We start from the raw sequence: 144,179 nt of genomic DNA, 5'->3' as shown, positions 1-144,179 counted from the left end.
ATACATAAGGTAGAAAAAAACAATGGGCAGAATCTATGGAAATGAAAGGCACAACATGAGATGAAAGACACAATGGAAACATACAGCAGCAGATCTCAAGAGGCAGAAGAAAACACTCAGAAACTGGAGAACATGGCACCTGAAATCCTACACACAAAAGAAAAGATAGGGGAAAGAATGGAAAAATATGAGCAACATCTCAGGAAACTGAATGACAACATGAAATGCAGAAATGTACATGTCATGAGTGTCCCAGAAGAAGAAGAGAAGAGAAAAGGGGCAGAAGCAATAATAGAGGAAATAATCAATGAAAATTTCCCATCTCTTGTGAAAGACATAAAATTACAGATCCAGGAAATGCAGCATACCCCAAACAGAATAGATCTGAATAGGCCTATGCCAAGACACTTAATAATCAGATTATCAAGAGTCAAAGACAAAGGGAGAATCCTGAAAGCAGCAAGAGAAAAGCAATCCATCACATACAAAGAAGCTTGATAAGACCATGTGCAGATTTCTCAGCAAAAACCATGGAGGCAAGAAGGAAGTGGTGTGATATATTTAAGATACTGAAAGAGAAAAACCTCCAACCAAGAATCCTATACCTGGCAAAACTGTCCTTCAAATATGAGGGAGAGTTTAAAATATTCTCTGACAAACAGACAATGACAGCATTTCTGAATAAGATACTTGCTCTACAGGAAATACTAAAGGAACATTACAGACAGATAGAAAAAGACAGAGTGAGAGGTTTGGAACACAATTTGGGTGATGGTAGCTCAGCAATGTAAGTACACTGAACAAAGATGAATGTGAGTATGGTTGAAAGAGCAAGGTTAGGAGCATGTGGGACACCAGAAGAAAAGAGGAAAGATAAAGACGTGGGACTACATAACTCAGTGAAACCTAGAGTGCTCACCAATTGTGATAAAAGGTACAAATATATTTTTTCATGAGGGAGAACAAATGAATGTCAACCTTGCAAACTGTTAAAAATAGGGAGGTAATGGGGGAAAAATAAAATAAATGCAAACTAGAAACTATAAATAACAGAAACATTGTATATGTTTCCTTTAATGTAACAAAGGCAATGTACCAAAGCTAAATGCGTATGAGGGGAACATAATGGAGGGGTATAGGACTCTTGGCATTGGTAATGTTGTCTGACCGTTTATTCTACTTTAGTTTAATGCTATCCTTCCTTTTGTTGCTTCCTAGCTGTCATGCTTTTTTTCTCTTTCTTTTTTCTTTTTACTTTGTCTCTCTACCTTCTTTGACTCTTCCTCCTGTTTTGTGGAAGAAGTTGAGATGTCCTTATACAGATAGCGGTGATGGTAGTGAATACATATATACATGACTATACAGGGAACCATCGATTGTTTACTTAGGATGGAATGTATGGTGTGTGAACAAAACCATCTTAAAAAAAACAGGTTGATGAAGAAACCTTGAGGGCACTATATTGAGTGAAATAAGTCAGACACAAGAGGACAAATATTGCAGGGTCTCACTGATATGAACTAATTATAATATGTAAACTCATAGACATGAAATGTAAGTTACCAGGATACAGAACCAGGCTAAAGAATGGGGAGCAGTTGCTTATTACGAGCAGAATGTTCAACTAGGACGAACTTAAATGTTTGGAAATGAACAGCGGTGACAGTAGCATGTTGTGAGAATAACTAACAGTGCTGAATGGTGCATGAATGTAGTGGAAAGGGGAAGCTCAGAGTCATGTATGTCACCAGAAGGAAAGTTGGAGGTTAAAAGACGGGAATGTATAAAACAGTGAACTTAAAAAAAAAAAAACAGAATGCTCACCAGAGTGACCTTTCAGCTCCTTCTGGAATCTCTCATCCACTGAAGCTGGTTTCGTTTCCCTTCACATCCCCCTTTTGGTTGGGAGGATGTTCTCCATCCCATGGTGCCAGGTCTAGATTCCTCGGTGGAAGTCATGTTCCACGTTGCCAGGGAGATTTGCTCCCCTAGGTGTTGTATCCAGTGTCGGGGAGAGTGCAATGATTTCACCTGCCAGGCTGGCTCAGCTGGAGAGGGAAGGCCAAATCTGAGCGATGGGGAGGCACTCAGGAGGAGACACTTAGGCACAAGAGAAAATAAATAAATAAATAAATAAATAAATAAATAAATAAATAAATAAATAAATAAATAAATGAAACAGTGAACCTTGTGGTGGGCAACGTCTGTGATTAACTTACAAATATTAGAAATCTCTTTCATGAACCAGAACAAATGTATGACACTATAACTAGAAAATAATAATAGAGGGGCATATAAGGAAAAAATATACCTACTGCAAACTACATACTACACTTAGTAGTATTTTAACGTTCTTTCTTCAACAGTAACAAATGTACAATACCAATACTACGATTCAACAATGGAGGGGGCGTTGTTTAGGGGTATGGGAGGATTGAGTTTCCTTTTTTGGTCTTTATTTCTATTCTGGAGTAATGAAAATGTTCTAGAAATTGAAAAAAAAATCAATTGTGGTGATGGATGCACACAGGTGTATGATGGTACTGGGGGCAATTCATTGTACACTTTGGATCTCTGGATAATTGTATGATATGTGAACAATCTCAATTTCAAAAAAAATACTTGGGTGGTGATTAAACCCTTTTCTCTGTTCTACAACTGGGCACAAGAGTACACACAACTGAAACATGTGTTTCCAAATTCTACCAAGCCTACTGTGTGCTATCTGTTGCACTGAGATGGAATTTGTAATGCTAATAGATGACTACAGGATAAATTCTACTATCCAGAAGGCAATTTTCATCACAGTTGTCTCTGATGCTGCTCTTCTTTAGCAGTTTACTTATGGAGTCTAAAATTCTTAGAATTCAATGTGCCTTAACCATCCACTCCCCCACCTGATAAGCAGTTTGGGGGGCCAGAGAGGAGAGGACTAAGGCATCCCTATATAGGAGGCCTCAAGTGGGCTGTCATAGCCTTAGCAGGGTAAGGATGGCAAACTGGAAGAGGGGTAATCTGGTCCAGAATGCCAGAGCACACGTATAATGAGAAGGGCATCAATGATAATTTCTTGATTTTGATATTTTATTGTGATGATGTAGGAGAATGGGGAATGTACTGACTGAATGTAGGCCAATGTTTCGGTTACATTAAAGGGATAAAAGACAAATTTCAAAACTACAGATATCCTAGTAAAAGCCTAGGGTTAGGGTTAGGGTTAAGGTTAGGGTTAGAAAGTAAAAGAAATACACAATTTTTTTAACAGAAAGTAAAAGAAATACACAGTAAATTATAAGGTGTTGAGGTGACATCAGGTGAGCAACAAACTCAAATGTTACAAAGGTAAAAAGAGTTATCTGTACTTTTCTAGAAGTTTGAGATTGCTTCAAAATATTTTAAAATTCCAGTAAGAGAGAATCTGAATTACAAATAAACATTAACATTTAAGTCTTTTCATCATGTACAGAAGCCAACATATGAATTCAGGTGTGGGTAATAGTTGATCAGGCTCAGGAGGTTTGTCATATTTTTATTTATGAACTGCAGGAGAGGGGCTTTTCTGTCATATTCACTTCTGTGTCCCTAGTTGGCTCTCAATAAATGTTTGATGAGTAACTGGATGGATGGATGGATGGACTGATCGATCAATAGATAATGTCTCTAGACTGCAGCCAGACTTTTGGTCATAACACTTATGGAGTCCAGGCGGGCTATGTATATTTCCAGCTAGTTAAATTACCAAACACTGGAAACCTCAATTTTACCTGAGCAATAACAGCTTAGAGGAGTTATTGCTTTCATCTTTGATTTGACTCTATTCAAACATTATATTTGTCAAAAATATGGACATGAAATGCATAATCTATAAGCTCTAACATAGGTGCTAAAATGTGAGGTTCAGTTATTTTTATTTGATGTTCTAGTACCTAGAGACAACATCTAATATCTTTTCCAAGCTCAAAACTTTTGCTATCATTTCAACGTAGTGAATAACATGGCTTCAGCTACACTTTTTTTTGTGTGCGTATGTGTGTATGGCCAAAAATAAGCAACAGAAAATAATAAAAACAAGAAGAAATTTTTACAACTGATTTGAAATGACCAGGAAAGCTTGCTACTACTTTATTAACATACAAATCCAGAAATGTTATTGAGGAACATTTTACAGCTTAATATCAATTATAAATTTTAGAGTTACAGAGTAAATGTTGATTTATAAGCATATATTGAGAACTAGAAATTGAGAGCTCCTGTTCAAAAAAGCACATGTCAAAGAGGTATCTGAACGAAATGTTTACTCCTCCATAACATAAGCATGTTGTTTTTTTTAGGTATAGCCTTAGAATATATGGATACAAGGCAGTCTGAAAATTTGGGTCTCTCGCCTCTCTCCACACCCCACTTCTGTTATCATTTGTGTTCTTACCCAAGGGCAGGACAAGGTCCTGAGTTCCAAGTTTCTATTTTCCTCTCCTGTAGTCACTGCATGTCCTCTCCCCCCTACACAGACATGCTCACGGTATTCTTATCTGATATAAATCCATTCCATTGGCTATAATCACTTGAACTATCTTTAAAAGGTCCTTCAAGAACAACAACTACGGACTTTGGGTAATGTGGGAGCCTGTTCAGAAGACTATTTTCAGGCAAGGAAGACCTTTCAGCATCCTCAAATCATACCACCATGAGCATATTCCCTCTGTGTAACACCAGCCTTGCCACCTCTATCCAATGTTGCATGCATTTCAGTCCTGATTTTAGTCAACATGGAAAGACTGCCACCTACTGAATCACAGGCAGCTGCATTCAGAATCGTGAGTCATGTTTAATTTAACCCTCTGTTTGGAGTAAGGCTTTGTTCTTGCAGACATCAGCTATTTTGAGCCATCCTAGAGAGAAGACAAGAGGCTGACAAGGATGAGGTTGGCAACTGGCAGTAGGACAAGAATAAGTTCTACAAAATCCACTCCTTTAGTGAAAAAAAAAAAAAAAAAAAAAAACAAGGTAATTCTCATCTCAATTAAGTAAGAGTGAGTAAAAGCAGCATAACAAATTCCTTGGGGTATTTTCTAATATAAATACTAGATAGTATTTTCCTATTCACCTTTTCTAGCTGCTGAGGCTGTTAGCAATCTTTACCTTGCTGAAACATTAAAATAAAAATGGTCAGCTCAAAGGTTACTGAAACCTATCAAATCAAAGGAGACAAATCATAAATATTTTTTACGCCTTTCTGTGTTCACATCTTCATTCAATGTCATCCTTACCTCTCATTATCTACAACTTCACAAATCTCCCTCCATAGATAAAAGTGAACTATCTCTTCAAAATTCAGAGGAGAGTAAGCAAGGGATACGCACATCACTGACAGCAACACGTATTGTTTTTCACATTCTACAGTAGAAAAATGATTTTTCCCATCACCCATGATTACCTGAGGTTTAAGGAAAGGTTAATGTTGAGAAAGCAGATATCAACTTGTTAGGGGAAAATAGTAGATCACTCTCAAATTTACTGTTCATGAATGTTGGCTTTCATTACCTAAAACAAAGAGCCCAGAGGCAGAAACCACATAAATTTACAGAAAGGTTACCAGAAAGATGCCAAACACTCTCCAAATACAAATAAAAGCTTGATTAATGGCTTAACAGACAATGGGGCTTATCTAAATTCATTCATGGGGGAAATGTGATTTTCCAACTAAGCTAATAAAAGTATCACGGTTTCTCGAGCTAAATTACCTTTATCAGTTCATTGTTTAAATTCATGATTACTTAGCATTTAAAATGTTTACTGTTAAATACTCCATTTATTTCATTATTTTAATAAGCCATTCATCAAATATTTAAGAAATACTAAATATCACATCAATCTGTAAATGTGTTGGTTTCTTTGGAAATGGCCTGATTCCTATCTATATACTTTAATAACTATTTCACTATTAAAAGTACATGAATTTTGCATACAAATACAACCATATCTCTCAAGTTATTTCTCAGGGGTCAAAGTACTGCATTTGTTACAAAATCTCTAAGTATTCCACTTTTCCAAAAAAAAAAAAAAAATGAAAAGCATATAGATAAGGAGGTTTTATATTTGACAAAAATACTAAAAGGTAGAAGCACAAGTTATGGAGACCAAGTAACATATTAAGAGATGCAGAATTACAAGATATACAACTTACTTTCAAAAGGTTCAGCAAGATACAATTAGAGAGAGAGAGAGAGAGAGAGAGAGAGTTAAAGCAAATATGTCAGAAAAATAATTATTGAGTATAAGTCGTAGGTATATGCATATTCATTTTAATTTTCTTTCAATTTTTCCATATGTTTGAAAATTCTAATTAAAAACCTGAAAGCAGAAAATATAAGACAGCTCAAAGTAGCAGAGTTCTGTTTAACAACTTTGAGCAATGTCAGGCCTCCAAGATGCCATTATTGAGTGCTGCTGATGAATATCTCTGTCCAAACGTATCTTTATCATCATGCAATAACAGAACTGATGGTACTTAGGGAATGGTTATATAACAATGAAGATTTGCTATTGATAATATCCATAGATCATTCATATATTATGGATATATTCATATCAAAAATATTTCAGGGTATTATTATTAATAATAGAAAGCCCAAATAGGTAGAAAGTCTGATCAATTGTTATGCAAGACAGAGCATCAAAATGAGCAAAGAGGATTTGAGAAAAGATATTCAAATTACTAGCCAAAGAGTTGGGTAATCATGCCCCTATTAAGAAAGCAATCTTTTCATTTTAAGCTCATTCTAATCAACAGAACCTCAGTACTAAACTCAAGAAAATACAGCACATAAGTCCCTCCATATATTGATGTAAATGTAAGCCAGGTTACACCAGGTGACAATTTTAAAATGTAACCTCAGTTTCTATCCCCAGAATAGAAAAGGGAGGGATTCTGCAGGGCTGCTCCCCAGTAAAACTACTGAAAGTTATGATGTCCTAAAGGCATACATCAAATGAAGAAACACTGATTCAAGAAAATCTACTAACACCTAGTAAGAACAGTGAAAATCTGTGGAATTTTAACCATGACCCACCCTCTCCTTCCCCTCAACTAGGCCAGCATGTTGGAAACTACATTCCGTGCTGGTGTAGATCAGAAAACAAAATAAACGGCTTCCTCTTCTCCAGCTCCAGTCAACAGTATTTTTCATAACTTTCCAGGATGAACAAGATATCAGCTTGTCTTACCATGTGACTAAGCTATCCACTGCAGAGATTAAATTCCTGGGTGTACAGTTGAGAGGTCAGGCGCTCCCTTCTTCCACCCACCCCTCCACTTGTGGGACAAAGCATATATACCTTGAGCATGGCACAATGAGGATAGGAGGGTCCCAATCATCTTCATCCATCTGATTTGTAGCTCAGATTCTGGGAGAGATTACCAAGACTAATGGCAATTGCACACCCACACCAGCACCCTGCTCCTAAAGCAGGAAATTCCTTCGAGGGAAGCATGGCACTTTCTGACTCCTAGCTCAGGAGTCCTGGTTCAGAGGATTTGCACAGGGGGAGAGATAGCCCATAAAACAGACAGAACATAAGCTCTCCTCAAAGGAAATTCTAAGGAAGTTCTTAAAAACAATGGGTTTTCTTTGTGGAAAGCACTTAGAGAAAATTGGTATTGTCATTAGAGATAAACTCTAAACCACTGGCATGTTAGGGCAAGAGATAGCTAAGCACAGCCCTCCTGGAATAAGTAGAAATCTCAAACACTTACTTCAAAAACTACCCCTAGAAAGGAGACTGATAGTAAAAATGCTGAAGGATGGAGATAAGTAGAAAACCTTGAAAGCAGTAAAGGAAAACAACTCATCACTTACAAAGAAAACCCAATAAGATTAAGAGCTGACTTCTCTCATAAACAATGGAGACCAGAAGCCAATGGGAAAGCAGACTTTACTGAAGAGACACTCAAGAAAAAAATTCCATTCACAATAGCTACTAAAAAAAATCAAGTACCTAGGAATAAACGTAACTAAAGATGTAAAAGACCTCTACACAGAAAATTACGTAACTTCACTAAAATTAATCAAAGGGTACCTACATAAGTGGAAAGATAGTCTGTGTTCATGGACAGGAAGGCTAAATATCATTAAAATATCAATTCTACCCAAACTGACCTACAGATTCAATGCAATTCCAATCAAAATTCCAATAATCTACTATGCAGAAATGGAAAAACCAGCTAACAAATTTGGAAGAGAATGGGGCCTCTAATTGCTAAAACATTCTAAAAAAGAAGAACAAAGTGGGAGGACTTACACTTCCTGATTTTAAAGCCTACTCTAAAGCCACAATAGTCAAAACAGCATGATACTGGCACAAAGACAGCCATATTGATCAATGGAATCAAATAGAGAGTTCAGAAATAGACCCCCAGATCTATGGTCGGCTAATTTCTGATAAGGCCCCAAATCCACTGAGCTGGGACAGAGTAGTCTCTTCAACTAATGGGGATGGGAGAACTGGATATCCATATCCAAAAAAATGAAAGAGACCCCTATCTCATACCCTATACAAAAATTAAGTCAAAGTGGATCAAAACCTCAATAAAAGAGGCAGTACCATAAAACTCCTAGAAGATAATGTAGGGAAACATCTTCAAGACCTTGTATTAGGAGGTCACTTCTTAGACCTTACACCAAAGCTCAAGCAACAACAGAAAAAATAAATAAATGGCAACTCTTCAAAATCAAAAGCTTCTGTACCTCAAAGGAATTTGTCAAAAAGTGAAGAGGCACCAACTCAATGGGAGAAAATATTTGGAAACCATGTATCTGATAAGAGTCTAGTGTCTTGCATATATAAAGAAATCCTACAACTCAACAACAATAGTACAAACAACCCAAATATAAAATGGGCAAAAGACATGAAAAGACATTTCTATGAAGAGGAAATACAAGTGGCTAAAACACACAAGAAAAAATGTTCATCTTCACTAGCTATTAGGGAGATGCAAATCAAGACCACAATTAGATATCATCTCACACCAATAAGAATAGCTGCCATCAAATAAACAGGAAACTACAAATGCTGGAGAGGCTGTGGAGAAATTGGAACACTTATTTATTGCTGGTGGGAATGTATAACGGTACAGTCGCTATGGAAGTCAGTTTGGTGGTTCCTCAGAAAACTAGATGTTGAGTTACCCTACGGTCCAACAATTTCCCTTCTCAGTATATACCCAGAAGACCTGAAAGCAGTGACATGCACAGACATTGCACACCGATGTCCATAGAGGCATTGTTCACAGTTGCCAAGAGATGGGTACAATCCAATATAATCTAGAATATAGGGGACCTAGAGATAGAAGCTAGTGAGGGGGGGAATGATAACCTAATATGTACAGAAATGAAAATGAGGTTGAACTTAAATATATGGGAATGGACAGGGGTGATGATTGTTCGTTAATAGGATTCTAAGTATCAGTGCCACATTGAAGGTGAACTTAATCGAAAGTGGTTGTTTAAAGGCATGTAACCCACAGAGTAGCACTACAAGTATAAATAAGTATTTACACAAAATACTTCTAAGGTATGACACTGGTACAAAGAGTTAACAACAGAGTGGTATATAGAAAACCTATCCATTATATATTACACACTATTGATAGAAATACATTACCAGTACCACACCAATGCTAGGGATGAATAATTAGTGGCTGATAAGGGCTCCAGAATGTTTTGTATTATGATAATTGTTTAAAATTGATAGTGATGATGCATATATATAACTAAGTGAAGACAATGTGAGACTGATTGTTTATCTTGAACAGAATATATGCCATGTAAAATTAGGAACCCCCTACTTAATAAGTTAAGCTTTCAATCGTTAGGCTTGCTCTTTTGGAACTTAGGGCGGTAAATGGGAGACTAAGCCTTCCTATATTTATGTCTAAGAGGCACTTACAGAGACCCTCTTCCGTTGCTCAGATTTTGTCTTTCTCTCTCTAAGCCCAACTTGACAAACAAATTCATTAACCTCCCCACTATATGGGACATGACTCCCAAAGGAGAGAATCTCTCTGGTGACATGGGACAGAACTCCCAGGAATAAGCCTGGCCCTGGCGTCTAGGGTTTGAAAATGCCTTCTTAACCAAAACAGGGAAAAGGAAGGTAACAAAATAAGATTATAATGGCTAAGAGATTTCAGTAGAGACAAGAGGCTAGCCTGGAGGTTACTGATACACAAGCTCCAGCTAGATATCCCAAATGGCCACAGTATGTCCAGCCCTACCCAACAGCAGTCCCCAAATACCTAGGGTCCCTGTATGAGAGTCTATAAATTTTCACTCACTACATTTTATCTGTCAGCAACTTAAATCCACCAGAGTGTTCCTATGCTAGACAAATCCTAAAAACCAGAGGCAATAGCCTCTTTAAGTACAACAACCAGAATGTAGTCCCCGTCTCCATAATATCGACACCCCTTTTCAATATGAACAAGATAGGGTGGTCTCTGCCTAGACACCCCTGAAGATGGAGAACATGATTAAATGAGAGGAAGGGGTAGCAGCAGAGAAGATAGGATTTAGCAAAGAATTACAAATATTGAATCTTTATATAAATAATTTTTTTAGAAGCTAGAGTACTAGAATAGCTAGAAGGAAAAAACTGAAATGGTCAAACAGTAAACCATAATATTCTTTGGAATTTACTATATAGCTACTCATTAAATTGTACTTTGAAAATTATCAACTTTCTGCATGTATATTTCACAATAAAGAAATAACTGAAACTGTGTAACTGTAACCCATAACATTCTTTGAAATTTGTTCTCTAAATACTTGTCAAATTGTACTTTGAAAGTTATCACTGTTATGCATATACATTAAATTTCACAATAAAAAATGCATTATAAAACAAAGAACATCAGTAAAGGTAATTATGCAATTATAAAAGACAGTATAAACGCATATTTCTTATGCTTTGTTCTCTTAATTGATTTAAAGAATAACTATACAAAACAATGTGTATATCTATATTGCTGGGCTTATAACATATAAAAATGAAATGTATTTGCCAATAATAGTACAATGAAGGTGGATGGGAGCAAAGTTGTATTGGACTAAGGAAATGGCACTGGGTGGTAATTTGAATAGAGAGGAACAAATGAAGAGTATGAAAAATGGTAAATGAGGTTAATATAACAATATCAATATTTATTTGCTTTCCTTTCTTCTGGCAGCTTCAGTTTAGGCCCAAAATTTATAAAGAAATAATTATATTATTGGGTTTATAACATTTATAGCTACAAAATATATAATAAAACTAATAGCTCAAACAGAGGGAAAGGGAATAGAGCTATACTGAAATAACATTTCTGTATCTTAAATGAATTTAGTATAAATCTGAAATGGATTCTGATAGCCTAAGATGTATATGGTAATCTCCAGAGCAATCACTAAAAAAATAACCAAAAAATATATCAGAATTTCATTAAAGAAATTAAATTATATAAGACTACATATTCTTTTTCTTCTTTCTGTTAATTATAGTCTCAAGCTTATGTTGAGTGGATTTTTCCCCCAATACCTCCATATTTTTAACATCTTGCAAGGTTGACATTCGTTTGTTCTCCCTCGTGAAAAAACATGTTTGTACATTTTATCACAATTGCTGAACACTCTAGGTTTCACTGAGTTATACAGTCCCAGTCTTTATCTTAGCTCTTTTCTTCTGGTGTCCCACATGCTCCTAACCTTCCTCTTTCAACCATATTCATAGTTATCTTTGTTCAGTGTACTTGTATTGCTCTGCTACCATCACCCAAAATTTTGTTCCAAAGCTCACACTCCTGTATTTTCCTATCAGTCTGTAGTGCTCCCTTTAGTATTTCCTGTAGGGCAGGTCTCTTGTTCACAAACTCTGTCGTTGTCTGTTTGTCAGAGAATATTGTAAGCTCTCCCTCATATGCGAAGGACAGTTTTGCCAGATATAGGATTCTTGATTGGCAGTTTTTCTCTTTCAGTGTCTTAAATGTATCACACCACTTCCTTCTTGCCTCCATGGTTTCTGCTGAGAAATCCACATACAGTCTTACTAAGCTTCCTTTGTATATGATGGATCACTTTTCTCTTGCTGCTTTCAGGATTCTCTTTGTTGTTGATATTTGATAATCTCATTATTAATTGTCTTGCTGTAGGCCTATGCACATCTATTCTGTTTGGAGTATGCTGTGCTTCTTGGATCTGTTAATTTTATGTTTTCCTAAGAGATGGGCAATTTTCATTGATTATTTCCTCTATTATTGCTTCTGCCCCTCTTCCTTTCTCTTCTCTTTCTGGGACACCAATGACACGTACATTCTTGCATTTCATTGTGTCCTTAAGTTTCCAGAGACATTGCTCATCTTTTTCCATTCTTTTCTCTATCTGTTCTTTTGTGTATAGGCTTTCAGGTGCCTTGTTCTCCAGTTCCTGAGAATTTTATTCTGCCTCTTGAGATCTGTGTTGTATGTTTCCATTGTGTCTTTCACCTCTTGTGTTGTGCCTTTCATTTCCATAGATTCTGCAAGTTGTTTTTTCAAACTTCCGATTTCTGCCTTACGTATGCCCAGTGTTTTCTTTATAGCCTTTATCTCTTTTGCCATATCTTCTCTAACCTTTTTGAATTGGTTTAACATTAGTTATTTAAATTCCTGTATCTCCAATGAAGTGTAAGTTTGTTCCCTTGACTGGGCCATAATTTCATTTTCCTTAGTGTAGGTTGCAGTTCCAATCAGGTTTTCCCAGACAAGAGCAGGCTCAGGTCCCAGAAGGAGGAAATATTCAGTATCCAGTTTCCCTGATGGTGTTTCTTAAAGGATTGAAACATCCTGTGCTTTACTGCCCAGCAGGTGGCACCTGTCAGCCTATCACTCCAGACTGGTGTAAGGAGGTGTGGCCCGTGGCTGTTTTCCCCCAGGCTCTGGGTTCTGGTTCTGAACAGAAGGCAGGTAGTAGAGCTGGGCCCAGCTTCTTTCCTCTTGGGAAGATATGCCCCCTAGAGAGAGGTCATTTGCATATAAATAGATTCTTTGTTTCTGTGACTCTGCTACCTCCACCCTTGTCTGGGTCAGAGGGCTGCGAGTTTAAAATGGCTGAGGCTTTCTCTACTGTAGAGCACTGCAAGCCAAAAATGGTTGAGGCTTTCTCCACTGAACTGCCCAGGTTGAGAGAGAGAGAAAGGGACAGAAAGCCCCCTTCCAGGGTCAGTCTATGGCCCCCATATTCACCTGTCAGCCAGAGATAGCATCTGATCCTTTGCACTCCCCATCCCAAGACAGATATGTCCCCTGACTCTCCAAAGTCAGTCATCACCAAAAGCCTCTGTCTGCTTGTTGGGGATTCGTGGTCTGTATTGAGCAGTTAACATTAAAACCCCAGTTGGAGCTGGGCAGAAGTATATTCACTTGTTCAGAGAGTGCTGCTCTCTAGCACTGTGAGGCTTCCATGAGGGAGGGGCTCTCAGCTCTTGGCACCAGTCCGCAGTTTTTACTTACAGATTTTATGCTGTGATCTCAGGCATTCCTCCCAATTTAGGTTGGTGAATGATGAGTGGACAGTCACATTTGTCTCCCTGCAGTTATTCCAGGTTATTTACTAGCTGTTCCTGTTGCTTGTTAGTTGTTCCAGGGGGACTAACTAGCTTCTACTCCTCTCTATGCCGCCATCTTAGCTCTCCTCTTGCTCACGTTTTTCAGGTTAGAAAAATATCCAAATAGAGGCAATGCTTTTTCCCCAAATACTATGGCATTCTGGGGCTGGCTGCCAGAGATCTTGGTCCTTAACTTGTCACGTGGCAAGGTACATGGTGGCCTCTTCTGGCTTTAATCTCTTCTCTTCTGAGTTCTGTTGATGTTTAGCTTCTTGCCTCCCATGGCTCTCTTTCCAAAATACTCTCTTAATGCAAAAAAATACAAAAACAAAAATGACAACATACATATAGAAATAATCTAAAACAGCAAATGTAAAGCCAACTATAAAAATAATAGCATCACATGTAAATATATTAAACAATCCAATCAAAAGATAGAGATTCTCAAACTAAATAAAAAACATGGTTTCACACTATAAGGTATACGAGAGAAAAGCATTAGATTTAAAGATACAAATATATTTAAAGTAAAAGGATGGAAATAGATATATCATGGAAACAGCAACAAGAAAGCTGAAGTGGTCATACTAATATGAGACAAAATAGATCTTAAAAGAAAAAATATTGCTAGATAAGAAAACGACCATTTTAACGATGAAAAGACCAATCTACCAGGAAGATAAAGCAATTATAAATATATGTGCATTTAACTACAGAGCCCAAACATACATGAAGCAAAAATGAACTGAAATAAAAGGGAGAAACAGACAATTCAAAAATAATAGTTGGAGTCTTCAATATCTCACTTTCAGTATTGATTAGAACAAGTCTACAGAAAATCAACAAGGAAATATAAGACTTGAACAACACTGTAAATCAACTAGAGCTAGCAGACATATATATATATATATTGCACTCCACCCAACAAGAGCAGCATATGATTTTTCTGAAGTGCATGTGGAATGCTCTAAAGAATAGGCCATATGCTAGGCCATGATACAATGGAATGTAATAGAAATCAATGACAGAAATAAATTTGGTAAAATATGTGCAAATTAAATAACACACTCCTATAAAACCAATGGGCCAAAGAAGACAGGAGAAATTAGAAAACATTTGAAATCAATGAAAATGAAGAAATGACAGATGAAAACACTTGGTGAAGCAAAAGCACCTAGAAGGAAACTTATATCTGCAAACACCTATATTAAAAATGAAGGAAAAAAAAGATCTGAAATCAGTAAGCTTACCTCACACCTGGAGGAGTTACAGAAAGAGGAACAACCTAAACCAAAAGTGAGCAGAGGGAGGGAAATAATAAAGATTATAGCAGAGATAAATGAAATTGAGAATAGAAAAACAACAGAGAGAACAATAAAATAAAACGTTTGCTCTTGAAAAGATCAATAAAATTGGAAAAGCTTTAGCTAGAATGACAAAGAAAAAAAAAAGAGAGAGGATGCAAATAACAAAAATCAGAAATGAAAGAGTGGACATTACTTCTGACCTTATAGAAATCAAAAGGATTATAAATACGATGAATCTATGAACAAATGTATGCCAACAAATTGGATAGTTTAGATGAAATGGAAAATTTCTAGAAAGATACAAACTTCTGAAACTGACTCAAGAAAAACAAAGGAAATCTGAATAAACTAAGTAAAGAACTGAATTAGTAAAAAAAAAATAATAAATACAAAGAAAAGCTCAGGTCCTGATGGCTTCACTACTGAATTCCACCAAATATTTGAAGAAGACTAATTCCAGTTTTTCATGAAACTTTCCTAAGCAGAATTGGAGGAGGGTAAACTTCTCAGCTCTTTCTATGAGGTCAATATTACACTAACACCAAACCAAACAAAGACATCACACAAAAGAAACCTGTGGACCAATGTCTACTATGATATAGATGTAAATCCTCAACAAATACTAACAAATGAAATTCAAAAACATAAAGAAAGGATTATACACCATGACCAAGTAGGATTTATCCAAGGAATGTGAAGTTAGTTTAACATCCAAGAATCAATTAATATAATACATTTATCAACAGAGTAAAACCCAAAAAACACATGATCATCTCATTAGACACATAAAAATATCTGACAAACAAGACCTTTCATAATAAAACACACAACAAACTAAGAACAGATGGGAACTTTCTCCACCTGACAGCCACTCTCAGATACAATGGCAAAAGACTGAAAGTTTTCCACCTAAATTCATTAACAAGCTAAAGATGTTTTCTTTTTGTATTTCTATTTAATATGTTACTGGGAGTTCTAAGCCAGAGCAATTAGGGCAAGAAAAAGAACTAAAATGTATCCAAATTGGAAAGAAAGGAATAAAACTATCTCTATTTCCAGACGACATGACCTTGTATATTACTCACGGTTCTCTAGGGAAACAGAACCAAGAGGAGATATCTGTAAATAGTATGAGATTTTATAAAAGTGTCTCATGCAACTGTGGGGATGCACAAGTCCAAATTCTGTAGGGCTGGCACTCTAGTGAAGGTCTTCGATGAATTCCCCAGGACAGACTGGCTGGCTGAAATAGAGACAAAGCTTCTCTCTTGTGATACTGAAGTTATCATCTCCTACCTTAAAAGCCTTCAACTGATTAGAGTAAATGTTTCTCATTGCGGAAGACACTTCCCTTAACCAATACAAATATGATCAGCCATAGATGGCAATCAATATACTGATGATTTAAGTCCATGAAATGTCCTTGCAGCAACAGATAAGCCAGTGCTTTCTTGACCAGGTGACCGGGCACCATCACCTGGGCAAGTTAATACATGAACCTAACCATCACACCTTGTATATAATAATTCACTAAAAACTATTTGAACTAATAAATGAGTTCTTGACATTTGTAGGATACAAAATCAGCATGCAATATCAAGTGTATTTATAAGTATGCAATGAGAAATCCAAAATGAAATTAAGAAAACAACTCCTTTTACATAAGTATCAAAAAAATAAATAAATAAAACATTTGGAGATAACATTAACAAAAGAATTGCAAAACTCATACATCAAAAATTATGGAACACTGTGGAAAGAAATTACAGAAGATTTAAATAAATGGAAAGTCATCTGTGTTTTATGGATTAAAAGATTTAATATTGCTAAGATGGTGTTTCAGTTTGCTAATGCTGCCAGAATGCGAAACACCAGAAATGGATTGGCTTCTACAAAGGGGGTTTATTTGGTCACACAGTTACAGTCTTAAGGCCATAAAATGTCCAAGGTAATGCATCAACAATTGGGTACCTTCACTGGAGAATGGCCAATGGCATCTGGAAAACCTCTGTTAGCTGGGAAGGCATGTGGCTGGCGTCTGCTCCAGAGTTCTGGTTTCAAAATGGCTTTCTCCCAGCAGTTCCTCCTAGGGAGGAGGCTTCAGCTTCTCTTCAAAGTGTCACTCTCAATTGCTCTTGGGGCGTTTGTCCTCTCTTAGCTTCTCTGGAGCAAAAGTCTGCTTTCAAAGACCATCTCCAAAATGTCTCTGTAAACTGCAGTTCCTCTCTCAGCTCCTGTGCATTCTTCAAAGTGTTCCTCTTGGCTGTAGCAAGCTCGCTCCTTCTGTCTGAGCTTAAATAGGGCTCCAATGAACTAATCAAGGCCCATGCTGAATGGACGGGGCCACACCTCCATGGAAACTACCCAATGAAAGATCTCGTCCACAGCTGAGCAATCACATCTCCACAAAAACATCCAATCAAAAGTCTCCAACCCAATCAACACCAATATGTTTCCTGCCCACACAAGGCTGCATCAAAGATAATGGCATTTTGGGGGACATAATACATCCAAAACAGCAGAGATGGCAATATCCCTAAATTCATCTGCAGAATTCATGCAAATCCTATAAAAATACCAACTGTCCTCTTTGTAGAAATTTACAAACTGATCTTAAATTTCATATGGAAACTCAAGTGACCCACTATATCTAAAAATGTACTGAAGAAGAACAAAATTGGAGCATTCATACTTCTCAATTTCAAACTTAAAACAAAGCAATATGGTAATAATTAAGACAGTGGGGTAATGGCATAAAGATAGACTTACAGATCAATGCAATAAAATGAGAATTCAGGAGCAAACATATATATCTAGTCAAGTGCTTTTCAACAAGCATGCCAAGTCCATTCAATGGGGAGAGAACAGTCTTTCCAATAAGTGGTGCTGGAACAACAGGACAACCACATGCAAAACTATGACGTTGGACCCCTGCCTCCTACCATATAAAAAACTAATTCAAAATGGATAGAAGACCTAAATGTAAGAGCTAAAATCCTAAAAGAATCTTAAAAGAATGTGTTGGCATAAATCATGATTTGGCAATGATTTCTTATCTATGATATCAAAGCACAAGCAACAAAAGAAAATAAAAATCTGACTTCATCAAAATAAAAACCCTTTGGGCTTCAAATAACAGTATCAAAAAAGTGAAAAGACAACCAACAGAATGGGAGAAAAATCTGAAAATCATGTATGCGATAATGGGCATGTATGAAGAATACATAAAGAACCCTGGCAACTCAATGAAAAGTCACAATCCAATTAAAAATAGGCAATGGATTTGCATAAATATTTCTTCAAAGAAGATATACAAATGGCCATTAAACAAATAAAAAGTTAGCCAACATCAGTACTTGTCAGGGACATGCAATACAAAACCATGAAATACTACTTCATACCACTTGGAGGTTTATATCAAAAAGATAGCTAATAAGAAGTTTTGGAGAGGGTGTCAAGAAATCCAAACCTGCAACCACTGCTGGTTGGAATTTAATGGTGAAGTCACTTTGGGAAAGAGTCTGGCATTTTTCCTCAAAAAGTTAAACCTGGAGTTACCATTTGACCCAGCAATTCTACTTCTAGGTATGGGCCCAAGAAAAATGAAAACTTATATCTACATTTAAACTTGCACACAAACATTCATAGCAGCATTACTTACAAAAGTCAAAGGGTGGAAACAATCCAAATACCTATCAATGGGTGAATGGGTAGACAAAATGTGGTATAGCATATAATGGGATATTATTTGGCCATAGAAATGAAGTACTGATTCATGCTATAACATGGATGATGCTTAAAAATGTTAGGCTAAGTGAAATAAATCAGTCACAAAAGACCACAAATCATATGATTCTGTTTATATGAAATGTCCAAAACAGGCAAATCTATAGAGACAGAAAGTATATCAGTGGTTGCCAAGGGATGAGGGGAATGGGAGGATTGGGGAATGACAGCTCAAGAGTACAGAGTTTCTTTTTAAAGAGATGAAAATTGTTCTAAAATTGATATGCTGATTGCTGAACAACTCTGTAAATGTCTAAAAAATATTGAATTGTATACTTAAATGAGTGAATTGTATGGTCTGTGGTTTTTAACTCAATAAAGCTGCTAAAACTTAGTCTAAATTTTTCCTTCTCTTTTTGTATTTAGTTAATAAACACATATTTTTCAATCATAAAAATTATTGGAGGTGGATACTGCAATAAATAATATGCAATCTTTGTCCTTTGTATACTTGATCTATCATGAGAGAGAATAAATCAAACAGATAATTACAATAATTATAATACAATTACAGTAACGCCACATGTGGTGCTGCTTCAATGTAACCTAAAAGAATAGATAACTTTCAGAGACTGGACAAATCAGAGACGCACTCTCCGAGGTGACATCTGAACTGATTTCCTGAAGGGAAAGCATTCACGCATGTGCAAGTTCCAGAGGCAAGAGAACGAGTATGGCAGGGGTAAGGACCTTGAATTACAATCATGCAATGTAGCTCAAAAACAAAATTCAAAGAGTAGAGAGAAAGATTTGAAACTAGAGAGGTAGATAGGTACCAGATTGTCTTGTCGACTGGCAGAAGTGGAGGGTAGGACTTGCTGATTACAAACAGGAACCACCAAATTCTGCAGCACCATATTGCCTGTCAGGCTGTGACCTTCTCTATCGCTAATGACTCCCTGGGTTATTATGTTCCTATCTGATTCTTATAGGTAGCACAGATTCATGAAGGATTAGGAAAAGTTTTACTTTTACATTTTTATACTATGCCTCTGAAATGGCATTTTTTTTCCTTAATAATTAGTTTTTATGCTTTCCCTTCAAACCAAATCACCTGGTATCATTTTGTTTTAGGTCTTACTACCACTACTTTTTAAAATTGTTTTTGTTCTCCCACTAGAATATAATTTTCATGAAATCAAAAAACCTCTTTCTTGTTCATTGCTGCATCTTCAAAACTTAGAACAGTGTATCTGACAGCACTCAACAAATACATGTAGAATGAAGGAACATTAATAAATCTCCTCTTAGTTCCCAATTTTACTTATCCGTTTAAACTAGGAAACTGTGAAAATGTGTGGAATCTACTCACCTTTATACAGGTTCCCCATGGATGGAATGGGAGGTAGTGATAAAGGACGAATTAAGGTCAGAAAACTGCTGCTTTTCTCAAACAGATATTGTTATCCTTGAGTAAACTGAGAGCTTAACATTGACTGTCTCTTTGGTTCTGAAAGAGTCTCATCAAAGTACTGACGTTTGGGGTATGTTTGAGACATAACTGATAACTTAGGTAAGCAAAAATGTAAAGATTCATCTTGATTTTCTATTTTTCTTTGTAACAGTTTTCAAAAGCCTGACTTACATGGTTGCCATGGAAATGAGCGCAATAGTGAATCACGAAGCTTTTAGAAGTAAGAGTGCTGCATAAATGTAAGGAAGGGCTATTTTTATTAATGTTTTTTTAATTGATAAAACTCAAGGTAAGGAAGATTCTATAGAAAAAAGAACAGCTGATTATTGTAGTTCTACTCCATGTTATGTAAAATGCTGAGGAAAAAATATATTGTTATGAGCAATAAAAACAAATACAAGAAAAATACTTCTATATGTTGATTTACTATTCTATAAATGGACTATATCATAAATCCTAGGGCTCTAAACCAATATAAGTAATATAACAGCAATTCAATTACATGTGTAATAGGTTTCCTCACCTAATCTCAGTCTCATTGAACATTTCCTCTTTACTTTCAACTACAGCATTCAGATCTTTTTAAAAGTCCTGATATATAATAAATATACAATTAAATGAATAGATAAAGAAATAGAATAATTGAATTGGGCACATAGAAAAATAAACAACTTTAGATGTCTCCAAGATAGCAGAAGCTTTTCTTTCTGGTGGCTTCTGATGTCAGAAGAAACAAGTGCACATACATACATGAACCCAACAAGGCAACTGTAGTGGAAGACAAGGTATTAAACACACTTTCAAAAGTACTGCATGAAATTTTTACTGATGAGCGTTTGGGAAAACAAAAATAGCCACAGGATATAATCTGAGTCTGCAGGTTGAAAGTGAACACCAAGGAACGACAAAAGCCCCCAATTTTCTGCAGTATATCTTTAGCTACATTTTCATGATGCTTGAATTCCAGAGAAAATTTTTTTACTCTAAATCATGATAATTGGCCCTGTCCAGACTATTTATAACAGCTACAGTCAATCAGTGGGATGATTTTCAACCATGATTAAGAAGGTAGTAGACTGCCCCTATGCTGGCCCTTCAGATTTCAAACTAAATGGTTTGTTTATTGCTTTTATGGCTGCTACCTTCACTGAAGACTGTTACCATAACTAAATGGTATTTATTGAGCATGAAATATTTTCTATTATGTTCCCAAAGTTAATTTTTAGAATTCCTTTATCATTTAAAAAGAGGAGGACTGGTAAAATCTAAGATGCAACCTAGCTATGAATTAGTTTTCTACCTGTTAAGGAATATTTGTCAAATGATGCTTCTCCTTAGGATGCAAAAGGATATAAAATACAACTTCATTTTCAATTTAAATCTTTTAAGTCCTAATAGTGTTCTGGAAGCCTTTTCTATGAGAACTAGAAATTTTCTGTTGCATGAAGTATGGGAGGATTTAAGGGTTACTTTAAGGCTCATACAATTATAACTCATTTGAACTCGACGAGTCTCATTTATCCATCCCAGAACATAATATTGCAAGATCAGTAAATAATACAAAGCACATTTGCCTATTATGAAAGGTCAAGAAAAGTAATTTTCTTCTTGTGATAGAGAGAAACATCAAGACACGAAGATCATGTTCAAACGACTGTGTGTGGTGTTTGAAGTTACCTGCCATGATAGAATAATCAATAGCTAACTGTGAAGACCTTCATTTGATCATTCATGCCTCATTGCTTGTGAGCATTATGAAATATTCTCTTGGTTTCTCAGCGGGTAATCTTTGAAGTTGCCACATGGAACATTTACCTTCGTGAAGAAATACAACTCACACAAAAAAATGTGATACTGAGGTGAAGCTGTAAGATAAAAAGAGATACAAACTTACAGGTAGCTTGTCAATTGTTTATTGACCTTGGGTTTCAAGATTATTTTTAACCCAAAATATGCTTGTCTTCTCATGAAAAGCCAGTTTTCCCAAATAGCCAGTTCTATCCTATGTGGTCAAATTGCCACTGGAAAAACATTTAAATTATCCCCCATTAAAGTATACATGGGTTTTTCATAGAGAAGCAAGTCATCTTTCTCCTCCAAGTATTCTGTGTCAAAAATTACTCTAAATTAAAATCATTTTCTAAAGGTGTATCATATTTACCAGCAAAATTATCAATGCAAGCATTTGCTGAATGAACCAAAGTAAAATTCAGAGCTGGTGTACCATGAGTATTGGTGTTTTTCAAAGTGCTAAATTTGCAGCAAACATTAAGCAGAGCACATGTGTTCAGCTTAAAAAGAGGAATTGTATGTATTACCACAAAGGATGTGTGGCCATAAGCATTGAAATTGTTCATTCATGTTCACAAAACTCCAAGATCCTAAAGAAACTTCGTTGCTTCTGAAGAAGAATGAGTCCTTAGGTATGAATCAATTCTGACTAGCTCTAAGCTCTCATATATAACATACAAACTTGCACACATATACATTCCCTTGGAAAGAGCTCCAAAATCCATCCTAAGTGTAGCTGTGAGAAGTTTGCACTGAGAAGTAAAGGTCATGACCCCTCAATGACAAATCTTTCATTCTAAAACAACCTTCCCCATTGTGTCAAAAGACATATATTAGAATGGAACTGAGACTCTATTCTAAACAGGAGCTGGGACTTCAAGGAAATAAATATCATAACACTTACTATCAAACAGCAGGAAAGCCAGATACATAAATAAACTGCACTATTGTGTAACAGAACCAAGTCCAGAGAAGCAGCCAAAGGATAACCATAACTAAAGTAATTTTTGAACTAAATATTAATGAATAAGAGTATCTCATATGGAAAAATACGAAACACAATCCACAGAAAGAGCATAGGTTGGGGAAAAAAACACGTTGAAACTACTGGGTGATCTGAGCATCATGAAAAATTCAGTGTGCATTTAGAGCACAGAAAGCAAAGAATGATGTGCCATATTTTTAAGTGCGTCTCATGCCAAAACAAAGAATTTAGGTTCTACCCAGTTGAAAATTAAGTATTTTGGAAAAACCAACTCCAGGTGGTATTTTGAAGAACAGACTCTGGAACATTGTATCAAGGAGATCTGATTTAAAAAAACAGAAAACCACAATTTTAGTAGTTAAGAGATAGCAGTTTGGCCACAGACTCAGAGTAGGGCTAGCACTGAGGAGCCTAAAAAATGTTGTAATCACTAACATTGGAAAATGAAAGGAAAACACGGAAGTTAAGATGATATTAATCTTTCTTGCATAGATTTAAAGTTAATAGTAAAGCCATTAACCAAAATAGGAAACAGAATGAAAGAATCTGCAGGAAGATTTGGACATTTTAAGTTTGAATTTCTGGAGGAACCTCCAGTAGAAATGTAAAAAGTCAGTTGCAAATAGAGAAGCAGATTTCAGGAGAGGGGCAGGTGCAGTAGTCATGTAGTTGGGAATAAACAGCTCTAGATGGATCTTGAAACCTTGGGAGTAAATGTTAGGAAAGTAGGAGGAAATAGAGAACCAAGGATAAAATTTCAGGTAATTTCAGATTTCAAGGAATGAAGAAGAGTAAGGATAAGTCGAAAAGTTTTGAAGAAAACCAGGGGCATGGAGGTGGAGACAAAGCAGATGGAAAAAGGAACAATTTTTTGGAAGCCACAAAAAGACTGCATCAAGGAAGAAAGGCGGTGGGGGGGGTGCTGTGTCAAGGATGTAGAAAACTGAGAAAAAGTCAAGAAAAAATTAAGTAGACCACTGGGTTTGGCAATTAGAAAAGAAACCACTGAATTTTGCAAAATTTTCTGTGCAGCAGGAATAGAAGCCAGGTTGTAATGGGTTGAAGAGTAATAATAAGGTGTCTGATATGAGAACAATAAATATTTACTTCTAAAAGTTCCAGAAGGATGGAAGATAGTGACCAAAGAGAGTACTAGCTAAAGAAGACGGTAAGTGTGAGTGCTGGTTATTTTTTGGAGGAGGAGAGGCAAATAGGAATACCCAAGCATGCTTTTAAACAAGAGACAATAGAACTGAGTGCAGAGAGAGTTGAAAACTAATGTGCAAAGAGTCCTAAAGAATTTGGAATAGATGAGAGGCTTAGTGTCATACAGTGTACTTCTTACTTTCAGTTAAGTGAATGATGCAATAACACATGGAAGTTCAGGAATGTTTAGAAATGGGAAGGAGGAAAGTACTAAGTGTTGCACCCTAATAGCTTCTATTTTCTTAGGAATGTAAGTTTCCCATCTACCAGGAGGTGTAGAGCAGAAAAGGGAGAGGACCTAAAAATCAGATTGGAGCAATAACTGATTTGTTCATCTGGTGATTAGAAACAGGGAGATAAATTGGATTTTGCATTTGGTTATGAAATCAATTAAGTTAAAAAATATTCAAAGTAACACAGTTGGGGGTTATTATACCTGTAAGCCATATTCTATAACACACATTTCTAATCTTCTCACCTGTTTTAGCTTCTCAGCTGCTCAAACAAATACCATACAATGAGTTACATTAAACAACAGGAATTTATTGTCTCACAATTTTGAGGCTATCAAGTCATCAGCAAGGTTATGCTTTCTCCCAAAGACCGTGGTGTCTGGATCTGTTTGCTGGCTATCCTTGGGTTACCTTGGCTTTTCTGTCACATGAGACATCCTTTCTTTTCTCTTCTGGGTTCCATTGACTTCTAGCTTCTAACTTCATGTGGCTTTCTCTAACTATTAGTGAATTTCTTCTGTTTATGAAGGATTCCAGAAATCCAGATTAAAACTCATCCTATTTCAATTGGCCACACCTTAACTAAAACAACATCTTCAAAAGATCCTATTTACTATGGGCTCACACCCACAGGAAAGGATTAAGAACATGGTTTTTCTGGGGTACTTAATTCGATTTATCACACAACCACACACACAAATGTAAACATGTGCATTTATCCCCAGTTTCTATATATTTGCTCAACAAAACCAAGGTGTCTGGGTTAAGAATCCTGAATACAGGACATCTCAAATCTTAGAAATACAGAAGTTGGTTGAGGATATCAAAAGATCATCAAGTAGTGTGATGCATTTATGTTGAGTCATGTGATACTTAAAATAATGGGAATATGTAACCAAGAATTCCTAATACAACCAAGAACTATTGGCTAGTGGTATGAATATGGACTCAATTGCCTTTTAAAATAATGCCCTCTCATCCTTTTTGTTGTTGTTGTTCCAACTTAAGAGGCAAATCTGGAAAAGTAGTGCATTCCAACTTCATTCTCTCAAAGCACAGTTAAATCACAAATGTCAGAAAAACTGCTCAAGTCTTGCAAATGGGCAAAAGGACGGGCATACTCGGTACTGTCTAGAGAACCTTCTGGGGATTGTCTGATTCTGTAAGACTGGACCACATTGTTTGACTTAATACTCTATTGAGTAGGCTATTTTACACCTCCCTAGCAGCTCAAGCTAACTTGAAGAAATCTGATAGCAATGCAAATCATTCTTATCCATAACAAGGCAAATTAATTTTGCCTGGTGGAGAGTAAACTGATGTATGTCTTGGAGAACATACAATAAACACAACATTTTACTGTCCTATGTGATATTAACCAGTTTTGCATCTATTAACAAATTCATTTCAACATTCCTGCATATGCACATACACACATGAACACATGCACACACATCAGTTCTTCAAATTAGGCTTTGAATCAGTTTTAACTGGTTCCGATTGGTTCCCTCACTACTTAAAGGGTTAAATAAAGTCTTTGGTACATATTGGTTTTTTACTTACAAGAGAGCCATGAGTTTAACTTTTCAAAAGTTGAACTTTAGCACGAAGTACTTGAGTGAACTGGGTAACTACATTTGAAAAACACCTATCTAGAAGTCTGTCCTCCAGAACTTCTAAACAAATTTCACTATACAAACCTCACTGCATTAATTTACATTTAAAATCACTGCCTCCCATTTAAGTGGATTCACCACTTGAATATATTCATTTTTGTCAACCAAAAATATAATTAAATAAAATCTTTTGAATCAAATTAGAGCTGTATATATTAGTATAGTAATAGAACCTACTTTTTATTGAGAAAAATTTCTATATAGAATGAATATTAGCTAAAATGTTGAAGAACATATCCTTAATCACTGGAATTATTTTTTACAATAAAACCTGCACTCCATCAAACAAGTTCCCTTGGGAATTAAAAGAAAAACACATTGAAATTCTGAAAAAATGCAGCCAGAAATTTTAGCATAATGACTGCATAAACTAGCTTCACATTTTAGGGTAAAGATTCAAAGCACATAATTAATGCCCTAAGTTTTCAGTTTACGAAATACAGGAAATTAATCCTTTAATTTTACCTGCAAAATAAAATTTTTGTAAAAAAGTGCTATTTGAAAAAACAGATATAAGTTAAGAAATTGTGAACCATGATCCTTTCAAAGGTATAGCTATGGATTTACTAATCATGGATTCACCAGTGCCAAAGAAAATGATTTATTTTAGGTAGCCCATTTTACCTCAAAAATAGACATTTCCATGATTCTGATTACCCTAATTGTTCACTTTACCTAGTTAGCGATTCTTATAGACAGACTCACCATCTAGATATAAAAGAAAAGCAATTTGTATGACAATATCAACAACAAACATACAGAAAACCAAGCCACACTATTATTTGACTCTAAACACCAAACTTCATAGATAGGGTATTCTAATTCAATCTTGAAAGAGACAACTCTGAGTATAAAATCAATATATTCCATGATTTTCAATAATGAAGATTTTTCACCCATCCTTATTTTAATATTTGTTTAAAGATTTAGTATTTGTAGTTATGAAAAAGTGTTAACTGGCATAATTTGAAATGAAAATTCATTATACAAAATACAACATTAAATGCCAAGCAAGTAAAAATTACATACACACACACACACATATACATACACATACATGTACAAATTTATATACGAATATATGTACAGAGGAAAGACTGGAAGGAAATTCTCTGAACTGTTAGCATTAGCTTATAGTTGATACATTCTTTTATCTTCTTCATAATTGTCTGAATTTTTTTCAAATTTTTTAACAGTGATATGAAAATTATAACAAAAATCCATGCTTTCCCATTTCTCATACTTTCTCTCTTTAGAGTTTTTACCTGACATTTCTTCTATCAGGTTTTCAAAACTCAAGAAGAATCATGCTTTCCCCCCTTGTGATTTAATTGAGTTCACTAAACATGGTTCATAAACTTTCAGCTCTGACAGGTTTACTTGTTAATGCCTTGCCCCTGATGCATTCTAAATGCTTTACATCCTTTTACGCCCACTTCGAGAAAGTTACATCACATAACTTTCCCCCGTTACAAGAAGAAATCCACTCTGAAGTCATACCCATGACTAACTAGGAGCACACTGCCTGGGTGTTTGTGGAGTCAGCATGGAACTAATTATTTTCAAAGTCTTAAAAAGTGTATTTTCAGCAGTAATCAAAATAGAAGTAAAGCCTTGTACTAACAGGCATATCATTCACTAATTGTTATATTGCTTGAGATTTACATGGTGACAAAATGAAGAAAGACAACTAAAATGGCATTTGCAAAGGCATTTTCTTTAGTGTACTAGAATGAGAAATATTAGCATCATCTGGTAGTTAGGAAAAGTCTATGGAAATGCAAAATTATTTCTGAGGTCAATGGATTCATGGAAGATAACAGCTTGAATGAAATTCAGTTTGGTTAGCCTCTCATTTCTCACCTGTTAACTTTTGCTGGTCAAGCAACTAAGAGCAGGAAGGCAGAGTCTGGGAGGGGTGAATGAGGGCCCAAGTCTTTCTTTGTCCTGATGGAGAAAGACAGCTTCTCCGGACCAGAGGTAAGTCTGCGGAATAGCATCAGAGAGGCCTGAGGTAGAAACTAGATTGCCAGAGCAGGCCTACTCTCCATGGAGCCCATGCACTCAGTAATCAATGAAGAGGTGAACTGAAACCACCCCATCCATGAGACTAAGGGACTGAGAGGAGAACAGGGAGCCAGAGGCTTCCTCATATGTATCTAGAGGTGACTGACAATGTGCCAACTGTTACAATATCAGCCAACATGTACAGAGAGGACTGTGACTTACACCACTCATGGATTGCCACCATTTAAGTTACCCCAGCAACTGCAGACAAAGGAAAATTACCACCAGCCCGATGGGACCCCATCAAACAGTAAGAGAAAATGAACATGCAAACTCTCAAAAGGAGTCCTTAAGGAGATTAGAGCTGCCAGAAGGGATTGATAACAATTTGACCAAAACAAAAATAAGAACACATCAATACATTTAAGAAAAGCACAAACCAAAGTTTCTGGAAATAGAACACATCTCTTTCAAACTATAAAAAAAAAAAAAAAATTAAAAAAGTTCTGAAGTGAGAGAGAGAAAATCCAAGGATGATATCTGAATTAGTAGGGTAACATAAACTACTCCAATTTTCCAATGACTTTCCTTCTTATTCAAAATAAAATCCCAATTCCTACCATGGCTTGCAAGGCCCACCAAGATCTTGCATTCCACTACTCTCTGACCTAGACTGTAACTTTTCTCCCCTTATTTGATTCCAGACACATTTCTTGTTCCTCCTTAAACCCCTCCAGAACATGCTTCCAGACTTTTGCACTTGCTAGTCCCTCTACCTAGAACAGTCTTCTCCCAGCGTGTCACAGGTCTTACGCCCTGATTTCATTCAGGTCTCTTCTCAAATGTCACCTCATTCGAGTGTCCTTATCTCCCTATCTAAAACTGCAGTAGTTGTCCTCTCTCAAAAACCTTATCTGTCTTCACTTTTCTCTGCACTATGTATTACTGTCTAATATATATTTAATTATCCTTTTTTTAAAAAATTATCTCTTCCTCAACAAGAATATTCACTCCATGAGCACATCTGCTTTATTCACTTCTGAATCCTTCATGCCAAGGACAATGTCTGGCATCCAGTAAACACTCAATAAATTTGTTGAATCAGTGAATGAATAAATGCTTGAATAAATAAATGAATAATGGTGCAGCAGTTTCAACAATAATTGGTCCTTCAATGCTTTCATTGATCTTTGTTATAAAAGCAATGAGAAGCAGAGTGGAAATTGCCACACCTGGGCAGAAGCTTGAAAGGCACTTGTGTGGTTTGGTTCTGAACCTCTTGTTCTGAGACCTTCACCATGAAAACTACATATGCCAGATAGTGGCTGGCTATTCATTCTTTCAGCATGGGTTATAGAATAAGATGACATATGGAGCCCATGCAACCCCAGGAGAACCAAAGCCTTTCTGCAGTCATATAATATGAGCAGGAAATCAATATGTATCTTTATATGCCACTGGGGTATTGGGGCTGTTTGTTGCTTTCCCAGAAGCTGACTAATACAACTAAGTATTTCAGAATTTAATATCTTTGCAATAAATTAGAGAATATATGTGTGCAACGTATTTATTCACCAATATATCCCTAGTGACTACGACAATGCCTGGTACATAGCAATTATTCAATAAATATTTGTGGAATAAAAGGGACCACTTGGAGATCCAAAACTTTAATAAAATAACATGTACATGAGCAGGAGAAGTCTGCACATTATATGTAAATATTTCAATGATAGTTAAACATAATCATAATATCAAACACTGTTCAGTTATTTTTAGTGTGTGAAATCTGTTTTCTAACTATCTCATACTTTGAATATGGCCATGCATACTTAAATACTAACATCTGCATAAGCTAACAACGAATATGTATCTGAATCAGCAGATATAGTTTGTTAGTATCAATATACTCTTAAAGTGGTATTCATTGTCAGTTTTAATTTTAATAAAGGGTGGCTCCTTTCTGAATAACAATCCAATGAGGTTTTGCATAGTTTGAGTGAGACTTTACACTTTCAGAATTACACAAATTCTTTTTTATGTCTTCCTTGATGTGCCAGTTTAAATGTATTACGTCCCCCAAAACTCCATTATCTTTGATATAATCTTGTGTGGGCAGATGTATCAGTGTTGATTAGATTGTAATTCTTTGAGTGTTTCCATGTAGATGTGAACCATCCAACTGTGGGTGATGACTCTAATTGGATAATCTCCACGGAGGTGTGGACCCACCCATTCAGTGTGGGCCTTGATTCGTTTATTAGAGCACTATATAAATTCAGACAGAAGGCGTGAGCTTGCTACAGCCAAGAGGGACACTTTGAAGAATGAACAGAAGCTGAGAGAGTAGCTACAGATGAGAGACAGTTTGAACACAGCCGTTGACAGCAGACTCTTGCTCCAGAGAAGCTAAAAGAGCACAAATGCCCCAAGAGCAACTGCGAGTGATATTGTGAAGAGGAGCTGTAGCCTAGAAAGGAACGTCCTGGGAGAAAGCCATTTTGAAACCAGAACTTGGAGCAGACACAAGCCACGTGCCTTCCCAGCTAGCTAACAGAGGTTTTCTGGATGCCATTGGCCATCCTCCAGTGAAGGTACCTGATTGTTGATGTGTTACATTGGACACTTTATGTCCTTAAGACTGTAACTGTGTAACCAAATAAATCCCCTTTTATAAAAGCCGATCCATTTCTGGTGTTTTGCAAAAGGGCAGCATCAGCAAACTAGAACACTTAATAACTTCAACAAGAATAATAGAAGGTTGTATTTACTTAATTGTGATTTATTAGGCTTAGAAACAATGGAATAACAAAAAAAAGATATGCATGAAAAGCAAGGAAACATTTCTATGGCCTATTCTTGAATGAGAAAAAGTAAACTGAAGGAATGTTGTGGTCATTGCTAGTACTATTTTCTCCAAATATTTCTGACTCTCTGTTTCTGGTCACGTAGTAGGATTGTACTTCCTGGCCCTCTGTGGTTGGATAGAAATAGGCAACTAGTTCTGGAAAATGAGTGTGAGTGGAAGTGACATGGGTCACTTCTGGGCCAAAGCATTCACTTGTCGATGCTAAACATGAAGAATTCTGACTTTCTTCTGGTACCGTGTCCCAGATGACAGCTGCTCCATTATTGTGGGTCTCTGAGTGACTACAAAGTATAAAGCCCTCTGTCAACCCATCTTGGACATGTACAGTGAATGAAAGAACCAAACTATTGTTTTAGATTACTGAAATTTTTTAGGCTGCTATTACCATTGCAAAAAATAGTGTAATGTAATTGAATAAAATAGTATAAACATATACACATACTTGAATATGTATTCAGTGTGTATGAGAACATGCAAAATAATAGATCTGGAGGAATAATGCAAAAACTTTGACAATAATTATATCTGATGTGTGGGAAATGGAGGTTTTAGCTTTTATACATACATTTCTGTACAACACTCTTTTTCACAATGTGCATGTGGTAATGTTATGAATTTTAAACATTTTATAAAAATAATAAAGCATCAACACTTCTCAAAACAAAATGTCTTTTAGGAGAAAATGGCAGGAAACAAGATAAGTCAGTGGAGCAGTGTTTGGAATAAAGAACTAGAAGTAGAAGCTTAGAAAGGTCATATATTAGTTTTTCACCTATTATTTCACTTCTTTTGATCTTAGAAGGGTGAGCAGACAATAGGATTTCTGTTGCATCAGCATCTAATTCATACAAATTGTTCAAATCTAAGGTGTTGTAGGTGGGAAAACATTACACTAGTAGAATACTTGGGCCCCAATCCTGTGGGCTTTACATCAAATATTAGAACCATAAAGCAGAGCAACCCAGTGGCTAAACCTGCATCAATTCACTGTTCAGAGATAAAGTTTAGGTTAACAACCTTAGATTAAGCAGATACAGCAAAACCTCAAAAGCTATTAATTCTTCTGCCTTTGTCCTTACTCTTCCCTTTTTCTTTGCATTAAATGTGGGCCTTCCAAGGCAGTTTTTTAAAACCATTTTTCCAAATTATTTCCCTTGTGCATTTTCCTCTATCCTGGCCACTGCATTGTTTCCATCATCACGTTTACCGTAATTTTTAATTATTAATTTATTTGTTTTTTATTTGTTGTTGGCTGTATTTCTCCCATGAGAACAGGTACCATATATGTTCTGTTTAACACTTTATCCCTAGCTTTAGACAGTACCAGCCCACATAGTACACACTCAGTATAGATTTACTGAATAAACAAATGAGTCATTAAGTTCTTATTACTCCATATATAGAATAACTATCACTTTATCAAACTGGGATAAAATATGAAAATACTGATAGCTTTATTTATAATTCACATCACAGGAAATGTAGACAAAACACAATTCATTCTTAATGAAATCCCAGTTTCACATGCAAGGTACATAGGATTGTTTCTTCAAAGTATTTCTGCTAGATTTTAGAAAAACGCTTGTGTTTATTCAGTGGAATTGCACTGGATTCCAGGAAAAATATATATATATATTTGAGGAATGTCCTCTGAAATTTACATAAGAACTCAAAATTATTTGAAGATCCTTGAAATTTTGCAAAAACAGATCAAATTACATACTTAAAGAATCTGATTAAACCATTAATTTCTCAAGATTTTCTTTGAAGGCATGATTTTCAAACGAATTAAGTCTAATAGCTAAGTTTGGCTGTATTTTAGCAGGTTGTTTTGAATACCTCTACAATCTAGCCTGCTCATGTTTGAAACCTTAATTGGAATTCTCAAGGAATTTCTGACATTTCTAAATTGATTATATCAAGAATAGCTGAAAGAAGGGAGATTTTATGGTTTGATTATTTAAAATTTTCATTAAAAACATATTTAAAAAACCACCCCCAAGGACTCTTAAAAGAGACACCTGAACTTGTATAATTTAGATCTTTTCACAATCCTTAAATCCTTACTCACTGAAATGTACAGACAAGGCATTTCCACCTTTTCAAAAACAGGCTTAAATTTGATTTATATTTCAAGCTAGGTTTCAAGTTTCTTCATAAAATTTCCAAGTTTAATTATAGCTTTCCTCCTGCCAAATTTCCTTGCATAGTTACTTGATTAGCAAGTAACTTCTTGCTAATCATTTTTAACATTAAGGCTAAAGAAATTTAACTCAGTTCCCTTATTGGATTAGGGCTTCATTACCACCACATTAAATGCAGAACATGAAACCAGGCCCTGTCTGGGTTAACAAATGAACATTAAACTGGACAGTCTTCAACGTTGCAATTACTGCTGCTTCTCTATAAGGGCATTCATCTGTAGTCACTGTAACAATGAATTCAATGACAAGTTGTTTGACCTTCAAAAGTTTCTGATGCAAATCAATATTCATGAGTAAAGACTGGAAGACTCTGCTATTTATATTCTGAAAAACTCCCACAGTCAACAGCATTTCCAACCCTGCTTATCAAACTACTTGGCTCTGCCTGTATAATTGAGAGAGAAGTGGACTTGGGTCTGAATTATCTGAATATGTGCTTAATTCTGGTAGCACCAACTTAAACCTAATGTTTGTTTGTTTTTCCATAATGTTCACATTAGTTATTTGCTTTGCTACCAGACAGCTTCCACAGGCCATATCCAGGTCATGGACTTGAAAACAGAGTAAGGATAAAAACATGAAAATATGTAAATCTTGTACTGTGGTTTATAACATGTAGTCCCTAGATTAGCAAAATCAGTATCACCTAGGAACTTGTTAGAAAGGTTACTCTTGGGCCCTGTCTCAGATCTACTAAATCAGAAATTGTGGAGATGGGCCCAGTTATCTGTGCTTTAACATTTGAGAACCACTGCTTTAGCATCTTCATCTTCCATAGTAGCCAATGAACTTTTGAGTGCCGGTTTGTCTCCTCTTGCAGTAAGCCTGTGGCTCAGCACTCCTCTGATCTAGAGTTCCTCCCTCCACACAGGCTATGTTGGTCCATAAACTTCAGACTTAACTCCCTGAGGAACTAAAGAGGTACTGGCCAACTATAGTGCTACCTTATATTCTGACTGCTGCATACCCGTGGCCATGCTTGGTTCCTCATTGGAAGATAACTTAAATGATAGCCAGCTTGGTCCAAATCAGAGTTGTCATTCTTGACAATTTTCAAAATGAGATTATTTGTGACTGAGTCCAGTTCAGATTTAGACTGAAAAAACAACAAACCCAAAACAAATCTCCAGTTCAAGTGTCCTTTGCATAAAACTGAAGGTCCATGGGGATTCTCTGGATGATGTGGATCTCAGGATTATGAGATTTATCCTTTGTATTTTAACCTGAATCATTTCCTTTCAAAATGTAACAAACGGCAGTCAACCGTTCACTGATAGTTCACCAAAACCAGCACCATTCTCAGTATTTGCTTTTTGATTTCAGAGCATGATGCTTGCATTCTAATCAGTAGGTATAGGAAGTCCTTCGATCTTCTGAAAGAGCCATTAAGTAAAGTTTGAAACTTTCTGTTTGAAACTGTTGTATGTTTTCAGCAGCACTGCCTTCATATGTCTAAATTCAATTTCTGTCTTCTACTGGAGCAACTACCTCCTCTAACCACTATTAAACCCATATAAAAGTAATGTTCCAGAGAGCAAAAGGGTAGTGCTGAGAAAACATCAATATTGTTTAAAACCTGGTAAATTGGACATAAATCTGAAATTGTACTGAGACCAGGGACATTCAATACTTATACTAAAGGGTCAAATACCAATTTAAATGTGCACCAAGAATGAGGCTGAAAGAGGAACTGGCAGTTTCCAAAGAACCTTAGAAAAAAATAGAGTGGGAACATTTCCCCTAAATTGTCCTCATTCTTAATGTAGAAATACAAACTTCTGATAATTAGTCCTGTGTACCTCTCACGTGGTAGCCTTCCATGCTCCAGTGACATCACTAACAGGGCAGTGGTGTTCACTGCATTTCCACTTTCAGTTGCATTTTGGCTGTTTCAGTAGAACGTGACTGCCATTCTACCTCTGGCAGAATCTTTAAGGTGAGTTGTCAACCTCAAAAGATTCAGGAAATTATAAGTTGCCAAGTTGTAGAGACTAGTCCAGAGAACCTGGAAATAGTAAATTATCTCTTTGGTTCTGCATTTGTTCCTAACTAGAGTTACCAGTCAACTTTTTCCATCTTTTTGCTAAGAAAAGATCATAGATAAACCTTCAAATATCATCACACATGTCAGTAAGGTAGTTTATGAATTTTTGATACAATTAATTTAAATTTAACTGGGGTCCTAGGCAATGTTTCTTAAACATGTCATGATATAGGTAGAAAATGATAATTGTTTGCTGTGAACTGGAGCAAAGCTCCAAGAGTGGTTTCATTTGTCCCAGTCTCTCCCACCACTACCCACCCCACAGCCCGAGTCAACCCAGAATACTTGTTACCTATTCATTGAATATCAAGGTGCTTACGTACCACAGATGTTAGACTCTGCCCTGGAGTTTTTGGTTATCTATAATTCCTGGGAGAAATTACAGAAATCAACAAATAAAGAAAGCAAAAAAGGAAGGAAGGAAGGAAGGAAGGAGGGGGGATAGAGAGAAACAGAGAGAAGAAGAAGAGGAGGAGGAGGAGGAAGAAGAGGAGGAGGGGGAGGGGAGGAGGAGAAGGGGGAGGAGGAGGAGGAAGCAACAACAACAAACAGAGAGAAATGAAGAAAGAAAGAAAGAAAGAAAGAAAGAAAAGAAAGAAAGAAAGAAAGAAATGGAAGGAAGGAAGGGAGGGAAGGAGGGAGAGAGGGAGGGAAAGAAAGGAAGGAAGAAAAAGAAAGAAAGCAGAAGATTGAGGGTAGAAGGGAGGAAGGATGGAGGGAGGGAGGAATGGTAAACAAAGGAATTTTTTAAAAAGAAATAAGGGAAAAGAAACATGGGAGAGACAAAGTAATGATATTACAGAAAGGGAGACACTTCAAAAGCAAAATCAGTGGCCAAACTGAAAGGCTCAAATATAAGAAGCAAAGAACAAACATGTAAGTCAGGAAATAGAGGCCAAAATATGGGTTAATGAACAAATCAAACATTATTATAAGAATATAAACTTACAGTAAAATAAAAGTTACAATTGTAAGGACTCAGAGATAATTACAGATGATTTAAAGACATCAGCATTAAAAAAAATAAATGTGAGGGCCCTGCCCTGGTCAACATGGTAGAGTGAAATGCTTCAAGGATATGCCCACACCCACACCCCAGAAGCCCAGAAGCTTTGAATAATCAGCAAGAACTTGCAGAACCAACTTTCTCAAAGATCCAGAAAACAGTTAAAGCACTGCAGTGACAGGGCAAGTGTTGAATCAAAAAAAGCCTATTTAAAAGCAGTAGGATCTCATGCCCCTTGCTGGTCACTTCCCCACCTCTCACTGGCTTGGAGCAGAGCTGACCCAAGCTCCCAGTGCATACACCTCTATGCTTTGACCTGGAAATATTCTTGAACCTCATTGTATGGATAATTCCTGAAGGAAAACACTAGCACACAACAATCTGCAAAGACTGGGAAAGGTGTTTGCTTTTTCCATTCTTTTTTTGTTGTTGTTGTTAGCTCCTGGTAATCAAGAAAAGCTCTGTCACAACACTAGCTAGATACAAACTTAAGGAACAGCCACCTCACTGTCTAAATTCCAGCAATAACACATCAAAATATCAAAATATCCAGATTTCAACAAAAGGTTATACAATATACAAAGAAACTGGAAGTGATAACCTAGGCAAAGAAGAAGATTAAAGCATTAGGAACCTTCAATGGGGAGACCTCAGACACACCAAAGACTTTTAAAAAGTGGTCCTAAATATGCTCAAAGAACTAACGTAAAGCATGTACAAAGAACTAAAATACATCAGGAAAACAACAGAGGAACACCAAGAGAATACAGAGAGATGGAAATTATGAAAAAGGAACCAAACAGAGCAGAAGACCAAAGTAACAGAAATTATAATTCCCCTAGATGGGTTCAACAGCAGATTGAAGCTGGCAGAAGAAAGAATCAGAGAACCTGAAGATCTGATAATTAAAATAATTCAGTCTGAGGAGCAGAAGAAGAAAAGAATGAGGAAAAGTGAACAGAGCCTGAGGAACCATTGGGACACTATCAAGCATGCAAATATAGGCATTGTAGGAGTCCAGGAGGAAAAGAAAGAGAAAAAGGGACAGGTAGACTATTCAAATAAATAATGTTTGAAAAGTTCCCAAATTAAATGAAGGAAATGAATATACCCTTCCAGATATTAAACAAACTCCAAACAGACTTACACCAAGGCATATTATAAACAAATTGTCTAATGCCAAAGATACAGAATTCTAAGAGCTGCAAGAAAAAATGCAAATGTTAAAGGCAACTGCAAAACGATCAAATACTGATTTCTCATTGGAAACCCTGGAGGAAAGAAGGCAATGGAATGGCATATTTAAAGTGCTAAAACCAAAAAATTGCCAAACAAAATTCTATATCTGACAAAACTGTCATTCAAAAGTGAAGGAAAGATTAAGACATTCCAAGATAAACACAAGCTGAGGGAGTCCATGACTATTAGACTGGCCCTACAGGATACAGTAAAAAGAGTTATGCAGGTTGAAAGGAAAGACAGTAGACAATAGATCAAAGCTGCATGTAGAAATAAAGATCTCTGGTGAGGGTAGCAACATGGGTTATGCGTTATGGGTTATGGGTTATATGTCAGTTCTGTTGTATTTTTTTTGTTTATAACTGCACCTTTTACTTCCTACAGGATCTAAAAGGCAAATGCAAAAAATGTAGAGATAAAACTGAGGTATAGGACTCAATATGTAAATATGTAATTTGTGACAAAAACTTCATAAAGGTGGGGGGATGAAAGGGTATAGGAAAATAATTTTTGCCTACTATGAAGTATGTGTCAAACAAAACAAGATTGTTATAGATTTAGAATGTTAAATTTAAGCCTCATAGTAACTACAAAGAAAATATCAGGAAATATGCAAGCTGATAAAGACAGTAATAGAGGACAGGTGGCCATGAATAGGGGGGCAAGAGGAATGGGGAGTTCATGCATATTAGATGTAGTGTTTGTTTGGCTGGATCGGAAAATTTTAATAATGGAAAGTGGTGAGGGTACTGCATTACTGTAAAAGTGATTAATCCCACTGAATGGTATGTTTAGTAGTGATTGTGATGGAAAAGTTTATGTTGTAAATATGTTCCCACAATTAAAAAAAAAGAAAGCAATTAATGACAATTAAATGCAAGGAAGGACAAGAGGCTCCAAGGGACATGATTGGGACATATGAAAAAAATTAGACTGTAGACTGTTAAATTTAAAAATTAGACTATAGACTGTTAAATTTCTTGAACTTGCTAAGTGCACTTAAGATGGTTATGTAAGTGAATATCTCTGTTCTTAGGAAATGTACATGGAAGTGTTAAGTGTTCAAGGAGCATGAGGTATACAACCTACACTCAAGTGTTTAGAGAATGGTCAACGGATGGATAGACAGAAAGACAGAAAGAATGATACAGAAAATGTGGCAAAATGTTAAAATTGGTTGATCTGGGTATATGAGGTATAGGGGCGTATTGCTGTTCTTTGTATGAGGTTTGTATTATTTTTGTAACTGTCCTTTAAGTTTGGATATATTTCAAAATAAAAATAAATTTGAGAATCATGCCCTCTTTTTCTTTCTCTTTCATTGTTTTCTGATGTGTCAAGGAGAAAGTTTCAGTTTGCTACTATATGTCTTTCATACTTCTTTAAACTTTCATACCTTCTCTTTTAACAAAGAAGGAGCTTAGAATATTTGGCTTCTGTATGGAATTCAACAACATTTTGGTATTCACTGCAATTATTTATATACCATCAAATTCTATATAAAGCACTCAAATGGCACAAGAATGATGGAACTTTGAAAATCTGGTCTTGCTCAAATCTTTCATTTCATGGTCTTCTAATTTCTGAACTGAACCCTAAGAAATCATGCTTGTTTCCTAAAGTCGTATGGCTTCATGTAGCCAAAATCAGCATTGGAAATTATTCTCCATCTTTTTTATGAAAAAAAAATGACAAACATACTTCAACTAATGTGCTTAAAAGTTTCTTAAAATTGTCCTCCAACATATGCTCAAACAAAGTTTTCTGAAGAAAAAAAAATGCAAGATTCTTTTGTCTTCACTTGTGAGGATATGTATTTGTGGGTGTTTTATGCTAACTAATAACATATACACAACCAAACACCAGGTAAAACACATGTGTATAAAGACTGCTTAATGAAAAGAATGACAGGTCCTCAAGTATTTGGCCACACTTCCTCTTAATTAAAAGAAATGTCACTTAAATGCTAGAACCACTTTGCCCAGGATAGTAGCAGCTAGCAACATGGGGCTGTTACACCATTGAAATTAATCCAAACTGAGATGTGCTGTGAATATCAAAGACAGTTTTTAAATATTCAGTATGAAAAAAATAATGTAAAATATCTCAATTATCTGATATGGATTAAATACTGAAATAATATTTTATATATACTGCTTTAAATAAAATACATTTTAATTAATTTCACCTCTTTTTACTTTTTTAATTACATGTGTACACAATGTATTTCTGCAGGACAGTGCTGCTCTAGAAGCACTCACCAAACAGATTCAGCAATGTGAAGGTCACTGACAACCTTCTGGAGAACAGAAAATTTTTGCCACCTACTTTTCACAATTCCTAGATTAATCTTGGGTCCATTTTAATTTTCTGCATTGCCTTGAATTCTTATTTTATAATTGGTATTTTTCTTGAAATTAGCCCATTTCAAAGGTTTTTGATGTTTAATCTGAGTTTATAATATACTCATAAATTTATGTTGTTTTCTAATGCACAATTTCTGTATATTTGGGATTTCCCTTTTTAATTTCTGGCACATTGTTCTTTTGTACTTTATTAGTTTCTCTGTTTAAATTTACTATTATATCCTGTTTATTTTACTGTCCTTTGCTAATTTCTAAGCTTCAATTCTTATTTTTTTCTTGTGTAGTGATAAAAAACATTGACAATAGACTTTCATCTGATTACAGCTTTCGTGTATAACAGTTTTTAAGTTTAATGAATTCTTTGTCATGATTAATTAAATAGTATATTATTTGAGCTTGATTACTATTTTATCCTGAGAGTTAAGGATTTTTATTTTTATATTAAACATGTTGTTGCTTTTTATTTAAACTTTGTAAAATTTGTTTCCAGTGTATGGTATTGATATTGGTAAATGTTAACTGTATGTCTTCTACTTTGAAACATTTTTTTCCTTTATTAAAGAAGTTGTAAACCCACAATTTCTCTAATTAAAAAAAAGAAGGGACAGATTTGGATACTTCAAAAGGAAGAAACAGATGACCAATAAGCTTGTAAAAGATGCTCAATGTTTACTGAACAATCATGCATAAACTAGATGATCTCCATATACCACCCCACCACCAAAACCCAGCACTGGTGTAGAATATTCATTTTAATTGGTGGTAGCACATTTTAATAATTTTATGATTAATGTCCATGGTTTAAATTAGGATTCATGTTTGTATAGTGTAGTTCCATGGATTTTTTTCCTTATTTTATTGTTACCATGTATAAAATCTAACATTTCCTCTTTTAATCATATTCAGATATATATTTCAGTGCTGTTAATTGCATTCACAATGTTTTGCTACTATCACCACCATGCATTATCAAACATATCCATCATTTCAAATAGGAGCCCTGTACATTTCAAGCCTTAACTTCTCATTCTCTATCCCCATCCCACCCCCTGGTAACCTATATTCTGAATTCTGACTCTATGAGCTTTCTTGTTCTAATTGTTTCAAATCAGTGATCTCATACAATATATGTCCTTTTGTGTCTACCTTATTCACTCAACATGATGTCTTCAAGGTTCATCATGTTGTTCATGTATCAGGACTTATTCGTTTTTATGGCTGAATAATATTGTATGCATATACCACATTTTATTTATACATTCATTGGTTGATGGACACCTGGGTTGCTTCCATCTTTTTTGGCAATTGTGAATACTGCTGCTATGCACATAATTGTACAAATATCTGCTTGAGTCCTTGCTTTCAATTCCACTACCACCAAATAGTGGGAATGCTGGGTAATACAGTGATTCTATACTTGGCATTCTGGGGAACCACCAGACTATCTTCCATAGAAGCTGCAACATTTTACATTGCCACCAGCAATGAATGAGTGTTCCTATTTGCATCCTCACCAATGCTTGTTATTTTGGTGTGTGTGTGTGTGTGTTTTTAATAGCAGCCATGTCAATGGATGTGAAATGGCACCTCACTGTGCTTTTGATTTGATTGATCTATTTGTCTGTCCTTGTGCCAGTATCATACTGTTTTGAGTACTGTGGCTCAGTAAAAAGTTTTCTTCTTTTTGAATATTGCTTTAGCTATCTGGGGCCCCTTCCCCTTCCATAAGCATTTGATGCTAGGCTTTTCCATTTCTGCAAAGCAGATTGCTGGAATTTTTATTGGAATTGTACTGAATGTATAAATTGCTGTGGGTAGTATTGACATCTTAATGATATTTAGTCTTCCAATCAGTAAACATGGAATATCCTTCCACATATTTAGGTCTTCTTTAGTTTCTCTTAACAATGTTTTGTGGTTTTCTGTATACAAGTCCTTGGTTAGATTTATTCCTAGATATCTGAGTCTTACAATTACTGTTGGGACCAGACTTTTTTTCTTTATTTCTTGTTCCGATGGTTCATTGCTTGTATATAGAAACACTACTGATTTTTGCGTGTTGATCTTGTGCCCTGTCAGTTTGTTGCACTCCTTTATTATTTTTAGTAGCTTTACTATAGATTTTTCAGGATTTTCTACATGTGGGATCATGTCATCTGCAAACAGTGAAAGTTTTATTTCTTCCTTTCCAATTTGGATGCCTTTTATTTCTTTTTCTTTCCTAACTGCTCTGTTAAGAACTTTCAGAACAATGTTGAATAACAGTGGTGACAATGGGCATCCTTGTTGTGTTCCTAATCTTAGGAAAGCTTTCATCACGAGGCTGTTAACTGTGAGCTTTTCATATATATGCCCTTTATCAAGTTGACAAGTTGCCTTCTAATTCCTGTCTTTTGAAGTGTTCTTATCAAGAAAGAGTGCTATATTTTGTCAATGCCTTTTAGGTGTTGACTGAAATGACCATATGGTGTTTTTCCTTCATTCTGTTTATATGGTGTATATCATTAATTTATCTTATATTGAAACAACTTTGCATAACAGGAATAAATCCCACTTGATCATGGTGTACAATTGTTTTAATATGCTGTTGGATTAATTTTGCTAATATTTTGTTGAGGATTTCCACATCTATAATCATTAGAGATAATGGTCTGTAGTTTTCTTTTCTTGAGGTATATTTACCCAGCCATAAGTTTTGGTATATTGTACTTTCATTTTCATTCACCTCAAGTTTTGGTATATTGTGCTTTCATTTTCATTGATGTTCTGATTTCCTCTTTAACCCACTGGTTATACTGCTGTTATATTTCCCCATATTTGTGAATTTTCCATTTTTCTCTCTGTTATTTATGTATAACTTCATTCCATTGTGGTCAAAGAATACACATGGTATGATTTCCATACTTTTTAATTTACTGAGACTTGTTTTGTGAGCCAATATATAGTCTATCCTAGCGAATGACCCATGTGCACTAGAGAAGAATGTGTATTCTTTTTTCCTTGGGTGCAGTGTCCTATGTATTTCTGCCAAGTCTAGTTGTTTTAGTCTATCATTCAAGGCATATAATTCCATACTGATCTTCTGACTAGTTGTTCTATCCATCATTGAGTGGTGCGTCAAAGTCTCATAATATTAATGGAGAGCTGTCAATTTCTCCTTTCCAATCCTCAGTATTTGCTTATATATTTTTGGGATCTGCTGTTAGGTGCATATATAATTATCTTCCTGTTGAATTGTTCCCTTTGTCAGTATGTGATGGCCATCTTTGTCCCTTGTAACTGCTTCTGACTTAGTCAATTTTATCTGATATTAGTATAGCCACTCCAGCTTTCTCTTGATTACTTCTTTCAAGTTCTACATTTTCTCATCCTTTCATCCTCAACCTACTTGTATCTTTGACTTTACAGTGAGTCTCTTGATGACACAGCATATAGCTGGGTCATGCTTCTTTTATACATTCTGCCAATCTCTGCCTTTTGACTGGAGAGTTTAATCCTTCACATTTAAAGTCATCACTGATAACACAGGGCTTTCTTCTGCCATTTTGCTATTTAACCTTTATAAATCTTATACCTTTTTGTCCTTGACTTCCATGAAAGCCTACTGTTATATTTATTTGCTTTCTTTTGTTGTACCATTTTGAGTGCCTTCTCATTGATATCAGATATATCTGTAAAGTCCTCTGTTTTCCTTGTGGTTATTATAGGTTTAAAATTTAACTTCTTAAATATACAACAATTATATTTGGTTTGGTATCGTCTTAACTTCAGTAGCATGCATATATACATTTCCTATATGCCTCTGTCTCCCCACTGTTATTTGTACTTGTTTCCACTTTATATCTTTGTGCATTGACGTCCAAAAATCTAGATTTATCATTACTACTTACGCATTTGTATTTTAGCACCTAGAGGAAGTAAGAAGTGCAGTTACATACCAAACAATGCAATACAATAATACTGGCATTTATAACTACCCAAATTATTACCTTAACAACAATTCTTTATTTCTTTATGCTGCTTTGAACCACTGTCTAGTGTCCTTTCCTTTCAGTCTGAAGAATTCCCTTTAGCATTGCTTCTAGGGCAGCTCTGGTGGTGAATAACTCCTTCAGCTTTTATCTTAGAATGTCTTAATCACTCCTGCATTTTTGAAAGAGAGTCTCACTAGATATAAAATTCTTAGCTGGTAGTTGTTTTCCTTCAGCATTTTAAGTATTTCAACCCACTGCCTTCTTGCCTCCATGGTGTCTGAAAAATAACCAGCATTCAATCTTATAGGAATTTCCTTGTACATAACATGTTGCCTATCTCTTTCAGCTTTCAGAATTCTTGCCTTTTGCTTTTGATAGTATAATCAATACATGACAGTGTATATTTTTCTTCATGAGTACCCTGTTTAGTGTTCTCTGAGTGCCTTAGATTGCATATTCATGTCTTTTGCTAAGTTTTGGAAGTTCTCTATCCTTATTTCTTTGATTATTCCTTCTCCCCCTTCTCTCTTTCCTCTTCTTCTGGGACTTCCATAACATTTATATGTGTACAACTGATGGTATCACATGGCTGTGTTAGGCGATTTTCACTTTAAATATTTCTTTTTTAATTATGCTCCTCAACCTGACTCATTTCAATTGTCTTATCTTCAACTTCACTGATTCTTTCTTCTGCCAGTTCCACTCTGCTGTTGAAAATCTCCTGGGTGTTTTTAATTTCAGTTATTGTGGTCTTCAATTCCAGTAGTTCTGTTTTGTTCCTTTTTTAAATTTCTATCTCTCCACTTAGACTCTCATATTGTTCACTCATTGTTTTCTTGATATTCCGTAGTTCTTTCTCTGTACTTTCCTTCATCTCCTTAAGCATTTTTAAGATTATTTTACCAAAGGCTTTGCTCAATAAGTCCACATTCTTGCCTTCTTTCTTGCTGTTTTCTGTTTTTTTATCCTCTTCCTTTGGATGATCCATCATTTCCTGTTTCTTTATCTTGCACTCTTGCACACTGTACATTTTAATATTTTTAAATGTTAGCTCTAAGATTTTACTTCCTGGGATATCTGTTTTTTGGTTTTGAAACTAGATGGTAATAAAACGGAGATTTTCTTGAGCTTCAGCCCTCCTATCAAGAAGTTCTGCTCCGGGCAAGTGCAATATACTGGGTTTTCCCTGTCTTTCTGGACCTCTGTCTTGTCTGAGCTTTTGCTTTTTAGTTGTTCTCCTATTCATGGGAGTTTGGTTGTTCCCTCTGTTTCCCAGGAGAAAGACCTCCCTCTCCTAGGTGTCTGACACCAGTACACCTCCATCCAGACTGTCCACCTCTATAGATTTTTACACTCTTTTCATTGTCTCATGTTGCTTTTGCCTGTAGGGTGAATTCTGGTAGGAGGGTCACCCCAGGGAGGACTTCCCCAAATCAGTCTTTCCCAACCAAAACAGGGTTAAAGGCCCATGAAAGGAGTGCAGACCAGCTCCAAAGTGCCCTTTGGTCAGGAAGGGTACCAAAAGCTTCTCTGACAGCTCTAGAAAGCTGAACTTTCCTGGTGTGCCTAGTAAATGTGGCCCTTCAGGTAACGGTGCCCCAGAGCCTGAGGAGGCCACACATCTTTAAATCTCCATAGCCTATGCCCTTCTCTGGGGAGGGTTGAAACAACAGCTGCCTTCAGAGCCAGACAATTGGCTGTGGTCCCTTCCCAATACCCCCATTCTTGAGGAAGGGGATTTTTTTGTCCCTTACTGTCACCAGCAGCTAGCGAGGGACTGAACCCCATGGCAGCCTGCCATGAGAGTGGGGGATAGTCACTGGTAGCTGCCATGCAGAGAGAGCAATTTATAGTTCTTTACTATAATTTATCATCCTCTTTCTCCCTCTCTTCTCTAAATGCTTCACTGTGTTCTTCAGCCTCTGGACTTTCAAAATAGCTGTTTCAGACAGATCTTGCCAGTTTAATCACTGTTTTGGTAGAAGGACTGAGTTCTGGCACTCCCTACTTCTACCACCTTCCCTGAACTGTCTCGTCCTCCTACTCTGAGAAATTTACTAAGATTTATTTATAGTGTCCCAGAATATAAATACATATTCATTTTAATTTTGATATATTCTCTGTAATATATGAAATTTTATATTTATATATTCCATATAGCCTATCAATTCCATACTTCAAATTTTCTAATCCTTGCTTTTTCTTAGTCTTTATCAAAGTCTAAGAGAGTTGTGGAAATCTTTAATAATAATTTATCCTTATATTCTTAATGGTTTGCCCAAACAACTAGAAACGATAAACTTATATTCTCTGCTTGAATGAGGATTGTGTCTCTCCTGCTCTTGATGTTTTTCAACGAGAAAGCATGTCATCCCAATTGCTGCTGGTAGCCATCTTGCAACCATGAGGGAAGCCATCCTGGGAAAAAGCTAATACATATTGTCATCAGCAAAGCAGAAAGATGGAAAGAACAAGATGGCTGATATTTGCAACAGGTCACAAAGACAACCAACTCTAGAATCTACCCTAAGATAATATTTTCCCTTATTGTTGAATCCAGTTTTATCTATGTTTTCTATTTCAGCAGAAAGCATCTTTGTGCTTTTAAGTGCAATCTATGAGTATGCAGAATAATGGAAGGAGCAGGTTGCTACATAAACTACATTTGCTATAATCATGGACCATATTTAAATGCATGGCCATTGATATTTCTCAGTGACAGCTTACTTCTAGGCAGAAACACAGATAGGTAAAGTATGTGAATAATAACATCATTGTGAAACTAATTTATTTATTGGCAAGTCTGAGAATAAGCCAATGATAAACAATGCATCTCAAATCCCCCATTCGCAGTAGAGTACATATGCCCAAATTGACCTTATATTATTTCCCTCATTCTATATCTGTGAGTCGAATTCCTCCCAAACACCTCCCTGGACACATTCTAAACAAGGACTTAACTAGATTACATCTCCCTCTGCCTTTGTTTTCTATGCAATTCAGTTCTATGTCCTCTTTTTCTTTTAGTATCAGTACAATAAAGTGTAAGCTACAAGGCAATCAGGAGCGACACGTGGGATAAGCCTTCCCGGGATCCTTAATTCTGCTGATCGTACCTTCAGTAAGAACACCTCTAAGTTCTACAAGTGAAAAAATGAAAAGTTTTCTCTGGTTCTGCAGTCTTCTTTCAGTTTTCCTGCAACTGAATGTACTCTCCTCCATGTGGGATCATCTCTAGAACAGAATGGGTGTGGGCCAACTTATCCAGTATGCCAGCCCAAGATAATTGCATATGAAAGGAGACCTCATTTTTAGAATCTTTCAAAAGTGCCTTGTGATATTTATTAAAGACAGAAATACAAAAATTGAATTCCAAGGTTTGTATTTTTTCTATTTGCTTACTTCTAAATTTTTCTTAACTGAACTCATTTTAGTTCTAACTTATCTTCATACCTTTCTGTGGCAGATTGTATTTTCAAAAGATGGCTGCAACAATATTTTTTATCCCACATATTCTTCTTACAATGTGACTTTGACACTCCTTCCTATCAAGAGGTGAGACTGACATTCTCTCACATTGAATCTGGGAAAGCTGGTGACTGTCATAGATACAACACTCTATGACTTATGAAGGTAGTTCATGGAAGGCAATATAACTTCCACCTGGTTCTTTTGAGATGGTCTTGGAATCCAGGACCAGGCTGTGAGGAAAAGCCCAAGCAGCCACATAGAGAGATTGCATGTAGCTTTATGGACAAAAGCTCCAGCTCAATTCCCAGCTAGTGACCAGCATGAATCACCAGATGTGTGAATAAAGAAGCCCTCAGATGATCCCAGGTCCCAGTTGTAGTTTTATACTAGCCTTGGTACTTCCCAGATGAGGTCTCAGAATTATGGTGCAAAGATAAGCCTTTGTACCATAATTACTCTCCTCTTCCTATTTCCTAACTTCAGAATCTATGAGCTTAATAAATATTTTGTGCTTTTTAAGCCACTAAGTTTAGAGGGATTTGTTATCAAGCAATAGATAACTGCTTTCTAGAATATACTTTCTCTCCTTTTCAACAATTTATTTCTGTTGATAATTAATTGGTATTCCCCCACATTATAGACTGCCTCATGGCTTGTGCTTTCTTTTCTCAATAAACTTTTTATAGAACAGTTTTAAGTTTAAGACAAATTGTGGATAGAGTATAAAAAGTTCTAACATACCTGTGCCAGTTTGAATATATTGTGTCCCCCAAATGCATTATCTTTGATGTACTCTTGTGTGGGCAATGTTATCAGTGCTGATTAGATTGTAATTCTCTGAGTGTTTCTTTGGAGATGTGCCCCACCCAGCTGTAGGTGATGACTCTGATTGGCTAATTTCCATGGAGGTGTTGCTCCGTCTATTCAAGGTGGGTCTAAGTTGAGTCACTGGGGCCATGTAAATGAGCCGAAGGACAGAGGGAACTCAGTGCAGCTGAGAGTGACATTTTGAAGAGGAGTTACAGCCAAGAGGGACACTTTGAAGAACACCCAGGAGCTGAGAGAGGAGCTGCAGATGAGAGACAGTTTGAAGACAGCTGTTGAAAGCAGACTCTTGCTCCGGAGAAGCTAAGAGAGGACAAGTGCCCCAAGAGCAACTGAGAGACATTTTTGAGGAACTACAGCCTAGAGAGGAACATCCTGGGAGAAAGCCATTTTGAAGCCAGAACTTTGGAGCAGACACCAGCCATGTGCCTTCCCAGCTAACAGAGGTTTTCCGGATGCCATTTGCCATCCTCCAGTGAAGGTACCTTCCTGTTGATGCATTACCTTGGACACCTTATGGCCTTAAGACTGCAACTGTGAAACTAAAAAAACCCCCTTTTATAAAAGCCAATCCATTTCTGGTATTTTGCATTCTGGCAGCATTAGCAAACTAGAAGTAATACCCTGCACCCATTTCCCTATTACTAACATCTTATATCACTATGGTATATTTGTCAAATTAATGAAGCACTATTGGTACATTATTAACTAAGGCCCATACTTAATGCAGATTTCCTTAGATTTTTTTCTGTCTTTTTTTCTGTTAGGAATAGCATCCAGGATTCCACATTACATTTAGTAATCATATCTCCCTAGTCTTGTCTTGGCTGTGATACTTTCTTAGATATTGCTTGTTTTTGAGGACCTTAACAATTTTGAGGAGTAATGGTCAGGTAGTTTGTAAAGTGGCCCTCAATTGGGATTTGTCTGATTTTTTTTTTTTCCTCATGATTAGACTGAGGTTATACATTTTGAGGAGGAAGATCACAGAGATAGAGTACCATTATCACATTTTATCAAGGTATATACTAACAATATGACTTCTCACTATTGATGCTGGCTTTGACCACCTGGCTGAGGTAGTGTTTGTCAGATTTTTCCACTGCAAACTTACTTGGATGAGCACTTCACCCCCACCTGCCCTGCTTCAGTGAGGCTTATTCCATACATTTTGAATACAGTTAAATTGTTTTGTCACATTATGCATTCCATCTTATGATCTCCCAACCTCCTAAATGATTTTTTTTAAATACCTGCATGCCTTAAAGTTACTCTTTGTGCTATAAAGATGTATGGGATTTGACAAATGTGTAGTGCCATGAACCCACCATTACACTATCATACAGAATAGTTTCAGCATCCTAAAAAATCTGAAGATTTACCTATTCAACCCTGATCTCCTCCCCACAAATTCCTCACAACCACTGATCATTCTATCATCTGTTTTGTTTGTCTTTTCCAGCATATTATATAATTGGAATCACACAGTATGTCGCATTTTCAAACTGGATTCTTTCATTGAGAAATATTCATTTAAGACTCAACTAACCATTTTTGTGGCTTAATAGCTCATTCCTTTTTGTTGTTGAGAAATATGCCATGGTGTGGATGCACCACAGTTTGTTTATCCATTCAACTATTGAAGGACCTCTCAGTTACTTCCAGGTTTGGTGACTATAAATCAAGCTACTTACAAGTAGCTTACAGGTATTTGGGTAGACAGGTTTTCAAATCAATTGCATGAGTACCTAGGAGCATTATTCCTTGATCATATGCCCTCTGCGGGCTTTTCTTTGTGTTTGTCCAGTATGCTTCTGATCATTTTTTAATTTCTAAATTGTGTGTCATCTTGTTGGATATATTTCCTGTAAGTATGTAAAAGCTATATTACAGGTGGCTTTATTTTTTTACCCATATTGAAAAACTTTGTCTATTAATAAGGAATTAGAATATTTATTTTATATGCACTGTGATACTGGATGTTTGGTCTTACTGCTATTATTTTGTTTTAAACTTTTATTTCCAAGTTTCTTTGCTGTTTCTCTTATTCTCATAATTACCAAGCTGTGGACTATATTTATAGGCCCATATATCCTTCCACCTGCCTACCATCATTGTACTAAGTTCTCAAAAATGTATCTCTACATGTTTTTCTTTGAAAATGTCACCAAGAAAGAGGCATACTCTAGTGAATATCCCCTGTGAAAACTGAGAAATTTAGCATACTTTTACTTCATTTCCTTGCTCATATTCCAGGGTTATACATATAATCTTGGATACTGAAGTCAAACATTTTTAGTAGTTGAAACTTATCTTCAAACAAATCTTGGATGAAAATCCAAAACATAAAACAGTTAAAAATATGCAGCTTTTCTAGTTGAGTCACATGTACTTATTCGCTCCTCAATTCCTTTCAGTCCTCTCAGTAGTTTCCAAGATTGTCTTTATTTGATAATAGTATTTCTTTACCATCTCTTTAAAGTGTGCCAAATCACATCATATGATAAACAATGAGCAGGGTTTTAGAGGCAACGTATGCTTTTATTCTATTTATTTTACTGTTAATATATATGGCAACTAATCCTAGGGTTTAACCGACCATGGTGATACAAGGTTTCCTCCTTAGATCAATTAATTTAAATAACAAAAGTGTGTTGCTCTAAAAAAATACTCAGTAAATATGAATGCAGACAGTATATCAATGTTAGCAACAAATCCCAATGATGGATAAGGGAACAATATAATTTTAGGAAATCAGGCACTATAAACAAGTCTCCTAGAAGTAAAGTGGGGCCAAGGAGAAAAAGGAAGTGTTGTCTGAGAGTACATTATAGACAGACTGGGGATCTTTCAAAGGTTTTTCCTGAACAGCCATTTTGTAGGGGAATTATAAAAAGAAATATAGTAAGAATGTAATACATGGCTATTTTAACCAAAATAACCAACAGACTCACTTTAGAGACATGGGTTTCTCCAGTTTGCTTTCACTCTTACTTACTTTATTCTTTAGCAAGTAGCTAGACATCTTAAAGATTAAATAGGTGGTGATGAATGCACAACTATATGATGGCACTGTAAGTAAATGATCATACACTGTGGATGATTGTAGGGTATGTGAATATATCTCAATAAAACTGTACTAAAAATATTAAGTAGGAATCAGATACAAACCACCAAAAAATGTATGCATGAAATTGCATTGAAAAAATGCTAAATATGGAAGACATGCAAAATATATCTGAAACAGATACAATAAAATGGAAATGAAAAATACTCAGGGTATAATAAAACTCTCCTTAAAACAAAGCAAACATAAATTTAATTTAGATGTAAAGAACATCTCATGTATTGATACAGCATTCCAGTGATATACTGAGGCAGCATTACTGAATTTCAATTATAATGAATAAATATAATACGCATGTCAGTAGGAAAACTGAGTAATGCCCTAAGGAAAAAAAGACTTGGCTCAGAATCCTCTATGGCAACACTCAGTGCCAAAATTAAATGCATTAATATGTGTAATAGGTTGAATAATGGCTGCCTAAAGATCTCAAGTCCTAATCCCTGGAATTTGTAAATTTTACTTTATTTGGAATAAGAGTCTTTGCCAATGATATTAAGTTCATGATAATGAGATGAGGGGATTTTCCTGGATTATCTGGTTGGGCCATAATGCCATCACAAGTGTCCTCATGAGAGATAGGCAGAGAGAGATTTCTTACAGATACATGGAGGTGTAAGGCCATAAAAGACAAAGGCAGAAAAGTTTGAAGAGATATGGTCATAACCCCAGGAATTCTGGAGCCATCAGAATCTGGAAGAGGCAAAGAGCACTTCCACAGAAGTGTGGTCCTGCTGGATTTCAGACATTTTAGTCTCCAAAACTGTTAGAAAAATAATTCTGATCTTTTAAGACACCAAGTTCATAGCAATTTGTTACAAAAGCCACAGAAACCAACACAATGTGTAAAATATTTTGAGGTGATATAAACATGACCCAAGAATATATATGCCCAGACCAACATGCCCAAGCAAGCATACAAGAAACTAGAGACTAAAACTATTTTAGAATATGAAACAAACAAAAATCTCACTAGGCAATGAAACTTACCCAAGGAAAAGAGAAGTCAAAATAAATAACTCAGGAATTAGGAAACCTACATAAAAAAGGAATGCTAAGCATTGAATCTATTTGAATATAAAATCAAGCTTCTTAAGTTTAATCTGAACATTTAGGAATTACTTTTTATTAATGAAGAAGCATTCAATAATTTCTTCACTTTTGCCTCAGATTCTTTTTATCTGGGAAGATAGAAGATTAGGACAGGCTGAGCAAGCTTCTTATCTGTGAAGAAAAAAGTAGATAAAGGGTAAAGGCACCCCAGAACAGCATTCCAGGCTGTGACAGCAGGACAGGGACCTCTACAACACATAGTAGGGACTTGGATGGAGAGGGGGAGAGTCTGTGCCTGAAAGGATGGAGTGAGTGTGTTCAACCAGGATCACCACCAGGGATTGTTGGCTGTAGCTGGCTGCCAAGCAAGGGAGGAAGCAGATTTCCAAGCCCCATGCACCCATCTCAGCAGTTGGCTGGAGAGATAACTCATCACAGCCCCAAAGCCAGGAACTACTGTGAGGGAAATCAGGATTCAGCAGACTTGTGGTGACTGCATTTTCTCTTCCATGGAAGCTCATGGTGTGCACACGTGAGAGACAGGGAGAGGCAAGGGCACCACACAGAAGGAGCAGGAGAACCTCTCCAACCCCAGAGGGTTATGGGTATATGGGAGACAGGGACTGCAGTGCCTTTGAGATGGAGGATGAGACATGCAACCCCACAGTCCCAGTGTGGTCCAATAAGAGCTTTGGGAACCACCAAACCCACTCTGCCCTGGCGCAGACTCCCTGCCAAACTGCACAGGGCCTGCCACCCAACCACAGGGCTGGCAGTCCCCAGTGTACATGGAGAACTAGTGTGCTGACTGGATTTCCACCAGGTTTGAACCCTGCAGAGCGCAAAGACAACATTGGGGGAAAATTGACCTGAGGGTAAGAGGTTGGCACAAGAGCTCCATCTGCTGGGAAGGCAGGGAAAGTGTACTCAAGCAAGCTGTAGCTTGGCCAAATTATAGATAAATCTTCAAATAATCCTGCATATCCCAAAATAACCTTATCAAAGTAAGCAAATGCTCCAAAGCCAAAAGAAAATCATAAAATACATGAAGACCCAAGTAGATATGGACAAGCCAAAAGACTAAATGAAAAAGCCGGAGGAAACAAAGAATCTGGAGCAATTAATCAAAGACGTATATATAAATCTCCAAAACAACTTCAGTGGGTTTTATAGAGATATAAAAGAAATCAATAAGATTTAGAAGAGCATAAAGAAGAATGTGAACAAGTAAATAAAAATATCAGATCTAACCAAAACAAAAATTACTGTAGAGCAAATTAAAAATATACTAGAAAACACAACAGCATATTTGAAGAGGCAGAAGAAAGAATAAGTGAATTAGAGGATATAGCAATTGAATGCAAACACACCAAAAGCACAAATGGTGAAAAAAATTAAAAAAAATTTGAAATGGATCTCAGGGAAATGAAGGGCAACATAAAGCACATAAATATAAGAAACACTGATGTCCAAAGGAGAAGACAAGAGTACAGGGCTAGGAATAATATTTGTGGACATAAGGAAAACATCTCAACCCTTATAAATGACATAAATATGCAAATCAAAGAAGCCAAAGGAACACCAAGTAGAATAAATCCAAATAGGCCCACTCCAAGACATACACTAATAATATTATCAAATGCTAAAGAGAAGGAGAAAGTCCTGAAAGCAGCAAGAGAGAAACAATTCACCACATACAAGGGAAACCACGTAAGACTAAGTACTGACTACTCAGTGGGTACCATGGAAGCAAGAAGGCAATGATACGACATATTTAAGAATCTGAAAGAGAAAAATTGCAAGTCATGAATTCTTTATCCAGCAAAGCTCTCCTTCAAAATTGAGAGAGTTTAAAATTTTCACAGGCAAACAAACTGCTGAGAGAATCTGTAAAAAAAAGAGACATGCCCTTTAAGAATTACTAAAGGGAGCTCTACTGGTTGAGAAAAAACAAAAAATGAAAAGAGAGAGCGGTCTGGAGAAGGGCATAGAACTGAAGAGTATTAGCAAGGGTAACTTAAAGGGAATAAAAGAGAGAAGTTAGATTTGACTACTAAAAACCAAAGGATAAGATGGCCAGTTCAAGAACTGCCTTCACAGTAATAACTTTAAAGGTGAATGGATAAAACTCCCCAATTAAAAGATACACACTGGCAGAATGGATTAAAGAGTATGACCCATCAATATGCTGTTTACAAGAGACTCATCTTTGACACAGCAACACAAAGAAACTGAAAGAGAAAGGATGGGGAAAAAATACTCCATACAAGCTACAACCAAAAGAAAACAGGGGTGGCTATATTTAAATCAGACATAATAGACTTTAAATGTAAAGATGTCATAAGAGACAAAGAAGGACATTATGTATTAATGAAAGGAACAATTGACCAAGAAGAAATAAAAAGCATAAATGTTCATGCACACAATCAAGAGGCTCCAAAGTACATGAAAAAAAAAAACACTGGCTAAACTGAAAGGAGCAACAGACATTGAGAACCTAAACAATATGATAAATGAATTGGATGTAACAGAGATATATATAGATCATTACATCCCTAAATACCAGGATATACACTGTTCCCTAGTGCTCATGGAATGTTCTCCAGGATAGCTCATATTCTGGGGCACAAAACAAGTTTCAATAAATTTAAAAAGATTGAAATTATTCAAAACACAGTCTCTGACCATAATGGAATGTAACCAAAAATCAATAACCAACAAAGAACCAGATCTTTCACAAATATATGGAGGTTAAACAACACAGTCCTCAACATCCAGTGGGTCAAAGAAGAAACTGCAAGAGAAATACATAAATACCTAGAGAAGAATGAAAACAAGAACCCAACATATGAAAACCTATGTGATGCAGTGAAGGCTGTGCTAAGAGGGAAATTTATAGCTCTAAAGGCATACATCAAAAAGGAAGAAAGAGCTAAAACTAAAAACATAACTGAACAACTGAAGAGGCAAGAGAATAATCAACAAACTAACCCAACAGCAAGAAGAAGAAAAGAAATAACAAAAATTAAAGCAGAAATAAATGAGCTGGAGAACAATAATAGAGAGAATAAATAAAACCAAAAGTTTGTTCTTTGAGAAGATCAACAAATTGACAAACCCTTAGCTAGACTGACAAAGTCAAAAAGAGAGAAGACCCAAATAAACAGAATCAGAAATGAGAGTGCTGCTGTTAGTATGGATCCCAAAGAAATTTAAAAATCATAAGAAGATACAATGAACAACTGTACACCAACAAACCACACAATTTAGAGGAAACAGACAATTTCCTAGAAACACATGAACAACCTAGAATAACCTGAGAAGAAAGAGAAGACCTCAACAAACCAATCACAAGTAAAGAGATTCAATCAGTCATCAAAAATCTTCCTACAAATAAAAGCCCAGGGCCAGATGGCTTCACAAAGGAATTTTACCAAACTTTCTAAAAAGAACTGACACCATTCCTGCTTAAAATTTTTCTTCAAAGAATTGAAGAAAAAGGAACACTACCTAATTCAGTTTATGAAGCTAATATCACTCTAATACCATAACCAGACAAAGACACTACAAGAAAGGAAAACTAAAGCCAAACTCCCTAATGAATACTGATGCAAAAATTCTCAACAAAATACTTGCAAATTGAATCTGAGGGCATATTAAAAGAATTACACACCATGATCAAGTAGGGTTCACTACTGGCATGCAAGGGTGGTTCAACATAAGAAAATCAATCAATGTAATAAAACACTTTAACAAACTGAAATGGAAAAATGAAATGATCACCTTTATAGATGCTGAAAAAGCTTTTGACAAAATTCAGCATCCCTTTCTGATAAAAACACAAAAGGTAGTTGTGCCAGTTTGGAAATATTGTATCCCCTAGATAAAGCAATGTTCTTGGGTGCAATCTTGTAGGGGCAGACATATCAGTGTTGATTAGGTTGGAAACTTTGGGTTGGGATGTTTCCCTGGAAATGTGACCACCCAACTGTGGATTATTTCCATGGAGGTGTGGCCCCAACCCATTCAGCATGGATCTTGATTGGTTACTGGAGTGCTTTAAAAAGAGTCACACAGGCCCAGATAGACATGCTGCAGCCTAGATAGACATAAGAAGACAACCTTTGGAAGCGGACACTGACATTTTGGAGAACGCCATTTTGAAATGCAACCTGGGAGCAAGCAGCCACCAGCCACCAGCCACATGCCTTCCCAGCTAACAGAGGTTTTCAGATGCCATCAGCCAACCTTCAGTGAAGGTACCCTGTTGTTGATGCCTTATCTTTGAAACCTCATGGCCTTAAGACTGTAACTTTGTAATCAGATAAACCCCCTTTATAAAAGCCAATCCATTTCTGGTGTTTTGCAAAATGGCAGCATTAGCAAATAGGAACAATAGGAATTGAAGGAAACTTCCTCAATATGATAAAGGGCATATATGAAAAACCCACAGCCAGCATAGTACTCAACAGTGAGAGACTGAAAGCCTTCCCACTAAGATTGGGAATGAGACAAGGATGCCCACTGTCACCATTATTCAACATTGTACTAGACATTCTAGCCAGAGCAATCTGGCAAGAGAAAAATAAATAAATAAATAAAAGGCATGCAAATTGGAAATGAAGAAGTAAAACTGTTTTTATTTGCAGATGATATGGTCTTATATTTGGAAAGTCCTGAGAAATCGACGACACAGCAAAGTGAAGGTATACAAGAATAATGTGCAAAAGTTAGTAATGTTCCTATACACTAGAAATGACCTAACTGAAGAAACTCTCAAGAAAAAACTCCATTTGCAATAGCAGCTTAAAAAATCAAGTACTTAGGAATGAACTTAACCAAGGATGTAAAAGACCTCTACACAGAAAATTACAAAACTTTACTGAAAGAAATCAAAGAAGACATACATAGGTGGAAAGATATTCTGTGTTCATGGATAGGAAGGCTAAAAGTCATTAAGATGTCAATTCTACCCAAACTGATTTACAGATTCAACACAATTCCAATTAAAATTCAAACAACCTCCTTTCAAACTTGGAAAAGCTAGTTATCAAAATCACTTAGAAGGGAAATGGGCCTCGAATTGCCAAAAACATTCTAAAAAAGAACAAAGTGGGAGGACTTACACTTCCTGATTTTAAAGCATACTATAAAGCCACAGTGGTCAAAACAGTATAGCGTTGTCACAAAGATGGACATAATGATCAAGGGAATTGAACTGATAGTTCTGAACTAGACCTCCAGATCTATGGTCGACTGATTTTTGATAAGGCCCCCAAATCCACTGAACTGGGGCAGAGCAGTCTCTTCAACAAATGGAGCTGAAAGAACTGGATATCCATATCCAAAAGAATGAAAAAGGACCCCTACCTCCTACCCTATACAAAAATTTACTCAAAGTGAGTCAAAGATTTTAATATTAGAGACAGTCCCATAAAACTCCTAGAAGATAATATAGGGAAACATCTTCAAGATCTAATAATAGGTAACTTCTTAAACCTGATACCCAAAGCACAAGCAACAAAAGAAAAAACAGATAAATGGGAACTCCTCAAAATCAAAAGTCTCTGTGCCTCAAAGGACTTTGTCAAAAAGGTGAGGAGGCAGCCAACACAATAGGAGAAAACATTTGGAAACCACATATCTGAGAGACTGATATCCAGCATATATAAATGAAATACATCAACTCAATGACAGTAGTACAAACAGCCCAATTACAAAATGAGCAAAAGATACGAAAAGACATTTTCCAAATAGGAAATACAAATGGCTAATAAACACATGAAAAAAAAATTCATCTTCACTATTTATTAGAGAAAATACAAATCAAAACCACAATGAGGTATCATGTCACACCATTAAGAATGGTTGCCATTAAACAAACAGGAAACTATAAATGCTGGAGAGGATGTGGAGAAATTGGAACTCTTATTCATTGCTGGTGGGACCGTATAATGGTACATACACTGTGGAAGGCAATGTGGCGGTTCCTTAGAAAACCAGATATTGCATTACCCTATGATCCAGCAATTCTGCTTCTCGGCATATACCCAGAAGATCTGGCAGCAGTGACACGAACAGACATTTTGCACAATGATGTTCATAGCAGCATTATTCACAATTGCCAAGAGGTGGAAACAATCCAAGTGTCCTTCAACAGATGAATAAATAAAATGTGATATATACATTGATGGACTACTATGTAGCAGTAAGGAGTGAGGTCCTGTAACATATGACAACGTGGATGAACCTTGAAGACATAATGCTGAGTGAAAGAAGCCAGACACAAAAAGAGAGATACTGTATGTTACCATTAATGTGAACTCCCAGGAGAGTGAATCTCCCTGGTGACCTGGGACACGACTCCCAGGAATGAGCCTGGCCCTGGCACTGACAGATTGAAAATGTCTTCCTGACCAAAAGTGGGAAAAGAAAGGTAACAAAATAAGGATACAGTGGCTAACAGATTTCAGATAGAGCAGAGAGGCTATCCTGGAGGTCATTCTTAGGCAAGCTTCAGGTACATATCCCATATGGCCACAGTATGCCAAGCCCTAACCAACAGTTGTCCCAAAATACCTAGGTCCCTATCTAAGACTCTATAAAGTTTCACTCACTTAAGTTTATTGTTCAGAAACTTAAATCCTCCAGATGTTTCTATGTCAGATAAGTCCCAAAACCCACAGGCAACAGTCTCTTCAAGAACATCAACCAGAGGCAGCCCCCTTCCCCATAATGTTGACAACCCTTTTCAATATGAACAAGATAGGGTGGTCACTGCCTAGACATCACTGAAGATCAAGAAAGTGATTAAACCATAAAAAGGGGTGGCTGCAGACAAGATAGGATTTAACAAAGGATTACGACTACTGAATCTTTTTATAAATATATATATTTTTTAGATGCTGGTGTATTAGAATAGCGAGAAGGAAGTAACTGAAATGGTAGAACTGTAATCCATAACAGTCTTTGAAATTTGCTCTATAGCTACTCATTAAATTGTACTTTGAAAGCTATCATCCTTCTATATATATGATATATTTCACAATAAGGAAATAACTGAAACTGTGGAACTGTAACCCATAACATTCTTTCAATTTACCTACATAACTACTTGTTAAATCATACTTTGAAAGTTATCACTGTTCTGTGTATATGTTATACTTCACAATAAAAAAATGAAAAAAAAAAAGACTGGTATGATAGAATTCCATTAAAAAATATTTCCTTTTTTGCTGTAATTTTCTCCCTTTTGTTTCATTTTCTCTTTCCTTCCATCCTTCTTCCCTCCCTCCCTTCTTTTACTTCTGTACTTTTGTATATAAGGAAAAACTTCCAGAAAAGTACACCCTAACTCTTGTGAAGGTCATTTCTGGCTGGTGAGATTTTTTTTTTATTTTATTTTTTTATTTTTTGTACTTTTTGGTATGTTTGGAAATGCTTCAAGTGATATATTTTTGAAAAGCATTCAAGAACAAATAATGTTGAAATAATTATTTGGAAGAAAATGAAGTTGGAACTCTATTATTCACACACACACAACAGACACACACAAAAAATTCTGAGTCTTTTAAAGAAAGACTTAATGCAATGAAACAAAAACAAGAAAAAAGAAAATAAATTGTCAGTTTGGAAATTTGAAACTCTTGATGAATAATTTACCACGTATAAGAGTGAGAAAGTACTTTCACATGTAAAATCAAGAAAAATAAATTACAAAGGGAAGAATGGCTTAATGTGATAAAATAAAAATAAAAAGCAAAATACATATATGCAAAATATGTTACAGAAAGATGAAATGGCAAACTAATTTTTAATTAAAAAATAATTTAAAATTTATCCTTAACAGCTATACCATGCATGAGGAAAAGGATTATGTCTGTCTTATTTACTTCGGGAACCTCTAACTCTTAGTAAAGTCACTGGTACATAATAGGAACTTAGAACATTTTAAAGACTGGAAGAAAAGAAAGGAGGAAGGGAGAAAAAAGGAAAACAGGACATACCAAAAATTTCTGAAAGGTTTTCATTGTCCTCTTTACTTTCATTTCTATTTCTCAACTTCTCTGCAGTGAATATTCTATTAGGTATATTTGATCTTTTAAATCAAACAACAAATATTTCTAAAATTAAAAAAAGCACATATTGTGGAATGAAATGTATAGAAGTATCTGTCAGTATTCTTTTTTTTTTGATGTAGAATGCTTAGTATACTTTTTGATAAAAGTGTGTTCTAAATTCTGTATTTTTAAAAATTTACTTTCAGACAGCTTTAAAAATATACTGCTCATAAACTGGACCTCTGAAAAAATTTAGTTTTGGTCTTATAGAAAATATAACTCTTTGTCATTAAGGAACTAGAATAATAATCAGCATAGGCTTATAATTTAAGCATTAATACAAATTTCCCATTTCCATCTCTTACTAGTAGCATGACCCTAAGTAAGCAAAGGAAGTACTTAGCACAGTGTCTGGAATAAAGACAAGGTCTCAAAAAAATATCTGTTTGGATGTATCTAAAGAGAGTTTCAGTATAATAATCTGAGAGTGAAAAAGATATCAGTGGAAGATGCACAGCACAATAAAAGCAAATTCAAACTACCAAAAATTATTTTATTGCCACTATAAAATATTAATTCATGTCTTTTGAAAATAAAGTCTTGCTTGAATTGCACTTTTCACAGAGCTGGAAATGATTATTATCATTGTGAGCAGATGAAGCTGATCATTTTATTCGTGTATGTGCATTACCATTATTTAAAAGCACAGCTGCACACGGTGAATTACTTCATCCTCCCTTCCATGGCCTAACATAGCTTTATTTTGGGGATTTGGAAAGTTTAAATAGGAAAAATTTATCCTTAACAGGATCCTTATCCTTAACAGAAACAAAGATACTCTGATCCATCCCCAGCAATTTTAGTATTTTAGTATTTTAATTACTACCTTCTTACTTACATGAAATTGAATCTTTCCTTTCAAAAATGATTGATTTAAATAAAATGTTTGTCTCATAGGAGCCACACAATAAAGATGAATGTTTGATAAGATTTCCTATAAGTAAAATCTATCTGAATTAATTGAACAGGAAAATGAATTCCCCCTTTATATATTTATGGCCACATAAAAATTATCAAAGGGAAAACAGCCAATTGAAAGTGAATTTTTTAGAAGTTACAAGTTCAAAGAATCACATAAGAACCATAGAAGCAGAGCAGGACAAATCTACTTTCTCTCACTAAAAATAACTTCACAAATACTATGCTATCAGAAATATACTATCACTGCTCAAAATATGGGTCTCCATATTCAGGGTTTATTTTTGGTTTTATTATCATTCTCTTTTTTTTTTTTTTTTTTTTCATTTCCTGCAGCTAACCTTGGTGCCTCCAGCAGGAATATTAATTCAAATTCTTAGGATTTAGCTGTCATTTGAGGTACAATAATATCATTTTTTTATAGAGAGGGACATTAGCAATCAACACACTGAAGGTACTTTACAATGATAATATCTCTACAGATTAGGACAATGGCAAGTTTTAAGTAACTAACTAAAGATCTGTTTTATTGCCAAGAATATATATTTGCTGAATCCAGTCTCCTCCCTAATACTTTCTCTTGTTATTCTTGCTGCAATTTTTTTTTTCTCATGGGTTCCTTTTATGCACATCACTGAGAGCAACACAGGGTTTAGCAGCTGTGCTGGTCCACCAGAAAAGCGATGTTCTTTAATTCAATCTTGTGGGGCCAGACTTATTAATTTTTGATTAGGATAGAAACTTGATTAGGGTGTTTCCATGGAAATGTGACTTACCCAACTTTGGATAACACCTTTGATTAAATTATTTCCAAGGAGGTATGGGACCTGCTCGTTCAGGGTGGGTCTTGATAAGTTCTCTGGAGTACTTAAGAGAGCTCAAGAGCTGACACAGACGCTGGCCCTTGGAGATTCTTGGAGATGAGGACAGAAGGACGTTTGGAGATGCTAAGCTAAGAGATGAGGCCCAGAGCTTGCCCTGGAGAAGCTAACAAAGGATCCCCAGATGCTCAGAGAGAAACACCCTGGGAGAAAGAAGCAAGGATGCACAGGAGCTGAGAAAGAGTAGAGAAAATAGAAGCCCAGAGCCATTTTGGAGAAAGCCATTTTGAAACACAACCCAGGAGTAAAGGACAAGCAAACGCCAGCCACATGCCTTCCCAGCTGACAGAGGTGTTCTGGACACCATCAGCCATTCTTCAATAAAGGTATCCTCTCGTTGATGCCTTAGAATGGATGCCTTTATGGACTTAGAACTGTGAACTGTAAATATTTAACCTAATAAATCCCTTCTATAAAAGCCAATCCATTTCTGGTATTTTGCATTAAGGCAGCTCTAGCAAACTGCAATAGCAACATAGCATTTAGCAGGGCATGGTTTTGTCTGGTTTCCTAATTGGATTAGAAGCCCTGAGGGGTGAGAGCCTCATACTTTTGTTCGTTTAAATGCATCATATTTCCTGGTTCATTGTAAAATGAGTTTACTAAGAGTCACTTTTCAAAGAGGATTTTACATGCAGTGCCTCATTTAATTCCTACAACAGCCCTGTGAGATATGTATTGTAATTATCCTCATTTTTCCAAATGGGGAAACTGACATACAGTCAAACCTAGAGTTAACCTTAAACCATCTGACTCCAAAGCCTTATTTCTTCTCATTACTGCATTCAACCACATAGTAGATGCCCAACAAGCACTTGGGGGTAGAAGGGAAAGACAAGCTGATCTCAGATTAGCATTCTAGTACCACAATTGTGATTATCACCTTAGCCTAAAACAAATAAGGGATAAAATAACTAAGAGGGTATGGAAAGCAGTAGAGTTAAATTAACTATAGTCAAGTTTAAGGAAACTAATTTTAAACTTTAAGTCATACATCTGGTATTCAGTCCCTTCTAAAAAACTTTATTTTGGAATAATTTTAGACTATGAAGAAGCTGCATATATAGTACAGAGAGTTCCCATGTACCCTTCACTCAGCTTTCCCCAAATTCAGCATCTCACCTAACCACAGTACATTATCAAAACCAGGAAGATGACATTAGTACAATGCTAACTAAACTACAGACCTCATTTGGATTTTATCAATATTTACATGTACTCTTTTATCAGTGTGTAGTTCTATGAAGTTTTACCAGATGTATAGATTCATGTAGCCACCACCACTGTGCCAGTTTGGATATATTATGTCCCCTCAAAAGCCATATATATCTTTAATGCAATCTTGTGGGGGGGCAGACATATTAGCATTAATTAGGTTGGAACCTTTTGATTGTTTTCTTGGTGATGTGACTCAATCAACTGTGGGCAAAATATTTGATTGAATTATTTCCATGGAGATGTGGACTCCACCCATTCAGGGTGGGTCTTGATTTAATCACTGGAGTCCTATAAAAGAGCTCTCAAACAGAAGGAGCTCAGAGCAGCTGAGAGAGACATTTTGGAGAGAAGCTAAGAGCTTACACTGATGCTGACACTTGGAGATGCTTGGAGACTTTTGGAGATGCTAGCCCAGAGTTTGCTCCAGAGAAGCTAAGAGAGGATCCTGATGCTTAGATGCACTGGAGGTGAAGAAGCTAAGAAAGACCCAGAGACATTTTGAAGAAAGTCATTTTGAAATGCAATCTGGGAGCAAAGGAACAGCAGATGCCAGCCACGTGCCTTCCCAGCTGGCAGAGGTGTTCTGGACACCATCAGCCATTCTTCAGTGAAGGTATCATCTTATTGATGCCTTAGTTTGGACACTTTTATGGCCTCATAACTGTAAATTTGTAACTTAATAAATACTCTTTTTAAAAGCCAATCCATTTATGGTGTTTTTCATTATGGCAGCATTAGCAAACTGGAACAACGACAATCACAATTCAGAAATACTTCAAGCTGGTTTTATATATAATGAGCATCAGCACAAGAACTCTCTTCATTAAGCTCAGGTTTCTTACTGATTTTTACGTCTCTCACACTCTCTCAACTTTCTAGAGTGCTTTTACTCCTCAACTTCACAGCCACTTCCCTTGAAATCACCACAAATCTATTTCAAAACTTTGATAAACTGTGTTTAAATGTTGATTTTGAATGTTTTGTTTTCTAGAAATGTACATAGTCCCATTTTCTGAAGTTGTCTGAAACCTGTAGATGTCCTGAACTGTTGTTAGGGAACAATTTCCTATAGCCACTAGTTAAACTCCTAAACAAGAGAAAGAAGAGTTCACAATATATATTTGTTTGTTTTTTTCATTTAAACAACTAAAACTGTAGAGTTGTGCAGATAGAAAGAGACATAGTATATTCACATACCATCAGACATGGAAAGACTCTTAAGGATTATTTACTATACCCCCCTCATTTTATAAAATGATTGACATAATGGACAATACTCAGAGACTTGCCCACTGTCATAAAGCTAGTTAGTGGCTTAGCTTAGATAAAAACCCATGTATTTTGAGGCATAGAGGAGTGTGCTACCCACTATACCTCACTGTCCTCTTACAACTAGAAAGAAGGGATATATAAGCTAACTTCGGAAAAGGGACATAAAGCCCCATGGGAATCTAGCTTCAACATCAGACCAAGTTTAGATTAAACAGGAATTGACAACACTTAAAGATTAGTGAGAAAGGTACCAAATTGCAAGTGACATTAAAAAATTCAATTTTTCATTTTAAACTTGGTAATATTTAAATTAGCTCCTTTCATTCAAACTAATTTTTGGTGAGTATACTGAGCTATGTTAATTAGACATGTGGTCTGATAATATTTAAACTATAGGGAATTACTGAAATATGGTAGGTGTATAGGCAATGTATGGGAATGATAATTTAAAGATAAATAAAATTCATGAGAATTAAACCTGCAAACCTAAATATAGAAGAACCATCCCCCTCTGTATCCAAAATTTACCATTCTTAAAAACCCATTTCTGTTCTGGTTTATCTCTGAAGCCTTAACTAGTTCACGTTAATCTAACTTTTCTCAGACCTACCCTACCATTTAGAATCTGTATCAGAGAGCGTAACAATTACCTAAACTTTTTCATAATCATCTTCTTTTCTATTTGTTCTCTCACCTTTATGAAGAGAACCTTAAGAGGGAGCCTATGTTTAAAGATTTTCTTGCTCAAGCTGGCCAGAAAAGTGTTCAGTAAATAAATACAAATTTATTTTTGACAAAGGTAATACTTATAGGTTTTACATATTCCAGCAGAAAGAGTTTTTTATTCAATAATAACTCTGAAAACCTTCCTTCTATCAAGACACAGGCAGAAAGGAAAATTAATATTCTGAAATGGTTGATAAAATAGGACTAATCATCTGACAATGAATCATCAGTAATTTATGCACAGAGAAACACTATAAAAGTTACCTTGCATGGCACGAAGCTCAGTGCTTTAGGAGACTGCTAGGGAAGCTCTAGAGTAAACTTTAGAAGACCTCATTTCCACCACGGGCTATTCTTTCAACAGGATGCATGACCTTGAGGAAGATAAGAAATTTCTTTAGGCCTCAATTAGGATTGATCTCCAAAGTACTTCTAAAATACTATGTTTTATTTAAGTTCTAAAAGCATTCTTTATTTATGAAGAGGTTAAAAGGAATTTAATTCATAGCAGAACTTAGAAAATCAAATGTTTTAGATGATCTCAGTTTCAACATAACACAACCCTTATTTCAAGTTAATTCATGAAATATCATTTTGGACAAAGAACAGAACAAGGAATATAATAATAGTTTAAAACATACAGAAGTTGGTGTGAGCCAATTTCAATTTAAGACCCTGCTTGACCCTTACTAGTTACTTGAACTCGGGGAAGCTGCTTTACTTTCTCTTTGTTGTTGTCTCATCTATAACACAGGTGCAGGCTGCGGGGGGCTGGTTGTTACCGTAAATATTCTCTAAAGACCTTTCCACATTGAAGATGTTTTATTATATTGTACAAGAATGACACATTTCAACACTACCATTATCTATGAAGGCAGAAGAGAAAAGGGAACTAAAGATTATAGCAAAGAAGAGAGAATGATATTGAATCAGTCACTGTTCCAAAGAGGAATGGAAGGAAGAGAGTGGACAGTGACGCTGGCACTACAAGATGGACCAAGTCACAATTATGAAAGAGCCAGAAAGCACTCCCTGGAGGCAAAACACTGTAAGTAAATGTCAACACAGTCCTCCACTGAAGAAATCACTTTCTTTTTTTTTTTCTTTTTAAATCTAACACTCACATCTCACCCAGACTTCTTTGAACTGCAGAGTTGTATGCTTTCTTTTACTCGGATGTCTCTCTGGCCTTTCAATATCACCATGTCCAAAATTGGAGGTGACTTGATTTGTCCTCTTAAATCTTTTCTTCTAGCATCACTATTTATCCAGGTACTCAAACCAGAAAATTTAGATTCTTCCCTTTTTCTAACCACCCCTAAATGTCCAATCTATGTGCAGGCCTTAATAGACCACTTCTAAAATATCTTGGATGCTTTCACTTTTCACCCTCTCCACTGCTATCCCTTGTCAAAGACCATCATCTCCTGCCTGAACTATTACAAAAGACAGCCCCAATTCCTTTTTTTTACCTAACCATAATTCATTCTCTACATTACAGTCAGGTTGCACTTTTAAAAACATAAATAAGATTATGTCACTGTCTTAGTTTCCTGGTTGTTAGTACCACACAACAATTGGCTTAACAACTGGGTCAATAGCATTCTGGCTGGCTATGTTCCCTGGCCTTCCCATCACATGGTGATATCCTCTCCTTTGTCTCTAGGTTTGGTTCAGGTTCCCAGCCCCACCCTGTGGCTTTCTCTTATGAGGCCTCCAGTAATAAAATTAAGACCCATTCTGATTCAGTTGGTCACACCTTAACTAAAAATAACACATTCAACAGGTCCTATTTACAATGGGTTCACACCCACAGAAACGGGATTAAGGGCATGTTTTGTTTTGTTTTGTTTTTCCCCCTGGGATACATAACTCAGTCTATCATAGTCATTCTTCTGACATAAACCCTCTAGTGCACCTTGGGGGAAAAAAACAAAATGTTTACCATACTCTGCAAAGCCGTTCCTGATTTAGCATCGGCCTCTCTCCATCTTTATCATGGCTGACTCTACTCCTTGCTCAGTGAGTCAAGGCCTGAGACCCCAGGTTTACTGGAGCTAAGAGTTCCTTTCTGCTCCCTCTGGCTCCAGGGATGTCAGGATAAAAACCAAGTCAAGGGCCCCCTCCTGTTCCAAAATGCCCAGATAAAACCTTGAAATCCACAGTACCTAAAAAGCAGGTCAAGCCAGTTTGCCGTGCACGTGCCGAAAGAGGGACCCTGAACTTAATAACCCTGGAACATAAATTACTCTGCTACAGGAATTAAAGCAAGAGGTCCGTCCATTACCAGTTCCAGCAACCTCAGGGAACAAGGACCGATTAGCAGAAGTAACCAGCTTGCAGTCCCTGATTTGAAATGTTTTAAACAGCCAATGGGAATACTTAACCTGCAGTTGCTAATTTAAATATTTACTAACCAATCATCATATGCCAATATCCCAAACATCCTTGTCTCCACCTCCCTTTGTTTGATTTTAATGAAAACCCACATATCTCTAGTTGGGGGAGGCAGTCTCAAAAGACTATTCTCCTGACCTCTGCCAGCTTACTTTGCAATAAAACTCATCCTTCTTTCCCTGAAGTCTCAGTGTCTCTTTGGCTTGAGCGCGCGGAACGAGGACTCACCTTTGAGAAGATCCACTTCATAAGTACCCTCCAGAAGCCCCAGATCCTGGAATACCCCAAAGTCATTTTTCTGCTCAGGGGTTTTGCACATGCTGCCTCCACTCCATCTGCCTGGCACCCTTTTCTTTTCTCTTTCTCAACACTTAACTCATCCCAATCCCCTTCAGGTGGCCAGTTCATTTTTTTTTTTTTTTTTTGGATTCAGTTTGGTGCCCACCCAGCAGAGAAGTTTTCCCTGACCACCCTACCAAAAATAGGTTCTCCTTACCTATTACCTAAGTCTCTTACGTGTTTTCTTCATGGTCCTCACTAAAAATGTGCAAATTATTGAACTCATCCATCTGTTTATTTTTAATCTTCTTTCCTTCCAGAATATTGAATCTCTGAGGGCAGGGAACACAAATGTCTTAGTCACGATTATTTCCCCAGTAATTAATACAGTGTGTAGTACAGGCTAGGCCCACAGTAAATATTTGTTAAATGAATTTATTTTGTACTGGGAAATTTTCCCATTGGGAGGCCAGGTGTAATTTTCTTATGAAAACCAATGAGAAAATTAAGTGACTATATAGTAATTTTCTCTAGATTCTTCTTTTCCAGATTTATTCCATAAAGGGAAGCCTCAAATAAGATAGCCCAGAAACTACTGTCCATGTGTTTTAACACTTTGCTGATTTGAACCTGTAACTTAACTTCATGTAACTCAGTGATTTCTTAATCTGTTTCACCTAAACATTAGACCACATTTTTTACTTAAAAATTTTGAAGAATCTGTTGTTTAGTATCCTCAGCATTCCTTGAGGAAAGATGGCCTCCTTTTTTTTTTTTTTTAAGGTCTAAAGCAGTTCAGAATTGCTGATAAAGGTCACTTGTACTTTAAAAGCTGAAACACCACTGGATACTTTGAACACAAATACAGATGGTATTAGTGACCTTACAGAGGGCCATAAAACATTAATTTTCCACAGTACTTGTCATCTTCTAACAAGTTATATAATTCACCTCTTTAGAATAAAAATCAGTTTTCTGAGAAGACTGTGCAGTCAAATTAAACTCACTTTAATTGGAATCTTAAGTGATTTTATTTAATTTAGCAGAACAGTGTTTCCAGCAATAAAAAGTGAAATTTTTTAAAAATAGTGCTTTGGATAAAGTTGTACCTACATTTAAAAGATATCATGATGTGATTTTAGACAATTCTTACATTCTCAATAGATCTACTTTATGTAAGTCCTGCTGAAAATGAAAAGCAAGTAGGGAAAAAAGGGTGAAACCAATTAAATCGCTGGTCAAGACAAGGCACCTGTGAATAGACCTATTTACTACCGCTTAATCTACGTTTTCTTTTGCCTCAGGGTTTCAAACCAGGTGCTTGAATTTATATAAGGTAACATTTTCACCTGAAATAGGAGGAGCTGGGGGCAGGCACAATTCTGTTGCATGAATCCTCACCCCACACACAAAAAAATGCTATTTTTATTTTTAGCTACCAAATAATACTAGTATTCCAAGTATGTTATGTTGGAGAAAACTGTTAAAATTAATTAACTCCAGTAGTCTAAGTAGAAACTGATTATGAGCTGTAAAAATGGGATAAAACCTGGAAAGATTGCCTTAGGCATCTCAAATATAAGAGTGATAATAAGTAGTCAGAAAAAGTATTCTTAGGTTAGTCAATTTATATTTTGGATTTGGGGAGGAGAAGTCATTTTTATCCTTGTTCTGAGTAACTTCACTATTTTAAAATAGAAAGGAGCCAACACATTTTTAACCATTTCTTGTGAAGGGCCCAGAAGTAAACCTGATCATTGATGTCTAAAAGTTTAGATTCTAGAATGTGACATGAGACTAAATGTGATACAAGGGAAGAAGTATTCTCAATATAGAAGCCAGTGTTCCCTTTAAAATATGAGTCAGATCCTGGCACCCCTCTGCTAAAAATTCTGCCACAGATTCTCCTCACTCAAAGTAAAAGCTAAACTCCTTAAAGGGAATGTCAAGGCCTTAAGTGATCTGCTCCCCTACAAACCAGCAGCCACACTCCCCCTCTGACCTCCCCTCTTCTCTCACTCAACACTAGCCATGGTGGTCTCCTGTCTGTTCCTTGAATGTTATGGGCACAGTCCCACCTGAAAATCTTAACATCAGCTGTTTCCTCTGCCTGGAATGTTCTTCCTCCTATATTCACAAAACTAACCTCCCACTTCCATCCTACCTTTGCTCATATGCCACCTTCTCAAAGAGGCCCATCGTAATTACCATATTTAAAATTGCTACTTGCCCCCCATCCCCAGCCCCACACTCTCAATCCCCATTCCTTGCTTTGCTTTTTTTGTTTTGCCATGACACTTACCACCTCCAAAATGCTACAGTATATGATTTACTTCTTCATCATATTTATTTTTTATTATCTGTCTCCCCTTGTTACAATGTAAGCTCTATGAAGATAGGGATCTTTATTCATTTTGTTCCCAAACACCTAAAAAAGTGTCTGCTATATAGTAGGCATTCAAAACATATTTGTCAAACTAATTAAATGATAAGTCCATGATATTTCTCCATTAAAAAATTAAGTCTGTGGGGAGAAGAACACAGCCTAATCCAGGACTGAAAATCAGGAAGAAATAGAAAGGATATGGAACCATAAGAAAACTAGGAAGGAAAACCTAACATAGGAACAAGTTGGCTTAGAGTGGCTAGATAAAACAATTCTAGAATGAGGATGTTTAACAACTCTGGGCAGCCAAACATGAGCTTTTCCTATATTTCCTTTTTTAAAATTGTGGTAACATATATATATCAACAAAATTTCCTATTTTAACCATTTTTATGTGTAAATACTTCAGTGGTATTAGTTACATCCACAATGTTGTTCTACCATCACCACCATCCATTACCAAGACATTTTCAAAACCCCAACAGAAATTCTGCACTCATTATGCAATGCCTCCCCTTCTCCTGTCCCCTGGTAACCTCTAATCTATTTTTGTCTCTATGAATTTGTGTATTCTAGATATTTCACATATGTATAATCATACAATTTTTGACCATTTATGTCTGGCTTCTTTCAGTCAACATAATGCTTCAAGGTTCATCCATGCAGTAGCATATATCAGAACTACATTCCTTATGACTGTACAGATACACCACATTTTGTTTACCATTCATCCATCAACAAACCCTTTGGTTCTTTCAACATTTGGTTATTGTAAATAACGCTGCTGTGAACACTGGTGAACCCGTACATTCCTCTTAATTTCTTACCTACATTCTGTATCAATATTTATACAAGGAAGTGTGTAATAATACTCTTGATAGCAGAAATAATTTTGTGAAAGTCTTATAGACAACTTCTTAGGAAGAAAAGAACAAAGGGATAGTGAGGCTAAATACATTTGGCCACAAAGCAACACTCACAGTTATTGGTAGCAAGAGGCTCTAGACCCAATCAACTATTCTGGATCTCTAGTATTTTCCTCAATACTATGACTCATAGGATTTCTCTGATCATTAGAAACAATTTTATTTTCATCCAAATTAGCATGGTATCCATAACTGGGATTTTGCGTGAAGCTTTAAGATCTTATCTTTTTTTATTTCTCTAATTAGGACTGCTGGTCTATGCAACAATTAACTTCAACTTCAAAATTAGAATAGACTTAGAGGCTGAGATCTATAATATGCTCTTAAGATGGAAATTACTCATTCTGTGAGCCTTTATCAGTACAGCTGCAGTCACCTTCCATTTATTACACTTAGAAGTGACTTCAGGCAAAATGTGTCAGGAAAGTTTCACCCTATACAGATCTCAAAAACTTTCTAGTCTTTTAACCTGTGACTGTGTCACTACTAGGGCTGAATTTAACCAGGAAGAAATGTGCTGCCATGAACTCTTACTCTCAACTGATTTTTATAAAAATAAAGTTTATGATTCGAGTATGTTTAAAATGATTCATACTAATTATAAACTATTCAATTGGACTGAGACTTGTACCAAAGACTATTCTAGAACCCGGATGTGAATTTACTGTGAATTTTTGGTGAGAATTCTAATATCTAGGGAAGGCATATAACATACATTGCCTAATGATTTCTTGGACATTGATACCAAATGACATTTTCAAATAACATTCACAAGATTAAATGGTTAATTTAACCAGTTATTAATTCTCTTCCCTTCAGACTTCATGATTGCTGGTGCTGAAATGGGTTATGGATGAGCATTTGCATCCCTTAGCTGGCTCCAGTGTTCAACAAGGTATCTAAATTGGGATTATAATTGTTCACAGTCAATTGGGTAGGTAGTTGGCATCATAGCCAATGACCAACTAAGGGTTGGGTTAGGGGGATTTCTAAATGACTTAATCTTATACTTAGAAGAAATAGTTCAACAACTTGAGTAGAAAGATAGATTACATATAAGATAAATCTTCATCAGTGGGGAAATCATGGCACAGCTATCACAATATTCTGAAAACACTTAAAAAGATAACTTGATGTTTTTGTATTGACTTGTAAAGCTATCCATTAATATATTTTAGTAAAACATTGTAAATGAAGAACATGAATAACAATATTCCTTTTGAAAAATATACATTTATGTTCCTATCTTGCTATTTGTTGAGTACCAAATACATTGCTAGGCATTTTACATGCAGTACCTCACTGAATTCTCATATTAACCCTATTACGTAGGTACTATTAGAATCTCCATTTTATAAATGAAGAACCTAAACTCAGGGAGGTTAAGTGACTTGCCAAATTTTACTTGGAAAGGCAATGGTAGAGCTTGAACTCTAGCACAAGTCAGGCCAAATTCAGAGCCTGAATAAAGAAGATAGGCTTGAGATATGCTGTGAACCAACAGTTGTTCTATCTGAGGAGTAGCATGAAAGAGTAGAGGGAAATGAACAATTTTCACTTTCTATAAAACTCTATTACTTAAATTTATAATAAATATGTATTAGTTTTAAAAATATAAAACATTTATCTATTTTTGAAAAAATGACATTTGAAAAAAAAAGCTGTGTTGTCTGAACTTTTCTTAATTGTGTCTTTTGTACTGGAAGGGAGTTTTCCAGTATTTAGAAATTGACTTCTGCCTCCAGGAGTGCCTGGGAACTCTTCGTAGAGGAAATGTCCTGTCTTATGATACAGACATATCTCTCCTCTGAGATAGAAATGAAATGCTACATTCGTTCATGAACAATAGCCAGTATGAGAAACCAAAAAAGAAACTATGACCAGAGAAATGAAGATGAAATGTGAGATCAACAAGGAATCAAGACAAATAGCATTCAAGACAGCTGAGACACCCTAAAGCAGGAGGCAAGAGGTGGTCTGGAATTTTGCAAAGATCAACCGGGAGATGTTCAGACAGAATGAGTTCAAGACGACAGTCTATATGGATACCTGAAGAGCAGCAGGGCTTAGGGACTAACAGATGTTTGGCACCCGTAATAAGAAAGCTTCTAATTCATCATAAATTGCTTTCATTTCCGTATTTTCGTGGCTTAATATATATGACACTGTCGGGCTGCTATTTAACAAGATGTTAAATAACATGCCAAGTTCCCTGGCAGAGGCATTACTCTAATATGGATATATCTGGGAAGTTGAAGTCTCTCAAGTCCTTGAACAAATTGCTTCTGAATCATGCTTAGACTTGAATGCTTGGCTTGAATGTTTTGTTAAATTATGATTCAGAATTAGATATTGTCTAATCAACTCTATCCACCCAAATGATACCATATATATCTTTCATTCATTCATTAAACAAGGAATTAATGAAAGTTATAATGATACAGGCTCTGTGCTAAGTTCTTAGTATAAAATGGGGATCAGGCTCCGAGACTTTGACACCAAAAATCTTAAACATTTAGCAAGAAAGAGACTAAACATTTAAGTACACAAATAAATGCTAAATTTCAGTTGTGAAAGGTAATAAAATAGAGAGGTACATGGGGTGTTATAAAAACATGTAAGTAATGATTAAGCTTCTTTGATATACTTGACAACTAGAACAAGAAGCATCTAAATATTTAGGACTGGGGGATACCTTTAACTATTGCTGAGGCAGATGTTTGTTTCATTATTTAGAACAATAACACCGATAACAAGATGTACTCAATTACTCTTCTTAAATATTCTAGTACGCTGTCCTCAATGTAGCAACTGTGATTAAACTTAAAATATTGGAGCAGTAAATTTACTCTGATGCTACATAAAAACATTTGTCCAACATGGTTCAATAAATGGAGGAGAGAAACTCCATAGCAACTGAGGCTTTGAAAGAAGAAGCTTGGTAAAACAATTGCATGATGACATTTGTTCCTGAGAAACTTTTGTTAGTAGGAAGGGTTGTGTTTCTATAGCAACTAACTTAGTTGGGTCCAATGAGCTCTATTAAGAAAAAAAAAAAGAGAGATAGATGGAAGGAAGAAATAGAGTGGGTGCTAATGTGAAATGGCATAGTATTTTTATGATAAAATTAGGAATGCTAAAGTCAGGATTATTGTTCAAGGGCTGGAAAATCCCCAAATTCAACACTGGTATCCCTGCCTGGTTCTGTCCACTTTAATTTTTAGATCAGAGATTGAAAACACAAATAGCAATAGGGCAGGTGGTTTATATACAAAAGTAAAGTGTTGGGGATTGAATCATGTCCCCTCCAAAAGGCATGTTCAAGTCCCAACCCTTGGTCCTGTGGGTGTGAACCTACTTGTTAACAGGAACTTTAAAGATGTTATTAGTTAAGGTGTGCCCAAAATGAATGAGGGTGGGCCTTAAACCAATATGGCTGCAGTCCTTATAAGCAAAGGAAATTCAACATGGAAGAAGGCAGGGGAGCAGCCAGAAGCTGGAAGTAAATGAAACCCAGAAGAGAAAGCAGAAGATGCCACTATGTGCATTGCCATATGATAGAAAAGTCAAGGAACTGCAAAGATTGCTGGCCAGCCAGAAGATACCCACTCCTGAGAAAACACGCTTTCTAGCCTGTGAAATCATAACCAAAGGAATTCCTATTGTTAAGGCAACCCATTGCATGGTATTTGTTTCAGCAGCTAGGAAATTTAAACATAAAGTATGCCAAGTGCTAATTTGAGTAAATAAGAGTCACAGGCTCCAACCAAAGGGGACAGCTGCTACTCAATTCTAGTCCAGTGTGTCCAAACAAGAATGTGCAGGCAGAAACATGAATTTCTATATGAAATATCTCAGTATTAGTTTCCTATTCTGCCATAATAAATTATGATGAACTTAGAGACTTAAAACAGCACTCATTTATAATATCACAGTACTGTAGGTCAGAATTCCAGGTACAGCATGACTTAACTGGGTTCTCTGCTTAAAGTCTCTCAAGTCCAAAATCAAGTTGTCAGCAGGGCTACATTACTTTCTGGGAGGTCTAGGGATAAATATGCTTCCATGCTCTTCGTGGCGGTTGGCCAAATTCAGTTCCTTACAATTGTAGGATGAAATCCCCATTTCCTTGCTGGCTGGCAGTGGGGACAAGTCTTTGCAACTAGAGGCTGCCCATATTCCTTCTCAAGTTTTCCACATGTCCTCACTTGAGCAATGGCAGCTTGAGTCCCTCTAACGATCCAAAACTCTCCACCTTCACCTCTGCTCCATCTCTGTGCCTTCCAGCCAGAGAAATTTCTCATGTGATTAAATTAGGTCCACCCAGAAAATCCAGGGTAATCTCCCTATTTTAAGATCTAGTCAATAAACTTAATTACATCTGAAAATCCCTTTGCCATTCAACATAACATATTTTCAGGTCCTAGGAATTAGGGTGTGGACCTCTTTAGAGAGCCATCATTCTGCCTACCACAATTCTGGATTTACAATGTAGGCAAATAATTGTAAAAACTACTTGGAACAGATAAAACATGCCTGTGGGGCACATCTTGACTCAGAGACAAAATTTTTAATCTCTACTTTAAGAGATAAATATTATAAACAAGACCAAAATTGTGCTGTATCTTTTCAAAAAGAATGTACTTGAGTTAACTAGCATGAAGATAATACATCACTTAGAAGGAACTGGATATAGTTATATAGTCCTCACTCCTAAATGCCAAGTTGGGTTCTACATACAGGTCAAGATTGTTTAGCATGGACTGTGTTAATATTTGAATAATTAATAATATTTGTTTACAACATTTCCCCTTTAGTAACACTATTAGAGTCATTACTATTATGCTCACTGGTTTGAAGGCAGTTTAAATAAGTTGTTTACTTGCTAGCTTGATTTATATCATCTACTAGACAATTTCACTGGGCAGAAAGATAGAATTAATATTAACCCACAGAGTAATTTGGCATCTATTTATCTTCATTAATTGTGTGGTAATGTGAAACAGGAAATCATATTAAAGCATATTAGACTTAAAAACCTTCCTTCACATTTTACTCACATTTTATGTCTTCAAACTAAATTCCAATGCATTTTTGGAATGCTGATAATTTAAACCAGAGAACTATTTATGGGAAGGGGGAAGACTTGGCAAAATAATTAACTAATACCTCTTCATCAATTTGCCCTTACCATGGAAAGCATCCTTTAAGCATCTTTTCATTTAATGGAAGGTGATTTAATCTAGTAGGTGAGGGCCTAGACTTGAGAGAAAGATAGATCTGGGTTTGTGTTGAGGTTAAGGTACTGTTGGCTAATCAGACAAAATACTAACCTCTGTTTTCTCCTTTGTTAAGTGATTTGTAAACTAATGTCACCAATCTCTCATAGGTGGTTGTGAGGATTAAGTGAGATAATGCACCTGAGGAGCTCAGACAATGACTAGCACTTAGTATAATTTCAGGAAGAAATTAACAATTCTGGTCTTAGCTCAGATAAGTTTGGTTCAGACAGAACCCATCACTCAGCTTACTAGTTCTCCTTGAAGCAAATCTGTCCTAATTAATAATAATAGCAGTTGAATTTATTTTCTAATTTATAGTTTACTCCTAAAAAATCAACCTGCTGTGATTATTATAGATTACTATCATTTTTAGTATTGATACATTTCCAGATTCTGAGTTAATGACTTTTATATTATTGCATTTAGGATTGATTTAGTTAGGATTTGACTTAGAAAATAGATAATAATCTGTTTTCAAAAATAATCATTATAAAATGGAATTAAAAAATATTGATAATACAATGTGAAATGAAAACTATAAAATTGCACCTAAATATAGCTATATAAAACATATATGTATAAATTTTGATAAGACCTAAAGGTAAATAAAAATAATTTGTTAGGGATTATAGGTAGATTATTTTCCTTTATTAGTAGTGGTATATCATGTGTTCAATTAAAAAAATCTGCTAAAACTCCTTAGTTGGCCACAGGCATTTAACAAGCATATATAGGTTTGTAATAAATTTCAGAAGGACTGTAACTTAGAAATAGGGACCTTAGAGATCACCTGTCCAGGTGGTTTTCACATGGTGCTCAGAGAAGCCCAGGTGTTCCATGAAGGTGCCTTGAGTATTACACGGTGTGGGTGCTAAGATATATAGGACAAGCAGGCCAAGGCCCAGGCCTCGCCACCTCTGCTTTCATTAATATAGTTTCACTTGTATTTCTTTTGTATATTTGTATATTTCGTTACAGAAAATGTGATCACTAGAAAACAAACAAATAAGTAAAAATCCACACATGTGGAATAGATAGTCATGCTCACTAAATTGTCCATTTGTTCCCCAACATTACTCAGAGTTAGACAGTGTCAGTGACTGGTTCTGACCAATGAAATGTGAGCAAAAGTGATAAGTGTGAATTCTGACATAAGGCAATAAAATTGTATGTGCCATTCTCCAATCTCTCTCACCCGCTGATGAGGCAAATGTGGAAGCATCATGTTCACGATGGCTCAACCATCTGCCTGGGTCTCTGTGAGATTACGTGGAGCAGAGCCCCAGGCCCACTCCCAGGGACATGTAAAATGAGTGAAAAATGAACTTTGTTGATGAGTTAATGGAGTTATTTATTAGATCTGAATAACCTAGTATGATAGAGGTCCCCAAGACCACCCTCAGGTTCAAACACTTGCCAGATGGATTCACAGAACTAAGAAAAGTTTTTATTCTCACTGTTATAGTTTATTACAGAGAAAGTATATGGTTTAAAACCACCAAAGGGAAAGGGCACATAAGATGGAGTTCAGGAAAGATCAGTTGCAAGCTTCCAATTGTCATCACACAGTGGACTCATAAAGTGGTGAATTCTTACAGCAATTATGTATGATAATATACATAAAATACTGCCAACCAGAGAAACTCACCTGAGTCCGGGTGTCTAGGATTTTTATTGGGAAGATAAGTCATGTAAGCATGGAATGCAGAAAAGACTGGTCTTAATTATTCATTTTCCAGCCTCTCTAGAGGTCAATATGATACAGCATGGTCTGAAGACCCCACCATAAATCACACTGATATTTAGCTTGGCCCTGTCCTCAAGTATACAAACACTCTTATCAGGCAGAATATCCCAAGAGCTCAGAAATTATCTCCCAGGAACCAGTTAAATTCCTTTCTTTGGAATGTGCAAGGTTTAAGCATCCCAAACCTCCTGAGTTAACCCTTAACTGCACACCTAACCCATCCTTTCCAAATGCATCTCATTTTAAAGATGAAGAAAAAGGTGGCAAATGTTGTAAGTGAGTAGTTCAAGGTTACTCAGATCTGAACTGAAACCCAGATCTTCTAACGCTCTAATGCAAAGCTCTCTATATACAAATCTACCGAAGTTAGTGCCCACAACAGAATCAAAACCATGGGGTTGAGGATGGACTTAAAGATCACCTAATCTAAACTCCTCTAATTCAGATGGCAGAAGACCATATAGATATTGATGAAAACTAATGATGTGGCTCTCAACATCTCCAGCACTGGACCATTCCTGATTCATAGTTTTAATTATTTGCAATTCCTTTTCTAAGGACACAGCATTGTAAATAATGTAACAAGGAGAATGAGGATTAATTCAACAATTAATTTTTTATCCTTTATTATGTAATAAACAATCAAGTTAATGCAAAAACAGATTTATAAGCACCAATGAGCAGAGACATGGTCCCTGCCCTCATTCTTATATTCATGAAATAGTCACAAATGTAACTCTATGAACACAAACATTGATATATTCTGTGACCAAAAAATCACATGGTATTATGACAACACAAAGCAGGGGATCTAAATTTAATTTGAAAAGTCATACAGGGTAGAAAATGAGGGAAGTAGGTGGCAAGCACAGCACACACATTTCTCATTTACCCTCCTTGATCGATTAAAGTAACATTTGCTAGAAACACTAGAAGACCTTCTTTGGGGAAGTGAGGGTAATTGGGTGAAGAGATCATGAGATCAATTTCAGAACGTCTGAAGTTAGAGATAGCAATGTAATATCCAAGCACAGAAGTATATATGAGAGTTTCATAAGTTTTCGAAGGAGTATTTCTATAGAAAACCTCAAAAAGAAAAAAGAACCTGGGGAGTGGGAGCATATTTGTTCAGCTGAGAGCACAGACCCTTCTGGCCCAGTCACTTTTTTTTCATGCATGTCTTTATCATTCATCTACCCATACACTGGATAAAGGGAGTTTCATTCACAAGGTTTTTATAATCACATGGTCACAAGATAAAAGCCAAACAGCTATACAATCATTATCAAAGATCAAGGCTACTGGATTACAGTTCAATAGTTTCAGATATTTCCTTCTGGCTATTCTAATACACTAGAAACCAAAAAGAAATATCTATATTATGAGTCAGTAGTCATAATCATTTGTTAAATCCTAATTTCTCAGTGACACCTCCTCCCTCTCATATGATCAATCTCTCAATCTTCAGGGATATCTGGGCAATGACCATTTTAACTTCTTTGTGCTGGAAAGGGGTGTTGACCTTATGAGGTAGAGGAATGGAACTAGTTGATGTTCTTGGAAAGACTGGTACCTCTGGGTTTCAGGGCTTATCTGGAATAGGAACAATCTGGAGGTGTTAAGTTTCTGAAAAGATAAACTCACTAGGTAAAACTTTTATAGAGTCTTAGATAGAGTCCAGGGTATTCTTTAGGGTTTTCAGGAATACTGTTGGTTGGGGCTTGGCATACTGTGGCAATTTGTAATATCTGGCTGAAGCTTGCCTAAGAGTAACCTCCAGAATGACCTCTCAACTCTGTTTGACATCTCTAAGCCACTTAAACTTTTATTTTGTTTCATTTCTTTTTCCCCTATTAGTCAAGAAGGCATTCTCAAGTCCACAATGTCAGGGCCAGGCTCATTTCCGGGAGTTATGTCCCACGTTGCCAGGGTGACTTATACCCCTGGGAGTCATGTCCCACGTAGGGGAGACAGTAGTGAGTTTCTTTGCAGGGTTGGCTTAGAGAGAGAGGCTGCAAAAGAGGTTCCCTGGGGATGACTCCTGGATGTAGTTATAAGTAGGCTTAGCTTCGCTACTGCAGAAATAAGTTTCATAAGGGGAAGCTCCAAGATTGAGGGCTTGGCATATAAAATTGTGAGTCCCTAATGCTTGAGAGAACACCAGGGATTCCCCAGGGATTCCACATTTTCACCCCTGTCCCTCAAGGGGACTTTGCAAATACTTTTTTATTTCTGCCCAAAATACTCTAGAATGTATCAGGGTATTACATTAACCTGTACAGAATAACAAGATCTCATTCCATATTCTAGGTTCCATGTAATTAGTTTGTTTAAATAAACTGACAAGACAGATAAATTAGATAGTGTGATTAATAAAATTTGAATTTTGGACAAAATAAACATCTTTTCCTTTGGTCTCACAAGAAGTTGAAATTTTAAAACACAGATAATGTCATCCTTCACCTTGCATTCTGATTTACTTTAGTCCTAACCAGATCTGCTTCATTCAAATCTCTAATTGAAGTCTGATCTCTTTTTCAGCTTCTTTAACAGTTGCTGTATGGAGTAATGCTGACTTTCAGGGCTGTAAAACTCTAACTCTGAGTCTCAGGGGTCACACAGATACCTAAAGTTCCAGGGAACCACCATGTTATACACAAAGACCACCGCATCTCAGAATTCAGAAATAAAGGTTAAAACACAGGAATAAATGTGACTGCTATAAAAGCTTACAATCTAGGAACCTTTACAATGAGCCTCATTGAGCAGTCTGTACTCCTCAATCATCGATTGCCCAATCTCTACCCACTTTCTATCACCTGATACCCTATGTTCTCAAATTAAACACCCAGCATTTGCTCATTGTAGTTAGTTTACATTAGTGAAACCATACAATACTTGTCCTATCGTTTCTGGCTTATTTCACTTAACGTAATGTCCTCAAGGCTCATTTGCCTCATTGCATGTCTCACGATATCAGTCCTTTCTGCAGCTGCTCAAAATTCTGTCCTACGTATACACCACAGCTTGCCCTTCCATTCATCATTTCATCTACCCTTAGGCCACCTCCATCCATTGTAAATTGTGAAAAATCCTGCCATGAAAACCAGTATGCAAATGTCCATTCATTTCCCTGCTCTCAGTTCTTCCAAGTACATACCCAATAACAGGGTTGCAGGACCTTATGGCAACCCCATGCCCAGCTTCTGTGCAACCACCGCACTGCCCTCCAGATGGGCTGCACCATTCTACCTCCCTACCAACAGTGAATAGGTATATCTCTCTCTCCACATCTTCTCCAGCACTTGTATCTTTCTGTTTATTTTTTCAACAGTTTTATTCACACACCATACAATCCATCCTAGGTGTACAATCAATGACTCCTGGTATAATCATATAGTTATGCAGTCACCACCACAATCAATGTGAGAACATTTCCATTTCTTTCACAAAGAAAGAAGAAAGAAAAAGGAGAAACAGCAAAAACAGCAAATCCCATATCCCTCCTTTATACCCCTCTCTTACTGACATTTAGCTTTGGTTTATTGCCTTTGTTACAATTAACAAAAGAATATTACAATGTTACTCTTAACTATACACCCAATTTGCATTAATTGTATTTTTACTGTTTACCATCCCATTTTTAACACCTTGCAATGGTGACATTCGTTTGTTCTCCCTCATATAAAAACTTCCTTATATTTGTACATTTAATCACCACCATTTTCCAGTCTAGGTTTTGCTAAGTTATATAGTCCCAGTATTTATCCTCTAGCTTTCCTTCTGGTGATATACATGCCCTTAGCCTTCCTCTTTTAATCATATTCATACTCAGCTTTGTTCATTATGCTTACAATATTGTGCTACCATCACCCAGTATTGTGCCATCAAATTCTGAGTGTTAAACATTCTCTATTCCTTCAGCATCAAATACCCAGTATCTACCCTCTTCCTATCTCCTGATATCCTGTGTTCTCAACTTTAACTCTCAGAGTTTGCTCATTATAGTTAGTTCGTATCAGTGAGACCACACAATATTTGTCCCTTTGTTCTGGCTTATTTTGCTCAACATAATGTCCTCAGGATTCATCCATGTCAGCCCATTCATTTTTGAGTCACTGGCAACACAGGCAGACAGCTGCTGCTAAAGTCTGACAGCTGTTGCTCCTGTTCTCTCTCCTGTGACATTGGCCAGATGGTGCCATTCTGTGAGTGACCTTCATTAGAAAATGACACTGGCAGCAGCAGCCCTTAAAGGGCCGCAGGAATCAGTCATTATCGATGGCTGTCCTTTTAATTCACACCCTTCTCCTGCCATCCCTCAGGCCAGATATGCTCTAGTACAAAATAAATTGCCCCCTTCCCTGAATTCTGGAATTCACCCCAAGGATTATAACATCCTACATTGGGTGGCAGCACAAACTTAGCCTTTTGAAAACTACTCAGCTAGCACTTTTTGTCAATTATGATCTTCAATTTTTTTAAGAAAAAAAAGCCTCTAAAAGTTTGTATTTCAAATAGCTAAGGATAAGCTGATGGCTGAGAGGTGTAATCAAAAGAATTTTTAACTAGAAGCCAAGCAACCTGTGTTCCAGTTCCAGCACTGCCACTAACTAGCTGTATCACATTGCATGTCACATAACCTATCCCTCCCTCGGTGTCCTCATCTCAGAGGATACAGAATCTAGACAGATTAAAGTAGACAGATTGATGGTCTCTAAAGATTTCTCCAGCTGTAACTTAACTGTATTACTGTATTAAAATCTTCAGTTATAAAAGTCCCCAGCAATATATTTTCATCTTAGTTATGGGAATTTTTAAAATTAAAATTTTTTATTAAATTTAATGAATGCATGTTACAGTACTCAATTCAAGAAAATGGAATAGTTATAATTTTGCTCCAGACTGGAGATTCCAGTTTGTGACCTGCCACTAGCTGTAGGAACCTTGACCCAGCCCATTCTTGACTGTGAAGCTTAGTGTCCTGACTAAAGGGGAAATTTCTATGTTCATTGCCTGGCATAATGTTTTATTAATGGTCCAGTTTTATCCACATTCATAAATCCTTCAAAAACCACCAAAAAATATTGATTGCTTTCTAAAGAAACACAGCCCTAAGAGACTCAGCTGGTGACATTATGTAGGACAAATCTACCATTAACAGACAGGAAGCCTCTGTGGATTGCCTCTTTCTAAAGGCACATGGCTAAGTGGTGGCTAAAAGTTCAGGGTTTAGCCTCCTGACTTTCTGATTTGTCTGGGTAGGAAACTTTCCACTACTAGTAATTAGCACCCTCTAGGCATCTATTACCCTGGAAAAAATCACATAAACCACAGAAAGATTAAATCTAATCATTATGCTTTCCATTTCTGGGGCAAGGCCTTTTCATAAATAATTATGTCTTAGTACAAAATTGGCAAACTTTAAGCATCAGATCTATCATTCATAATAGTGAGTAGATTTATAGCCCACAAGCTCATTAGCTACAGAAGGCTAATTATGACTTTAACCAAAACCACCACTACATGAATTGCTCACTACATAATCATAGCACGGTAGCTATGAAAACACACAGGTCTTACCAAATGAACTCCTTATCAAGACCCCAAGGGCAACAGTGAGGTAGTTTTTGCAGCACCAGGAAAGAAAAGTTTATAGCTCTTTAAGATGTAATCCTCAGACAAAGGCAGGTTTCTATAGTCCTGAGGCTATGTGCACTTAAAATATGAGTGAATGGCAATCATGGCAGAATAAAAAGCAGAAGGGACAATGGACAGGAATGAGAAAGATCTCAATTCTAAATGTGGCTGAAACATGTCTCCCCTCTAAGCCTCATTTTCTCCTATTTAAAATGAGATCATTGCATTAAGTACATCCAAAAGTCCATTTCTAATCCCTGTATCCAATGGAAGGGAATTAAGGCAAGGGCACATTTCACTGCCTGATAAAGATTCACTTATTTTGTCTTATTTATTTTATATATACAATGCACTTTAAATGTGCTAGTCATGGTTCTAAACTCTTTACAGATATCCTTTCATTTAATCCTCACAGAAATGCCTTGGAGTAGACTTCCTACTTCATAGAGGAGGAAACTGAACCATGGAGAGAGGTTAAACAATTCCAGCTAGCAGTCCTGGATCTGTCCACCATAGCACACTGGCAGGCCACAAGTTCTAAAGGCTAATCACAGCCAAAGGCTGATCATAGCCAAATGGTGTTCCATGTCTTAATTTATTTTAATTGCAATGGATATGTGCTATTTCTGAAATGTCTGTCAAAAGAGTGGTTAGTTGAGTGGCTCGTGTGATGTGGTTTTTCTCCTTTTTTTTTCCCAAAGATAATTATCAGTATTTGAAACCATGGTGTTGACATATTATTTTTTTCACTATTTACTTTCCACCTCCTGCCTCTAAGTAAAATCTCCTCGAAGGCAGGGATTGTCTCTGTCTTGTACCTTACTCTGTTCCCAGAACCTAGAACTAGCTCTCTAAATGAAGGAGAGTCTCAATTATTTGATAGTAGATTAGATTTCAGTGAATACATTATGAAGAAGAAATTTTGGAAACAAAAGAACCCTGCCAAAATATCTACATTAGGAAAAGTATGTTATTTATTTGCTGTATTGCTTATTGTGGTTGACTATCAAATGTCAATTCTACCCCAAATGATTCTTCTAAACTAATAATGGCAATCCCATCCCTTAGTCCAATAATTGGCTCAAGAAGAGTCTTGAAATATAATTCTGCTGAAATGCAAGTAGGAGATTGTTTGGTGGGCTCCTTAGAAAGAGGCCTTCACTATTTATTGAGACTTACAGGAAGATACATTATCTCTTCTTATTGTGTCTAGATGTGATACCCAGAATTGCTGCCACCATCTTGCAATGAATGGTAATGATAAAACAGAGATGTAAAGAAAAGCAATCCTGGATGATATCACTGAGACAATGAATAAGCATACTTGTATCCTACCCTACCTCTGGATTTCCAGTTATGTCGATAATAAATTTCCTTTTTTATTAAAGCAGCTGTAGTTGAGTTTGTAACTTGTAGCCAAATGTATTCAAACACCCCTGCAAAAAAAAAAGGTCCCTTAACTAACATTGTTATCCAACATCCTCTTTCCTGTGTAGCAGGTAAGTTTAGAAGAATGAAACAGGTGGCAAGAGAACTACTTCTCTATCCTGAGCCAGTCCTCTGTAGCTTTCACCATTGACTTTGGCCTCATGGAGTCATGGATCTCCCTCTGATCTTTTTCATGAATCACTGGGGAATCTGACTCTTTCTATTTTCATCAGTCCCATGTTTGGAGATAGTCATTAAACCCTGATAATTTGGATTTTCTTTCACCAGCTGGTACAATTCTGCTCTCTGCCACATAATGGTTTGTTTCATTGACTAATAATGATGTTGTGATTTGATATTTGGTTCACAGAAACCAAAACTTCATTTCTGTATTGGCTATTTCTGCTACAGTTGCTTCTTTAATGCTCTCAATAAGTCACTGTATCCCTAAATGGCACATAATAGGAAACAGGAGGTTGAGAGGCAAGATAATATTACATAATTAGGTTAAAAAAAGAGGAAAATGATAAACTACTACTCTTTTTATTAAATAAGGAGTGCTTTTGACTCTTTACTTTATATTCAACCCAAACCAAGAAATTTAGTTCAACTTAGCAACTTGGCAGAAGCCAAGCCTTTCACTCCAAAGTTGAAGGCATTCCATCATTTCTAAAATTTCTCCTTATTTTTTCTTCATAAGAAGATTACTTTTTATTACATCTCGAACCTGTTTCTAAACCTACCAAACCCAGGTCCCTACTAACTTCTTACTACATCCTACCTATGCCTTTTAACATATGTTTCTTCCCATTTCTTAGCTTTGCATGAATCCAGGATATATTTCCATCTGCTAATCCAACTGATGAATAATGAGACTAAATGAGGCAATATTTTCTGGCTTCTTAACTAGAATCTACTAGATGAAGGTGCTCATTCACAGAGATGGGAAAGAGTTCAAGAGGAGCAGTTCTGGGTAGAAGACATTATATGATGTTATCACATAGAGTATGATCCTATTTTTGCAAAAGAAAAAAAACATATCCAACAAGGGAGGAAATGCATGAAAAGATACATGCAAATATTAGATTTATGTCTGAAAGACAGGATTATTAGTGATTTTAATTTTGGTGTTTTTGTATGTTATCTAAGTGTCCTATATAAAACATGTATTACTTTGAAAAAAATGTCATATTCAGTATGATTCTGTTCAAAGGATACATAAACATAATTCTAATTATGAAAATATAAAAACACAAAACAAGACTGCATACTGTTCTAAGTATGTACAAGTTATCAAAAATTTTACAGGGTGCACTGTGAGGTACCCATTTCAGAATAACTCTGAGGAAGGAGGATGATAGGATAAGAGCAAGCGATATTTTAGCTGATTCTGCAAATTCTTATTTCTTGAGAAAATAAAAGATTTGAAGAAAATTAAGCAGAATGTTCACTTTTGTTAAATATGCATAGTGTTAACATGGAGGACTATTAAATTACTATTAAATTATCTGGACCTTTTTGTACATTTAAACTATTTCATAAAATTTTTTCAGTCTTTTATAATCATGTCATTCTAGTCTTTGAACTATATACCCAGGTTATCAATCACTACTCCCTGGTTTACTGTCTGATAGCATGTACTCTGCTTTAGAGGAATTACATAAATTCCATGCTTTCAAACTCTTTGCTATGTCAATGGTGCCCTAATTTGCTGCAGGCTCCTGCAGGGCAAGATCTAGTGTTTTCTGGCTTCTTGCAGTCTTCCTCGTAGACCCTGGTTCACAGCTTGCCACTCATAAAATTTCAGGCATTACTACATGTTGGCTTTTTATCCACTTCCATAGATAAGCAAAGGAACAGTTTGTGAGGGATTGTCCTAGCTCTGTTGAGGGAACAGCCAAGGCAGTTTAATTTAGCAGTTCATAAAGTACGCCATAAAAAACAAAAGAGGAAGAGAGAAGCTAACAAATGAGGCTTTGGCTACCGACAGGACAAGTTTAGTTTATGATGCATTCCCAACCAGAATTTACTCCCAGTAGCTAACAAATGGCATGCACACCAAGTCACCATTCATTTGCCTGCCTAGCACCAAGCACAGTCTGTTAATCTTTTGCCTTTCATTCCGCTGTGCAGTATAATTTGGTAAATTAGTAATAAGATCTGGCCTTAAGTGCATTTACACATGAAGATAGCTATAATAATGCTTGTGTTATTTATAATTTATGCAATCTGATGCACCTATTTCCATGATTTTACCTTTCATTATTAATAATTTCAGGAGCTTAAATAAATTGATGCTATAACAAACTCATCCAAAGGCTTGTACACTTTCTCCATAGGGCTTCCTTAAGCTTCCTTGAAATGGCTATAAAGAGTCAAAATAAATAAACCCCATCTCCAGTATACCACATTACAGTAACCATTTTTACCATATACAACCTATTAAAAGCCAACAAGGAAATTTGTGGTTTTCAAAGCAGCCAGAATTTTTTTAAATGGAAGAATGAAATGTGTCTAAACACAAGGTATGTGTATGCTATTGAAGTTAAGCTAGCATCAAATCAAATATGATTGTTATAGATTCAAGATGTTCAGTTTTAACCCCAAGGTAAAGACAAGGAAATATCTGAAAAATATATTCAGAAAGAAATGAAAAGGGAAACAAATTGATACAATACAAAAAATCAAATATATGTGAAAGTAGGTATTAATGGAAGAATTGAGGGTCAAAAAAGAACAAGAATTACTAAGACAAAATGGCAGAATAAAGTCCTGCATTATCAGTAGTCACTTCAAATGTAAATGGATTGAATTCTCCAGTCAAAAGGCAGAAATTGGTAGAATGGATTAAAAAAGCATGATCCAACTATATTCTGTCTGCAAGAGATTCACCTCAAAGTCAGAGATACAAGTAGGTTGAGGATGTAAGGATGGGAAAAAAATATGCCATGTAAGTAGTAACCAAAAGAGAGCTGAGTTGGCCATACTAACATCAGATAAAATAGACATAAGCCAAACAGTTATGAGGGATAAAGATGAACATTATATACTGCTAAAGGAGACAATTCAATAGGAAGAAGTAACAATTATACATATATATGCACTTAACTGCAGAGTCCCAAATGATATGAAGCAAATACTGACAGATTTGAAGGAAGAAATTGACGTTTCTAATTTCATGGTAAGAGACATCAACACACCAATCTGAGTAACAGACAGAATATCTAATGAGAAGATCTGTAAAGAGATAGAAGATTTAAACAATACTATAAAACAACTATATGTAACAACAGTAGAATATACATTCTTCTCTAGTGCACACAGATCATTCTCTAGGATAGACCATATGTTGGGTCACAAAATAAGTCTCAATTAATTCCAATATTGAAATCATACAATGTATTTTCTCCAAGCACAATGGAATGGAGAAAGAAATCGATAACAGGGGGGAAATGGAAAATTCACAAATATGAGGAAATTAAACATCATACACTTAAACAAACAATGGGTAAAAGAAGAAATCCTAAGGAAAATTAGGAAATATCTTGAAGTGAATGAAAATGGAAACACAACATACCAAAACTTATGGGATGCAGCAAAGGCAGTTCTGAGAGGGAAATATGTATAGCTCTAAAAGTCTATGTAAAAAAAAAAAATGGCAAATCAGAGACCTAACCTCAAAACTGGAGGATCTATAAAAAGAAGAGAAGACTAAACCTAAATTGAGCAGCAGGAAGGAAATAACAACTATTATATTGGAGGTTATGAAATAGAGAATAAAATGAACATTATAGAGAATCAACAAATCCAAAAGTTGGCTCTTTGAAAGCTCAATAAAATCAACAAAACTTTAGCTAGACTGACAAGAAAAAGAAGAGAGATGACAGAAATATCTAAAATCAGGAATGAAAAGGGGAACCTTACTACTGACCCCACAGAAATGAAAAAGGACTATAAAATGATACTATGAGTAAATTGTACACAAATTATATAACCTAGATGAAGTGTACAAATACCTAGAAACAGGTGAACTTCCTCCCCTAATTCAAGAAGTAACAGAAGATATCAAGAAACCAATAAATAATAACAAGATTGAACAAGTCATAAAAACCTCCCAACAAAGAAAAGTCCAGAGCCAAATGGTTCATAAATAAATTTTACTAAACATTCCTGGAAGAATTAGTACCAATCCCAATCAAAATCTCCAAAAAATTAAAGAGGAGGGAAGATACCCTGACTCATTCTATGAGGCCAATATCACCCTCATACAAAAGCCAGATAAAGATACCACAAGAAAATCTAATTACAGACCAATATCCCTTATGAATAGAGACACAAAAATCCTCAACAAAATGCCAGCAAACTGAATCCAGCAGCACATTAAAATAATTATAAACCATGTTCAAGTGGGATTTATACAAATTATGCAAGGGTAGTTTTACTTAAGAAAAGCAATTAATGGAATACACCACATTAACAGAAGAAACTGAAAAACAAACAAACAAAAAATAATCATCTCAATTGATAGAGAAAAGGCATTTGACAGGATCCAGCTCCCTGCCTTGTTAAAAACCCGTAGAAAACTAGGAATAGAAGGAAACATTCTCAACATGATAAAGGACATATATGAAAAAACAACAGCTAACAAAATACTCAAAGGTGAAAGACAGAAAGCTTTTCTTCTAAGATTAGGAACAAGATAGGATGACCATTTTCACCCCTGTTATTTAACCTTGTACTGGAAGTTCTAGCTAGAGCACTTAGGCAAGAGAAAGAAAAGACAACCAAAATTGGAAAAGAAGAGGTAAGGCTTTAACTGTTTGCAGACAACATCATGCTATGATAGAAAGTCATGAAAAATTGACAACAAGGCTATTAGAGCTAATAAATTCAGCACAGAGGAGAAGTACAAAATCAACACTCAAAAATCAGTAGTGTTAAAATACAAATGGCTAAAAAGCACATTAAAAGTTGCTCAACATCACCTGCTATTAGGGAAATGCAAATCAACATCACAATGAGATATTTTTTCATACCTACTACAATGGCCTCTATTAAAAAAGCAGAAAACTACAAGTGTTGGAGAGGATGTGGAGATTAAGGACACTCATTCATTACTGGTGGGAATCTAAAATGGTGCAGCTACTGTGGAAGACATTTTGGTGGTTCCTCATGAAAGCTAGGTACGGGATTGCCATATGACTTGGCAATCCCGCTACTAGGTATATCCCCAAAAGAACAGAAAGCAGAGATGTGAACAGACATTTGCACACTGATGTTCATAGCAGCATTATTAACAATTGAAAAGAGATAGAAACAACCAAACTGTTGAATGGACAAACAGAATGTGGTAGATACACACAATGGAATATTATTCAACTGCAAGAAGGGAATGAAGTGTGACAACATTGATGAAACTTGAAGACATTATATTGAATGAAATAAGCCTGACACAAAAGGACAAAAGTATTTGATCTCACTGATTTGAACTAATTATGATAAACAAACTCACTGAGTTAGAATGTAGAATGTAGATTACCAACAGATAGAATGGGGATAGAGAATAGAGAGCTGATGCTCAATTTGTGCAGAATTTCTATTTAGGCTGATTGTAAATGTTTGGAAAGGGACAGTGATGATGTTAGCTCATTATTGTGAGTGTAACTAACAATGCAGAATTATGTCCATGAATGTATTTGAAAGGAGAAATTTTGTGTGTGTGTTATTAGAAGGAAAGTTAGAATATAAAATATGGGACTGTATAATACAGTGAACCCTGTTGTGGATGATGACTGGTGAATAGCACAAATGTAAGAATGTTCTTTCATGAATTATAACAAATGCATGTCCTTATTACAAGGTGTTAATAATAGAGTGGTATGTGGGGAAAATACACCTAATATTTTAAACTATGTACTATGGTTAATAGTAATATTTTAATATTCTTTCATGAATTGTAACAAAGGTGCCATGTCAATGCCAAATGTCAACAAAGGGGGTTATATGGGAATATTGTATTTTTTTACATGCCTTTTATGTAAACCCACAAGTTCTCTAATAAAAAAATAAAAATAATTAAAAAACACATTATGCTAAGTGAAAATAACAGACACTGAGTACTTCATATTCTATGATTCCATCTATATAAAATACAAATATAGATAAATCTATAGAGACAGAATTAGATTAGGAGTTATATAGGGCTGGGGAAGGACAGAGAGATTGAGAGGTGACTATTAAAGAGTATGGAATTTTTCTTTTTAGAGTAATGAAAATGTTCTAAAATTTATTATGGTGATGAACACACAACTCTGTAATTATACTAAAAGTCACTGATTGTATACTTTGAATGGATTGTATGGTATGTGAATGTATCTCAATAAAACTGCTTTAAAAATATCAGCAGTGTTCCTATACACTATAATGAACTATCTGAAGAGGAAATTGAGAAAAAATTCCACTTATAATATCAGCTAAAAGAGTCTAGAAATAAATCTAATCAAGGATGTAAAGGACTTGTACACAGAAAACTACACAACCACACTAAAATAAATCAAAGGCATAAATAAATGGAAGGACATTCAATCTTCATGGATTGAAAGACTAAATATAGTCAAGATGTAAATTCCATGCAAAGCGATTTAAATATTCAAGGCAATACCTATCAAAATTCCAACAGCTTTCTTTGCAGAAATAGAAAATGCCATTCATCAAATTACATGGAAGGGCAAGGGGTCCTGAATAGCCAAAGCCATCTTGAAAAAGAACAAAGTTGGAGGTCTCACACTTACTGATCTTAAAATTTATCACAAAGCCACAGTAATCAAAACAGCATGGTAGTGATACAAGTATAGATGTATAGACCAATGGAATTCATTTGAGAGTTCAGAAATCTACCCTTATATCTATGGCCAACTGGTTTTTGACAAGGGTTCTAAAGTCCACCCAATTGAGAAAGAATAGTATTCAACAAACAGTTCTGGGAAAACTGGATATCCTTATGTAAAAGAATGAAGGTGTACCCCTATTTCACACCATATACAAAAAATCAACTCAAAATGGATCAAAGACCTAAGCATAACTCTAAAAATCTTAGAAGAAAACAAACGGAAGCATTTGCAGAACCTCATGGTAGGCAATGGTTTCTTAGGCTTTATACCCAAACCACATGAAACAAAAGAAAAAAAAATAGATAAATGGTACCTCATAAAAATTAAAAACTCATATGCATCAAAGGACTTTATCATGGAAGTAAAAAGACAACCTACACAATTGGAGAAAATATTTAGAAACCACATATCTGAAAAGGGTTAATATCCACAATGTATAAAGAAATCCTACAAGTCTACAACAAAAAGACAAACTATCCCATTCAAAAAATTAGCAAAAAACCTGAATATATATTTCTCCAAATAAAATATACAAATGGCCAATATACATATCATTAGTCATTAGGGAAATACAAATCAAAACCAAAGTAAGTTACCATTTCATACCCACTGTAATGGCTGCTATTAAAATATGGAAAATTATAAGTAATAGAGGGGATGTGAGAAATAGGAACACTCATTTACTGTTGGTGGGAATGTAAAATGGTGCAGTTTCTGTGGAAGACACTTTGGTAGTTCCTCAGAAAGTTAAGTATAGAATTACCACATGACCTGGCAATCCCTCTTCTAGGTATATATATCCCAAATATTGAAAGCAGGGACTCAAACAGATATTTGCACATAAATTGTCAGAGCAGCATTATCCACAATTCCCAAAATGTTGAAGTAACCCAAGTGTTCATCAACTAATAAATGGATAAACAAAATGTGTTATATACACCCAATGGAATATTATTCAGCCATAAAAAGGAATGAAGTTCTAATACATGTACCAACATGGATGAGCTTTGAGGACATCACGCTGGGTGAAATAAGCCAGACACAAAAGAACAAACATTGTATGATTTCCTTTATATGAAATAATTAGACTAAGTAAACTCATAGAGTCAGAAACTAGAATATAGGTTACCAGAGTGGAGGTAAGGAGTAGGAAGTTAATTCTTAAATTTTACAGTGTTTCTATTTGGGCTGATGGAAAAGTTTTGGTAATGGGTGGTGGTGATTGTAGAACAACATTATGAACATTATTAACAGCACTGAGTTATGTATTTGAATATTGTTAAAAAGGAAAACTTTAGGTTGCATATATATTACTAGAATAATTTTTTAAATCACCTAACTACTAATTGCTTCAAATAATTCACCTGCAAAATTAAAATTATAACCATTTAAAAAATAGAAATTTATTTTCTCCCAGTCCCGGAGACTGGAAGTCGTATCAAGGTTTTGGCAGGACCATGTTTTCTCTTAAGTCTGCAGAGGACAAACTTTCCTTGCCTCTTCCAGCTTCTGGTGGCTTGTGGCAATACTTGGCATTCCTTGGTTTGTAGACACATCACCCCAATCTATACCTCCATCTTCACATGGCCTTCTTTCCTGTGTTTACGACTGTTCTCCTCTCCTTGTAAGGATACCACTCATATTAGATTAGGGTCAACTTTAATTCAATACACCCTCATTTTTAACTTGATTACATCTGCAAAGACCTTATTTCCAAATAAGGTCACATTTACAGGTACCTAGGGTTAGAGCTTGAACATGTATTTTTAGGGGACAAAATTCAATCCCCCCCACCAAGTTTCTGAGTCATCATTGGCCCATCATCTCCGGCGAGGGGCACAGTTCTCTTAGTGGCAGGAATGACTTTGCTGGGTGGAGGAAGGGAGAGATGAGACCAATCAGCATTTCTACAGCAGTGGAGGACCAGAACCTTAGATTCAAACCCAAATGGAACATAAATCAGGCAACTTGTACATGCACTGTTCAGTGGTCCACCCAAGGCTGACAAACCTCCTCTCCACGTGTACCTGGAACACTGTGTTCTTGGCTCTTAACTGTCCACGGAAACATTACTAATGGCTGAGGGGACTCCAGTCCAAGTTTTCTGTGGCTATATTTCACTATATGGCTCTGTAGAGCTGACCATATAAAGTCAAATCAAAACAAAACAAAACAAAAACAACCAGAAGCAAGGAAGTCCAAATGACTTTTCTCCATCCAGAATTCCTAAGTATTTAGAACAAACAAAACCAAATAGGGGTGTGTGTGTGTGTGTGTGTGTGTGTGTGTGTGTGTGTGTATTAAAAATTTATTCTCTTCTGAAAGGAATGAAATAGCAGTTGCCTAAATGAAGGAAGGAGGCTCCCTTCCACATTTTCTTCATAGAGTTTGAACATAGAGCAAGCAAATAGAACCTCAAATAAGCTCCTCAAAGTATTTCCCATATTGAACATGTTTAGAGAGAAAACTGTGTCCAATACTCCCTTCTACTTCATGCATATTTATAAATATGATGGTTGGAACCCACCACTGAAGTTAGATAAACTACTTATGCACCAGCATTTTTTAACAACATTCTGATTTTGAATATTGTGTGCAGTTGCCCCTACAAACAAATATTTGCCTGGGTGTTCTGGTTTGTTAATGCTGCCATTATGCAAAATTCCAGAAATGGAGTGGCTTTTATAAAGGGGATTTATTCAGGTACAAACTTAAAGTTCTAAGGCCATAAAAGGGTCCAAACTAAGAAACAAGAGGATACCTTCACTGAAGAATGGCCAGTGGCATTTGAAACAACTCTGTCAGCTGGGAAGGCACATGGTCGGCATCTGCTGGTCCAGGCTGTGTTTCAAAATGGCTTTCTCCAAAATGTCTCTGGGTTTGTCTTTTTTGCTTCTCTGGAGCAAACTCTGGGTTAGCATCTCAAAGCATCAGTAAGCGTTGGGGTTTGGGCTGGCTCTTTTTTTTTTTTTTTAACTCTATTTTATTGAGATATATTCATATACTATACAGTCATCCAAAATGTACAATCAGTTGTTCACAGTACCATCATATAGTTGTGCATTCATCACCCCAATCTATTTCTTGAACATTTTCCTTGCACCAGAAAAAAGAAAAAATAAGAATAAAAAATTAAAGTGAAAAAGAACAATTAAAGTAAAAAAGAACACTGGGTGCCTCCCCCACACACACTTTTTACTCATCCATCCATACACTGGATAAAGGGAGTGCAATCCACAAGGTTTTCACAATCACACTGTCACCCATTGTAAGCTAAATTCTCATACAATCATCTTCAAGAATCAAGGCTGCTGGGTTGCAGTTTGACAACTTCAGGTATTTTTTCTAGCTATTCCAAAGCATTAAAACCTAAAAAGGGTTATCTATATAGTGCATAAGAATGCACACCAGAATGACCTCTGGACTCCATTTAGAATCTCTCAGCCACTGAAACTTTATTTCGTTTCATTTTGCATCTCTGTTTTGGCCAAGATGTTCTCAATCCCACGATGTTGGGTCCAGATTCATCCCCGGGAGTCATATCCTGCGTTGCCAGGGAGATTTACACCCCGGGAGTCAGGTCCTGCCTAGGGAGGATGACAGTGAGTTCACCTGCCGAGTTGGCTTAGTTAGAGAGAGAGAGGGCCACATCTGAGCAACAAAGAGGCACTCAGGGGGAGACTCTTAAGCAAAATTATAAGCAGGTTTTGGGCTGGCTCTTTTTTAAAGGACTCCAGTAAACTAATCAAGACCTACCCTGAATGGGAGGGATACCCATGAAACAATCTACCTCCATGAAACAATCTGATCAAATGTATCACCTACAGTTGGGTGAGTCACATCTCCATGGAAACAACCTAATCCAAATATCTGACAAGATTGGATTAAAACATGGCTTTTGCAGGGACATAATATATCCAAACTGACACACTGGGTTATAAATTTGGATGTAGATAATATAGCCTGGTAAACATGGGTGCACTGTTTTGGAGGTGCAGTCCTTCCTGGCTTCAGTGGTTAGGTTTGAAAGGGCCCTTGTGAAGCTTCACTGTGTCCTTCAGGAGCTAAGAGGAAGCCAGCACTTAAAACCTAGTTTTGAGGATGTCGCTTGTTTCACAGGACTTAAAAATACATATTTCTTGATCAGGAACATAGTACAAGCATTGTCCCTCCTCCGCAAGCCTAAAACATTGGTCTCTGTGAAGCTCCCAAAGCCTGGCTGAATTAAAGGCTTAGCTGCCTTGAAGATTGTTCTTTCTCATACCCTGTCCTAAGAGAGAACATGTTGGTAATCTTCTCCTGCATAGAAGTCACTCCCAGAAAAATGCAAATCAGATGAGGCTACTTAGAAGAGTTGTTGTCACATTTTTTGGCTTAGGGCCCTTTACATTCTTAAAGATTACTGAAGACCCCTAAAAGCTTTCATTGATGTGGGTTTTATGTCTATATTTATCATACTCAAAATTAAAACAGGGAATTTTAAAAATATTTATTTATTTATTCATTGAAAAATAACAGGGATAAACTGATAACATGTTAATATGAATAACATATTGTTATGAAAAAGTAAGTATTCTAAAACAAAAATTATTTAGTGAGAACCACATCATTATTTCACATTTCTGCAAATATCATTAATATCTGGCTTGAGAGAAGACAGCAGTATTCTCTATCTTATTCTGCATTCAACCCATTATGATTTGTTGTTTTGGTTAAAGAATATGAAGAATATTCAGCTTTACAAATAAGGTAGTCAAAAAAATCATACTTCATGAAAAAAGTGGCTAGTTCAGCCTGCACCTCAGACAACCCTCATGCTTCAGCATGCACCAGAAGTGCTTTACACACACTTCCTATTTTATCACACAGAATATTAAAAAGGTGTGTACTCTTATTGATAATAAATATCAACACTAAAATGTGTTGATATTTATTAAACTAATACTTTTTACACTGCATCCAGGATGTGAAACTAGTTTATTTTTCTTTGTACTGTGAGTGTGTGGTGGTACAATACCCAAAGTACAGTTTGCTACCACTGTGTTGATTTGTATGAAGGCACCAGCATTCATACAAGGGGAATCCATTGTTTTATACTTTGGGAGGAGAGAAGTCCTAAACCAAGGTGTCGACAGGCGGTAGTTTCTCTGAGGTCTGCAGCATTCTGGTGCTGGCTTGCCATAGTCCTTGGGGCTCCTTGACTTGCATCTCTGCCTCCGTCACATGGCTACTCCTTCTGGCTTCTACTTTTCCTGCTCAGTCATCTGCGTCTCTGTCTAGATTTCCACTCCTCATAAGGACTTCAGCCATATGGATTAAGGCCCACCCTGATTCTGTTTGGCCTCATCTAAATAGGATCTTTAAAGATCCTATCCACAAACGAGTCCACATATCAGCTAATAACATCTTCAAAGGTCCTGTTTACTGAAGGGTTCACACCCACATGGTGAAGTTAGGACTTGAACATGGCTTAATGGGGGGGAGGGGTTGTGATTCAATCACCAACAATATTTTTGACCTCAAAGACCTCCTGAAAGGGTCTTAGTGATCCCTAGGGTTCCATGGATCCCATTTTGAGAACTACTGTCTTAGAATATAGATAGCACAAGTAAAAATGCATCCTATGTGCAGCTTTTATATGCAGAAATATAATGCTCAATGGTTTCTGTCTCTTTTTCTCTAAATATGCTCAACAACATTTTTGTCTCTGTGAATACAAATGACCCTTTGGGGCTATTTTGTACTGTCTAGAAACAAACTGAAAATAACCCACAAAATCACCTAATTTGGGCTTTTTACACAATAGGACACTGAGAAAAAGGGGGAAATGAATAGTACTAGTCTACAATTTTAAGACTCCTGATTCCCTGCCCAGTTAGGCTTTATTTTTTGTATATGTGACTCTACCCAACCATTTACATTTAATTCTTCTCTCTTTAGCATGTTCATTCCTCCATACCTCTGTGTTATCCTTTTAATCAGACACACTCCGAATCATACATTGCAATGTCTTTTGTTTGTTTTGCTAGTTCAAGCTAAAACGTTTTAAATGTATTATCTCCAGGTGGTTTGACTACATTTAAAAGCTGTGTTTAAGCCCAAAGCAATTAAAAATGGTTTAGTCTAAATCTCTGAATGATAAAGTTTAAGGAGAAAACAAAATGCATGTAACTCATAATTACTGTTGCATGAATTTGAAATCTTTCTAGAGGAGAAAATACTGTTTAAACATGAATAACTATAGTGGAGAGGAAATGAGTTTGCCCTTGAATATTGCCTCTGAAGATAGCGGTTTATTCCATCCTTCAGTGGCTCTAACCTTGCCTGAATTAAATATAATGAATAAGAAACTATACAGAAAAGTTGAGGCAGAAACTGTGTAGGGAAAAAGATATGCAATCGATATTTTCAGTCCTAAATTACAGGTTCACTAATCTAGCTGCACCCTACTGCAGATGTTGCTTGATCCATATAAGTGAACCATAGAAAATATCCTCCTCCACAGAATAAAATTTTTACTTTAAACCCTCAAAACAGGTGATGTGAGAGATGCATCAAGCATTGGAAAACAGCTTTCAAAGTGTTGCCGTCTTAAATCAACACTGCCTTTAGCTATTAAAATGTGGTTAATAATTCTCTTATCAGTGCTATTTCAGTCTTACTGAGTTTAAAAAGACACTCTATCATGGAAAAAGGACAGACTAGTTTTGAATATCTTTCCCTGAATAAATTGTTAAAGGGATTTTCTATGTCCAGTGCTTGACAGAACTGTGGCCTATTCAGTACGGAAATATCTAAAGATTGAGGGCCCATGTTGTTTCTAGGATCTCAGTATAATAATTTGAGTGCCAAGGGTGTTACCAAAAAGGAGGCTATAAAGTTAAATGTCCTAAATTTAAAGGGCAGGATTTTTATATTTATGTTTGAGAATACCTTATCTCTATCTAGGTTGTGTGTAATATCTAGTGTGTAATATCTAAAGATGTCTTATGGCTGATGCTTGCTGAGAAGACCATTCACCAGTCTTGGATTTTATTGCGACAAACAAACATGGCGAGCTGCACATTTCCTGTCAAACTTTCATGGTCATTAATGGCTCAAATTTAGTGAAAATAGTGCTGCAATTTTTTATTTGTTCTGTTAAAAAGGTGCATTAACTAGGCACCTGCAGGTGTAGGTTTAATATATTATACAACATTCAGATTTTATCCATAACAAATTGTCAAAAATTGAAACTCATTTTTGTGTTAGATATTATAAATGTAAGGGATTATCAAAAAGTTCAGTCAATTTCCAAAACATTGGCTCAAATACTTTTTTTGGAACATCTTTCTCTGACCCAAGAATTTTATAGAGATTACATGTCCAAGCCTAGCATTCTATGATCTATAGGGAGAAATGGAACAGTGGGGTCTACCCTGTTGGACCCTCACTATATTATTGTCACTTCAAGGCACTAAAGGCAGATGTGAAATCCTTTCCCCCAATAGGTATAGGCTAGACAGCTTTTGGACAAATGATACGAATATAAAAGCCCCTGATGATCAGTTTTTCAAGACCTATTTACTTCATTCCCTCTCTTAACTATGGATGGAAGAAAGGACTATCAAGTGATTTCCAATGAGACACAGTAAGAGATCAAGCAATGCCAAGTCTGGTGACTCAGTAGGCAAAACTACACATTCCAAGTCCAAGAAAAAGGATGCCAGGAAGAGAGTGAATGTCTGAACATTCTGCTTTGCTGCGTATAAGCTGAGAGTATTATTCTGGAACGATTACTCCACTCTTGAACCTGCTGTAACTTTCAATGAAATTAAAAGTGGAAAAGAAAAAACAAAAATTTACCTCCATTTTACAAAGACCAAAATTTCTTTGGTTCAACTGTCACTCAATTACTAAGAGAGCTAGAAGTAATTTTAAGTGAATTTCAAAGTAGCAGAAAGCTGAGAGGAAGAACAGGAGTTTAAATTTATATTCCATGTTTAAGGTACATTCCAGACATCAAGAGGATATGGATAATAATATTAGTCATATTTACTGAGCACTTGTTAGGTGTCAGGCTCTATGACATGTGCTTTATAAACATTTTTTATTCTTCCCAAGAAACCTGTCATACAAGCATTATTATCTTCAATTTAAATATGAGGAAACATCAAAGCTTGGCTGTGGCAGTCTATCTTAGAATAAAAAGTTCTGTCCTTCATGTGCTCATTTGCTGAAATACAATTATCCTCTTTTCTCAAATGGATTTGACCCTTATGAAAAAATATATATGATTCTTATCACTGGAATACAATCTTGAGTCTATCCTGAGTACATTTTAACAAGATAAAGTATTAACTTCGAAAAGGATTTTGAAGATTTAATGTGCTTCCTCATATGAAAACATAATTTAGAATCTGTGCTACTAAGAAGGGCATTAGGGATGAGAGTATGGGACTTCTCTGTATTATAAAGGTTGTGCTTCTTAATGATCCATGAATGTAAAAAGAAAAAAAAAAAGGGATTTAAGGAACAAAATTAACAAGAAGCTTCCTGCTTAAGTAAACCAGACCCAAGTTATGTCTGAGTCCCATAAGTAAGGTCGTATAATGACACTGAAAAAAAGTATCATTTTTAGGGGAAATTACTAGAAGTAAATAAGAACTCAGTCAGCCTTGGATGACTTAGATAGTTCCTGAAATAAGAGGTAATCATTGTCTATGACAAGAGTTTGAGTTAAAATAGAATAATTTTGAAGGCCCACTCAATTATCATGTCTGTTAAATCTTTTACTACTAACTTGTATCCATAACCTCAATCATTCTGATGTGTTAATTCTGATCTTATTGGTTGGTAAAGTAGATATGTCAAACCCTGAATTCAATGGAATGAAGTAAGGTATAGATAACTTCAAACTAACAGTAAGTATTGGTATGTTGGTTAACCAATTGTGGGAGGATTTTTGTTTTGGTTTCTTTTTACATATGTTCATATTTATTAAAAATATGTAATTATATTTATAATTACTTTTTGAATAAAATACATTTATTATCCAATAATGTTAATATCTGATTTCACATAAGATGCATGAGAAAAAAAATACCCATCATGATATCTGAAATCCTGAAAATGACAATATCCTCAAAGCTTTTTCATTTTCTTTTGAAAATGAGTTAAAACATTTTCAAAGGCATATACAACCATTTAACAGCAAGATACAAGGACAATGATTGTACCTTGATCAAACTAAGTAACAGAGTATTCCTAAGTTTATGGAGTGTAGCCCATTCAATTGTTTGAATTATAATAAATAAGTTTTTAGATTAATTGCATTACACATGAGAGCTAAGCAATACTGATTGAATAAATACAAAATAAATAGTAAACTGTACTGTGAATGTAAATGAATAATGTTTAATACAATATTCACCTTGCTTCCCTTTGGAACAATGAAATTTATACTTTACATTTGGAACACTGATTATAAACCAAGACCATGAATATTGTAACACATTAAGCTTGCTGAATTCAGGAAAACAAAAGAACTTATACTTCAAACAACATTTATCTGTGAAGCTTAATATCCAAAGGGATAAAATAGGCCAAAAATATTGATTTGGGGAGTTTCGATAATCTTCTAGTGGCAACCATCTTTAGATATGTTTTCTATGTGGGCGCTGGGCTGACGGCCTGGGATCACATGCTCTTTCTCACACATGCTAGCTGAGGGACTATGGACAAGTCTCCCCATATTTAAAATGGGAATAATAAACACCTACTTCATGTGGTTGTCAAGAAGAATGAATAAGTTGTGGAAGGCATTGCCTAGAGAAAAGTAAATTCTCAATAAATATTAGCAAATTTCCAGAAAGGAGAAGAAAAAAAAACCAGAAGGGCAAAAGATATCAAATTAAAAAAAAAAAAAGTGAAAGGACATAAGAGTTGAGAAAATGTTTGATTTGACTATCTGGATGCCACTTGAAATTTTGAGAATTCCATTTCAAAAGAGTGAGGGAAGGTAAAGATGATAGACTGCAAGAGGTTGTGGTTTCCCACATAATTTTTTTTAACTTTTTATTTTGAAATAACTTCAAACTTACAAGAAAGTTGCAAAAACCATACCAAAATAATACATCGAACTCCAATATACTCCCTCACCCAGAAAACCAGATTTACCAACTTTTAGCATTTTGCAACAATCATTATATCACTTTTTTCTATCAATCTATTTGTCTATCCATCCATCTATCTAAATATCTGTCTATCTATTATCTACACATTTGAGAGAAGGTTGCATACATTATGTTCCTCTAACACTTAACAGTACCAGGTACATTTCCTGAGAACAAGGTCACTCCCTAAGTAATCATCTTAAGTACAGAACAACTATGAAGTAAAAGAAATTTAACATTAATATAAAGCATACAGTCCATATTCCAATTTTTCAGCTGTCCCAATATAATGTATTTTTTTCTAAGTTGCAAGATTTTTTTTAATTTTTATTTTAGTAATATATACAACCCAAAATTCCCCCTTAACTATATTCCAATATATAATTCAGTGGTCATAATCATATTCACAATATTGTGCAACCATCACCATCATCCATTACCAAAACTTCCATCACCCCCCAGCAGAAATTCTGTACCATTTAAGCTTTAACTCACCATTCCCTAATTCCTCCCCAGCCCCTGGTAACCTGTATTCTAGTTTCTGAGTCTATGAATTTACCTATTCTAATTACTTCATATAATGAGATCATACAATGTATGTCCATCTGTTTCCAGTTTATTTCATTCAACATGATGTCTTCAGGCTTCATCCATTTTGTCACATGTATCAGAACTTCATTCCTTTTCATGGCTGAGTAATATTCCATTGTAGATGTATACCATATTTTGATTATTCATTCATCTGTTGATAGACACTTGGGTTTCTTCCATCTTTTGTCAATTGTGAATAATTCTGTTATGAACATCGGTGTGCAAATATCTGTTCAAGTCTCTGTTTTTAGTTCTTTTGAGTATACACCTAGAAGTGGGATTGCAAGTTCATGTGGTAATTGTATACTTAACTTTCTGAGGAACTGCTAAACTGTTTTCCACAGTGGGTGTACCATTTTGCATTCCCATCAACAATGAATGAACATTCCTATTTCTCTGCATCCTCTCCAACACTTGTTATTTTTCATTTTTTCAATAGTAGCCATTACAGTTGGTGTGAAGTGGTATCTCACTGAGGTTTTGATTTTCATTTCCCTAAAGGCTAATGATGTTGAGCATCCTTTCATGTGCCTTTTGGTAATTTGTGTATCTCTTTGGAGAAATGTCTATTCAAATCTTTTGCTCAATTTTTCATTGAGTTGTCTGTCTTCTTGTTGTTGAGTTATAGGATTTCATTATAAATTCTGGACATTAAACTTTTAATATGTGTGGTTACAAAATATTTTCTCCCATTGTGTAGGCTGTCATTTTACTTTCATGATGAAGTCCTTCTAGGAACAAAAGTTTTTAATTTTGATAAACTTCCATTTAACTATTTTTTTTTCTTTGTTGTTCTAAGAAATCTGCTCTCCTCAAATTTGTTCTAGGTGTTTAATAGTTCTGGTGCTTATATTTAGGTCTCTGATCCATTTTGAGTTAAATATATGGTGTGAGATAGGGTCCACCTTCATTCTTTTGCATATGTATATCCAGTTTTCCCATCACTATTTCATGAAGAGGCTTCTCTTTCCCCCACTGAGTCTTCCAACTTTGCTGTTCCAGCAATTAGAAACCAGTTTGGGTGTGTGCACCACTTGCCAACAGTTCCACTGTGGGTCTCTTTTGTTTTCTCAGGGCCCTTTTGTATGCATGTGCTTGCTGCCTACTTGGGTTCTGCCCTGGGACTATGTGACCTTGAGTCCCTGTACCTGAATGTACGTGGGGTTCTAAATCCCTGCTGGGAGTTGCTCTGTGGTACATAACCATGGCAGGAGGTGCCTGGGCCAGAATGCACAAGACCGAGTGAGGGGAAGAGGTCTAGACTATAGGTTCAAGCCATAGATTTCCTACCTTCTTTGTTGGTGTTTTCTTTTCCTGATTCAGCATTTGCAGAATCTTTCTCCAGTCTCTTATCATCCTCCAGAGTTCCAAGCAAGTGGGATTTCCCACTTTATTAGTTATTTCTGAGGGTAAGCTTTTCCAAGAATGTCTTACTGCACCATCTTGAGGCTGTCACTCTCCCCCACAGAATGCTTTTGAAAAAAAAATCATCCAGGATGTCCAATAGGCATTTCTTAAAGATTGGTACATGTGAATCACTTTGAAAAGTTCCTTCCAGAAGTAAAGAAAATGATCATTCCATATGCTTGTGTCTCTCTTGTGTCCTCTGCTGGCATCTTAAAGGCCTATCAACATTATTCACTTAATCACTTTCTCTTTGAGTAGTAGAGTTATTCTTAAATTCATGTAGCAAATATTTATTGAGAACCTACTACAGTTCCAGTCTTTGTGTTAGGAGATAGAAAGCAGCAGATATTAGTCTCAGAAAGTAAATCAGATCTTCTGTTTTGTAATAATAGTAAAAATTATCCAAATATTTATATAAAATATCTCAATTTATTACATAAGGATATTTATATATTAAGACCATGAAAGAAAAACAATAAAATAAACCTGGGATTAATTAGAACTTGTATTTGATCACCAACCTGACAGCTTAGCTCTTGATATACAATTTCACATGTATTATAATTTTAGTCTCTTTCAACATTTCCTGTAAAATCATGTCTTTTGGAAAAAAAATTCTAAGGTGCAAGAGATTAAAAAATAGAGGAAGGCATAGAAGGGCACACATGGCCCTAGGCATTTATTTCATGTCCTAGGGTAATACCATTTCATTTTCTTCTAGTTTTGAAAACACCAGGTTGACCAGATTTCTGATTAAAGGTGGATTTGACTGAGCAGGAAGTTAGAGAACTATACATCAACTGACCAAACTCTTTTTTCAGAAATTAAATTGCAGAAAGTACACTTTCCTTTCAGGAACAATTCTGTCAGAGGAGTGAGAGAATTTCTTCAGTACTTAGGAATCCCTCAACCTCTTAATGCCAGAAAATTCATAACAGATGATTAAAAAAAAAAAAAAAGAAATATATTAAAATTTAGTAACTGTTATATGCCAGGCATTATGCTGTGCATTTACATCAATTATCTCATTTAATCCTTACCATTATAGCATGAATAAACTACTATTATCCACATTTTTAAATAAGGAATCATGGACTCATAGAAAACAATTTACCATAGGTCTCAATACCCAATGAAGCTGAGCTTCAAAATTATGACTATGCAATAATTCTATAAGGACAAGAGAAGACAACTACATTGCAAACAATAAAAGACTTAGAAGTAAGGAACAAAGAGAAAAGTGGAAAAAAGAACAGAACAGCCCATAGAAATGGCGGCAGTGTTAATAATAGTAAAATCCCACAATATGGTCTTTACAGAGTTCTGCAATTTCATTTCTCCCTATACATGAAAAATAGAAGAACTATTTAAAAAGAAGAACTATTAATTAGAATAGTCTGCAGCCAGTCAACAACTGCAGAATCCATAAAGATATTGAAAAATGTCATTATTCCTCTTTACTGCTCACTGAGTTTATGAGAAACAAGAAGAGAAAAATGGGAACATGTGGACCATCTTTTCATCTTTGCTCCAAATAGTGGATTTGGGTGAATATATTCATATTTTGCTGCCTAACTTTTAAAACAGCTCTTCCTGGATTCTCTTTCCTGATGTAATTATAGCACCAGGCTTTATTTTTTATATGAGTCTTATGTCAGAAACCTTTGGCAGAGAAAAATTACACAATAGGTCAAATGGACCACAGTGAAAATTGGATGATTACATATGGAAGTAAACTACACTATAATTTACTACAAAGGGGTTAAGAAAGATGGTGATCATTTTCTAATTAGGTCTCTTCTTTGGAGAAGTAAAGTAGAGGTATAATCTTTGGATGCTAAAATATAAAAGGCCAATGAATTAGATTATTTCCTTGGAAATCATGAGATACAGTTCAAATCTATACCTATAGTACATAAAATTCAGGTGGTCAGAGGATCAGAATTGTTCTTAAGGTTTATTAAACTACAGCTGGGATATTAATCCATCACTTGCCCACATCATTTGGAATTCAAGTGAAGATGTTGTTTGCTAATGGAACAACAATCTGAGGAAAGTAAAAATATCTCATTTCCACAGGATGGTTGCCAGTTCACTGCGGTGAAGGGCAAAGCGATTTAGCCACAGGTTTCCTTGAAACTACGTCATCCACTTACTGCAGGCTTAGCTGTAGTTCTAGCTTTTGAAAAAGCTGTAGAATTCATCTGCTTCTGAGAAACTACTTTGCCATGTGTTTCTAAATCTTTTGACATTGAGGGGTGTTATGTGAATTACCAGATCTATCATAAATACTGAACTTCAAAAGGTGAGTTATTTTTAGTCATTTCTTAGGAGCAAATGGTGTACAGAAATTAATTATGCATCTCACAGCTATAATAGGAGAGGAAATTGCAAACCAATTTTGTTATTTCTTATTTACTTAATATTGGCAATTTAAGAAAGGTTATGTGGTCTTTTGCTCATACATCTACTTTTTTATATACTCCTGTCACGTGGACATAATACAGTCTAGCCAAATGTTATAAACACAAATGTTTACAGGGCCTGGACAGGTTGAGTCAAGAAGTAAAGTAAGTAGTAAAGTAAGTAAAGTAAGTAGAAGAAAAATCACATGGCCATCTTGCTCTCCATTTTTGTCATCAAACTTTTGACAGAGATACAATGAGGATCAAAATTTATGTGCTATAAGAACATGTCATTATACATATGATGATGAAAGGCAAATGATATTAAATATTAGTGTAAACAAGAGGGAATGGTGGGGACTTTGGCAAAATGGAGACCCATATCTCATACAAAGGGGTGAGCTAGTCCTCATTTCTATGTGTTTGCTGCCTTTGAGAATGTGCATCCAGAGCTACCCAATTTTATGATTTTTTACATTGTTTACATTTAGGCAAATGTTTCTAAAATATCACGCAGCACAAAAAACTGCACCTGTGAACTGCATTTAGGCTGTGGACCTGGTCTAGGTTTATCTAGAGATCAGAAAGTACAGAGTGAGAATATGAGGAAAATCATGCATTGTATGTGAATTAGTGAAATTTGGGCAACACTCCCATCATGGGTTTATCTTGATATCTATTTTGTTCTTGAATTCTTGTTTGTCAGATATGTGGGAAAAGGGGATGCCAAGAGGGGATTGGAAAAAAAACATGTTTAACAGTTTGCAGAAATTGGGCAAAGTGGAAACACAGTGCAATCAATTCTGTACACCAGGATGCTGGAAATCAAATTTACTGTTACTGGTTTTATGATACTGTACAAGTCGTTTAACACCTCTGTCGGTTTGCTTCCTGTTTTGAATTGATGGGAATTAGATTAGCTATTATCTAAAATTTCCCCTACTCCTAGCAATCTGTTATGGAAGCAGGCAGAGTTCCATGGCTTCTCAGAGATCTTAAGGAAGTTGTTATTTGTACTGTATGAAGTCCTTATAATTTCTCTATCTTCTTTCATAATCCTTTTCACTGATGCTATTTTGTTTTTTTAAAATTATCTTTATTTTTATTCATTCATGCATATTTTTATTCTTCTCATACCTAAGTCTTAAGAAGAGAATGGTAAATAAATTATATCTCATGTGTCAGGTCCAATATTGGAGTGGCTTCCTGGAGGAATGTGTTCAAGAGTCCAAAAAAACTGTGAGGACTTCTAGGGGTGATACACAGGGTCATGATTGGTTACTGATACTTGCATGGGTGAGGGAAAATGATTTACAGCTCATATCACAGATGTCGGTTTAGAAGTATTGGTTCTGAATTCTAAAATTTCACAATTACCTAAATCCTCGATTAAACAACCCAAGATTCATGGATATTTTTCTCTCTTCACTTCATGAAATTGTTTGCTCCCTAAATATCAACTTCACTTTTATTTGGAGGGGAAGCATAGTGTAGGCACTTTTTCTTAAATTATAATAGATATTATCGAAAACATTACTTTGAGCTGTATTTCAAAATCCTGGCAATTCACCAGCAAAATATACAATCTATGTGGAAATTAAATTAAGCAAAGTTAACTGCATATGCCAGTTGCATTCTCACTTATTTTCTAATAAATCAGGAATTCAGTTAATCTCATTCTTCACAACTCGGTTAAATATGAAGAGGAGGGGAATATGACATGTACTAGGTCTGTCAAAATTTAGTCAGATATGATGGTCTCATCATGTCTTATACGTAGGTACATATGATATAGGATTCTATGATCACCACCACTGCAAAAGGACTTGATGTACCTAGAAATGTCAGAATTTTAAATGAAATAAAATATTGAAATACTTAAGAAGGAAAGAGTTTCCTTTCCCAGAAGTTTCAGCAAGGACTAAAAGTTAAGCAACATTTATTCAAAGAAAACAGAGAATGTAACTCCACCAAATGTCATAGTCTCTAGACATACTTTTTTTAAGAAAGTTGCTAAGTTTGTTGTTAAAATATATATATATATATATGTTTTCACTGATACATACATGATTTCACTGAGATTTTTATTGCTTTTCAGTTAGAGTTTTAAAGGTTCTTATTTTAAAATATCCATATGAAGAATTTTTAAAATTGTAGCACCTACTACAAAGTAGGATAGAAAAGAACTACCTAATACATGCATTACCAGTAAACAAATATGTGTTGATTTAGGGCTTTAGGATTCTTGAAAAGGTCTACGCTGTAAGATTAAGCATTATATCTGCAAGAAACCTACATGAAGAAAGTTTTCTGAATTGAGATAAATTCAAATTGTCCAGTCTCTGAATTAGTGAAGAATAAATTATCATGCAATCGTTTTGCCATCCAAGTTATTACTTACTAATAAATATATGTAAAAGAAAAGCAGTAACTTTGGAGAAAAGGATAGCTGTAATTTTGGAATTTGTGTATGTAAGAAACTTTTCCTTATGCAGTTGCTTAGAAGAAAATTTTAAACCTCATTTAAATCTCTACCCAATATTAGATGTCTTCTTTGCTTGCTTTTCGCCCAAGACTCAGAAGCCAAGGCTTTGCTAATTACAGTGCTATGCTTGGAAATATCCAGATTTCTAAATAATAGTTCTATCTGGATACCATAGAAAATTTTCCATCTGAGTTATGTAAAAACAAATTTAACTCTTACAGAACTGTTAGGCTAAGAGAGCTGTCTATCCAGAAGGAAAGAAGTCCATTTATTTTTCATGCCTGCTAATAAAAATTAGTCCAGCTATTATGGAAAAAAACACTTCATTTCTCATTCTGAACAACCCCCCAATGGATCGTCTACCTCTGAGAATCATTTCATTAAAATTATATGGTATCTTAATTTCCAAAAAAAATTCCAAATGCCAAAATCTTTCTAAATTGTCATGTGACCTGAAATACTACAAATCTGTAAAACCTCTGCATCCTAAGAAGAATCAGCATATCAAATTCATGCAGATATTTTATCATCACAAGGTTAATTAATAAACTGATTATGGAGAAACACCAAGAATGATACCATATGACTACAGGATTAGTTTTAGCATTAAAAGGAATTACATTCCCTGAAGCATATCCTTAATTATTCAGAAGATCAACTATTCATCTACATAGAATTTATCAATAATTAACATCCCTCCCTTAATGCACTTTAACTGAACTCCCCTTTTGTGTTTTGAATCATCCACATGTAACATCAAAAAAGGTTTAAAGTTTTAACAAACATATGCATTATAGGAACAGTGAAAGCTCAGTGTCTGGCCTTTTTCTTTGTTGACACTTCGTAGGGTTCTGTTACCTAGTCCTACATCTCTAAGTGCCTATTATCTGCTGATGTCTCTCTAAAGTTTATTTTCCAGCTTGGCCCTCTCTACCGTATTCCAAACTCATTCATTCAACTGCATATTTGATCTTTCCACTTGATAAACATTTCAAACTTAATATTTCCAAAAGTAAATTCTCTATTTTAACTTAATAAAATTTACTGTCCTGTGTGATTGTGAAAGCCTTGTGATCACACTCCCTTTATCCAGTGTATGGATGGATGAGTAGAAAAACGGGGACAAAAAACTAAATGAAAAATGGCAGGGAGGGGGATGATTTGGGTGTTCTTTTTTACTTTTATTTTTTATTCTTATTTTCACTTTTTCTGGTACAAGGAAAATGTTCAAAAAATAGATTGGGGTGATGAATGCACAACTATATGATGGTACTATGAACAACTGATTGTACACTTTGGATGATTGTATGGTATGTGAATATATCTCAACAGAATTGAATTAAAAAATTCACTGTCCTCCCATTTTTTTTTAAATTGTAGTAAACAGTACTACCATCTATTCTATGGCACAGCTAAAATACATATTTCCCTCATCCTTTCCAACTCCACCAAGTCCTGTTTGTTCTGCCTATAAAATATAATCCCAATGTACACACTTCTTTCCGTCTCCACTGCTACTACCCTAGTCCAAGCTACCATCATCTCTTGCCCAACAAACAGCAATAGTCTCTGAAATAGATCACTGCTCTTACTCCAGAGTAATATTTTAAGACAATAAATCAATTCATGCCACTCTCCTGGTTAAAACACTACAGTACCTTCAAATCGCATTGAGAATAAAGTCCAAAGTCCTTATCTACAAAGGACTGTATCATCAAACCCCAGCCTTATTCTCTGCATCCTCTGCAATTATTATTTTGTTGTTCTTGTCGTTCTCCCTCTAGTCAAACATAAGCTCCATTGAGAACAGAGTTTTCTGTACACTGTGCCTTCTGTCCAGCTCCTGGAAAAGTGTGTGGTATATAGTAGACTCTGAACAAATGTTTCTAAAAATGATAACACAGGTTTCCAAGATATGAATGTATATGCATACAAACAAAATGGAGCAGGGAGCCATGTTGGTAAATGTTCTATTAAAATGTGAGCAAATAATACACAGTTCTGTACCTTGGTTTTCTCACTAAATAATAACTTCAAGAGATCCCTTCTAGTCATATGGTATAGCTTTAGTTTCTTTTTTTTTAATGCAGCATAATATTGTTTCAGCATTCTCTTATTAATAGGCACTTTTCTCTTTTTTTGCCTCTTTGAATAAGGCTGCGATATACTTGCACATATGCCCTTACATAAAGATATTCATATATCTATCAGTGAGAAATCCAAAAGTAGGGCAACTGGGTCAAAACTATAATATGTATATACCTATCTAATACGTATGTATGCCTGTATGTATTAATTTAAATATATATTACAAGGGCAAAACCAGAGCCCTTCCCATTTCAACAGAAAATATAAGAGTATATTTTTCCATTTCCATTCTATCAGTAAGATTTTAAGAATCTGTTTTTGTTTTAGTTTTAGTTTTATTCAGTTCTATTTCTGTAATCTTTATTAGTGTCTTTTTACTATGCAAAAAAATTTTTTTTTTATTTTAAACAAACACTTTTTTACTTTTTCTCTTGTTGTTATTTAGTTTTAAGCTTTCACCTCTGGCTAAAAAGGTTTACCTTAAATTTTCCCTCATTTTCTTCCAAGACTTTTATTGTGCTATTTTTATTTAAATTTTTAATCCATATATTATTTATTTTATTTATTTGTTTGTTTGTTTGTTGAAGTTGTGGATTTACAGAACAATCATACATAAAATACAGGATTCCCACATACCACCCTATTAACACCTTGCCTTGATGTGGAACATTTGTTACAATTATGATATCACATTTTTATAATTTTACTATTAACTATAGCCCATGGTCTAACTGAGGGTTCACTGTTTGTGTAGTGTAGTTACATAATTTTTTTATTTTAATTCCGCTACCATATATACAATCTAACATTTCCCCTTTTAATCACATTCATATATATATTTCAGTGCTGTTAATTATGTTCACAATGCTGTGCTATTGTCACCAACATCCATTATCAATGCATTTCCATCATTTAAAATAGTAAATCTGTACATTTTAAGACTTAACTTCCCATTCCCTATCCCCACTCTATCTGCTGGTAATCCATATTCTAGATTCTGACTCTCGAGTTTGCTTATTCTAATTATTTCAAATCAGTGAGATCATACGAATTTGGTCCTTTTATGTCTGGCTTATTTCACTCAACATGACGTCTACAAGGTTCACTCATGTTGTTACATGTATCAGAACTTCATCCCTTTTTTGGCTGAATAATATTTCATTGTGTATATATACATTTTGTTAATTCATTCATCAGTTGATGGACACTTAGGTTGCTTCCATCTTTTGGCAGTTTTGAATAATGCTGCTATGAACATCAGTGTGAAAGTATCTGTTTGAGTCTCTGCTTTCAATTTTTTCGGGTATATGCCTAGGAGTGGGGTTGCTGGGTCATATGGTAGTTCTACATTTAGCTTTCTGAGGAACCGCCAAACTGATTTCCACAGTGGCTGCATCATCGTACATTGCCACCAGCAGTGTATGAGTTTCCTATTTCTCCACATCCTCTCCAACATTTATCTTTTTTTTTTTTTTTTTTTGTAGCAGGCATTCTAATGGGTGTGAAATGTTATCTCATTGTGATTTTGATTTGCATTTCCCTGATGATGTTGATCATCTTTTCATGTCTTTCTGGCCATTTGCATATATTCTTTGGAGAAAAGTCTATTCAAGTATTTTGTCCATTTTTTAGTTTGTTTGCCTTTTTGTTGTTAAGTTACAGGGTTTCTTTGTACAAAATGGGAGAAAGCATTTGAAAATCACCTATCTGATAAAGATGTAATATCCAGGATACACACACAATTTACTTCAATATACAAGTAGGAGATCTATGATCCATGAACATTTGTTTCTACAATCCTGGCTCCATGCTGAATTAAACTACCATCAATACCATATGGTAACTGGTTTATTATATGTATATGATATTGTTTTAGTTTCCTTGGCTGCCCAAGAAAATACGAATGCAATGAGTTGGCTTAAACAATGGGACTTTATTAGCTTATGGTTTTGAAGCTAAAAGAAATTCCAAATCAAGGCATCATCAAGAAGCTTTCTGCCTGAAGACCAGTGTTCTGGGGCTGACTGACAGTGATTCTTGGTTCCTCTGTCTTTCCCTCCTATTCCAGGTTCCATTGATGGCCAGCCTATGGCTTCTAGTGGCTTTCTCTCTCTGAGTGTTTGAATTTTACTTCACTTTTAAAGTATCCCAGGAATAAGATTAAGACCCATCCTGACTGAAGTGGGCCACACCTTAACTGGAGTAACTTAATCAATACGTTCTACTTACAATGGTTCACAATCACAGGTTTGGACTAGATTTAAGAACTTGTGTCTCTGGGGTACATACAGCTTCAAACCACTGCACATATGCTTCTTTTCTCAATAATACTGGGACATCTGGTCCACTGATTTGCCTATCCCCCATACTCTTAACACATTGAATTGGTTACAATGACTTTATAGCATATTCTGATGTCCCCTCTCATTGTTCTTTAGCAATTTACAAGCACTCACTATTCCATATAAATTATAAGAAAATCTTATACAATTTAAATCCAAGCAGTATTATCTTAATGGAATTGCATTAAGTTTATGTTAATTTGGAGTTGATTGGCATTTTTATAAGGTGCCTTACAGCTAAGAATATGATTTTCCTTTCCACTTACTCAAACTTTATTTTATGTCTTTCAAAAAGATTTTTTCACATAGTTCTTGGGTCTCTTTTTCCTGAATTTATTAATAAGTACTTTTCAGCATTTTTGCTATAATTAATAAGTTTCAATACAGGTTTGACATACTTTCTTCTAAGTATTGCTTACATAGAAAAAATGATTATTTGCATTTATATTTTTCTCTATATTCTTATTACCCATTTTCTGCTGAATTCTTGAACTTTTTTGGATTTTTCTTAACTGAGGCTTCTTGTATTTTATAGAAATATAATCCATGATGAAAAAAAGAGCATTTTGACAATTTATTCTACTTTTTCCAGTGTTTATGCCATACACTGAATTTTCAAAGACTTTAAAAGCTATAAATAATATAATAAATATGCCTGCCCATTTCCTAAATTAATCTAAATGGTTTTATCTTGTGTTTTTTATTATATTAGAGAAGTTGTAAGTGTACAGAAAACTTATGCAAAAATACAGAGTTCCCATATACCCCCTCACACCCATTATTTTCCCTATTATTAACACTCTGAATTAGTGTGGCAACTTTGTTATATTTCATGAAACAATATTATTATAATTAGACTATTAACTGGAGCCCATAGTTTGTGTTAGGGTTCAGAGTATGTGTTGTAAAGTCCTATGTATTGATTTTTTTTTTTAATTTTTATCCTAATAGCATATATACAACCCCAAATTCCCCTTTGAACAACATTCAAACATACAATTCCATGGTCTTAATTACATTCACAATGTTGTGCTACCACCATCTATTACCAAAATTTTCCATCACCTCAAACAGAAATTCTGTATCAATTAAGCATCAATTCTCCATTCCCTACCACCAGCCCAGCCCGTGATAACCTGTATTATAGTTTCTGACTCTATGAATTTTCTTGTTCTAATTATTTCAAACAAGTGAGATCATACAAATTTTGGCCTTGTGTGTGTGGCTTATTTCACTCAACATGATGTCTTCAAGGTTCATCCATGATGTTACATGGATCAGGACTTCATTCCTTTTTATGGCTGAATAATATTCCATTGTGTATATAAACCACAGTTTGATTATTCATCCAACTCTTTTTGTTTAAATTCAGTTTTATTGAGATATATTCACATACCATACAGTCATCAATGGTGCACAATCAGCTGTTGACAGTACCATCATATAGTTGTACATTCATTACCCCAATCAATTTTTGAACATTTTCCTTACTCCAAAAAGAATGAAAATAAGATTTAAAAAAAAAGTAAAAAAGAACACCCAAAGCATTCCATCCTCCCCATCGCACCCCACTTTTCATTTAGTTTTGTTCCCATTTTTCCGCTCATCTGTCCATACACTGGATAAAGGGAGTGTGAGCCATAAGGTTTTCAAAATCACACAGTCACACAAAGTAAGCTATATAGTTATATAATCGTCTTCAAGACTCAAGGCTACTGGATTGCAGTTCAACAGTTTCAGGTATTTCCCTCTAGCTATTCCCGTAAACTAAAAACTAAAAAGAATGCCCTCCACAATGACCTCTCAACTACATTTGAACTCTCTCAACCACTGAAACTTTATTTTGTTTCATTTTGCTTCCCCCTTTTGGTCAAGAAGATTTTCTCAATCCCACAATGCCAGGTCCAGGTTCATCCCTGGGAGTATGTCCCACATTGCCAGGGAGAGTTACACCCCTGGGAGTCATGTCCCACATAGCAGGGGAGGTTGGGGGGAGGCAGTGAGTTCACCTGCCGAGTGGGCTTAGAGAGAGAGGGGCTACATCTGAGCAACAAAGAGGTTCTCTGGAGGAGACTCTTAGGTACAATTATAAGTTGGCTTAGCCTCTCCTTTGCAGTAACAAGCTTCATAAAGGCAAGCCCCAAGATTGAGAGCTAAGCCTACTAAATTGTTAGTCCTCAATGTTTGTGAGAATATCAGTAAAAACCCAGATGGTGAAGTGCAACATTTCCACATTTTCCCCAAGTTCCTCAGGGGTGGGCCTGCAAATATATTTTTATTTTCTGGCCAAGCTACTTTGGGATATATTGGAATTTCATACTAACCTGTACAAACCTATCAGATCTCACTTACTATTCAAATTTCCATGTAATTATGGTGTTTGAATAAATTGCCTGTGCAAATTAAATTATTTAGTGTTGTGCAGAAAATATATATTGTGTCCCAAATAAACATCTCTCCCCTTGGTCTCGCACAGAATTTGAAGTTTTAAAACAGTCAAAATTATCCTTTACCTTTGGCCTGATTTGCCTTAGTCCTAACCAGATACACTTCATTCATAACTCTAATTGAAGTCTGAACTCTTTTTCAGCTTTTTGAACATCTTCTGTATGAGGTGATACTGACATTCATAGTTGCTGAGTTCCAGCTCTGAGTCTCAGGTATCATATAGATTGGGTTTCTCTTCAAGTTTATTCTGTTATGGGTTCACTGGGCATTTTGAGTGTGTATATTCATGTTTTTAGTTAAATTTGGGAAGTTTTCTGCCATTGTTTCTTTGAATATTCCTTCTGTCCCTTACTCTCTTACTTCTCCTTCTGGAACTTCCATAATGTATATATTGGTACACTTATTGGTGTCCCACAGGTCTCTTAGGCTCTGTTCACTTTTCTATTTTTTTTTTTCTTTCTGCTTCTCAGCTGGAATCATTTCAACTGTCTTGTCTTTGAGTTTACTGATTCTTTTTACTGCAAACTGAATCTGCTATTGAAACCCTATAGGGAACTTTTCATTTTAGTTATTCAGTCTTTAACTCCAGCAGTTCTGTGTGGTTCCTTTTTAAAATTTATATTTCTTTGAGATTCTCATATTGTTCATACATCATTTTTATTGATATCTTTTTGTTTTCTCTTCATGTTTTCCTTTATCTCCTTGAGCATACTGAGGATCATTTTTTAAAAGTCTTTGTCCAGTATGTCTAAAGTTTGGTACTCTTTGTTGAATATTTCTGGATTTTTATCTTTTGCCTTTGGATGGGCCACCATATCCTATTTCTTTATTTGCCTTGTAATCCTTTGTTGCACTCTGTACATTTTAATATTTTAAGTGTCAACTCTGTGATTTAGTCACTGATCTGTCTAATCCTCAAGTTTGTATCCAACTAGTGATATGATGAAGATTTCCATGAGTGCCAGGAGCCAACAAATATAACAAACCAACACCGTAAAAACACCTTTCTCAGTCTTTGCTGTGTTGGCTGATACTCTCCTTCAGAGTTTTGTCCTTCTACCAAGAACAGCCAAAGGTAAAATTGAAGTGCAGAGTTTTCTCCATCTTTTCTGTGTCTGTTGGGATTGCGTTTGCTCAGAGCAAAATTACCCTGTTTACAAGAAATCAAATGCACCCTCTGCTGCAAATGAAATAGACTTTCTCTCCCTCTGGTTTCTCTATGGTATGCCTTAAAACCAGAAATCCATTGCCACAGGATACTTTAATTGTTTCTTAAACTGCTTTAGTTTTTTGCAAGCTGTTTCTGCCTGCAGGGCAAGTTATGGGAAGGTGAGCCAGAGACAAGATTCCTGGTTCAGTCTTTCAGGCTACCCCCCAATAGATTGGGACCAATATACAGACACTCCAGTATGTACATAATTGTTCCTCTGATCCCTCCAGAACAGGGGCCCACAGTGGGAGTGAAGACTAGATCCACACTGTGCTTGGAGGGGCTGGGAGAGGTGCTGGCAAGGGTGCCAAGAGCTTCTCTTACCATTCTCAAAGCTGTGATTTCTTGATGTGGCACTTGCCCAGTTACTGCAACCATTTATTTTTTTGGAGTTAAACAGCATGGATAAGCTCAAAATATTATGCAAAGTAAAAGAGCTCAGACAGAAGAGTGCATTTTGTATTATTCAATTTATATAAAATTATAGAAAATGTAAACTGATCCATAGTGAAAGAAAGATTAGTGGTTACCTGAGACAAGAGGGTCTGGGAGGGGGGAAGTGAGGTTTAATAAGGGTAAACAGAGAAACTCTGGCTGCAATGTATATGTTCTTGACTGTAGTACACAGCTAAATATACATACATACAAGGCATATTTTATATTGTATATGTCACATACACAGTACATTTTAAATATGTATACTAAATGTTAATTATACCTCAATAAGACTCTTTAAAAATTTCTAAATTCCCTTCCTGGTGTGTAAAGCAAAAAATGTGGTAACTTGTTTTGACAATGAGTGGGGTTTTTGTACTTCAAGTGAGGCTGCCCTTATGAATCCAGCTTCCTGTGTCTCTACATATACATGGAACTGTTAGACAGAGGTCTGTCACATGATTGCTTGGCACAGCTACCAACCAAAATCTTATTGTCAAATCCCCCCAAAGTTTCAATGATGCATCCAAGAAACTAAGGGCAAAACAAGATACATAAAAATATTAGTGCCTTGAATCATCTGGATTGTGTACCTTTGACATTGATTGCATTATGTCATTTAATACAACAGTAATTATAATGCAGTCATGCATATATATCTTTAAATAAACTCAATTAACAATGAGGATTCATCAACACTCATTTCAAAAAACCATGTTTGACAATATCCTTAAGAATTAAAATTCCTAATCTTGTCATTAATTCTTCAAAGCAATGCACATGAATTTGATCAATAAACTCTCAACACTGATTAAGCTATCTACTTATGCATGGATTCATCCACCAAAAACTCATTGTAATTAAACATCATTAACCCTAATGGTCTTTGCTGAAAATGAGGGTCTTGTAAATATCATGGACATCAGTGTTAGCACATTAAACGCACTTCTCCCCTGCCAGGCATTGATAATTTGATTTTGTTTTGACAAAACTAAAAAGTATTTAATATGGTCTGATAAAGGTCTATTGCAGTAGTGCTTGTACTAGCAAAAGAAAACCCTTTGTTCTTCAAGAGTAGAATATTTGAGTAAGTTTCATACTATAGGGCATAATGCAGCTATGAAAAAATAGATATATAAATATGAAAAATATACAAGCTACATTGGTAAGGTGACAAGGAAATTAGAGAATGATGCTATTTTAAAAAGATGAACAAAAAGCACCCTATAATGTATACATAGCCTTTTATTAAGAATAGAAAAAAGAATGAAAAGGTATTTACCAAGGTGTTTGCATCCATTACCTCACGCTGGATGGGAAATGCATAGAATATTTTTTTCTTTCTAATTGCAACAAAGCATAAGTTTTACTTTTTAAATTTTTATAAAATATGAAAAGAAATATTTTCTTTCAAAAATAGTTAAAATTCCAAAAGTCCCAGAAAAATACTTAATGTGAAATTTTAAAAATCTATGTAATAGTATTCATTCATATTAATGAAGGTAGTATCAGGAATTATCATATATTGAGGATACTTAACTATCCTATCTAATCCTTATGATAATACTGCAAGTTAGGGTATCATTATCTTCAGGAAAGGAAAGTAATGTTCCATAAGTCAGTGTCTAAAACTTGGGCTTTTGAATATACAACATTGCTTTTATATATTTATGGCCTACTTTTATACACTCACAGAGCATGTCCAGCACTGAAATTATAAAAGGGCCAAATCTTAAAGGACAGAGTCCCTATGCTTAAGAAACATTATATCTTGAGAGAGAGACAGAAGACACAGCAAATTGAAGAATAATACAGGACTCTGTAAACAAGTAATGATGAAAGGGGCTACATTTATTAAATTAATTTCATTTACTTCTATGCCTTTCATTTATTGATTGCTCAACAAATATTTTAATGAAGTCTTTCATTGTGATATACAAATGTATCTTCATCTCATATTATTATAATATGTACTGCTCAAAGCATATATAGACACATTGGATTATGCCAGTCTAATGAGGCAAAACACAAACCTGGAAAACTTTGTCTTCACTCAAAGCATATACACTACTCCAGTCACATAACCTTATTTGTCCTCTTTAGTCCTTAAAGAAAACATTTATGAACTGCCTAGTGGGATGTGTGTATCATTCATAGTCCTGAAACAAGAAAGGTCTCTGGTTAAAGCTCACTGGCATTTTTCATGGTGTGTCGCTTTCAGTCTCCCAGAAGCCATATGCCAACCAAATAAAGCTAACTGGTCCAGCAGTTAAAAATATTTCTAAATATAATTAATTAGAACTGAAAATAGACCTAAATGCAAGAGATACATTTACATGGTTCCCAAGGGCTTTTGGATTCAAATCCCTTGAAGCAATTGTACCTGCTTTGACTAACTAAGACAACCACTCAGAAAGAAAGGGAAAAAAAAAAAAGCTAGCAAAAGTGTTTATTTCTTGTTTTTTGTGTTTTTTTTTTCCCAGTAGGCATGATCCTATGTCTTTCATTTTGTTAAGTGCCATAAGATATCCATCTATCTATCAACCTATCTATCTACCTAGATTTTTTGGGTAGCAAATTCAGATAAAGCACAAGGCAAATGCACCTTTCATAATCTGCTACCAGGATACTCAATATTACAAAGTTTTAAAATCTATTATATTTGAAACTAGTCCACCAAATACAGAATTTTAAATAAGAATTATATAATCAACCATCAAGTAAAGAATTACAAATAATTAAAATATAATTATTCAAAACATCAACTAAACAAACTCTAAGAAGCATTTGAATCACCATCTAATAAATAAATGTTCATCATAGAAAATTTCAGTGTCCTATTCTTTAAACCAGAAAAGTCATTATCTACTAAATACTAGTTGTATTGTTTTATCAGTTGAATGTGCAACTAAATATTCTAACTTTTCAGAATCATAAATAAATTTTGACGAATGTAAGTGGTCATTAGCTGCATTGAAATCCCTCAAGTCCACTGTGAAATGTGTTCTCAATGGGATATTAATTGATTTCATAAACCTATACATTTTTGTGGATAACCCTTGGGCAAGACATAAATATTACAAAGGACCATCTCTGAAAAAGAGACGACTGGTTGTTTTTTAAATGATAAGGTTTTAGTAATTCAATGGAAATAACTGACTTTTTTTTCTTTTCTTTTTACAAAGAGGGTGTTCTAGTTTGCTAATGCTGCTGAAATGCAAAACACCAGAGACCACCTTCTCAGCCCCACCCTCCTCAAACATCAGGGCAGCACCCGGATTCCTTTCCCTCTCTGGGGCACACATTCAACCCCTTCAGAACAGTGTGGTGGCAGCCAGGCTCTCCCCAATTCCCTGGGAATGTGCTCCACCCTCTTTGAGGCCTGAGGTGGCAACACCTTTCCTGAACATTGAGGTAGAAGGCCTGCCCTCGACCTCCGGGGCAAACTCACCTTTTCCATGTGTGTGGGCTGCTCCACCTCTCCCAGCCTGAGACCTCTTGACTCCAGACCTCAGCCTTCATGGCTCTGTCTTTGCTGAAATTTTTCCTTCAATTTGTTTCTTGTCTGTCTCCTCCAGTCCTGACCGGCAGCAGCTCTGTCTGTACAGAGCTCACAAAAATTCTTTTGGCTTTGCATGAAGCACACAGGGGTCAAAGCTGTCAGACAATAGGACTTTCCGCCGATCCTTTTTGCTTAACTCCTTCTCCATTCTTGGCTTGTATTGAAATGGTGGCTGGGTTCCATGTTTGGTTACATCCTCACATTGGGTTGTAGCTTCTGGGGTTTCACCCTCTGGAAGCCCAGGGTTTTTCAGGCCATCAATTTCTAGTTTCTTTGAAACCAAGAGCCCATTTCTCAACTTATCTCTGTCTTCTTACATTTTACTATAAGCTGCAAGTAAAAGCCAGGATACTTCCTCTATATTTTGTTTGGAGATCTCATCAGCTAAATATTCCAGGTCGTCGCTTTCAAATTCTGCCTTCCATCCAGCTCCAGGACTCAATTTCGCCAAATTCTCTGCCACTTTAAAACAAGGATCACCTTCCTTCCAGTTTGCAACAATACACTCATCATTTCTGCTCAAGACCTCATCAAAAGTATCTTTAGAGTCCATATTTCCACAAATAGTCTCTTCAAAGCAGTTTAGGCCTTTTCCATCAAGCTCCTTACAATTCTTCCAGAATCTTCCCCTTATCCATTTAAAAAGCCATTCCAACATGTTTGGTATTTGCAAACACAGCAGCACTCCACTTCTCTGGTACCAAAATCTGTTCTAGTTTGCTAATGCTGCCGGAATGCAAAACACCAGAAATGGGTTGGCTTTTATAAAGGGGGTTTATTTGGTTACAAAGTTACAGTCTTAAGGCCATAAAGTGTCCAAGGTAAGTCATCAACAATTGAGTACCTTCACTAGAGGATGGCCAATGGTGTCCGGAAAACCTCTGTTAGCTGGGAAGGCACGTGGCTGGTGTCTGCTCCAAAGTTCTGGGTTCAAAATGGCTTTCTCCCAGGATGTTCCTCTCTTGGCTGCAGTTCCTCAAAAATGCCACTCTCAGTTGCTCTTGGGTCATTTGTCCTCTCTTAGCTTCTCTGGAGCAAAAGTCTGCTTTCAATAGCCATCTTCAAATTGTCTCTCATCTGCAGCTACTCTCTCAGCGTCTGTGCATTCTTCAAAGTGTCCCTCTTGGGCTGTAGCAAGCTTGTTCCTTCTGTCTGAGCTTACACAGGACTCCAGTAATTTAATTCAGACCCACCCTGAATGGGTGGGGCAATACCTCCATGGAAATTATCCAACCAAAGTTCTTGTCCACAGTTCATTGACTCACATCACCATGGAAACACCCAAAGGATTCCAAAATCCAATCAACACCAACATGTCTGCCCACACAAGATTGCATCAAAGATAATGGTGTTCTGGGGACATAATACATCAAACTGGCACAGAGGGCTATAAAGATAATTCACGTATTCCAATTTTACTTAAAAATAAAAACAAGGCTCTTAAATAGTTCACTCTCTTTGTCTAGCAATTTTTCTTAAGCAATTATCAAGAACTTGCACAAAGAGTTACTTACAAAAGTGTCCTTAAAATACTGTTTACTTGGCAAAATAACTGGAAAAACACTTTAAAACTATCCAATGGGAGTAATTTAATATATAACATATGCATATACAATTCATAATAACTGCAATTGAGTTTGATAATATACACCAAGATGTTGATGTCAATCTGAAGCATGGTGTTGGATTTCCTTCATTTTTGCTTGTCTAAATATTCAGAATTTTACATTTCTATAGTAAGTCTTTGCTATTTTTATAATGAGAAAAAAAGTTATCTGTACCAAACAAAAAAATGAAATCTCAAAAACATAATACTGAGGTTTTGTAACTTTTAAACAACTAATGACCCAGTTGCTTAACTTAGCCCCTGATGCTTTAATTTTACTTTACATCTTCTTTACTTGTAATTTCAACAAAATATTTTACTATCACATTAACTTTGGAAACCAAAGAAGTCCAGCTATGACTAATTATTACAGAAAAACTCTTTGAAACATAGAAAAAAAAATTAGACCACTGATCTATCTTCAAAAATCTTGCAAGTTAAAACATACACCTTAATTGCAATGTAACTCAGCCCATCAATAGAGACAACACCTTTGTTTAATCAGCAGATTATTTTGCTTCTCCTACTTATTCTTAGAATAAAAACACATATCCATCAATTTGCTGACTGTAAAATTAAGTGTTGTCAATAAGGGACTTAAATGTTTTTCCAGACATTTTAGGGCTCTTTCACTCATTTATACCCATAAATACTAGCATACAGTTTTATATACCTAGTCTCAGTAAACTTCCATTTCTACCCAGGAATATCATTCTGTTTAAGACTTATGAGGAAATAGTATTGTTTGAAGCATGGGCAGTTTATACAGCCTTTACGACATTATGATTTGCTTCTAAAGGTCAAAATAAACTAATTTCTTATACCTTTTAAAAGTTCAAACTGTAGAGGTGTCACTTACATAAATGAAAGTACAAAATAGAATGTGTAGTGGCCTGGCTATCCCAGGAAAACTTATTCTAGTCAAGGCCTTGCTAATAGACACATGATATTTTCAAATTGTATCTGTCTCTTCACACTCTGCTCAGAAAGCAAAGAATAATGTCACTTCATTATTGGAAAGAAACTAGGAAGCAAAGATTTGAAGAACATCTAAAAATACAAGTGTACTGTGTGCACCTACAATTTAGGTCAAGAGTAATAATAGCACCTTAATTAACATTATCCTATACTGTATGCCAATTTGCTAGGGACTTGTCATTTTTTATAATAATTGAAATAAAAATAATTTAGATTTTTAACTTGTACAATATGCTGGGTTCTTTGCTGAGTATTTTATATTTAGTTCATGTATTTTAAATATATTAAAATCCCCATTTTGTAGATGAAGAAATCACGGTTCAGAGAGGTGCATACCTTAACCCAGGAGGAGTCTGAATTTGAAGCCACATCTTTCTGACTGAAATGCCCACTCTCATCCTTGAATCATATTGTGAATACATTAGATTTATTCATTCAATAAGAAAATATGTACTGAGGGCCTACTAAATACTAGGCCCTATTTTAGGTATTAGGGATGTACTATTGAGAGTAAAGGGCATTTCCCCTTCCTTCAAACGTTTAACTTTTAAAGGAATCTGTAATTAATTAAATTATCACACAAATAAATGAATGTAATATTGTGGTAAGTCTTATAAAGGAAAGTTACAGCGTTCTCTAGGAGCTTAAACTAGGGAGACCTAGAGTAATGTAGACATCAGGAAAATATCCCCAGAAGATATGTCATTTGGGTGGCTGTAAAGGAGGAGATTAATTAGAACTGGGTGGAAGCAGAGAAAGCATTTCAGGTATGTCCTGTAGCTGGAGTGAAGGAAGGTCAGACACAGAATGAAGAAAGTGAAGGAAAGCACTCACAATGCAAGGTCCTGTAGACCATGATGAAGTTTTTATCTTTATCCCACAAACAGAGGAAAGGCATTGAAGGTTTTAAAACAAGAGTGTGTATGAGGTGAGAAGACTTTGATTTTAGGTAGTAGCTGGTAAGGTGTTTTGTTGGTCAAAGTCCACCTATATTTTATCAGGACTTCACCTTATTAAGACTCTCAGTCCTATGTGTTGGGGATTGAATCACATCCCTTGAAAAGACATGTCCAATTATTAATTCACATTCCTTTAGGTGGGAACCCATTTGTAAACAGGCCCTTGGGAGATGTGATTTTTAGTTAATATGTGGACTTATTTGTGAATGGGATCTTCAAAGATCTGATTTAGATGAGGCCAAATTGAATCAGGGTGGACCTTAACCCACGTGACTGGAAACCTGAGAAGGCAGAGGAAATTCTGAGTCAGTAGAAGCCAGAGGTCAGCAGAAATCAAAGGAGCTGACACAAGGAGAGAAAGGCTGTCATGTGACAGAAGAAGAGAGAACGACTGTCATGATAGAGGAAGAGCTGCAAACCAAGGAATCCTGAGGACTGTAGCAAGCCAGCACCGGAATGCTACAGACTCTGCAAGAAAGCATGGCCTGTGGAGATTCTGATTTTAGACTTCTAGCTTCCAAAACCGTGACACAATAACTTCTGATTGTTTAAGCCAACCCATTATATGGTGTTTATCATAGATGCCCTGGAAAGCTAAAACACCACATAATTGCAAGTTTAATTTTTTCCTATTTTACTAGGTACATGGACCTAGTACCATTTTACTAGGAATCGAACAATCTCTCTAAAATATTAAAGCACTTACATGTACATGGTTATCTTAATTTATGGTACTCACACGTGACATTCCACACGTAGAAAATCTTACCTCTAATTTTCGAATTTGCTTTTTTACTTATGGCAACATTCAAAAATATCTATGAATTTCAAGATTTTCAAAATTTTGTCTTGACATTACCTGCTTCACAGACTTACTGTGATGAACAAATGGAAAAAGGCTTGTAAAAGTATTTTGGAAGATATTAAATGGTTTACAAATATAATACCAGAACTAGAAATTAAGGTAGGTCTTCCTACTTTGGGCTCTCAGAGCATGTGGTGCTTTTGGATAGACAGGAAATTGAGACTTAAATATATAAAGTTCTCTTCCTAAGGTTATACAGTATCTAAATGTTAAAGCTGGAATTTTTAACTTTCGTCTACCTGAATCCAAAGCTCACAAACTTCCTATCATGCCATATTGCAATTATTTATTCCCCCTCAAATGTAAAATAATAGCTACAAAATAATCTCCATTTTAAGGAGAGCATAAAGAACAAAGAAATGATTTATTTAAAAGTAATTGTTGTGTAAGTCCCATCATATCCACATTATAGGTAAATGTCTCATAAGAAAGTTCTCAGATATCTCTTTAAACCACCACTATTGTACCTAACACACATGCATTCCATCACTGCCATTACCATCTTACATTCTTGATTTTAGTATTTTCACCTTTAAAAAGAAGAGGAGATTTTTCTTTGGTCAAGCAAGACAACTAAGAATAATATGCCATCATAATACTTCAACTGCCAACCAACAGATTATGTTGCTTCTGTTACAATATTTAAATTTCTACATGGCACCATTTATTTTGACAACTTCTAACTTGGCCAAACATCACAGAAAAATATTTGAAGTACGGTATAATTTAGTTCCTTCAGAAAGGATTGATAAACAAACATAATTAGTTTTTGCACTTGCCTGGGCTCTGAAATGAACACAATAAACACAGATGGGAAAATTCAGAGCCCAGGGCTGGAAAACTTCATAGAGTACTAAAGAAGTGGAGTGCTTCAACCTGCTTAAAAAATGATGATTTAATAAAATCATCTCTTAATAAGAAGTTTAAAAAGTAGATACTGCTAAATATACCATGCACTTCAGATACTAGGGTTCAAATGCAAAGCTGTTGCTGTTCTATGTAATCTTCAAAGTGAAATAAATATTTTACATTTTAACATAACCAAACACTAATGCCATGAATGAGGTACTCATTTGTATCTTCATATGCCATTTATTCTTGTATCAAATAAACAATTTTTTCAATATAATTTTGTTTGCTTACAGTTAGTCAGAGTAACAACAACAAAATTTCAACCCAAATCAGTAAATTAGAGAACATTTTCCATTTTCAAAAGTCAATTGACCCTTCTGCCTAGGGATGGAAATACACACACACACACACACACACACACACACACACGCATGCACAATGTTTACTATGTAATCTATCTGTGTCCTCTATTTTATCATCCTAAATTCACTTTATTTTGCTCAGGAAAATTTCAGAGAGGACAAGCCTAGCTTTGGGAAAGGGAGTAAATATCTAAATTTTATTTGTTAACAAGTGTTTATTGAGTGTCTATTTTCTATTAGAAACCTGTTACACTTTGAAAATAAATGGTGAATCAGATGCACAGTCTCTCTCACAAATTTTATCATCTGGCAAGAAACACACATTTTTTAAAACTAATTATAAACTCCAGACTCCTTCCACAGCAGATCAGGGCCTGCATAGCCAGCCCCCTGCCTTCCTCTCCAAAAGCTTACTGTTCCACTCCTTGTTACAAAACTGCAGCCCTTTCTGTTCCTTGATTACCCCAAGCTATCTCCTGTCCCAGAACTTTTGTACATGAAGTTCTCTATTCCTAGAACACTATTCTTCTAGCTCATAACATGTGGCTGGTCCCTTGTCATTAGTGGCTCAACTTAAATGTCACCTCCTCAGAGGCACTCTCTGCAACCACCTGATAAAAGTAAATGCCCTCTGCTTCTTTAATGCTCTGTTGTTTCATCCTGTGTATTTTATTTACAGGACTTACATTTAATTATAATTATTTACCTGTTGAGTTGTTGTTTGACTCCTCCACCATCAGCTAACATATTCCATGAGTAAAAGACCCATGTTGTTTCATTTGTCACTATCTATTCAGCACCTAAAGAGAGCACTGGGTGTGTTAGGTATGTAAGAGATATTTGTTGAGTATGGAGTGAATGAAACGTGAAGAATTTTATGAAAGGAAGACAGAGCTCTTTAAGAGTATGCGACAAGAGATTTGGCCTAATTTAGGCGGTCAGGGAAAGTCTTTCTAAGAAAACAATTTAAACTCTGATCTGGAAGATAAATGTAAGTTATCAAATCAAAATATGGGATATATGGGGAAAAAGTAAAGGGGGAGGTGGCAGTGACAGGGATGGAATCCCAGGAAGAGTGATACAATGTGAAAAACCTGGTGACACATTTATTATCATTTTTAATTTATTATAAATAATTCATCATACATAATTTATTGTTTAACTGTAAAGAGCACACAATGTTAATTGAGAAAACTCTTTGCATTAATTTATTTTAGATGCACCATTTAAATTGTTTATAAAAAAATAAGAAAACCCCTTCCCCTGGCCCTTAGAGTTCAGGTCCAGTCTTTCCTCATGCTTCCTTGGCAGTGAGGCATTCTAAAAGTATTTATTGAGATTTACTATGTACTAGGCATAATGTGGGGCATTCTCAATATAGCTGTAAACCTCCTTACTGAGATATTTTATCGAAATTGAACTGGCACAATTTTATAATTTGTCCGACATAAAAGAAGGGGAAAACTGAAAGAAGGAATAATAGGTGGAATAAAATTTAGATAATTTAGACTGGGGTGGCAAGAAAGAGCTCTCTAAGGAATAACATTTGAACTAAGACCTAAAAGACAATAAGGAGTTAGACAAAGTGCAGACAGGACAGGGAACAGGAGGTGGGTGGCACTCTTGGAAAAGAGCTCCAGCCCATGGGCAGGCCCCCAGTGGGAAAGAACTTCATGTGCCCAGGCAAGAAGAGAAAGAAGGTCAATATGGCGGTGGGTAGAGTATGGGTAGGAAACTGGTCCAAGATATAGTGGGAAACAAGGGGCAAATTATAGAGATCCTTCTGGACTATGATAAGAATGTGCTTTTTATTCTAAGTGCAGGGTCAGAGCAGAATTGCAGAACTATTCACAGCAATTTGTTAAGAGCCCACTAGCAATTATGGCCAGCTGTGAGCCCCACTCCCACCCAGGACATGGCTGTTTCTCATCCCCCACCACATACATACAGATCCTTAGAGAAAGAGCCTTGTACCCTTAGAGAAAGAGCAGCCTAAGCAGTGTTATACAATCCTCACTAGCTGTGGGGCAGGGAGAATCTGTTTCCTCCTAGCTTCTGGGTTTAAAAGAGGACATTCTTCAGTCACAAATCCTGGACTAACAGGATCAGATCTCCAATCCTAGTAAATGTAGTCTGTGTGACTCAGTGAAGACACCCTCACTACTAATTCCAACCCCTAGCCCTGCATCCACTGGTATACTGAGTCACCCAAATTAGGTGGGCCCCCAATATGTATCTATGTATTGAAGAAGCGTAAAAACAGTAAGAGAACCATCCCCTTGGAACATGATAGGGAAGACAGGCCATAGAAAGAAATTATCTCAAGTTCAAGCCCAGAATGTAGCACAAGTCTCAGGATGGGGAAGACAATAAGATTCGGAGGAGGCAAGAATGAATGCGAGCAGACATATTTTACCCACAACCCAATTTTGTAATAGCTTCAACAAAAAGTTGGAAACAGATAAATTGTCTAGGGAAGGTGACAAAAGCACAGAAAGGCAAAAAATGTCTTAGCATAATTTCAAATATATTTAATCATTCATTTAACAAATATTTCTTGAGCACTTACTGTATGCTGGGAATTCCATAATGGCTAACAAATTTCTGCCCCCATGATATATGTATTTCATGGACTCTACGTTCCAGAATTTCATTAAAGTTATTCTGTGACAAGTTCTCTATCCAAAGAAAGTGGTTCACCCTAAAGAATATAAGAAACTAAATTGCCTTCCCAAATCTTTATAAGGGACTTCAAAGACTTAGAGGGTCTTCTCCAGTGTGGAGCAGGGATCCCCAGGGAAGTTGAGGGAGAACAAAAGGACCAAGAGATTGAAAAAGAGGGAGAAATATTAGAGAAAGGAGGGAAATCTATGGTGCCTATCTGAGATGCACTCTGAATGGACAGAGAAATTATATAATGGGAAAATAAAGAATAAGTATGTACCATTTTCTTTCAAGTACTGAATATAGCCATACCCTCCCACACATATGAAAATAACCAAGGGGTTGATATTTGAAAGGCTCATTTTTTCTCCCTCCTGACCCATTCATTGGAATAAGATCTTTGCTGAGGCAGAGTAAAGGATGTTCAATATTAGCAAGAGAAATTTTGCTTTTTATGTAGATGCTACAATCTAAAAAGGCTAATACCTTCTCAATTGATGCCCAGTATCCTGACCTTTCAGGATAGGGTATGGGCCTAGAGAAAGAGCAGAGGGAAAAAACAAGTGAATGAGGGAACAGAGCCCTCCTGCCACCTACCATTCTGTTCTCATTGTGAAATGAGCACTGCTTTGGGCCCACAAAGAGTTTCAGACAGTCCCTGCCATGATTCTCCCGTGAATAGGCGTAATATGCACCATAGCGCTAGTCCACAGGAGAGAGCCGTGAAGGAGGCACAAGTTGTGAAAGGAGAGGTTGTATCATCCGTGCTGCCCATGGGTGGGCAGCAGGCTTCATATAGGTAGAGATGCAGTTTGTGCAAATACCAGCACAAACTGAAGTAATGATTTGGAGGATCCCAGGTATTTTAGAAATAGAGCCAGTCTGCCAGGCTCCCTGAAATATAGAACACCAGTAGAATTTTTGGGGGAGTGACACTGGAAGACATAATTGGGTTTCAAGGTTTAGAAGAGAATGTGAGAAATGAAAGCATCTGAAATACCTAGAGAAGAAACTGGAATTCACTTCAGCAGGAAATGTGAAATCACCTAAGGCTTGTTACTAGAAAAATGATGTCAGGATGGATAATTTTGTTGGGAAGAAAAGTGTGATTTTCCAGACTCAATGAAGGTGGGACCAGAGGACTTTAAACAGCACGAGGACAACTTAATAACCTTATATGGGAAATCTAAGGAGGGACACTGCATTCAGCACTATTCGCTTTAGGACTAAACTGCAACATGATGAGAAAATGCTACTGTGGTAAGAAAGAAAAGTTGCAAAGAAATCCATTAGTGGTTAATAGGAGCCTGATGCCATTTATCCAGGATTTAAATTCTCCCAAATGAGCTAATATAAAATGTAGATCTTTTTTTTATTATTAGAGAAGTTCTGGATTTACAGAGATTCATGCAAATAATACAGGTTTACTACACACCGCCCCAAAACCAACACCTTGCATTGGTGTGGAATATTGTTACATTTGGTGATAGCACATTTTTATAATTGAATTATTAATTAAAGTCCATACTTTAATTTAGGGTTCTCTGTGCAGTGTAGTCACATGGATTTTTAAAAAACTTTATTGTTACCCTGTGTACAATCTAATATTTCCCCTTTAAATCATATTCAGATACATATTTCAGTGCTGTTAATTATGTTCAAAATGTTGTGCTACCATCACCACCAGCATTACCTAAAAATTTCCATTATTCCAAATAGGAAACATGTACATTTTAAGACTTAACTTCCCATTCTGTATCCCCACCTCATCCCCTGGTAATGTATATTCTAGATTCTGACTCTGTAAGTTTGCTTAGTCTAATTATTTCAAATCAGTGAGATCAAACAATGTTTGTCTTTCTGTGTCTGGCTTATTTCAGTCAACATAATGTCTTCAAAATTCATTCATGTTGTTGCATGTATCAGGACTTCTCCTTTTTACAGCTAAACAATACTCCATTGTATGTATATGACATTTTATTTATCCATTCATCAGTTGATGGACACCTGAGTTGCTTTCATCTTTTGGCAATTATGAATAATGCCACTATGAATATCGGTGTGCAAATATCTGTTCAGGTCCCTGCTTTCAATTTTTTTGAGTATATACCTAATAGAGGGATTGCCGGGTCATATGGTAACTCAATATTTAGCTTCCTGAGGAACTGTCAAACTGTCTTCCACAGCGGCTGCACCAATATCATTGCCACCAGCAACGAATGAGTACTCCTATTTCTCCACGTCCTCTACAACACTTATTTTCTGTTGTTTTTTTTTTTAGTAGCAGTCATTCTAGTGGGTGTGAAATGGTTTCTAATTGTAGTTTTCATTTGCATTTCTCCAATGGCTAATGATGTTGGGCATCTTTTCATGTGCTTTCTGGCAATTTGTATATCTTCTTTAGAGAGCTGTCCAAGTAATTTGTCTGTTTTTTTTTTAATTTAGTTGTTCATCTTTTTGTTGTTAAGCTGAAGGATTTCTTTATGTATTCTCAATATTAATCCTTTATTGGATAGGTTTCCAAAGCTTTTCTCTCATTGTGTATACGTTCATTTTTACTTTCATGATATAGTCCTTTAAGGTACAAAAAGTTTTAATTTTCATAAGGTTCCATTTATCTATTTTTCATTTTGTTGCTTGTGCTTTGGGTGTAAAGTCTAAGAAACTATTGCTTACCACAGGGTCCTGAAGATGCCCTCCTATGTTTTTTTCTAGGAGTTTTATAGTTGTAGCTCTTATATTAAAGTCTTGGATCCATTTTGAATTGATTTTTGTATATAGTGTGAGAGGTAGGGTTCCTCTTCCTAAATCTTTTTTTTTTTTTTTTTTTTTTTTTTTTTGCAAATAGAGATCCAGTTTTCCAAACTTCATTTGTTCATTTGTTGGAGGGACTACTATTTCCCAATTGAGTGGTCTTTAGGACTTTATCAAAAATCACTTGGATGTAAATGTAAGGGTTGATTTCTGAGCTCTCAATTCTATTCCACTGATTTATGTATCTTTCCTTGTGACAGTATCATACTGTTTTGATTACTGTGGTTTTGTAATATGTTTTAAGATCGGGACGTATGATTCCTCTAACTTCTTTCTTCTTTTTCAAAATGGCTTTAGCTATTTGGGGCCTATTACCCTTCTGTATAAACTTGATGATTGACTTTTCCATTTTTGCAAAGAAAGTTGGAATTTTGTTTGGGATTGCATTGAATCTATAAATTACTTTGGGTGGAACTGACATCTTAACAATATTTAGTCTTCCAATCCCTGGAAATGGAATGTCCTTCCATTTATTTAGGGCTCCTTTGATTTCTTTTAGCAATGTTTTGTAGTTAACTGTGTTCAAGTCCATTACATCCTTGGTTAGATTTCTTCCTAGATACGTGATTCTTTTAGTTTCTATTGTGAATGGAATTATTTTCCTGTTTCTCCTTCTGATTGTTCATTGCTTGTGTATAGAAATGCTACTGCTTTCGGTGTTAATCTTGTACCCTGCCATGTTGCTGAATTCCTTTATTAGTTCTAGGAGCTTTTTTGTATACTTCACAGAATTTTCTGTATATAGGATAATATCATCAACAAATAGGGAATTTCCAATTTGATGCCTTTTATTTCTTTTTCTTGTCTAATTGCTCTTGCAAGAACTCCCAGTACAATGTTGAATAACAGTGGTGACAGTGGGCATCCTTGCCTTGTTCTTGATCTCAGAGGGAAAGCTTTCAGTCTTTCAGTGCTTAGTAGGATGTTAGCTGTGGGATTGCCATATATACCCTTAATCATGTTGAGAAAGTTTCCTTCTATTCTTCGTGTTTCAGGTAGTTTTTTCAAGAAAGAGTGCTGTATTTTGTCAAATACCTTTTCTGCACTGATTGAGATGATCATGTTTTTTTGTTTTTTTTTCCCATTCATTCTGTTAATGCAGTGTATTACATTAATGATTTTCTTATGTTGAATCAACCTTGCATACCAAGGATAAATCCCACTTGATCATGGTATATAATTCTTTTATTATGCTCTTGGATTTTGGTAGTATTTTGTTGAGGATTTTTGCATCCATATTCATAACAGATATTGGTCTGTATTTTCTTTTCTTGTTGTATCTTTATCCAGCTCTGTTAGGAGGTTGATGTTGGCCTCATAGAATGACTTAGGGAGTGTTCCCTCCTCTTCAATTTTTTGGAAGAATTTGAGCAGAAATGGAATTAAGTCTTCTTGGAATGTTTGGTAGAATTCCCCTATAAAGCCATCTGGTCCTGGGCTTCTTTGTCGGGAGGTTTTTGATTACTGATTAAATCTCTTTACTAGTAATTGGTTTGTTGAGGTTTTCTGTTTCTTCTTGTTTCAACAAAGGTAGTCTGTGTGTTTCTAAGAATTTGTTCTTCTCTTGTCTTTCTTCTCTTTGAATGTAAGAATTTAGAGTTATAAATTTCCCTCTCAGGACTGCCTTTGCTGTGAGAGGAAAAGGAAACTTTTTCAACATGATTAATGGTATATATGGCAATCTCACAGCTAACATCCTATTAAACAGTGAAAGACTGAAAGCTTTCCCTCTGAGATGAGGAACAAGGCAAGGATGCCCACTGTCACCACTGTTATTCAACTGGAAGTTCTTGCAAGAGCAATTAGATAAGAAAAAGAAATAAAAAGCATCCAAATTGGAAATTCCCTATTTGCAGATGATATTATCCCATAAGTTTGGGTATGTTGTATATTCACTTTCATTGACTTCAAGATATCTCCTAATTTCACTTCTGATTTCCTCTTTAAGCCACTGATTATTTAAAAGTATGCTGCTTAATTTCCACATATTTGTGAATTTTCCTATATCCCTCTGTTATATATTTCCAGCTTCATTCCATTGTGATCAGAGAATATACATGGTATGATTTCAATATTTTTGAATTTATTGAGATTTGTTTTATGACTCAACATAGGGTCTATCCTGGAGAAAGACCCATGTGCACTCAAGAAAAATGTGTATTCTGTTTCTGTTGAGTGCAGTGTTGTACATATGTTTGTTAGGACTAGTTGGTTTAGTGCAGCATTCAACTCCTGAATTTCCTTATTGATTTTCTGAGTAGATGTTCTATCTATTATTGAGAGAGGTATGTTAAAGTCTCCTGCTATTAATGTAGAACCATCAGTTTCTCCCTTCAATTCTGTCAGTATTTGCTTCACATATTTTGGGTCTCTGCTGTTAGGGGCATATATATTTATAATTCTTACATTTCCTGTTGAATTGTTCCCTTTATCAGTATAGAATGACTATCTTTGTCCTTCATAACTGTTTTTGACTTAAAGTCTATTGTATCTGATATTAGTATAGCCACTCCAGCTGTCTTTTGGTTACTACTTGCATGTTATACTTTTTCCATCTTTTCGTCAACCTGCTTATATCTTTGACTTTAAGGTGATTCTCTTTCAGACAGGATATTTTTACTCATGCTTTTTACCCATTCTGCCAATATCTGCCTTTTGACTGAAGAGTTTAACTAATTTTTATTTAAAGTCGCTACTAATAATACAGGACTTTCTTCTGCCATTTTGCTATTTAGCCTTTGTAAGTCTTACACTTATTTTTTGTTCCTCACTTCCATTAAAGCCTACTTTTATATTTATTTTCCTTTTTGTGTTCTATCATTTTGAATGCCTTCTCACTTCCATATTGATATATTTTTCATCTGTTTTCTATGGGGTTTCCATGGGGTTCAAATTTAAATCCCAAATATAAAATATTCATATGAGATTTGATACCAACTTAACTTCAATAGCATGCACATATATATTTCCTATATGCTTCTGTCCCACCAGATTTTTGTAATTAATCAATCCCTCATTTTTGAAAAAGAGTCTCACCAGATATAAAAGTCTTGGCTGGCAGTTGTTTTCCTTCAGCACTTTAAGTATTTCAACCCCCTGCCTTCTTGCTTCCATAGATTTTGATGAGAAGTTGGCACTCAGTCTAATTGGGACTCCCTTGTAGATACTGATTGCTTTTTCTCTTGAAGCTTTCAGAACCCTCTCATCATCCTTTGCATTTGATAGTGTAATCAATATATGACAAGGGTGTATTTTTCTTCATATTTATCCTGTTTGGTGTTCTCTGAGCTTCTTGGAGGGGCATATTCATGCATTTTTCTAAGTTTGGAATAAGGTTCTCTGTCATTATTTCTTTGAATATAACTTCTGCCCCTTTCTTTCTTTATTCTCCTTCTGGGACTCCTATAACACATATAGTTGTTATAGGATAATGTCCCATGGGTGTCTTGGGCTAGTTTCATTTTAAATGTTTCTTATTCTTTCTGCTCCTCTGCCTGACTCATTTCAACTGTCTTGTCTTCAAGTTCACTGATTCTTTTTTCTGTCAGTTCCAGTCTGCTCTTGAAAGCCCCCTGGCATTTTTCATTTCAGTTATTGTGGTCTTCAACTCCAGTAGTTCTGTTTGGTTCCTTTTTAAAATTTCTATATCTTTACTTTGACTCTCACATTGTTCATTCATTTTTTTTCCTGATATCCTTTAGTTCTTTCTCTGGGCTTTCCTACATCTCCTTGAGCATGTTTAAGACCATTTTTTTTCAAAGGCTTTGTTTGGTATGTTCACATTCTCATCTTCATTGGTGTTTTCTGTATCTTTATTCTCTTCCTTTAGATGGGACATCATGTCCTGTTTCTTTGTCTTATACTCTGTTGTTGCACATTTTTCATTTTTGTTGTATATTTTAACATTTTGAAGTATTAACTGTGTTCTTTACTCCCTAGGGTATCTGGTTCTTGGTTTTGAAGCCAGCTGGTGATAAAACAGATGTTCTTGATCTTCAGTTCTTCAATCAGGAAGGTCTGTCCAAGGTGAGTGCAGTGTGCAGGATTTTCCCTGTCCTTCTGGGCCTCTGTCTTGTCCTGGGCTTTTGTTTGTTGGTTGTTTTGGAGTTCCCCTGTTTACAGGAGCTTGGTGTCCCCTAGTTTTCCAGAAGACAAACCTCCCTCTCCTGGGTGTTTGATTCCTGCAGGCCTTTGTCCCAGACTCCTGCCTCCATAGTTTTCTACACTCCTTTCATTGTCTCATACTGCTTTTGTCTGGAGGACAAATTCTTCGAGGAGGGTCACCCCAGAGAGAACTTTCCCAAGTCAGTCTTTCCCAATCAGAACAGGCCAGGGACCCATGAAAGCGGTGCAGACCAGCTCTAAAGTGTCCTTGAGAGGGGATCAGAAGGCACCAAGAGCTTTGCCACGGGCTTCCCAAAGTTGAGCTTTCCTGGCCTGCCCCACAAACGCAGCCCGTCACCAAAGTGTTCCCCACATCCCAGATGTAATGTTGCATCTTCAAATCTCCACTGCTTCTGCCCCTATATGGAAAGGGTTGAAACAATGGCTGCCTGCTTTTTTTTTTAATCAGTTTTATTGAGATATATTCACATACCATTCCATCATCCATGGTGTACAATCAACTGTTCACAGTACCATCATTACAGTTGTACATTCATCACCCCAATCTATTTTTGAACATTTTCCTTATACCAGAAAGAATCACAATAAGAATAAAAGATAAAAATAAAAAAGAACACCCAAATCATCCCCCCTCCATCACACCTTATTTTTCATTTATTTTTTGTCCCCATTTTTCTACTCATCCATCCATACACTGGATAAAGGGATTGAGATCCACAAGGTTTTTACAATCACAGTCACCCCTTGTAATCTACATTGTTATACAATCATCTTCAACAGTCGAGGCTACTGGGTTGGAGTTTGGTAGTTTCAGGTATTTACTTCTAGCTATTCTAACACATTAAAACCTAAAAAGTGTTATCTACATAGTGTGTAAGAATGTCCACCAGAGTGACCTCTCGACTCCATTTGAAATCTCTCAGCCACTGAACATTTATTTTGTTTCATTTCACATCCCCCTTTTGGTCAAGAAGATGTTTTCAATCCCACGATGCTGGGTCCAGATTCATCCCCAGGAGTCATATCTTGCATTGCCAGGGAGATTTACACCCCTGGGAGTCAGCTCCCACGTACGGGGGGAGGGCAGTGAGATCACCTGCCAAGGTGGCTTAGTTAGAGAGAGAGAGAGGGCAACATCTAAGCAACAAAGAGGCACTCAGGGGGAGACTCTTAGGCACAATTATAAGCAGGTTTAGCCTCTCCTTTTGCCTGCCACCTTTTTACAAGGCAGGTTGAAACAATAGCAACCCTCAGAGCCTGGCCCTTGGTGATCCAATTTCACTAATCAAAGCCTTGATCAGTGATCAGCTGTGCCCACCCTTGTTCTTGGGGAAGTAGATTTTTATGTCCCTTTCTTTCATCAGCAAGCTAGCCAGCAACTGCACCCCATGGTGGCCTGCCATGAGCAATTTACTGTATTTACTGTTATTTATTAGCCTCTTCCTCCTGCTGTTCCCTGGATGATACACAGTGTTCTAATGGCCTCCAGAGTTTCAAAATAGTTGTTTCAGAGAGTTCTTGCCTGTTTAATAGTTGTTTCTGTGGAAGGAATGAGTCTTGGAGCTCCCTACTCCAACATCTTCCCATAGTCCTCTGTAGAAGATTTTTACCTGTACCATTAGTAGAAAAATTTAAACGACATAAGGAATTCCTAATATCAAACCCCAGCAGGGCTAAGAACTCTGCCTTGAAACTGTACATCAAGCCCACTAAGATACAGTTTTTGAAGTCAGACTGCACTATTTTAGTTGTTTGACTTTAAGCAAGACACTTAACCTCTGATTTCATTTAGAAAGTCAGCTAACAAATATTTATTGAGCACTAACTGGATCAGACATCATGCAAACTACTGGAATAAAATAGGAAACATGGCAAATACAATGACCTCATAGAGTTTACAATCCGGGGATGGGGGTGTTAAATAAAAAAGTGTGAGCAAACAATAAAAATAAATATATAAATATATTTATAGGTTCTCATGAAGATTATATAAATTCATGTATGTAAATCCATTCACCTAGATCATAAAAAATGGCGAATAATTTTTCAATATCATTAGTATTATTAAGTTTTCAATATCGTTAATATCATTAGTGACAATTTGGGCCTCAAGAAGTTTTTGTAAGAACAATTTGCAAATGTAAATTCTGTGGAAGTCTAAAAAAGTCTAAGCAATCAGAAGAGCAGTTTCTAACAGAGATATAATAAGCACAATGGAACTGATACTGTGCAAAAAAAAGATGGTTTTTGCTGTTTTGAAATGACACCTACTGTGACAAACATAATTCCTTTTATCTGAGAAAGTGCTTTAGAGTTCAACCAAAGAATTGGTATCTAGTTTAATGGTAGCTGGCTATATTAGACAGATGAAAAGCCAAGAGATAGGTTAATTATATTTCACTGGGTTTAGAACATGAAAATAACCTGGGAGCAATTTAATCTCAGGACAAAGAATTTGGCTCTAATAACATTTTCACTAAATATTAAATACATTAATGGAGATGGAACTGTGTTAAAGAAAAGACTAGTAAAATTCACAAAGACTCCTTTTTCTGAAAGTTTGCAACCTGAAGAGGACAGTATTAAGTAAGAAGAAGTGGGCAAGTTAAAAAAGAAGATGCTCAGTCATTTAAAAATGAAAAAAGCAGGTCAGATAGATTAAAACACAACTGTGGCCTCCTGGAAGTCAAGAACTAGTTCCCTCCTATGTTACCTGGTCCAGTGCCTGCACACAGCAGGCCTTTAGGTAATATCTGTTGGATAAACTAAAATTGCTGGCCTTTGTAAGCCCCACTATGCATTTTAATAATTCAAAAGCATAAGCTGAAAACATTTCATTGTCATTCATTATGCAAATATCTCACATGCTGCAATACTGTTTTACTAATACTTGAGTATTTTAGCTCTAATGCCATCTGACATGAAATTGGAGGTAAACAGAACCATGCTCTTTCCTCATACTCTTTCCTGTTCTTTACTAATCATTTTCCATTAGCAGCTGTTAACAAGCAAGCCATCACAGAATCCAGTCTGAGCCTCCACTGCAGTTTCCTATGTTTCATCTTCAAATGGTGTTTAAAATAATTTGGTTTGTTTTCTGATGCTGTTAAGTATCAGAGGGGGTTTCCACATACAAGAGGAGGACTACTGAAAGAATAGACAATTTGCTGAGGAATGGAATAAACGGTGTTGTCTCAAAAGGAATTCAACAGGCCATTAATTGCTGGAAGTTTCATAGAACTCAAAATAATAGCACTTAAAACATTTTCAGGCAGAGTACTTTCACCCTGAATGTCCCAGCACAGTGCCTTAATGTAATCTAAACCATCATCAACATTAACTTGAACCCTTGCACTCACCTTTTAACTCGTGTTCCTGCTTCCACTCTTCTGCCTCTTCTATCCTTGCATTACAGAGTAGCCAGAGTAACCTTTGTAAAACTTAAATCAGATCATGCTGTTCTCCTGCTCAAAATGCTCCAATGACTTCCACTGTACTTGGAATCAATCCATATTCTATGCCATGATCTTCAATACCCTAGAAGTTGTGGCCCCTACAGACCTCGCCAAGTCAAATGCACACCATGTGCCCAAGTTCACTACGCACCAAACACACTAGCCTTCTTTTTATTCCTTGGAAGTAACAAGTGTCCCCCTTCCTTAGAGTCATAGCACTAACTTTTTCCTTTGAATGAAATATCCTGTCCCAAGTTTTCCTTAGAGCCTTTTTCTTATTCCTCTCAGTCAGCTATTCAAAGGGGACTTCCCTTACCAACCAGTCTAAAGGAACTGTTACCCTGCAGGGGCCACTACTGCCTCTCCCTGTCTTATTTCAATCATACATGTGTCACTGTCTAAATGATTGTCTTTAAGTATTTGTTTACATAGTGATTGGCTGTCCAACAGGACCAGCCCTAAGATTTCCAAGTCCCACTACCATATGTTTAACTATATAAAGTTTATAAATCAAGCTATAAAACTGCTAAAAAATATGATCTATCCTTCTACCTTGATAAAAGTAATTTAGTAATGAAAGGCCAAGTTCAAATTTAGAATTCTCACACTCCTTAGTGTTCAGAGCCAGAATATGAAAGCAGATGAGAGAGGATCAAACCCTTGGCCCATGACCTAGCCCCTATCTTTCCATCCCTGACAATATCCCACACAGTTCACACATGACACATATGTTCATACACATGGGCACATCAGTCATTCATCCGTATTCCACCTATAGTCCCTCTCTCCCAGACAAATAGCCACATCTTGGCCTCTCCTCAGACATAGCAAGGAGCACAAATTATCATAACCTGTTTTATGAGAATGGACCCAGGAAACAGGCCACTCTCTGAAGTGGGCTCAGGGTGGTTTGGGCAGGGAATTCAAGGTGCCAGGGTCATGATCTAGAGAGAGGAATGGGTGAGCAGGTTTCCTTGCCTTTCAGATCCCTTAACCAGTAAGGAGGACTGCGTTGGGGTAGGACCAGAGTGTGTTCCTCTCATATGCAAGGCCTAGGCCAGGGAAGTATTTCAGTGCAAACCCCACCATAGTATATGCTTAGCAAATATTTGTTGAGTGAATAAATATTTGGCATGCAAATGTTTATGTAAATGATATAATCTTTTAACTTCAAAATATCCTTTTGAATGTCTAGGTATTTCTATCCCCATTTTACGGATGTGGAAACTTGCAGGGTAAAGAGATGACTTCAAGTTCAGATACTAACTGTCATGACTAAAACTGAGGATTAAAAAGAGTCAGAAATCTAAGAATAGAGGCTTAGTCATTTGACCGTTTAGGACAATGCCATTCCCCCTGCTTGCAGATTCTGTGGAATGCAAAATATTTTAGCCTTCAAGTAACACAGTAGAAAATGATAAATTTAAAATCCACACCTCTTCATCAAAAATGATGAGGAACTTGGACCTGAAACCTATCAAGATTAGGAGAATAGGTGTTTAGATAGGTCAATTGGCTAAATCTGGGTCCTCTCTGGCGGAGGTTCACCATTCCGGTTGGAAAGACTGAATCTACAAAGGGACTAATGTATTAGGAACAATTTGAGATCTGCTATGGAACCTCTCAGAGTCTACCAGGTCTTAATGTCCTGGGTGAAGACATTCACTTAAAGGTGATGGTTCTCAAAGAAGAAGCCTCAGGAAAAGTGGTTTAACATTGGTATGTAGTTTATCTAACGAATGAAACACCATAGGCTCCAACTCAAAATTAAGACTAGCAATGGACTGATAAGATGTCAAAATCAATCATAGCATTAATAGCCACACTAACAATGATAATAGCAAACATATATTGATTTTACCTTCTCAAAGCCATGAACTTCTTAGCCTCTCCACAACTATTCAAGGCAATACCATCCCTCACCTGGACTGTAGAAGTGGCCTCTTCACTTGGGCCTCTCAGCACACATTCCTACTCCTTCCTATCTTCTTCAACTTGTAACCATAGTTCAAAATGCAACCATAATCATGTCACTTCCACCACCACCCTATTCTTCTTACAACCTTTCAATAGCTTCACAAAGATCTTGATTTAAAAAAAAAATCAAAACCTGTAATCTGATACAAAATGTCCTACATGACCTGACCACTGCTAACATTTCCAGATCACCACACATCACTCTTGCCCCTGGTTCCCTGGGCTCTAACCACATTGGCCTTCACTCCTTTCCTCAGAAGCTTTCTTTTCCCTGCTGATACAAAGGCCTGTGCATTCCTTGTCCTCCATGCGATGAAACTTTTCTCATCTCTCTCCCCATCTTCCCATAGTTTACTTTTACTGATCTTTGAGACCTAGCTCTATTGCCACTTTCTCAAGGAAGTTTCCTTGATCTCTCAGATTCAGGATATAACTCAGAATTATAACATTGTATTACTTTATTTCATAGCACTTATTATAGTTGAAATCTTACCTATTTTGGAGTGATAAATTCATAGCTGTCTTCCCAACCAATCTCACCATTCCCCAAATCACAGGCTGCATGTAGGCAGAATAGATGCATGTGGCTCACTGTTACATTCTCTGTTCTTGGAACATAAAACCATTCTATCATTCCCAGCAAACAGCTGGTGCCCAATGAATACTTCTTGAGTGAGAGAACAGGTAGACTGAGCATATTTTTGTGCAAGGCACAGTGCTTTGCATTATTCATGTTACAGATGAGGAAACTAAAGCTTAAGAAGTTGAGTCATTTTCCCAATGTCTTATATTTGGTAGATATATGGTGGAGCCAGGAATTAAGCACAGATTCATGAGTTGGAGACTCCATATACTCAAAACTATTATGTAATATTCCATCTGCAAAAGTTCACTTCACTTTGCTCACCTGTATCATGTCTCTTCCTTCTTCCATAGCACAACTCATTTGGAGACAGACTTCCAGCAGAAATGAAAATATTTCTAAATTATTCCAATACTTATTTTCAAATAACAAATTTAGGCCATTCTTAAAAAAAAAACAATTCCCAAACAGAAACTCTGTATCAAGTAAGCCTTAATGTGAAATTCGAGGTTGAATATATGTGACTAGAATAAAATTTTTTAAAAAACATATAACTGTATAACACAACAATGTATCCTAATATAAAATATGGACTACAGTTAATAGCATAATTATAATAACACTGTTTCATCAATTGTAACAAAAGTACAAAAGTACCACACGAAAGCAAAGTATCAATAATAGGGAAAACTAAAGGAGAAGGATATATGGGTACTTTCTGCATGATTTTTCTGTAAACCTACAACTTCATTAGAAAAAAAAAAATCCCACTCTTTGTAAGATGGGAGGGACACCATAAAATAAACTTCTTTATCAATACGTAAATTGAAAAATAATGTCAGCTACCCATGGTGTCCCACTAAATTATTCCTTTTCTTTTCCTAAAGTAAATGGCATAATCAGCTTTGTGCCACACAAGTTTTATACCATTCTACCCCATGGTATTGAATTAACCTTTATCTGACATTTCTACATAATCATTTTGGAAGCCATTCAATAAATCATTCAATAAAATTAAAGTGGAATAGCTTTCCAGAAAGTGTGTGTGCTCATTTTAAGCACTTCTAAATGGATGCAGTCGCACTCAACAAAAATAGTTCTTTGTATCACCAAACACGAACAAGTGGATTGGCCTTCAACAAAAGCAGCCCAGAAGCATCTGACCAGGAACCAGAATGGGCTTCTTAATGACATCTTCAAACAAGAACAACTACGCCAGTAGGATTTTCTTCTCTGTGCTCCTCCCCATCTGTGGCCTCCAAACTTTGCAATCAATCAGAAAATAAGATTGCCTTTGCAAGGACACAGCATCGCTGTCTGATATAAAAACTGATATCTATATCTAAAACCCCTTATCATTTAACTTGAGAGATAATTTTCTTGTAGATAAAGAAGTTGACATCTACCTTATAAAATGGAAATTAATGGAAAACTACTTTGAAGAAGATAATTTTCAGTCTACAAAACATTGCCTGAACGCCTTTCTAAGTTATGCCAAAGTGGTACCA

This window comes from Choloepus didactylus, chromosome 11 (assembly GCF_015220235.1).
Source record: "Choloepus didactylus isolate mChoDid1 chromosome 11, mChoDid1.pri, whole genome shotgun sequence".
NCBI lineage: Eukaryota > Metazoa > Chordata > Mammalia > Pilosa > Megalonychidae > Choloepus > Choloepus didactylus.
The sequence above is the reverse complement of the archived record's forward strand: the minus strand, read 5'-3'. Positions refer to the sequence as shown.